Source organism: Pelodiscus sinensis, chromosome 26, assembly GCF_052426305.1.
Source record: "Pelodiscus sinensis isolate ZL-2025 chromosome 26, ASM5242630v1, whole genome shotgun sequence".
Taxonomy (NCBI): Eukaryota; Metazoa; Chordata; order Testudines; family Trionychidae; genus Pelodiscus; species Pelodiscus sinensis.
In genome coordinates, this window is record NC_143077.1 from 14,042,923 (window position 1) to 14,185,286 (window position 142,364).

At 51.1% G+C, this 142,364-nt stretch overlaps 1 protein-coding gene and 2 long non-coding RNA genes across 4 annotated transcripts; 1 reads left to right on the plus strand and 2 right to left on the minus strand.

The window, feature by feature from the left end:
* Positions 1 to 501: 501 nt before the first annotated feature.
* On the plus strand, positions 502 to 49,972 carry LOC106732413 (uncharacterized). 2 transcript variants are annotated; one of them, XR_016347886.1, is made up of 3 exons: positions 502 to 2,801; positions 6,848 to 6,961; positions 49,843 to 49,972. It is a non-coding gene; the product is annotated as an uncharacterized LOC106732413 (long non-coding RNA). The 2 variants fall into 2 exon arrangements; XR_016347885.1 differs by lacking the exon at positions 49,843 to 49,972 and adding an exon at positions 15,245 to 18,372.
* Positions 43,526 to 73,498, minus strand: OPRD1 (opioid receptor delta 1). Its single transcript, XM_075908672.2, has 3 exons — positions 73,034 to 73,498; positions 49,825 to 50,174; positions 43,526 to 47,848 (listed from the first exon to the last, which is right to left on the minus strand). Exons 1-3 carry the CDS (start codon positions 73,264 to 73,266, stop codon positions 47,316 to 47,318), a joined length of 1,116 nt encoding a protein of 371 aa, XP_075764787.1. The 5' UTR covers positions 73,267 to 73,498; the 3' UTR covers positions 43,526 to 47,315.
* A 45,077-nt stretch (positions 73,499 to 118,575) lies between these two features.
* On the minus strand, positions 118,576 to 124,550 carry LOC112546859 (uncharacterized). The gene is made up of 3 exons (XR_012897643.2): positions 124,306 to 124,550; positions 122,807 to 122,958; positions 118,576 to 118,614 (listed from the first exon to the last, which is right to left on the minus strand). It is a non-coding gene; the product is annotated as an uncharacterized LOC112546859 (long non-coding RNA).
* Between the last annotated feature and the right edge of the window lie 17,814 nt (positions 124,551 to 142,364).

Genomic DNA, 142,364 nt, shown 5'->3' on the forward strand with positions numbered 1-142,364 from the left:
TAATGTAACAGTAACAGGCTTTTAGCATACAGACAAAAGGTGCTTGGGACGTGTGCTTTTGGCTTCTCCCCTCTGAGGGAGGATGAATGAACCTGTTGTGAATCTCTTTTGTGTGAAGAATAAAAGCATGTTGTGTGTTGTTGGGATGAGAGATTTTTGGGATAGACGTGTGTTTCTGCAGGATTTGCAGAAAAATCACATCACCCCAAAACACGCATGATTTGGGGGTTATTGGCCAGGTTTTTTACTTCTGCTTTCCTGCAAAAAACTGAAAGCACTTCTGTAATTTTTCATTATTTCCTTCTGGGAGCTTTGGGCAGCTCAATTGTCTTGCCTTGAGGAAAATCTCTAGACTTCAGAAATCGATGATTTAATGGAGTGTCCTGAAGCGTGGCTAGCTGCAGAATCCCCGTCTAAACTTGCTACCAAATACTGAGGAGATAAACATCAGTTCACAGGCTATTCTAACAGGATTCAATTCAAATTCCAGCATGAGGCCTATGCAGCAGCCAAACCCTCAGAATACAGAGTGGCTGGCGAGTCACCTGGTATAAAAGAGCAGTTTGGCTTGGCTTCCCAAGCATCTTTCGCACCATACTGTGTGTGGCTAGACCATGGGCTGTGAAAAGACTGCTCTGTGTGTAGATGGAATAGAGGCTGAGGAGATGTGGGCTCAAGTCCTGCTTCAAACTGAGCCTTTTTTAAGTAAGTCACTTTATCATTCAGGGCCCAGTTCTCTCAGCCTTTGTCTTGCCTTGATCAGTAGGAGACAGTCCCTGGTCCTAGCTATGAGTGTATGCAGCACCTACCACAATGCAGCTCTGAGATCTCTTGGAGTCCCTAAGTGTAAAACCAAAGACCTGGGCTGGAGAAGAGAAGTGAGATGGAACTTTTAGAGATTTCTTCAGGGCAGTTTCTCGTATTTCCCTACACATCCACACGCTTCACCATCCGGAACGTGGCAGGAAAAAGAGGCTGGGTTTTGGGTGTGAAGCCCGCCCTCTGCGAGATGCTTTGGCCAAGTCCCATGCAACTGGCTGTAGTTAGACAGAAAAGCACCAAGATGGGCACAAGCGGCTCCTGTTCAGACTCACCGAAGTGCCGTTCACCTTGACCGCAGAGAACGAGTGGAGTGAGGCAGGCAATGAAATGCTCCCTAGAAGTGAGCTGTGAATTGTTGTCTCATACTCACATCAGCTCTCCTCCAACCCCCTCTCACACTCTCTAGGTCTACGTCTACATTGTGGGCTTCTTGCGCAAGAACTTTTTGTGGAAGAAATCTTCTGCCGAAAGTTCTTGCGCAAGAGTGCATCCACGTTGCCGTGTGGGTCTCAGTCCCAGGCTGCAGGGCCTGGAGCAAGGCCTCAGGGCTGTGGGGAGGCCAGATTAGGCAAAGGCAGCAGGCCCACTCCCTTGCCAATGCTGAGTGGCCATTCCAGCCTGCAGTGCAGTGGGTCACTGAAGCAAGGTTGGTAGAGGGGAATTGGGGGGGTTCTCTGGGAGGGGAGGACCGCAGAGTGCAGAGACAGGACTACTGATAAAACATGTCCCTCCCACCCCCCAGAAGGAGGCTGAGACACACTGGAGTGGGCACTGCCAGAGGGCAGTATCCTGAAGGGGACCCTGTGGTTCGAGAGTGATGTGAGGACACGGAAGGACACTCGCCAGAGGGCGGTGCCCTGCTTCCAAGCTAATTCCCAGCGCTACTGGCAAGAGGCACCGTGGTGGTGAGTGTCTGCCCTGTGTAAGAGAAATTATGTGACCAGAAACTGGCAACCCTGCATGTGGATAACAGTAAACATAAGGTCTCGTGGGCTGCATAAAGAACTCCGATGGGCCACATGCAGCCCACGGGCCTCATGTTGCCCACCAGTGACTCAGAACCACGAGTCAGGGGTTCAGGAAGTCAATCTGGGGAGTAGGAGACACAGTCCAGAGCAGGGTGGCTCCCAGCTGTTTAGACAGATTCCTGTGGCTGGATTAAGCAGGACCAGCCGGCCATGGGGCTGCTCAGGTCTCTGCCAATAGGACCTGAGAGACAGAGCATCAAACTGAGGCTGAGTATCATAGGTCCTGGGTCAGAATTGTCAGCAGGCTGCCAAGGGGAAGGTTGAGGCCTGGGCTGGGACCTGAGGGTTCACAGGAGGAGAGTTGTGCTGTGGTCCCGCACTCATCAGCCTTCTTAACTTCCCCTCTTGCAGTCTAATGCCACTGTGGGCCCAGGCACCCCTGGGAGTGTGGGGAGGCAGAAGCGGGAGAGGGAGGAGGAACGGTAGCTGGGAGGCAGCAGGGGCTGGAGCAGCAGGAGGCAGCAAGCCCTGCCCCAGAGTTGATGACCACCTGGGGGGCATGGACCATTCTGCCCCCCAGGATGTGGTCCACGGCGTCAAAATAGGGTAGGGGTCTGGGTCTGCCCCTGGTTGGGAGCTGTCCCCTGTGGCCCTGGCATAGGCCTGCCGCAGCTCCTTTATTTTCATGCAAACCTGCTCCTGGGTTTGCATGTGGCCTTTTGTGGCCAGGCTGGCCTGTAGACAGTTGCATTCCTCCATTTAGTGCAGAGATCACAGGCATTGGAGGTGTCATGATTATGAGGGTTAGTCAGCAGCCTGGGGATTAAGGGGTTAACTATACCTAGCCAGGTGGAGTGACCAGTAAGAATGTAGGTGGGACTTTTCAAACTGGGACAAAGGAATTTGGGTTTTTTTCTTTTCTCCCTTTTTTTGTCTCTCTGAGAGTTCTCTGCAGCTACAGAGAGGGACAAGCATGTCTCTCTCTCTCCAAGACACCATTCTTAATTTTCTGTAAGTAGGGTAAAGTTTAGGCAGTTTCGTTAGATTTTATTGTTTTAAGAATTGGGTATGGGATCTGAGATCTGGCACTGTGTAAAAGATGTTTTGGCTTTTCTTTGTAACTAAGTTCTAGGCCCATGGAGTTTCTCCATGAGTATATTTTGTTACCTTCCTCTCTAGTCATTATACTTGCAACCTGAATATTGTTGTAATAATAAAAGTTCTTTCTTTTCTTTTATTAACCTGGCAGTGGTTAATGGCGTGCCCTGATTTTTGTTTTGGGGGGAAGATTTCCCAAATGATCTTTCCCCTGGTTTCTTTAGCAACATTTGGGTGGTGGCAGCGGAAGTTTTATTCCCAAGATCTAGGTTTTTAAGATCTTGGGGGAAGTTTTATACCAAAGCCTGGTAGATAAGGCTTTGGGGTACACTTGCTGGCCCCCACTTCTGCATTTATCATGCCAGAGTGGGGAAGGAGCCATGACAGAGGCATCCCCCCAAATCTGAATTAGGTCCCTGATCTCTGCACTGGACCAGGCAGGTGCCCGCCTTTTCCAGCCCCTGGCAGGCTCCTGGGAGCTGGCAGACTGGTCCTGGGGAGCGGTGGAGGGCTGGCTGGCACTGGCTGCCTGGCTCGTGCTGGGGCCACTGGGTCAGGTGCAGTGACTGCTGGCTCTGGGCTGGCAGGCTTGGAGCTGGCACAGGCACTATGGCCAGAGTCTACCTCTTTAAGGGCTCTGGGGTGGGGGGGAGGGAGAGAAGTTTTCTTGGTTGTGCCCAGAGTGGCCACCAGGGCACCTGGGAAGGGCTGGAGGCCCCCTATTTCAAAATAAGCATCTACACAGCGCTTATTTCAAAATAGCAATTTCAAAATCAGCGCTATTCCTTGTGGAATGAGGTTTTCGATTTAATTTTGAAATAGCGGTTTGGCTGTGAAGACGCTGGTAAAGTTATTTCGAAATAACAACCATTATTTCGAAATAACTTTGCTGTGTAGACATACCCTTAGGGATACTTAGCTGTAGCTGTTGCTCAACAGGGATCTTAGGGAGAATTGACCGTCAGAACTGTAAGTGATATAATGTTATACCAAAGCAGCATTTTATAATCTATGACTATTATGCAATACAATTATGCTGGAATAAAGCCACTCTTATTGTATCTGTTCTGGATTGGTTCTGATACCACGCTCATCGCCATAGTATCTGAACTTCTTCCAGCAGTGCACTAAGCAATGTGACTCCACATCTGTCCCATACGATCTGGTATCCTCATCCAGCGGGGGAGAGAAGCACGTGGAGTAGAATGTCTTCACGAGGAATTAAATCAGCATTGTTTTAGCTATAATGACACTGTGATGTAATTATATTGCTATAGTTCGGCTGGTCAATTTTCCCCATGTAGACCAAACAAGTACTTAGAATCTCTCCAGAGCACAGAATCCTGTGGCATCCAACTCTGTAATAGTTGCACCCGCATTTTGTCCTGCGATGGCATTAGTGACCCAACAGGTGTGGTATGGTGGGCTGTGATCATCCTAGCTTTGGAGAATAAGTGATTCTATTAGCTTCGGGATGGAGAAATACCCAATCATGCAGAACACCTCTCTGTGAACAAAGCCACAGTAATTATCACTGTGCCTTTTTAAATGATTCATCTTGAGTCGCGATCCCTCTCTCCAGGCTTTCTGAGAGCCTGCATACATTTCAAGCTCCTCTGGAGAGGGGGAGAGAGAGCGATTTCCTGAGCCATTGCCAGGGAATCTAGAGCTAACATATGCATATAAGTGTAATTATGAAGTCAGCCTTGACTTGAGATTCAGACAAAGAAACAGGCAGTTGTATAATTAATTGCATGTTTAAGAATAAAGACTATTACATTAGGGTTAATTAGCCGGTGGCTTAATTAAAAAACTAATTCAGAAATTGTCTGCAAAGGTAATTGATCTGTGCTATGACTATTATATGCAAAAAGATATCTAGAGCTGTGCATAAATAGAATTTTTCACTATATTAAATTTGCATCTACATGCACACCCATTTGCACTATTCAACCATGTTCTCTGTGTGCACTACAGTCAATGGTAGGTCACAATGCATCATTAAATCACCTACTCTGATCTGCATAAAATGTCACTCAGTTACCTTCGCTTTGAGTCCAATAACTTGTCTGAAGAGATGGTGAATCTACCTCTTCCCACGGTAGTCAGTCACCATCACTGTTAAAGAAGTATACCTGATTTTCTAAATTGAATTTATCTGGTTTATGTCAGCAGATTATTAAATTGTGTGTGTCTGTGTGGACATGTATGTGTATACGAGTGTGTGCATGTGTGCACAAAGAGGCTGAACTTTGGGTTTGTGAATGAAAACCAGGGATAATTGCTGCCTGGTAGGCTTGTGCATGTATTTTTCACATATGAAGCACATGTGCACCTTTTGCAAGCAGTATTTTGAGGTTATAACTAGCTCCTTAAAAAGAAGTTAACCTTTTAGAAATGGCTAAACAAACTAACAAGCAAACAAATGCTGTGAAATGTATGTCATAGATCTACTGTCAGATGTTAATCCTGCATCGGTAGAGAGCCAAAAATGACTTTTCTTCAACATCAGCTACTTTACACACACAGTCTAGGTCAAAAGAGCAGTATGGAAGTTGCAAAGTCAAGTACGCAAATGTCAGGAAATGCCAGAATCCATCTTGCCCCTGCAGCCTTAATCAGGTGGTCTTGGGTGTGCACATCCACAGTTGCCTGATTTCCCCATCTGCAAAATGGTATCACTGGTACTTGACTGCACCACAGGGTTGGGTTGGGAGGGTTCATCATTGTTGAAAAAGTGCTTTAAGCTCCTTGGTATGGAAGAGGCATGATAAGAACATAGTAACAGCCATAGGGTATATCTACACTACCACCCTAGTTCGAACTTGGGTGGTAATGTAGGCAACCGGAGTTGCAAATGAAGCCCGGGATTTGAATTTCCTGGGCTTCATTTGCATAAAGCCGGGCGCCACCATTTTTAAATGTCCGCTAGTGCAGACTCCGTGCCGCGCGGCTACACCCGGCACAGACTAGGTAATTTGGACTAGGCTTCCTAGTTACTCCAAAAAAGGTTCCCCACGCCTGCCATAAATAAAGAAAACATTGAAACCTTTTGTGTTGAACATCAATATTTTACTTTATTTCAAATGAAGTTTGATAAACATGAGAAAATTGAAGCGCTTAGTCTATTTGTTAAATTTAACCATTCTCCCTCGCTGCAGCACCAGCAAAATGGCTTGTGCGTAATTATGTAATTAACAGTGAGTTTCCATTAACAACTGGTGGTCCACAGAAAGGGTTGCATTGACCCAGGTGCGCCACGGGCCAAAAAGTTTAAGGATCTCTTCTCTAGCTCCATATCGTGTCTTCTGATAGTGGCTAATGCCGGGTGCCCCAGAGGGAATGAACAGACCAGGGAATCAAGTGATCTCTCCCGGTCACCCATTCTCAGCCTCTGACAAACAGACTAGGGACACAACCTCTTCCCATCCTGGCTAATAGCCATTGATGGACCTAACCTCCACAAATTTATCCAGTTCTTTTTTGAACCCTGTTATAGTTCTGGCCTTCACAACATCCTCTGGCAGGGAGTTCCACAGGTTGACTTTCCGTTGTGTGAAGAAATACTTCCTTTTGTTTGTTTTAAACCTGCTGCTTATTCATTTCATTTGGCGACCCTTTGTTCTTGTTTTATAAGAAAGATTAAACAACACTTCCTTATGTATTGCTCCACAGTAGTGATGGTTTTATAGATCTCTATTGTATCACCACTTAGCTGTCTCTTTTCCAAGCTGAAAAGTCCCAATCTCATTAACCCCTCCTCACACGGAAGCTTTTCCAACCCCCTAATCATTTTTGTTGCCCTTTTTGTAAACCTTTTCCTATATGAATATATCTTTTTTTTTTTTTTTTTTTTTTTTTTTTGAGATGGGGTGACCATGGCTGCCTGCAGTAAGCAAGAGGTGGGCGTACCATGGATTTATACTGAGGCAATATGATATTTTTCTCTCCTCCTGTAGATTCCTTTTTTAATGAGTCCCAGCATTCTGTTTGCTTTTTGGATGGCTGCTGCACATTGAGTGGGTGTTTTCAGAGAACTAGCCACAGTGACTCCAAGATTTCACTCCTGAGAGGTAATTCAAATTCTATCATTTTATACATATAATTGGGATTAGGTTTTCCAACGTGCATTATTTTGCATTTATCAACACTGAATTTCATCTGCCATTTTGTTGCCCACTCACCGGCTGTGTCTAGACTGGCCGGTTTTTCCAGAAAAATCATCCGCTTTACCGGAAAAAAATTTGCCAGCTGCCTACACTGGCCGCTTGAATTTCCACAAAAGCATTGACTTGCACTGATTTCTTACAGTAGGTTCTTGCGGAAATACTATACTGCTCCCGTTCAGGCAAAAGTCCCTTTTGCGCAAAGCTTGTGTAAAAGGGCCAGTGTAGACAGCTCAGATTTGTTTTCTGCAAAAAAGCCCCGATTGCGAAAATGGCAATCAGGGATTTTTTTGTGGAAAGCGCGTCTAGATTGGCATGGACGCTTTTCCGCAAAAAGTGCTTTTGCGGAAAAGCGTCCGCGCCAATCTACATGCTCTGTTCTGAAAATGCTTCTAACGGAAAACTTTTCCGTTAAAAGCATTTCCAGAAAATCATGCCAATCTAGATGCAGCCACCCAGTTTAGTGAGATCTGTTTGTAGCTCTTTGCAGTCTGCTTTGGACTTCCTTTGTAGTTTCCTTTGCAAATTTTGCCACTTCCCTGTTTACCCGTTTTTCCAGCACATTTGAGTACCAGCTGGCAGTAGAGGTGCAGCACGCCAGGATCCCCATGGGTTTCAGATGTAATTGCTGCGTCACTAAATAATGCTCCAAGTCTGCATGATATTAGAAACTCCACAGTGAGACAGACCCTCCTCAGCTGGTGAGGATGAACATGGCTCTGGTGGATATGGGCTGATTCACAGCAGCGGAGGCCCGGGTCTGACAGGCTATGGTGAATGGTTCTCTAATCCGGCTCAATGAGTGCAGCAGCAATGGGATGGATCCGGAGGACAGAGAAACAGTGCCATGATGGGACTGTTCACAGGCTGGGACTCACTGCCACAGCACCTCCTGCTGGTTTTCTTGGGAATCAGCTCTTCAGCCTTGGAGCACCTTCTGCTGGCCAGTTACCTGTCTTCTGCATTGGCTCAGGCCCCCTGTCCCTCTCAGCCCACAGTCCTCCCCCTCCTCCCCAGAGAAGCGCAATCCCCTGACACCCATCCTACCTCAGTGACCCACTGCCAGTCTTCATTTAGCCCCTTGCCTCCGGGGCAGGCTGCAGTCTGAAATGGCCACTCAGCATTGGCAAGGGGGACCTGCTGCCTTCTCCTGCCCTGGCTGTCTCCCTGCAGCACATGTACCCTCAGGCCTTGAGAGCAAGGCCTCAATCTAGGAGTTTGCCTGGCCAGAGCTTCCCAGCTCTGCCTGCCTTTCCCCAGTCCTGATCCATCTCAGGAAGCCTCTGCAGCATCCCTAGCAGCCAGGTCCCTCCTGCTGCTCAGCTGTGTGTGTTTTCCTCCCTCCAGGAGTCCTATTTAGACAGCCCCAGCTGAGCCCTAATTGGCTGCTGCTTGCCTCAGCTCCACACACCAGCCCTCTCCCAGGGTTGGATTTAACCCTTGGTAGGACCAGTGCAGGGCAGATGTCCTGTCACATGGACCAGTGGGTCCAACTAGATCAGTATCCAGGGCCCAATACCAGCTTCTTCAGAGGAGGAAGCAATCTGGCCTAGCAAAGTTTTTCCCTGTGCCCCATTATTTAGGGGTTGGCTTATGCACTGAACCATGAGGGATTTGTGTCTCTTCCAAACCCCTAGAATTATTTTTACGGGATTTTTCCTAACCCTCACTATTGCACCACTGAAGGTCAATGTTATCCAGAGCCACATCCAGCTCAGAACCCTACTAAGTTCTTGGCTTCTACTAAATCTCTCGGCCATGAGGGCCACTGACTGACGGGGTGTTCTGTGTGAAGATTTCTGCAGATTGGTTTAATATGTGCTGCCTCTCAGTGATGCTAAGCAGCCACCTCTGCAAACAGCCCCTCAGCCTTTGTTTCTTTGCAAGAAAGGACTTGGGCACTGACAGGCATTGCAACCCGAAATCTAGGTCCACGTTGTGGCTCACCCCGTGCTCTCTGTGCCTCGGTTCTCCCCTTTGTAAAATGAGGCTAGTCATCCTTCCCTACCCAGGGCCGCATTATGACTTTCGTGGGCCCTAGGCACTTTTGCCTTTCTGGCCCCCTTCCTCCATGAAAAAAAAATTAAACATTATTTTTGATATAACTTTAAATACTTCAACATTTTTTTTTTTTCTGTTTTAGGCAAAATTTAATAGATTTTCGTGGGCCCTAAAAGTTTCATTTTTTTTCTGATGTGAGAAAAAAATTAAAACATTTTCTTCCACCCCAAAAGTTCTCTTTTTTTCCTTCTGATTTTAAAAGAAATTAAAACATTTTCGTGGGCCCCAAAAAGTATCGTGGGCCCTAGGCACGGTGCTACTGTGCCTAATGGATAAGTCGGCCCTGTCCCTACCTCCCAGGGGTGCTGTGCATGTAAAGCCACCACAGGCTCAGATACTAGGATAATGGGAGGAGAGATCAACAGACACCACTCTCGGTTTGGTATAATGCAGCTGCCTGAATTTGCCTCCCCCCCCCCCCCCCGTGCCCTCAGGCCCAGCGACTCCTGTCTGAAGTTTCTGAAGTCTTTTTTTCTTCCAGCGTAGTGTCAGATCATTTCCCCATGCAGCCCCCTGCCCCCCTCCGATTCAATCAGCTAATGTGCTCAGCTGAGCTGGAAGGCTTCCATCAGTGGCTGCTGATTTTTCAAATGAGGCCTTTTAATTCGGTGCTTAAATTTGCCCTCTGGCAGCAGCAGATTGTCTGCCATTTGGACACAACTCTAATGCAGAGCTCAGCTTTCCCCCAGTCACCAGCCCCTCGGGTCGCCTACCCAACTGTTTCCTGGGGTGACCGAGAGCCCTATTGATTAACAAGGGGCAGAGACCTTTCCTGTTCCCGAGTCAGACACAGCACAGGCCTTCTGCTTGGTGCTCCGGGGTGTCTTGCCTCACGGCCAGTAGGCATTGTACAGCCAAAACACTGGCTAGCCCCCAACTTGGAGCCCATGCAGGGCTGCCACGGGACCACGGGAGAGATGTGACACCACCATGGCTTTGGAACCCTCTCAAACGCCGGGCGGAGTGGTGTGGATTCTGAGAGCCCAAGGAGCCTGTCAGCGAGATATGCAAACTCCGCTCCCAAACTCCTTGTCAGAGCCCCGGCTCCTCCCCCCCACCTGCCCAAACTCCCTCTCGGAGCCTTAGGCAGGAGGTGGAGTGGGGGGAGAGTTTGAGTGGGGGAGGGGTGCCCTCTTTGGGCATTCTCTGGGCACCACCAAAACTTCTGCAAACCTGCCGCTCCGGCGAGTGATCCACCAGTTGTCATCCAGCCTGAGCTTGGAGTAGTCAGAGGGTTAGGGACCCCGCGAGCATGGGGTGGTGCGCCTGCCCATCTTGGCTAAGCCACTGGTGGGCCTCTCCTCCAAGAATGTTATAGTTGTGCTGGCAAGGCCTGTAGTGTAAACGTAGCCTGACTCCTCCATGGTTTGAAGCATGAACCTGCCATGGAGTGGGGGAGGGCGTTCTGTTATTTATCTTCCTAACCGCTGTGACCCTGGGTCTGACAGGGGTTAGCTGGAGCATTTCAGCAGCCTTTGGCAATGGAGGTGCCTCTCGCAGAGGGATGACATCTGCCCAGAGGGCAACGTTTCAGTTTGAGAGGAAGGCACAAGCCAAAGGCAAAAGATCAAAATGTTTTTGTGGCACTGCGGGCGGTGGCGTGAAAATACAGCCCCTCTGAGACTCAGCCGTCAAAGCGCCAATGGACTGGCTTGGGACGCCGGCGCATGAGGACACGTGCATGCCATTCCTCTCACCAGCTGCTCCATTTCATTCTGCTCCACTGACCATTTTTTCAGCGAGGCTTTTGGATCCCAGTGGGGAAACGCAGAGCAGGGGGCTAGACTGGCGGTGCCTCCGGGAATTACTAATGTCATGACTGAGGCGGGAGCCGGTATGTGCTGGAATGAGTGTGTGCAGTGAAAGGATGCAACAGACAGACAGCTCCCAGGCGGCTCCCTGTGTGGGCTTCCTCTGCACCAGCCATATGTCGAACTGAAGGCTGCAAAGTTCAGCATTTCAGCACAGCTCCCTGGGTCCTGGGAAGCCAGACTTAGGCTTTGGAGAGGACGGCTGTTCTTCTCCATATTCAACAAGGAGCAAGCCTTGCTGCTGCCACATGCGCCTCCCCGGCCCTCTGCATCCTCCCCCTCAAACGCCACGAGGAAAATGGCTCCAGACACACTTCCTTGCCCAGCAGGTAGGACCAAATGCTGCTGTTACTCAAGTGTAAATGCCGAGTAAATCCCCTGAGAATGAAGGAAGCGATTCTAGACTGACACTGCTTTAACCAAGCACAACACTTAAACTCTGCATCTGACGTCTGCTTGGTGAAGGCTGCGAGGGGAGTTGTCAGGCTTCTTGATTCTGTGCTGGCCTCCCAGGTCAGCCAGAGCAGCCATGGCACTGCTCTAGTTTATCTCCCAGGCCAGATATTGATTTAAGTTTGTTTATTTTAACCACAGTCGCTAAACTCACAGCTGTGTGTGCCACCTAGTAAATTTCACAAGGGGTTTTATGAAGTGTGAGAGAGTCTGGGCGGGGAGGGGAACAGACACTGGATGGTGATGAATGTGTTTCAGTGGAGATCAGTTTGATCCTATCCCGTTCTCTGGTCACTGTGAGGCGCTGTGGCTTTCAAGCGTGGCCAAAATATTTCATTTTCACGGCTTACACCCGGACCCGGCAAAGAGCAAGTTTGCTCTAGTTTTAAAATGCTTTTTGCACTACTGGAGGAAGCTAAAATGCCTAATGCCCTCTGTCTCCCCCTTCATCAATCTCCGTACTCCCTCTGCCTCCCTGTGCCTGTCATTGAGGATGACAGCTCTGGGAATTGCACAAACTACCCTCATGCAAATCTGAGGAAGTGGGTCTGGCCCATGAAAGCTCATCACCTAAAAATCATCTTGTTAGTCTTTAAAGTGCTGCATAGTCCTGTCTTTTGTTTCAGCTAGACCAGACTAACACAGCGACATCTCTATTGCAAATCAGAGTGTGATGTCAGTCTTCACTGGGCTGAGGCTGGCCAGGTGTGGAGAGTTGCTGTGGGTTGCTGTCCAGAGCTACAACAGTTAGTGCGGAAGAGGAGTTCTGGAAGGGGGTGTAAAAACCTCATGATTCAGGACTTGGAAAACAATCTCAAACTACTAGGCTGTGTCTAGACTGGCATGATTTTGTGCAAATACTTTTAACAAACGTTTTTCCATTAAAAGTGTTTGCGCAGGAGAGCGTCTATACTGGCATGTGCCTTGGTGCAAAAGATTTGCTTTTGCGCAAAAGCATCCATGCCCAGTGTAGATGCTCTCTTGCTCAAGAAAGCTCCGATGGCCATTTTAGCCATCGTGCTTTCTTGCGCAAGAAATTAACTTGTCTGTCTACACTGGGCCTCTTGCACAAGAATACTTGCACAAGAGGGCTTATCCCTGAGTGGGAGCATTGGAGTATTTGTGCAAGAAACACTGATTATGTACATTACAAAGTCAGTGTTCTTGCGCAAATACTTGTGGCCAGTCTAGACAGGCGGCAAGATTTTGCGCAAAAGCAGTTGCTTTTGCGCAAAATCTTGCCAGTCTAGACGCAGCCCTAAGGTTTAGGATGAACTTTTTAAGGGGGGCAAATTACCCCATATCAGGGGGTTCTTACAGCTTCCTCTGAAGCAGCTGGACCCAGACTAATGTCAGAGACAGCAGACTGGAGTAGCTGGACCTGGGTCAGATGTTGTCTGGCAGTGCCTATATTCCTAGTGGGGCAAAGTGCCAGCCTAGCCACCTGGCCTAGCGGAGTCCTGTTCAGTTCTCCACACATGCTGGTGTGGCCTGGGTGGCCTCAGTGCAAGTGCTCTTTGAACTGAGTCTCTGCAGCTCATTCGCTCCCGTTAGCCAGCCAATCAGCACCATGTGACCATTTCCCTGCTGTTGATACTTGCCTACTTGCTATTAGATGGTGACTCAAATTCCATCTGCTTCCAGTGAGCCACATTCAAACTATCTAGAATAGATCCTATTATCAATCCTGAGCCCGCATCCTGTGTGTGGAATTTACCTGCAGCATCACTGGAGGAATTCTGGCAGGCTCCAATTCTCCTTGTCCAGTACAGCAAGCTTCTGTCCTGTACAGAATCACCAAATGTCCAACAGCAGCCTGCAAAATTCAGCATTTCACCCCAGCTCCAGATCCCGTTCTTCCCTAAGCCTTTAGCTGCTGTTTTGGAATAACACCTTATCTATTCACTCTGGCTACGTCTACACTGGCATGATTTTCCGAAAATGCTTTTAACGGAAAAGTTTTCCGTTAAAAGCATTTTCGGAAAAGCATGTCTAGATTGGCAGGATGCTTTTCCGCAAAAGCACTTTTTGCAGAAAAGCGTCCATGGCCAATCTAGACGCGGTTTTCCGCAAAAAAGCCCCGATTGCCATTTTCGTGATCAGGGCTTTTTTGCAGAAAACAGTACTATGCTGTCTACACTGGCCCTTTTGTGCAAAAGTCTTTCGGAAAAAGACTTTTGCCCGAACGGGAGCAGCATAGTATTTCCGGAAAAGCACTGATGATTTTACAGGAGATCGTCAGTGCTTTTCCAGAAATTCAAGTGGCCAGTGTAGACAGCTGGCAAGTTTTTCCGCAAAATCAAATGATTTTGCAGAAAAACTTGCCAGTCTAGACACAGCCTCTGTGAATAAGATGATCAATCAGTCATGACAGAAGTGTATGGAGATCTCAACCCTCCCTCTCGCTAATCTCATCACCTGGCGCTCTGCATTGTTTCAGAGAAGAACAACAGTAGTTATATGATGAAACACCAGAAGTAATAAATACTTAAATTCTGAAGACTTATTAACCAGACAGAGAAAAGAGCAGGCTGACATGGACGATTGTGTTGGTTTTCACTAAATTCTCATTTGCATTTAAATTGCAAATTAAATTGTACCAGAGTTAAACTGGGCTATTAAAATAAAACTGCATCATAAGGACAGGCAGTTGCATATCACGTTTGCAAAGGGACTTTTTGTATCAGCAATTCGGGGCAAACACTAGTGACAATACACTTGCAGAGGAAAAGGCTCAGTGGGAAGTCATCTGTATTGGGAAGTGTATGTGTGGGCCTGCAGCAGAGGGTGGCTGTTGTAGTTGTGGGAGTAGCTATATGTGGTGTATTGAAGACCGTGTTGGAATTGCAAACTATCATTTTATGATGGGGGGGGGAAGGGGCGGCTTCCTAGTCATGCTCGCAAACTAAGGAGCACTATAGGAAAGTGAATGATTAGAGCTAGTCTAGAAAAAGAGCCTTCCTGGAGCCAGGTGGGGTGAGCCATTCCTGGCTGCCTTAGGGAGCCGCCTGTTTTTTCTCTTCTTGCCTGTGGTCATTCTGAAGAAATAAGTAATGTTGCTTTGCAGTCTTTCAGCAACAGGATTTGTTACGTTTTTATCCAATTCTGAGTGTGCTCTGGGAACACAGGACTTTTCATAAGAGCCATTCTAGTAGTTCAGGGCAGCGATACAGTATATTCAGGATTCACTGGTGTGGCGTCCTGACAGGTCTCTTGCTCTGTTAGTGATGATAAACGTTCGGCTGCCTGTGTTTTCATATGTCTCCTCAGTATATCGTGCCAACTCAGTGCAGGTAGCTAGCATAATAGACTTCACAAGAGCCCCCACAGACTCAGATAAGATACAAAGGCACCCGAGTCAGGTTTATTGTCGGAGTACATTAATAGGTACCAGACGGCCTCTGAGCCCCTATGTATTTGTACCTGGGACAATGGGTGGCTCAATCGACAGTATGGATTTCACTATCGCCCCCTACGCTGGCCAAAGAGTTAAGTTGAGGCACCCCAACATTTATAGACAGAAATGAACAATCTATGATACCCACGGTAAGTATCATCTCATGCATTAATGACACGTTTGGTACCTCCCTTGGTACTTTCCTCCAAAGCATTCACACTACCCATTGCTGTGCTTTCACTCTTGTTGTTTCAAACTATTTTATCATGTTCTCAGCTGGGTATCCCTGCCTATCCCGGTTGCCTGTACTTACATACTTCACGTGCTTTTATCAGTGCTAGCAGTTCTAGTGCCGAGACACACTGACTTGCAGGCAAACATTTGCTTCTGACACGGCCAGTCTATTACTCTTGTTTACTTTGGTTCAAGCACCAGATACATACTTCACACTCTTTCTTTCTCCTACAGCCATGACTTTAAGCAGAGTTGTTGACTCAGGTCCCACGACTTGAACTCGAGTCCAACTTAAGTTGCCTAGGTGACTCGACTTTGTTGTGAGAATCACAGGTCCGATGATGAATACCCAAGGGAGGAAGGACAGAACCAGGTGGACAGTTTTATCAAATAAAAATTATTTGACAGTGGTGAATTTATAGTATTTATTCTAAGATTTTTAATAGACCGTGTTAATAATGAATTTACAGTATTTATTATATTCTATGGTTTCTAGTAAAACGTGTCAGATATAAGGATGGGAATGGCAAGGGGAATAGTCTCTAATCTTAAAATATCCAGCTACAGTAATTAAATAACAGTGATAACTACAAACTTTTATGTACTACCCAAAAACAACTATAACACTAAGCTTATACAACAGGAAAAAATCAAATCATACATACCAACATACACAGCACACGGAACATTTCACAGATATCGGTTTGGTTGCGAAGGCCTTGGTTATGCCCGAGAGTCGGGGGAGGTGGCTGGTCAGTTGATCAGGCCGGCAGCGCTTGGAGAAGGCACACGCACGGTGGTACGTGTGTTGCGAAGACCTCCTAGAGCGAACTGTGCCATGGGTATTTATCCCCAAATCTGCACATTGCTTTCCTGCGCTTGCATATTACCATATATGGCCCAATGGTCACCAAGTGGGGGTCTGTGTCCCAGGAGTAGGGCCGAAACTGTGCAGGTTTCATGCAACCAGGTAAGCCCCGCAGTTCTCATGCCAAGGTGACGGGTGGGAGAGTCTGAGGCTATTTTCCCCTTTTCACACCTTCCCTTTTTCTAAAGGAAATGGTATGCAAGAAGGGTGCGGCCGGTTTCTCTCAAGGAGTACTGCAGCCCACTATAGCAATAGCGGCCTGGCCAAACTTTTTTACTGGGGGGCAGTTTCTTTTCTCTAACAGACTTGAGACTCGACTCAGGTTCATTGTCTGTGACTTGAGACTTGCTAATTTTGTTAAATTGACTTGGTGAAAAAATTGTCCGAAAATACTGATATTGCTGGCTTGTACGAAAGTGACTTGACACTTTTTAAATTAAGACTTGACACTTGACTTGGGACTTGACTCGAACGTGACTCTAGGGACTCAAGACTCGACTTGAGACTTGAACTGTAGTGACTTGAGACTCGACTTGGACTTGACAATGGCAACTTGAAAACAACACTGACTTTAAGTGCTCTGCATGGACATTTTTCAAAAATCCTTAGATTGGCCAAAGAGCTGGGAGTCTTCCTCAAAATACCAAGGTCCTGAAGGACTTTCCACAGTGGGTGCTGAAAGTCACTCCTGAGTTTTGCCTACATCAGTGTAAATCAGGAGTAACTCCATGGAAGTCACTTGCATTTCTCTAGTGTCAGTGAAAGGAGAAGCAGGCCTGTGGGACATAAAACCAGTTCCTTCCAAATGGGAGGGTAAATAGCCCTAATGAAGGCCAGAGTCTAGTGCAAATTTCCTTTCATAGCTCTTCTGCTGTGTCTCAATCATGACCCACTACGCTTCCTGCTCTTTCGACCCCATTCAGACCTGCCAGTGTGTCTCATTCTAGACCCACAATAGTCCTACTGCTCCAGCCTTTAACCTCTCTTGTGTAGGGACTGTTGGCTGTGGAGGCGTGTTAGAGGGGTGGAAAATCGTCCTTGAGACAGATATTTTTGATGAAGAATCTTTTAATTTCAACCCGTAACCCAAAAGCTCCTTTAAATAACCCAGCACTTACACAACCAAAAGGCTTTTCCAAACGTTCTGTTTATACCACCCACCCAGGCATGTGGGAATGTTGTTGTCCTCACGGGAACCCCTTGTCCCCGCCCACCGTACAGACCCTGTACAAATGCAGACAGTAATTCTGAGACTTAGCCACAGCGGTGTTCAAGTTTCATCCATGTAATTTACAGGTCGCACTCTACTTCCCTCCCAGGTGAAGCAGAAGAGCCCAGTGTGAATACAGTTACACCGACAGGCTAGAGAAAGTCACAAAACACACAATCAGCCCTTCCTGCACATTCATGCCACTTGCATACTCGCACGCCACAATGCGTGTCTGGAGAATGTGTGTCACATTGCAGGAAATGTCTTGAGTACTGTAATAATTGCAGATTCGTGAGACCCAGGCAATTTTTAAAGGTGAAAGAGGAAAAACTCCAAAACCCAGCAGGCTTTTGCTGTACCAGCAGAGTGTTCTGGATAACACTTTAGTTTTTATTGCTTTCTCATTACTGAGAACAATTTCCCAGCAAAATTGAAAGTATAGTGTGCGGCGCCAATGGGGACCTGAGCAGGGAAGGGACAGGAACGGAAGAGGATTAATAGAGCAGAAATCTGACGAACGAGAGGCGAATGTTTCTCATTTCAGTGGCCATAACGGGGATTTGATTTCAGTTGCTTTGTGAAAAGCAATGGCTTGGGCAAAAATAAATATTGAGTAGGGCTGGAAGAAGCGATGGGAGCCAGACCCACGTAAAGGGGATGCAGGAATGGGAAAGGCACCCATTTCACCAATGCATATAAATGTCTCTTGACAGGCATCCTGAAAACCCTTCACAGTCTAGCCGTACCCTAAGGTGCTACAGGACTACTTGTTATTTTGGTATGGGTGTGGCTTCCGGGTCCCAGCACAGCCCCTAGCAAGAGAGCAGATATACAGCTCTATGGGTATGTCTACACTTGCACCCGAGTTCGAACTAGGGATGCAAATGTAGGCATTCGAAATGGTCAATAAAGCGGGGATTTAAATATCCCGCGCTTCATTAGCATGATCTTGCTGGCACGTTACTCCAATCAACAGCTGTTTCGAAAGTGAAAGTGCATGCCGGGACGCAGTCATTCAAACCAAACCTCTTTGTTCGAACTAAAAAATGAGAAGTAACGTTAGTTCGAACCAAGGGGTATGTCTACCCCAAGGGCAGAGCTATATGGCTATAGGGCACTTTTAGACCTGCCCCCATACTGCTGTAATTGAGTAGAAGTGTAGCAGAACAGCTCTTGTGCTTAGATAAGCTCTTTGGAAGCTCATGATCCCATATATTGTTCTTAGTCTCTAAGGCTGTGTCTAGACTACATGCCCCTGTCGTCAGAGGCATGTAGATTAACACATAGGCAAAGTCAAATGAAGCCGCAATTTAAATGATCGCGGCTTCATTTAAATTTACATGGCTGCCGCACTGAGCCGACAAACAGCTGATCAACTGTTTGTCCGCTCAGCGCGCTAGTCTGGACGCTCCCCTGCCGACATCAAAGCCCTTTGTCGGCAGCCCCGTTATTCCTCGTGGGATGACGTTTACCGGGGCTGCCGACTTTGCCAAAACAACAAATCTACATGGCTCCGTCGACGGAGCCATGTAGTTTAGACGTACCCTAAGATGCCCCAGCGCTACTGGTTGTCTTCAACTCTCAGTGCCTCCATTCTCACCCCTCTGTGACACTGGGACGATGGTGCGTCCCTACTTCGCAGGATGAAGGCCTGCACGGTGTCCAGACGCTTAGGTGATGGGTGCTTTATAAGCCTTCTCAGAACAAAATACCCCCTCCCCCAAGCTCCTGGCAGGTGCTTTCGGTCTGATTCCTTTGGGCTGGTGCAAATCAGGGTCAGCAGTGTTGAATTTCATGGAGTCACAGGCTCGTGAACCTGCTGTTGGAGAGGGAAATCAGGCCCTTTGGTGACAGCCCCAAAAGCTACGGCCCAGCAAGGGTGTCCCTCCTCCCTTTCCCAGTGCGAGAGAGATGGGAATTGGGAATCTGGGCTTCTGGGTGCTCAGCCACTGGTTCACCTCTGAGCAGGTCACTTCCCTCACTTCTGCCTCAGTTTCTCTATCTATGTAGGGGGTGGTAAAACCCACCTGGAAAGAGCTCGAAAGTCAAATGAACTGTTGTTTGCAGATTGCAAAGGCAGGGCCAGTATCTTTGTCCCTGTTTCACAGATGGGGAAACTGAGGCACCAAGCAGCTTAACTAAGGTCACTGAGCTGGGTCATGACACAGGCAGAGTGGAACCTAGGGCCCCTCACTCCCACTGGGCAATGCTCCCCCTGTTTAAGGATACAAGGAACACAGGATCAGGCTGCTCAAAAGCAGGTAGGTAATGGTGGCCGGTGCCCTGCACAGTATAGTGTCTTGGCATCTTCTCTCTTTGTTACACTGGGACCTGAGCCAGGAGACCAGCAGCATCCTTCTTTCTCTCCCAGCTGTGCTGCCAGAGGGTCTCTAGAGTACATCTAGACTACATGGCTCTGTCGACGGATTTGTTGTTTGGTAAAGGGAAATGAAGCCGTGATTTAAATAATCGCGGCTTCGTTTAAATTTACATGGCTGCTGCGCTGAGCCGACAAACAGCTGATCAACTGTTTGTCAGCTCAGCGCGCTAGTCTGGACACTCCCCTGCCGACATGAAAGCCCTTTATCGACCTCCCCGGTAAACCTCATCCTACGAGGCATAACGGGGAGGTCGATAAAGGGCTTTCAGGTCGGCGTGGGAGCGTCCAGACTAGCGCGCTGAGCCAACAAACAGCTGATCAGCTGTTTGTTGGCTCAGTGCAGCAGCCATGTAAATTTAAATGAAGCCGCGATTATTTAAATCGCGGCTTCATTTCCCTTTGCCTACAACCCTCATCTACATGACTCCATTGATGGAGCCATGTAGTTTAGACACAGCCTAGCAGAGGTAGTTGGGAGGGATGGGCAGAGCTTCAGATTGGTGGCTCAGAACTCAAACCCAGCATTTCATAGCACAGAGCCATGAATCACCCTACCATCCTCATGCCACGTCCTCTGGTGCGATGCACATAGGAGGCTGATGTTAGCCCTGCCGTTGCCAGGCCTGGTCCCCTCCCTGCAGGCCAGAGAGATCCAAGAGGAAGCATGTTCAAAGCAAAATTGGAAAAAAAAACGTATTTTTTTTAAACCTCCTCTGTTTTCTCTCCTCCAATTTGCACTTGTCTTGACTGAGCCATAGCCTGGGAGGAACAGAGCTGGGTATAAGTGGCTGCTACTAACCAAGAGCTATTATTCTTGTGCTTGAGAAAGTGCCTGGGGTGTACATGTGCCAGTGGGGACTGAGATGCGGGCTTGACACATCGGCATTGTTCACTAGAGACTGGAGTGTATCTCAGCCCAAGGCACACCGGGGCTGTGTCTACATTGGCATTCCTTCTGGAAAAGGGATGCTAATGTAGCACTTTGGAATAGGCAAATCCACGGGGGATTTAAATATCCCCCACGGTATTTGCATTAACTTGGCTGCCGCTTTTTTCCGGCTTGGAGATAAGCCGGAGAAAAGCGCCAGTCTAGACGTGATTCTCTGGAAAATAAAGCCTTTTCCGGAGAATCTCTTATTTGCGAAAGTAGGAATAAGAGATCCTCCGGAAAAGGCTTTATTTTCCGGAGAATCACATCTAGACTGGTGCTTTTCTCCTGCTTATCTCCAAGCCGGAAAAAAGCGGCAGCCATGTTAATGCAAATACCGCGGGGGATATTTAAATCCCCTGCGGATTTGCCTATTCCAAAGTCTACATTAGCATCCCTTTTCCGGAAAGGGGTGCCAATGTAGACACAGCCCACGAGTATGAGAAGGCAGTTTAACAAACTCCCTTTCAGAGCTGAGTGGCACACAGGGAATGTGCCTAGTGGTTAGAGTAGTGCGCTGGGACTTTGTTTGGAGTGTGTTCCTAACTCTGCCACAGTTTTTGCTTATCGGATAGTTGACTAGTCGATTAGTCACTTACATCCCTAGTATTGTGTCCAGTTCAGGGCACCACATTTCAAGAAAGATGTGGAGAAATTGGAGAAGATCCAGAAAAGAGCAACAACAATGATTAAAGGTCTAGCGAATATGAGATCTGAAGGAAGGCTGAAGGAATTGGTCTTGTGTAGTTTGGAAAAGAGAAGACTGAGAGGGGACATGATAGTGGTTTTCAGGTATCTAAAAGGGTGTCAAAGGGAGGAGGGAGAAAAATTGTTCTCTTTGGCCTCTGATGATAGGACGACAAGCAATGGGCTTAAACTGCATCAAGGGAGGTTTGGGTTGGACATTAGGAAAAACTTCCTGTCAGGGTGGTTAAACACTGGAATGAATTGCCTAGGGAGGTTGTGGAATCTCTATGACTGGAGTTATTTAAGAGCATGTTCGACAGAAATCTATCAGGGATGATCTAGATGGTGCTTGGTACTGCCGTGAGGGCAAGCAACTGGACTTGATGATCTCTCGAGATCCCTTCCAGTTCTAGTATTCTATGATTGTATGATTCAGCTCTGGGAGGATGCAATTCTAGGGCATAGCGCCCAGGAAACCAACCCCCAAAAGGTAATCAAACCCCCCAAATAAATGCGTCTCTGTGTAAGTTTTACACAAAGAAAGCTCATGAGGATGTTTGCCCTCTTTATCAATGAAAGAGAGAGATGCTCACTGATTGTTCCCCCAGGAAAATTATTTACGCTGGGCCTGATAATAAACCAAAGTGTTTTTATTAGGTACAAAGAGTAGGATTTAAGTGGTTGTAAGTGAAAACAGACAGATCAAAATAAGTTACCAAAAATGAAAAGAAAACGCAAAGCTAGTTCTAATGCAATACAAAATTTATTGCAAAGAGATTCTTACCCTAAAGAGCTGTTCCTGTTCTAGGCATAATCTTCAGTTCAAAGATGATCTTTCACTCTCGCCTGGATCCCCAACCCTCTTTTGGAGTGTGTCTCACTAACCAAAGACAAAGGGCTGGTAACTTCTCCTTGCTTAAATAGGCTTCTCCCCAGGGCAGGAATCTTTTGTTCTACATTCCTCCTTCCATGGAAAATTACTTGGGTCAGAAATTAAATCCCAGTACGAAGTGGTATGAACACATGTTTTACTAGTCCTTTGGACTTACAGGACTTGTTTACAAGTCATTAAATTGATCACCCGTTGTTTAGGCTTTGGGGAGGGGGGATCAGTAATGGCTTTCATTAGCACATTTAAAACTATAAACAGTCTCTAGTTTGTATTTCTAACTTTTCATACAAGAATGATACATGCACCAAAATAGGATATACACATCCAGCCGATTGCAACATTAAAATTCATAGGATACACGAGGTATTTTGTCCAAAGCAGCTCCGAGTTATGCATATTCATTTTTACAACCCAATATTCATAAAGCATGGGGGGAAGGAACCATTCCAATGGTCCCTGAGAAATTCCAGCAGCATTTAAAAGATGAATGAAATGAAATGAAATGACAGGTTTTACACCCTCAACTGGGAAAAGATCTGCCTCATCTGCTCTACATCAGAGTGGAGGATTAGGATTGGGACGGTTCACCTCTCATGCTTTATGAAATGGATTTATACATAACTCAAAGATGCTCTGGAGAAATTGCCTCATGTAATCTAGCAATCTTAATGTCATAATCCGCTGGGTCTGTCTATCTTATTTTGGTGTATGTAACATTCTTGTGTGTAAAGTTAGACTTATGGGGTGCGTCTAGACTGGCAAGATTTTGTGCAAAAGCAACAGCTAACAGGAGAGTTTGGAGAGGGAGTTCTCCAGGTAAAAGAGGACTAAAAATGGGACCCTTGTGGTAAGTGGCTGTCTGGAGTGTGTGTTTGTGTGGGGGGGAGTTATTTGCAGTGTGCTGAGCTTGTGTTTGTCTGGATTGTTTGTTTGTTTGTTTGTTTGGTTTGTCTGTTTGAAGGAGCTTCTAAAAGGTTTGATCTAGAAGCCTCTGTTAATTGGCTGAGCCTCAGTCAGGGGGAGGGGCTACCAGAGCTATATAAGCCTGTGACTCAGCGACCAGGAACAGCCAACAGGAGAGTTTAGAGGGGGAGTTTAGAGGGCACTTGTGACCTTCTTTAAAACATAACTCTTAGAATAATCTATATTCCAGAGGTTTAAACAGAATCCCAGTTTACACTTTAACTTATTCATTAAAAAAATGGAGACAGAAGCCCAGCAGCAGAGTGGGGGCTATCCTGTTTATTGTGTCGAGTGTAACATGTATGATTACCTGCCCTGTGGGCGGGTGGCGTATGTGTGCACCCGTTGCAAGGAGCTCCTGACCCTCAGAGACCGAGTTCGGGCTTTGGAGGCCAGGGTGGCTGAACTGGAGGAGCTAAGGGAGGTAGAGAGCTATGTTGATGAGACTTTCCGGGACACTGTAGTACTGTCCCACCTCCAGTCTGAAAGCCCCAGTGCTCTTAAGGAGGATGAAAGTCTCAAGGGAACAGAGCATTCAATGGGAGCAGAGGGAAACCATCCCGTAGTTGGGACCCTCCTCCCAGAGGATGTTGCAGTATCCTCTCGCACTAAGATACCTCTGAGGGGGAGGGAATACCAGTTAGGAAGAGGCAGGTGTTAGTAGTGGGTGATTCGATCGTTAGAAACATAGATAGTTGGGTTTGTGATGACCAGTAGAACCGTATGGTCACTTGCCTGCCTGGTGCGAAGGTTGCGGATCTCTCGAGGCATCTAGATAGACTTATGTGTAGTGCTGGGGAGGAGCCGGTGGTCGTGGTACATGTAGGTACCAATGACATGGGGAAGGGTAGGAGAGATGTCCTGGAGGCCAAATTTAGGCTGCTAGGAAAGAGACTGAAATCCAGGACCTCTATGGTGGCATTCTCGGAAATGCTTCCAGTTCCACGCGCAGGGCCAGGAAGGCAGGCAGAGCTTCAGAGTCTCAATGCGTGGATGAGACGATGGTGTAGGGAAGAGGGGCTTAGATTTATTAGGAACTGGGGACACTTTTGGGAGAGGGGGAGCCTATACAGGAAGGATGGGCTCCACCTAAACCAGGGTGGAACCAGACTGCTGGCACTAAACATTAAAAAGGCCGTAGAGCAGTTTTTAAACTAAGAGATGGGGGAAAGCCAATTGGTGCGGAGATGCATGTAAATCGGAAGGAGACTTCTCTTAGAGGAGAATCCATTGATAGAGAATCTCTAAGCTGTAGTCAGAAAGAGAGGAGGGGAGAAGGCAAACCATGGGCCCGAGCAGACAAACAACTGCATACAAAGGAATCCAATGCATCAGGGAAGGGCAGACAAATAACCAGTGGTAAATTTCTAAAGTGCTTGGACACAAATGCTAGGAGTCTGACTAATAAGATGGGTGAACTAGAGTACCTCGTATTAAATGAGGAGATTGACATAATAGGCATCACTGAAACCTGGTGGAATGAGGAAAATCTGTGGGACACAATCATACCGGGATATAAAATATATAGAAAGGATAGAGCAGGCCGGGTGGGTGGCGGAGTGGCACTGTATGTGAAAGATAATGTAGAATCAAATGAAATAAAAATATTAAGTGAATCAACATGTTCAATAGAGTCGCTATGGATAGTAATTCCATGCTCCAATAATAAGAAATTAGCAGTAGGGATATATTACCGACCACCTGACCAGGACAGCGATACTGACATTGAAACGCTGAGGGAGAATAGAGAGGCTACCAAAATAGAGAACTCTATAATAATGGGGGATTTTAATTACCCCCATATTGACTGGATACATGTCACCTCAGGAAGAGAACCAGAGATAAAATTTCTCAATGGCTTAAATGACTGCTTCTTGGAGCAGCTAGTGCAGGAACCCACAAGGGGAGAGGCAATTCTCGATTTAGTCCTGAGTGGAGTGCAGGATCAGGTCCAGGATATAACCGTTACCGGACTGCTTGGGAATAGTGACCATAATATAATAACATTCAACATTCCTGTGGTGGGAAGAACACCTCAGCAGTCCAGCACCCTGGCATTTAATTTCAAAAAGGGGAATTACACAAAAATGAGGAGGTTAGTTAAACAGAAATTAAAAGGCACAGTGACTAGAGCCAAGTCCCTGAAAGCTGCAGGGAAACTTTTTAAAGACACCATAATAGAGGCCCAACTTAAATGTATACCCTAAATTAAAAAACATAGCAAGAGACCTAAAAAAGAGTCACCGTGGCTTAACCACCATGTAAAAGAAGCAGTGAGGGACGAAAAGGTATCTTTTAAGCAATGGAAGTCCAATCCTAGTGAGATAAATAGAAAGGAACATAAACACTGTCAAATCAAGTGTAAAAATGTAATAAGAAAAGCAAAAAAAGATTTTGAGGAACAGCTAGCCAAAAACTCAAAAAGAAATAACAAAATGTTTTTAAAGTACATTAGAAGCAGGAAGCCTGCTAAAAAACCTGTGGGTCCCCTAGATGATCGAGCTAGAAAAGGAGCAATCAAGGACGATAAAGCCATTGCGGAGAAACTAAATGATTTCTTTGCTTCAGTCTTCACGGCTGAGGACGTTGGGGAGATTCCTGAATCTGCACCGTCCTTTGTGGGTGATGAATCTGAGGAACTGTCCCGGATTGAAGTGTCATTAGAGGAGGTTTTGGAACAAATAGAAAAACTTAATGTTAACAAATCTCTGGGACCGGATGGCATTCATCCAAGGGTTCTAAAAGAACTCAAATGGGAAATTGCTGAGCTATTATCTGTAGTTTGTAACCTATCCTTTAAATCGGCTTCCGTACCTAATGACTGGAAGGTAGCCAACGTGACACCAATATTTAAAAAGGGCTCTAGAGGCGATCCTGGCAATTTTCAGATTGGAGAGGGGTAACTAGTGGTGTACCCCAAGGGTCAGTCCTGGGACCAATCCTTTTCAACTTATTCATAAATGATCTGGAGAAAGGGGTAAGCAGTGAGGTGGTAAAGTTTGCAGATGATACAAAACTGTTTAGGATAGTCAAGACAGAAGCAGACTGTGAGGGACTCCAAGAAGATCTCACCAAACTGAGTGATTGGGCAACAAAATGGCAAATGAAATTTAATGTGGATAAATGTAAAGTAATGCACATCGGGAAAAATAACCCCAACTATACGTACAGTATGATGGGGACTAATTTGGCTACGACAAATCAGGAAAGGGATCTTGGAGTTATCGTGAACAGTTCTCTGAAAACTTCCACGCAGTGTGCAGTGGCGGTCAAAAAGGCAAATAGGATGCTGGGAATTATTAAGAAAGGGATAGAAAATAAGACCCAGAATATCTTACTGCCCCTGTATAAAACTATGGTACGCCCACATCTTGAATACTGTGTACAGATGTGGTCTCCTCACCTCAAAAAAGATATTTTGGCCTTGGAAAGGGTTCAGAAAAGGGCAACTAAAATGATTAGGGGTTTGGAACGGGTCCCATATGAGGAGAGGTTAAAGCGACTGGGACTTTTCAGTTTAGAAAAGAGGAGACTGAGGGGGGATATGATAGAGGTCTATAAAATCATGAGTGGTGTGGAGAGGGCTGATAAAGAAAAGTTATTTATTAGTTCCCTAAATAGAAGAACTAGAGGACACCAAGTGAAATTAATGGGTAGCAGGTTTAAAACTAATAAAAGAAAGTTGTTCTTCACACAGCGTGTAGTCAACCTGTGGAACTCCTTGCCAGAGGAGGCTGTGAAGGCTAGGACTATAATAGAGTTTAAAGAGAAGCTAGATAATTTCATGGAGGTTTGGTCCATAAAACGCTATTAGCCAGGGGATAAAATGGTGTCCTTGGCCTCTGTCTGTCAGAGGCTGGAGGGGGATGGCAGGAGACAAATCGCTTGATCATTGTCTTCGGTCCACCCTCTCTGGGGCACCTGGTGCTGGCCGCTGTCGGCAGACAGGCTACTGGGCTAGATGGACCTTTGGTCTGACCCAGTACGGCCGTTCTTATGTTCTTATGCCCAAAAACTTGCCACCTGTCTACACTGGCTGCGAGAATTTGTGCAAGAACACTGACTTTGCAATGTACAAAATCAGTGCTTCTTGCGCAAATACTTTAATGCTCCTGTTCAGGCATAAGCCCTCTTGCGCAAGAATACTTGCGCAAGAGGGCCAGTGCAGACAGGAATGTTAATTTCTTGCGCAAGAAAGGCCGATGGCTAAAATGGCCCTCTGAGCTTTCTTGCGCAAGAGAGCGTCTACACTGGCACGAATGCTTTTGCGCAAAAGCAAATAGTTTGTGCAAAGGCACTTGCCAATCTAGACGCTCTTTTGCGGAAATACTTTGAACGGAAAAGCTTTTCCGTTAAAAGTATTTCCACAAAATCAGGCCAGTCTAGACACAGCCATGGAGTGTGGAATGGTTTATGATGTTAAATATGTAAATGGAAAGACATCAAGGGTGTTTCCAGTGCTGGGATGCCACAGTGTTTGGGTAATCATATGCAAATAGCCTTTTGGTCTTAAGACTTAGTAGTGATTGGGCTGAGGAAGTGTCAGCCGATGGTCAGGGCAGTGAGTGGTGTGTGTGTGTGTGTGTTATACACCTGAGACTTCAACTGCTGGGACTGGGGGTCCCTTCGCAGCGGGCAACCTGGAGAAGGTTGACGGGCGCGCCAAGAAGTTTACAGGGAGAGCTTATTACACCTCTGATTTTGACTGCTAGGATACATGAATCCTTCGCAGCGGGCAGCCTGGGGAGGCTGAGAGATGCCCCAACAGATCTGTCCCCTGGAAGCGACATGATCCGACGCTCAAGCTCTCCCTATATCTGTCCCTTATGACCGGCTGGAGTCCCTTTTAAAATTGTGCTTGGTTCTGTTACAGCAACTGAAGGAGTCAGGTCACAGCTTAAACAGTTACTATTTTATTGTTACAGGGTAAACTTAGCTGTTAAATGCTACTGCTGTGTTACAGATAACACAGCCACTACAAAGGACAGGACAGAAATTACACTAAGAAGTCACTTATAGGTACCATGAAACCCTTTTGGTTCTCTGAGCTCTTTATTTTGCATGCATTTAATGACACCTAGCAGGTATATATTCTCACCCCTGCGTTCCAGACTTGGCGTGGCCAGCATCTTTCTCTCAATTCCTCAGGAAGAAGTAGGGTGAGGTTGGGCGTCCCACAGACCTCGGGAGTCAATCAATACCTGCCAGCAGGTGTAGATGACTGGAGCTCAAATGGGGTGAGCTACTAAACCCCTCTTTATACCCCTTGGGTCACGTAGGCTTTTTCTTGGTCTCAAGTGGCCAATTAGGAAAAATGGCTTTGAACACCAAGTTTCCCAGGAAGGGTGCAAAGCGTAATTCACACCTGGGAAAATGCAGACAATGGGCACCTCAGGTATGTGATGGGCGAAGATTCCTCTCCTGGGACAGTGCAGGCGTGTCAATTACTGGTACTAGCCATCAGGGCGATGGGAGGCCCCGGGTCGTCAGCTAGCCCATTTACTGTCTGGTTTCTGTTTATGGTAGAGTCAGGGTCAGGCAGCACACCTGTGTTCCCAGGGCATCAAAGGCTGACTGCCTTTCTCTTGCTCTTTGGGGGGGGGGAACAAGATGGGGTTCATGTCTGACTACAGGAAGTCACATGTCCACCCCAACTGAAAGGGTGGAATGTAAAATCAGAATTCCTGCCCAAAGGGAATCTTTAAAAACAATAAGAAGCTCTGAGGTTTTGTCTTTGGCTGGCTGGGGTGTCACACCCCAGGGAATGAACCAAAGACCCCAGGGAGAGGAACAGCCCTGGTATGGAAGGCTTAGCTGGAAAAGACATTGTTTTAGGCCGTGTTTGTAATAAGTTTGTATTGAGGTTTTAGTGTTAGAATTAGCCAAGCGTTTTCTGGTTTTTTGAGTTTGTAATCTGCTTTGCTCTGCCTGTTCTCACTTATTACCACTTAGCTCCTACTGCTTGTACTTAATAACATCACTTTTATTTTCTATCAAGTCCAGTGTAAATAATTGTGACCTGGGGGAGTAATGGGTGTGCACGTCCTTCTTTCATTGTCAAAGGGGGCTTACCTAAATAATCCATTTGGGGTCTGATCCCATTTGGGGAGTGGTATCCTTAAATTGCACTCCCCTTGGACCTGAAGAGGTTCAGTGTCTGTACTGCTCCTGGGGTGTGGGGGGAAAGGGGACAGTGATCTCAGCTTGGTGCTTTGGCTGCTGAGGACCAGGGAGCTGGCTGTGCAGAACAGGGCGGTAAGGAGAGCAAGAAGGTGAGTATCAGTGGCTTTGTCAGCACCTTGGGAATCAGCCCAATGGGTCTTCTATGACCACCCCCATCACAAGGACATTGAGCCTTCTCAGATTGTACCTGACCCCAGAGCCGCATGCTATAAGCCAGCAGCCACCAGCAGCATCTCCTGCAAACGTGGGGTTGGAAATGATGTCTCTGGGGGCAAATGCGTTGGCCATGATTAATGCATGTGGCTTCATTTTCTTGGTTTTGAAGCACTAGATCAAAAAGCACCAGGAAAAGTCTTTGGGGGCAGCTGAGTCCCTGTGAAGAGGCTGGAATTGCTGCTTCTTAGGGATTGGAAAAGCGGGTTGGTGGGGGGGGTCTGTGGTTTGGGGCTGTGAGGCAATAGCAGAACTCGAGGGGAGCCCAGGCTGGAGTAGCTGGAGGGCTGCAGGGCAGGGCTGATGTGCATGGCAGAGCTGCAAGTCTGGACTAGCGGGAGGTAAAATGATGGCATGGAAATGACACCATGACTCCTCCGCTGCATGTCAATCACAGCGATGGGCGGTTCCTGCCTCTGCCAGCAGAAGGGGGTCTGGGGACCAATCTTGACAGACCTAATTATTTTAGAACAGCTAACATACCTCTGGCAAGGACAAGCTGCAAGTCACAAGGTGTAGGGGTGTGAAATTTCCACCCCTGCTTAATCCCCCTCCCCAGCAATGCAAAGGGCAGCACTGCGGAATCTCAGGATCCTTTAGAGCAGGGGCTGCCGACCCACAGAAAAATCAGTCAGGTGGGGGACAGCGGGAGCTGGAGCACCAGTGCAGGCTCCCCAATGCTGGGAAGGGGGGGAGAGGAGCCCTGAGGGCCAGATCCAGGCAAGCCAGGGAATGCATCTGGACCCTGGGAGATCCTGGAGCTTCCGAGAGGGGATCCTGATGGGTTTAGCGGGGAAGTGACCAAGTGCCAGCTGCCCCTCCCCCCACTACTGCTGCACTTCTGCCCTCTGCCTTGCAGCTGCCCCCTGGGTACTTCCTGTTGCTGTGCAGGGTGGGGGAGGCAGAAGGAGCAGGGGGCTGATGTCAAGGTGTCCCTCTCCCCTGAACCCCACCTCCACAGAGTGACCAGGGCAGGGCCTTGGGGACGGGGTGGAGCAGGACGCCTGGCAAGGGTAGTTGGATTTGAGGTAGATCTTAGACTGACTTAACTTCACAACGTGATCCTGTGCTTCAAAAGGCTGGAGACCCCAGCTTAGGGGGACAGCTAATAATTTTGTACAACGGCCTTGTTGGCCCAGCAGGAGTGTCATGTGGCTGGTGACGAATCCCAGCCAGAGTTTCTTTCTGCTAACACTGAACATGGAGCTTCATGATGATTAAAAGGTTGTTTTGATCAACATTTTTCCTTTTCACATTTCCAACTGGAAATTCTTTTGGAATGTTTCAGTCTATTTTCCTCCCTTCCCCTCCTCCAACCCCCATCGGGCAGCAAACCAAAGGTTGGAATATTTACCTTTCCTGGGGGATGGAAATTCCGGTTTCCAACTTTGTACCCTCTTGTTAAACATCCTTTCTCCTTCTGGTCCATGTGCATTCAGTAGCATGGCACCACGAAAGCCCAGGAAGGAGGGACGGAGGAAAGAAGGGAGGGAGGAAGATAGGAGGGAGAGAGGGAAGAAGGGAGGGAGGGAGATGGAGGGAGGGAGGAAGGAGGGAGAGAGGGAAGAAGGGAGGGAGGGAGATAGAGGGAGAGAGGGTAGAAGGGAGGAAGGAAAGAGGGGGAGAGGGAAGAAGGGAGGCAGGAAGATAGAAGGGAGGAAGGAAAGAGGGGGAGAGGGAAGAAGGGAGGCAGGAAGATAGAAGGGAGGGAGGAAGGAGGGAGAGAGGGAAGAAGGGAGGGAGGGGAGATAGAAGGAGGAAGGGAGGCAGGAAGATAGAAGGGAGGGAGGAAGGAGGGAGAGAGGGAAGAAGGGAGGGAGGGGAGATAGAAGGAGGAAGGGAGGCAGGAAGATAGAAGGGAGGGAGGAAGGAGGGAGAGAGGGAGGAAGGGAGGGAGGGAGATAGAAAGGAGGGAGGAAGATGGGAGGGAGGGAGGGGAGGAAGGAAGGAAGGAAGGGGAATGTCTCCTGAGACTGGGGCAATGAGATTATCTGTCTCGAGTCTCTAACCCCACTGTGGTTTCGCAAGCTCCATGTTTTGATGCTCAAGGTTCCTTCCCTTTGCTAGCAGGGCCCTTTGCCTGCTTCCAGTGGGAGGGGATTGCTCTCACCCGCCCTTAGGGTGTGGGAGATGAAAGAGAGGAGATTGTATCAGGAGAATGGCAACAGCGGGAGTTTAGGAAGGGATGGGGGGGCATTGTTTGGAAGTGATTCAGAGAAGGGCAGCGCTGGGGTTCCTTAGCCCCTGAATTTTACTCGCTGTTTGACCTTGCCCAGGATCTCCTAACCCCAGCCAGGGGAGAGCTCCGTGGGGCTGGGCGATGTATTTATCACACTCCCAAGGTCAGTGTATACAAGGGGCGGGTAGCAATGAAGACGGGGCCATTCTCCTACCTAGACAGGGTGACTTAGCTCCCAAATAGAGACACTGTCGGGAGCAGGGACCTAGGAGGGTTTCAGTTCCTACTGTCCAGATTTTCTACCGAATAGCTACATTCAGAAATAGCAAGCGACGTGGCCCTAGGAGCAAAAGTGAATCGAATTGAAATGTACCTTTTCCGTGCGGTCAGCCCTCGTGACGGCGTTTCTTCCTCTTGGGCCCATGCGTGTTGCTCCGTACAGCGGGTCTTTCTCTGCAGCGGGTGGGTGTTCAACAGTCAGCCCCAAAAGTCTTTGCAAAATGGCCTGAAGTTCTACTGTACAGGCAGGATGCCTTTGAGCGACTCAACACCCCCCCTTCCGTCTGCGCTGCTGCTGCTGACAGCTGGCCAGCAGCCACTGCTCTCCGGCCGCCCAGCTCTGAAGGCAGCGCTGTGGCCAGCGGCAGCACAGAAGTAAGGGGGGGCAAGCCAGGACACATGCACACCACCTGCAGGGCAAACTGAGAACTGCAGCTCTCCCAGATTCGATGTTGGAAAAGGGACGCGCAAGGAAAAAATCACGGCCATTTGTTCCTATTGCAAAAATCCGCCCAGGCAGAGCTTGGAGTCCCCAGACCTCTGGCATCTGGTAACTCTATACCCAGAGAAGATAGAAACAGCCAGTCCTAAGGGAGGCCTGGTCTGCAATTCTGGGAGACTGTCCGATTGGGGGGGCCTGGTGGCAGGGTAGCTACCCTGTAAAGAGTGAGTTCTCGCCAAGAACCTGTCCCCACCAGCCCAGGGGAGGAGCCGCTGTCACTGAGTGACTCACTGCGTCTTGTTTAGGATCCTCAGCTTCTGGCCAAACAATCCCGTGTCTGCCCCACTGCTACGTGCGTGATGTAGAGAGCAGAGGGGACAGGAAGTGGGGGCACCCAGGGGCGCAGCTCTGGCAAGAGCTGGCTGAGCTATGGCAAAAGCCAGGAGGGAGCTATTTAAAGAGCGGGCAGGGACCGGGGTTGAATAGGCCAGGACCCGTAAGAAATGTTAAGTTACTTTCACTGCTGCTAGAGAGAAACCCCCTTTCCCTGCAGGGCCCCTCAAGGAACAAACGCCTCCTGGGTCATCCTCAGGCAGGATCAGGCCTAAGGGGCAGCCTAATTTTAGCCTTGCAGTCACCTGGCCCTGTTCCGCAAAGGTAACTTAGGTGCCTAATTCCCTTTGAAAGCAATGGGAGTTAGGCGCCTAAGAATCATGAATTCCCCCGGGCCGATCTTGAGCCTGGGTAGCTAGCTTGGCAGTTTGAGCCAGCTGAGGGAAGGCAAGTTTGCTCCCTGTCTGACTCGCAAACCAAGAGCTCCAAGTCTGGGTAATGCAGCTGCCTACAGTCTGGGGCTAATGTTTTGTGATGGCACAGCACCCTCCCGCAGGCCAACGCCACCAGGTTGCTGAGACAGCTGCCCTGGGCCATGAGCGGCAGATGCTTTGGAGTCATTTCACTTTCCACAGGTGAGCATGTCTCAGATGTGGTGTCCGGGTCTTGGAGAGATTCCCGCCCTTTGTCTCCCTTTCCCAGCTGGATTCAGCCAGGCACTCCCAGCTCCTCTCCTAGGACTTTCCCTCCTCCCTGAGCCACAGAATCGACGGGACCTTTTGGCTTCATGGCGACTCCCTGGTGTGGGGTGGCGAGCGTTTCCCCTCAGAGCCTCTCAACATGGGTGCACTGGGAAAAGCCGGGTGCAATGCGCTCCGTAGTGCAGGCTGCAGTCTCATCCATAATCCAGGCCAGGAGTTAGAGACACACCAGGCATCCGAGGCTGGGATCCATCTGGGAGGTCTGCACCCAGCAGCCTCAGAAGGGTCACAAGGCAAAGCGGAATCTTTGTTCCGTCCATCAGCGTGGCGTCCCTGACCATTGTGGCTAACAGCTGTGGATGCTCCATGAATTGGGCAGCGTGTTACTATTGGAGGCCAGTTAGGGACACGGGTGATTATTATGGGCTGATTATTTAATCAGAGCCATCACTTTAAGCCATGGCTTCCTTTGAACTTTTTTAATGAGCTGTGCAGCGCTCTGTTAGCCCACGCTTGTTCCCACCCGCACCACAGCCTGTGACATCTCTTATTAATGAGTTTACAAAGCCAGCAGTGCATGTGCCTGTCCCTGCATATAAATTACAAGCGACGTGTCTGTCGGAGGTGACATATCAGCATTCTCGCCTCTCTCCGCCAGAAGAGTTCGTATTTAACAGGCCTGCATCAATACTGAAGTGGTGTTATCTCTCATTTACGCTCTGATTTAATTGATGCGCCTGGGGCTGGCGTGTTTATTAAACCCCCCCGCCCCCCCACGGCTTCTCTCTTTCCCCTCCTCTGTTCTCGCCTTCTAACAAGGCTGCTAATAAAGGACTTTTGGGGAATCCAGCTCAGGCAGAGTTTATATTAATCAAGGTGGATGGAACATTTGTTCCTCTCCAAAGGGAGGGAGGGAGGTGGGATGGGAATCCCCAGCGAGATGACCCGAGGATCAGGTTTGCCAATGGCGGAGACTGCAAGAATGGGCTGTTCCCAGAGATGACAAAGTAAATACCCATTTGGGCAGGTCAGCGCTAAATCCATCTCTGGTTTTCATGAGATGGACCCAGAACAAACTCCAGAGCTGGGCTGTCAAAGAGCTGGAGAAGGTGAAGATGGAGCTGGTGCGAAATCCAGACTCTGAACTGGGTTATTACTGGTGATGGTGTTATTCTGACGGGAGCACTCAGACCCAGCTGAGATCCGAACCCCGTTGTACAAAGCGCTGTACATAATGAAAGCAGCCCCTGCTCAGAAGGCCGCCAGGGTTAGAGTTAGGCTGTGGTGAGCAGTGAGGCGGGAGAGAAGGGGCCCAGTCTGGCGAGGAAGAGAAGGGGCCCAGGATGGTGTGAAGGGGTGGAGGAGGGAGGAGGGACCAGGACTGGCGGGGGGGGGGCACGGATGGAGGAGGGGGACCCGGGCTGGCGAGGAAGAGAAGGGGCCTGGGATGGTGTGGAGGAGGGAGAAGGGACCAGGACTTGCAGGGGGGCATGGGTGGAGGAGGGAGAAGGGGGGCCCAGGCTGGCGTGGCAGGAGAAAAGGCCTAGTGTGGCATGGCAGGGGGCAGGAGAAAGGGTCCAGGCTGGTGTGGCAGGGAGCACCGGGGGGAAAAGGGGGACCTGGGCTAGTGTGGCAGCAGCCTGGCCTTGCCCAGTGGCCAGGGAGAGAGCAGGGGTTGCCTACCCCCAGCGGGGGGGGGGGGGTTTGGCAAGCATAGCAAGCAGGGGGCACCCGCCCCCTAGTTATTTATGATTTGTGTTACTGTCGTGCTAGGAATCCCGACCAGGGACCAGGACTGTCGTGCGAGGGGCTGTACAAACTCAGAACAAAAACAAGGTCCTTGGCCCATGAAGCTTCCAGGCTAGGAAAAGAGACGACAGAAGGACAGGAGAGCACAAGGAGACCATATTGGTCCCTGATCTCAGCACACCAGCAGCCTCGCTATTGTCCAGTTTTGTGTCAGCCTCAGGGGAGAGGACAGGTGTGAGGAGGGTGATGAGACAGCTTTGCAGAATTGCATGGGGTGCATCTTCCAAGCACGAGGGGTAGAGTTGTGTGCCAAGGGCCCCTCTTTCCCTGGCCAGCGTTTGGGCCGGCAGTCTTCCCATTTGCCAGACGCTGGTCTTGCAGCTGGCTTCTGGGATAGGGAGCCAAGCCCCTCCTTCTGGGACACCATCCCCTGCTGTCTATAGCTGCTGGTACATTGTATGGCTCTTCCTCTCTCCCCCACCCTCTAACTTGGGAGGCTTTTAAAGGCCTCCAGCAGGCCTGAATTGGAGTCAGCTGGCCCCAATCTGCCTGGGCCAGCTGCTCCTAATTGCCCTGCAGCCCTCCACCCCTAATTAACAGGCCTCTTCCCCTTTTGGGGCTGCAGTGATGCACCTGTGGATGTCAGCTGCCAGGGCAACTGGACTGATGACCTCAGGAATCAAAATGCAGGGGCCTCTACTGCTAAGCTAAGAGACATCCCCCTTTCTGCTAATGAAGGCTGTAGCAGGCTCATCAACTTCTGGCTGTGTCCCATAAAAGGGAGTTGTAGTGGCACAGGAAGGTGATACAGACAAAGAATGGGAGAGGAAATTTTATTGTCCCCATTTTACAGGTGGGGAATGGAGGCACGGAGAGATGAAGTGACTTCCCCAAGGTCACTCATGGAGCGAGTGGCAGAGCTGGGAATTGGCTCTGGAGCTCTGTCATGGGTCAAACCAAAGTTCCAGATCTGAACACCCTGGACATTTGGGGAAAGTCCCATCTCCAATCTGTGGCCTTCCACAGTACAAACATTTTCTCCCTTTCATGATTGTAATGGAATTGAACCATAAATACTGTGACAAGCAGAGGTTACAGACAATATCATGTGAAAATGCCAAGAGGTAGAAGAATGACCTTGCAGGAGGACTAGTGTTGCCACAGATTTCCGGTTTGATGATACACAAGTCTCTCTTAGTGCCTCAGTTTCCCATTTGTACATAAGGAATTATAATATATCCCAGCCTGCAGGGAGAAGCTGTTCCTCTTTTTTGTCAAAATAACAACATTTGTGAAAAAATTCCATTGTTGTTGAAAACAGTGGGGTTTTCCTTGGGGAAAAAATCAAAACAGAATTGCTTTTGGTTTCCAGAAATTAAAATCAATACTTTTGTCAAATGAAAATGGAGAAACAAATCAGTTTTTCAGTTTCTGAAAACCCCAAGCTGGTCAGGGTGGTGGGGTTGTTTTGGTTTTTGTTTTGGACCAAATTTTTCACAGCTGGAGGGAAGAGGTGACAGAGCTGTGATACACAGAATTCCTCACGGAGTCCTATACCTGTTTGCTCTATTTGTTAAGACAGGCTCTCGTTCCAGAGGAAATATTTGGGGAAATTCTTGGGCAGTGCTATCCAGGAGGTCAGACAAGATAATCACATTTAGGAATCTGTACGGGTATTATGAGGAGGTGACAGCTGCGGGGGTGGCTGGGGAATTAGAGCAAAATGGAGCAATTAATGAACCCGAGGCCATATCTTCACTAGGTGGAAGATCGATGTTGCCACATTTGATCTTCTGGAGTTCGATTTAGTGAGTCTAATGAAGACTCGCTAAATCAAACTCAGAGGGCCCCCCACCAGCTGCTGGTAACCCTGCTCTTGCCAGGAGTAAGAGAAGCCGATGGGAGCTTGGCAGATTAGGGGCGAACTTACAAACAAGAATCATGTGCCACACCAGCCCCTTGTTGCCTCAGAGGGCGTCTCTGGCTGCCAGGCATGGGACCATCCAGGCCTGCCCTATCTGCACTGGGAATGGAAGGCTGGCATAAGAGATGCTATAGTGGTCTTGCCCCACTGGAGGGTTCCCTTAAACAAGGGGAAACGTGGCCAGATCCACCAGGTCTGAGGCTGCTCTGGTGACTGGTTTACTTTGCAGGGACCCAAGCTCTCGACATGACCTGGCAAGGACAGTGCAGGCACAATTGAATAGCAAGGGGCATTGGGCATTGGCTAGTCAAAGCACGTTGAATCTTTGAGTCAGATTCTGGACACTGCTTGGATGACTCCGTGATTAAACTAGGTGGCTAGAAGAGGTAGCTGAGGAGTCCTTTAGCATGCAGGGGAATCCTGGTCTGGTCTCAAGATTTACATGAGCCCCCCTGGGGTGCAGGGAGAGAGTTAGAGCTGGCTGTGGGTAGGAAGGTACGGCTTAGTGTAGAGGCTCTTGCCCAGGCAGGAGGGTGGGGGTGCTATAGGAATATACACTCAGCTCATCCTCAGCTGCAGGAATGGCCTCTAGGGGACCATATGAGCTGCTGTAAATGAAGGCACAGGTCATCTGGGTCTCAAGGTGGATTTGCATTGCCTGGCCCCCTTCAGATGTGCTGAGCTTTGAGCCCCCCAGTGGTTCATTTTCCTCTCCTTCCTTCTGCACTGCAGCCAATATCACAGCTGCTTTGGTTTTTAATTAGCACTGAAAGGAGACAATCAGCCCAGGAGATGAGGGAGGAGTTGGAATTGCACTCCAACGGAGGGAGGGAGGGAGGGTGTGATACAGAAACATCCTCAAAACATCACTGTCCAGGATTAGAGCTACTGGCTTAAGCACTTGAAAGATGTCAAAGACTCTTGCTGATTCAGCAGCACCCATCCAAGGCTATGTCTACACTGGGCGGGTTTGGCAACAAAAGCACTGTCGACATGCAGAAGTCAGCAAAAGTGAAAACTGGTCAGACTGGTTTTTCTGCCTCCCACTGTCGACATTTCATGGCCACATTGCTAGCTCCCGGTCAACAGACAGAGCAAAGCAATGTGGGTAAGCATCCCACAGTGCAGTGTTGTGGGAAGGCACAGCTGATCCCTGCACTTCTTGGGATTCTCTCCAAGTTCTTCCACAGCCTCCTCAACTGCTGGGAGCAGCATCATGAGTAGTTCTGGGAGCTCTCCATGCTGAGGAATGTCTCTCTAGCCCTCCCCTTGCAGCAGCAGTCAGCCTGCTGTTATGTTCTTAGCAGGGCAGAACAGGAGCATTTCAATGATTTGCTCTTTGTTTGTTCCCCAAACAGAGCAGCTCACTCAGCTGTCAGATACTTCCCGGAGCTTGAAAGGGGATGGGTGCATGCCTGCAGGGCAGCAGAGATCCCAAAACACTGAGCACAGCCATCAGGCCAAGCACTGTGGGATACTGGTGGAAGCCAGTTCTCTAACATAACAAACAACAGAGTCCACACTGGCTCTTTGTCAACAATAAAGGGAAGGGAAAAGACAAAAGTCTTTTGCCGAGGTGGAGGTTTTTTGTCGCCAAAACTGGATGTTTCCCCTCCTCCCCTGACAAAAGTTGCATTGTAGTGTGTGTGCTGTTTTGTCAACAAAAGGCAGGTTTTGGTGACAAAACATGCCAGTGTAGACAAGGCCCTAGTCTTCAAATTTCACCTGGGGTCCCTATCTCCTGCACACAAGAACGGAGTGGCAGCAGGACTGGGTTAATTTCAGCTGATACCAATAAAGAAAGACAGAGAGATGTACATTTTTGTACAGCCATAAATACTGTTTATTTTTGCTGTATAAAGACACATGAAGCGAGTGGTGCCGATAACAAACAGCCTCTGCTAATATAAAACATGATGGTTCACTTCCTACCGCCTGTAGCCTGGTCTGGCTTTGATACAAGTGACATGAGTGTTTACAGCTGGACAGCCAGACATGGGACCAACATCTGCTCTCACTTACACTAGTTTAGCCCCATTGTTTTAATGCTTCCTGCTGGTTTTTCTAAGTGTAAATGAAATCAGAATCAGGCCTTAGGGATTAGTCCTTAAAAATGGTAGCCATGCTAATCAGTTCAGATTCATTGGTTTGCAGTAAATCAACAGCCCTGATCCTCACCAGCCCTGATCCTCACCAATCAGCATCTCGCTATTAAAGTCAATGAAGTCAGCTGAAGAACTGGCCCCCTATTTAGAAAAAACAAATATTTACCCATGTTATAACTCACCATCAATTTTGCCAACCCCAAGCAGTCAAAAATAATGATTTGGTTCCCCCCAAAACATGAGTTTTGCTGAAAAATCATGGGATTGAAATTACATTGTGGAGGGAGGTGATCTTTTGACTTGCCCTGTGTTTTTGAGTTGTTGGGATCTTTCCCCCACAGATATGAAGGGTAGAAATGTAGGGTTTTTGTTTTGTTAACCAAAACATTCTCATGCAATCACAGGATTCCAGAAGCTGGGATTTAAGAAAAAAAATCAAGTATTGTTTGACTCTCAGTAAAATGGCAAGAATTGTCAATGCTGCATCAGCTTGTTAAACTGAAATGTATGTAAACAAACCCCCAAACCCGAATGTTATTGGCAATATGATTTGATCACTCTGAACTCAGGTGGTTTAGTTTTGCCTGTTTATCGTCAGTTTCTCTTTTTCTTGCACTAACCCATTGTTATGTTTTGTGCTGTCAGTGCTATTGGGGAATACAGGCTGGAATGCAGGAATTTCAGGGACCGGTGGGGTGCTTTTCCTGTAAATGTGGACCATAATTTTTTTAAATATAAAGTTCAAAACAGTCATGCAATGAGTGTGCATAAGAGAGGTTAATTGAGTGGAAACAGTGATTAGTAAAATGATTTTGTTATAACATACTAAAAATGTATTCAGTAATAAAGGTTTTATAGAGATTCCCTTCTGGGATCTTGCTGTAATATTGTAAGTGAAAAACAATATTCCAAAAAATCCCCGGCCTCCCGGGAAGGCTCACGTAGAATCAAGCAGGCTGGCTGGGCTACAAGAGGGGCTGGTGGCTGTCCTGCTCCTGCAACAGCAGCCAAACCCTGCCCTGGCCTCACTCCTGGGAAAGGCAGGTGGGAGGAAAGGGGGGGGCAGAAATCAGCATGAGGGAGAGAGCCTCGAGCCGCGTGCCACCCCAGCCTGGCTGGAATCGGCCCCATGGGGGGGGGGGGGGGGGGGGATGCGTTCACGCCCTTCACACCCCTCCCTTGAGTACAGGTCTGGAATATGTAAATAGAAAAAACAAAACTAAACAGCTGCTTAATCCATTTTAAAGAAACTGAGAACATTTCTAGGCATGTGGTGAAAACTGGCTGTGCCCCTTGAAATGAAAGCAGAGCTATTATACATGGAACCGTTTACTTCAGTGGCTACGGGTGAAAAGTAATAATTAGAACTTCCCCAGACCAATGCAGCACGGACCTGTTCAGGAGCCTTTTGAGGTCAATTGAAAGATTTTCCCGCTTCCCACTGGCTTTGGCTCAGGCTCCGTGAATGTTCAGAAAACACATTATTCACCTCCACGTTCAAAGTGAATGGCAAAGAGACGTTTGTTGCTTTAGCCTGGGCAAGATGACATTTCACCAGCATCCCGGGAGACTGGTTCCTTATAAAAGTTTTCTCTTTGCTAAGGGTTTTACCAAAGCCATATGGCCTGCCTTAGTGATAAAGACGCATTGGAACAAGATTCCCAAACCAACCAGAAGGTTGCCTGTTTGGAGTTTATAATCAGCAAGGGACTGATGGCATCACCTGGGCCAATGCTGTGAAAGGTTCCCCCCATTCCTAGCTGCAGCAGTACACATCTTAGCCCTGGAGCGGCCCAAGGCGAGCTGCAGCAGCTGGTGCCCCAGGTGGAACGTGCGATCGGTGCCCCCGCCTGCATGGCCGTCAATGGCATGATGTCATCATTGGGCGCCCCAGGTGCTCCATTGAAGGCAGCACGCTAGGTGACAGCCAAGTTGGCCTATACTCATCGGCCGCCCCTGCTTAGCCCTGATCTACAGTAACTATAGTATTCCCAGGCTGGGCATCTCCTGGAAGAGAGCATGACACTTGTGGCCAATGGTGCTGTCATTTCCTGTTAGGGACTAAGCCTCAGAGAGAGGGTTAGATGAACACCAGGCCAGAACAGCAGCCGTTATTTCCATCTGCCAGGAGGAATGTGAACCCGGGTCTGCAGAGGTAGAAGGCGGGTGTGTTAACTCACAGGCTACGTCTAAACTGTGATCCTCTTGCAGAAGAGGAAATGCAAATGGAGCACTCATTTGCATACATCACACTCTCATTTGCATTTCCTCTTCCTTTTCCTTTTGCGCAAGAGATTTTTGCACAAAAAAGCACTGTGGAGATGGCGCCTTTTTGCGCAAAAACCTCCATTTGCATTTCCTCTTCCACACGAGGATCGTAGTTTAGACGTAGCTACAGTAATTCCTGCCCCCTTTCCAGTTGCTCTCTTAGCCTTTCCTGGGTATTGAGGGGTCTGCTTCATTGTCCTCCGATCAACCAGCCTGGTGAAATAGCTGTTCTCCAGCTAGGATTTCTGTTACATGGGAAGAGATGTGTGTCAGAGTGAGATACGAATACGAATTGGTACTCTATATATGCAACCTGTTACGTCTCTAACATCCCTAGAAGCAAAGAACAGCTCCTCTGCTGGTGTAAACAGTCTTTGCTCCATTGACTAGTGGCCATGGAGGGACCATGAATGGAGCTGCGCCAATTCCCAATCAGCTGAGCATCTGGCCCACCACCTTTACAAAAGATCTCACCTTTCATCCAAGCATCTCAAAGACTTGGCAAACTCAAGCCGCTGTCAGTTTTTCTCACTTTGTCCTTGGGGGAGAGGGGTAATGTTACAGTCTTGTCAGATGCTCCTTCCAACATAAGAGTCTGTCTTTACAAATACGGCCATAGAGGTCTTCTGCAGCAGCAGCTGCTTAGGATACAGGGTTTACCTACCATGTTTTGAGTTAAATCGGTATTCCTAGATTTTAAGGTCAGAAGGGGCCACCCAGAATCATTTTGTTTGACTTCCTGTATAACACAAGCCTCAGAACCTCAACTACTAAGTCCTACATCAAGCCCATTTTTCCTGCTTGACCTATGGTCCATCTTTTAGGCTAGGTCTACACTGCCACTTTTTCTGAATCTTTTGTTGGAAGAGGCTTTTCTGACATTTGGCCTGTCTAGACTGAAAATACAGGGGCTTCCGAAAGAGCATGTTTACTCTTCTGCAAAAAAAGCGGAAGAGCAAATATGTTCCCTGCACGCAGAACAGTGTAGTCTAGACGTAGCCTCAGAAAGACACCCAGTCAGTCTGGTAGGATAATTAACTAATGGTTACTGCTGATGTAGGCGGTGAGTCAGCAATGCAGGTAAGCTTGGGTTTAACTTTAAGCTCCACTTGAAGCCAAAGCTAAGTGCTTTACTGTGCTGGGGCTTTACTGAGTGGCTATGTCTAGACTCCATCCCTTTTTCGTAAAAGGGATGTAAATTAGACGTATCACAATTGCTAATGAGTGGGGATTTAAATCTCCCCCGCTTCATTAGCATAAAAATGGCTGCCGCTTTTTTTCCGCACGGAACTTTGCCAGAAAAAAGGGCCAGTCTAGACCCTGATCTTGTGGAAAATAAAGCCTTTTCCGAAAGATCCCTTATCCCTCTATGAAATAAGGGATAAGGTATCTTTCGGAAAAGGTGGAATCTCCATCCCTACAGGTCTTTAAATCTTGGCTTGACAAAGCCCTGGCCGGGTTGATTTAGTTGGTATTGGTCCTGTCTTGTTTAGGGGCTGGACTTGATGACCTCTTGAGGTCTCTTCCAGCTCTATGATTCTGTGACAAACTACTGTACTTTTTCTTGCGCAAAATGCGCTTGTAGTGTGGACGCTTTGCGAGTTTTTGTGCATAACCAAGTGGTTTTGCGCAAAAACTCTGCAGCATAGACGTAGCCTGAGGGTACATCTAGACTACAGGGTTTTGTCGACGGAAGTTTTGTCGACAGATACTGTCGACAAAACTTCTGTCGACATAGAGCGTCTAGACACATTCAGTTCTGTCGACAAAGCAAGCTGCTTTGTCGACAAAACCCTATAGTCTAGACGCAACCCTACAGGCAATAACACCTTCTGTCGACAGAACTCTGCAGCTTTCCATTTGTCATTCCACATAATAACATGGTGCTTAAATGGGATCCGAGGCACTTCGCTAGTTATTGGGATGAGCCTATGGGCGGGCCAGATCTGTGTCGGGAAAAGAGGGAAAGTTTTTTAATTCTCACATAGTTTCCTTGTTCGGTAAGCTAAGTGTTTCCTAGTGATAGGGAATCTGGCTGTTGATGCACAGATGTGCACACGCATGTATACAACACATACACACATTGTGCATGTCTGCACATGTTCAATCATCATTTCATTTTTATTCTGTTCAGAGCCACAGGAGGCTCTGTGGTTATAGCACATAGGAATGGCCCCACTGGGTCAGACCAAAAGTCCATCTCACCCAGTGTCCTGTCTGCTGACAGTGGCCGATGCCAGGTGCCCCAGAGGGAATGAACAGACCAGGGAATCGTCTTGTGATCCCTCCCGTCGCCCATTCCCAGCTTCTGGCAAACAGAGGCTAGGGATGCTGTCAATGCCAAGGCATCATGAGACCTGACAGTGGACTGTCACAGACCACGTTGTTCCTCAGTTTCTGCAAACAACTGAAAAGGGATCATCCTCCCCTCTCCCAGTAATTAATCCCTCTTTGCTAATATTGCCACAGTTCTTATCTAAAAGTTCAAAGTATTAGTACCGTAAAGTCTCTTTTATTTTGAAGCTAAATTAAGAATTACACAGTTCTGGAAAGTCATTTTGGGCTGCTTCATGCTGATTGTGTAGGCCTTCTCCTGTGGGCAGAATAAGCCTATGGTGTATATTGTGTTGAACCGGCCTCTCTGGTTTCATAAACATCAAGAGATTGGCCAGAATTGCAAAGCTCAACTCCAGATGGACATCTCAATTCATATCTTCCCACTGTATGGAATAGTTCATGGTAGGTATCATGCAGCTTTCTCAAATGGATAGAAATCGATGGAGTAGGGCCAGCCATAATGGGGATGGAGGATAGTCGTGTGGTATAAGGCACTGGGGTAAGGGTCAGCTGATTGGGGATCATTTCCTGCTGCAGACTGCCTGCATGTCATAAGTGAAACCAGGAAAATAGCACATCATTCCTGTGCCAGGTTCATTTAGACTGTGAGATCTCTGGAGTATGGTTGGTCTCTTACTGGGGGCGTGTGCAGCACCTTGCACAAGGCCGCCCCGATCTCAGCTGAGGCTGCAAGTTGCTGTGGTGGTTAATACTAATAATACTAGGACTAGATGCAGTGGACTTGCGACCTGCTCCATTCCTGGGGAAGCGTCGCAAGCCGGGGGCATCGTAACTCAAGCCCTCATTTACTGTAGGTGCCGTGCGCCTGTCGTCAATGTGGGCCGAGGATGTAAGTCTGGGGTTTCTGGCCGCTTCCGCACTTACAAAAATGGTTGTAAGCGCGGGGGGGTCGGAACTCGGGCGGTCGCATGTAGGGGGCCTCCTGTACTGTAAGTCTCTCTGTCCACACACGCATGTATGGACATACATGTCTCTCTTTTTATGATAAAGAGCCTTTTACCTCTCTGTTGCAATGCAGCCCAAACAACTAGTGACCACAGATGGCTTCTCTCTGAGTGCTCCCCGAATGGGTGTGATAGGAGTAGGATCAGGTCCCAGCAAGCAGGTGGACACATCACAAAACCCACCAGTTGGATGGGCCTCGTTGGGAGCCATCCCAGCAGTGATGCCATGGCACCGAATGGGCTAAGGAGGCGGAGCTCCTCTCACAGGTCCCGCCCTCAAAGAAAGGTGCCCTCCAATGAGAATCAAGGCACATTGGCAGGTGGGTAGCTGGCCGCATGAGCCGGCAACCCAGGCTGTATCTGTTTTGTGGAGCGAGGACCCCAGTCCCTGGGACTGTCTCACTCCAATGCAAGTCCAACAGAACTCTGTTAACGTTGTTGGATTTATACCAGCAAGCTGAATCTGGTCCTCAGTGTTTGTGCAGCCCCTGGACTGCCTCCAGCCTGGACCAGCTCTGTTTAGCTCTATGTGCCGGCACCTTTCCTCCCCGTTGGACCAGCCTAGCCCATTTCCTGCCAAGCTGAGCAGTTCTGCAGGTTTATCTGCTAACCAGAGCTGAGCCTGGCCCAGCTGCCCAGGGCCCCCTCCTGCCTGGCATCATCCAGGTAATCATAGCCAAGGGAGAATGAAAATCCTGAGTCTGGTTGCTAGAACTGACCAGGGTCTGAACTATGTGTGTGAGTGCAACGTACAACACCAAGCACCCGGGGCTCACGAGACGGCATCTCGCAGAGCCGTGCCTGGTGCTCAGAGGGCCACGTGCACCCAGAGAGCAGCCAATGGAGCTGGGCTGCAGCTGGCGCTTGCAGAGACCTGATTTTGAAATGGCCGCAAAGCCCCTAGTTCCGCCTGGATCAGCACGTCGATGTCTCTGCTGGGTAGCAGGGCACCTGAATGCCCCCTGGAGCATCTAGGCGAGCGCATGGGGATCCTAGCTTCAGAGCCCTGGTTAGACACTAGGGCCCAGAGACCAGCTGGGGGCGGATGCCAGGGCCACTGTGGGCCCGGCAGGGACTCGCCCGCCGTATGGGGCCCCATCTCTCTGGCTGGGCGGTTCCAAACCGTGCCGACGTCATGGGAAAGCCCCACATCGACTTGACTGGGGTTTGGTGCTGGCCCTGAGCGAGAGGGAGGGGGCTGTGGCTGGGATCCCGGATCTCTTTTCAAATAGTCCAGGAGGGATCATCATTTTCAGTGTTTACTCTCCCCCCAGAGATAGCAGATGGGGTCCATTTACTACCCCCCAGAACAGCGCTGTCGTCCTTACGCTGCTGGTGATAACTACAATCCCAGATGCTACCGGGACACAGGCTGCACGATGCGGTGGGTGGCGGGTGGACGTTCTCGCCGTCAGAGCCTGTTGCTGGAACTGGCCCTGGCACCCCCGACACGCGTGGATGTCAGGCAGCTCCGTGTTGGTTGTCTCCTGCGGCTCCTGCTTTACGTGGCGTAAGGCTGTGCAGGGTGCTGACGATGCGGCGAGAGGAATGAGGTGGGAACACAAGACAAGGAGCCGCATGCCTCAGGAATGCTGCTCACCTCCTCCGCGAGGCTGTGCCTCCCAAGGGTGGTTGGAATGTACATATGTACAGGAAATGGCAGTCAATGGGTGCCCTGCTCTCCTACGGGGTGGGGGTCCTGGCCGGGTTCTCTGTAGGCTGTGCCCTTGGGCAGCCACCCAGGGGAGAGTAAGGTGCTGCCTGGCAGATAAGCAGAGCGCCCACAGTTGGTAGCATGTGTTTCAACGGGTGGTGCACATACCGTGGTGCACTAAACAAAATTTATTCCACTCACGGATGGAAAAAAATTAGAGGGAATATTGGTCCTGAGCATCTGTTCCAGAGAGCAGCAGCAAAGCATCAGCAGGATGCACTGTGGCCTGCTGCATACGGTGTCCGAATGGGCACCACAAAGGTGCAGGGATCCTCCCCAAGAGTCCTGGGGCAGTTGGGGAACCCCAGTAATGCTGCTTCACAGATCCTGGAGCATGATGCACCTTGCAGCAGCAGCTTGCACGCAGCTGGCTGAGGTTTCTCTCCACAGGTGCCACTTACTGGTGTCAGTGGAACAAAAGCCAAAGCTTCAATGGCATAAGACTTCCTAGGGCTGCAGCGCTGCAGTTTGCATCGTGATGACTGAGGTTCAGGGGGCACCTGGGCTTTTATTTCACCTGGGAGCTAAAGAGGCTGCTCCACCCCCAGGACAGCAGAACCTGGCTCCCCACTCTGCCCTTCCTGCTGGCGGGTGGGGACTGTGGGCTGCAGAGCTTCCCATCTCCAACCTGCCTTGCGGTGCAAGTTTGGTGGTCGTCTGATGATGCGCTCGCAGCCCGCGGGCCTTCCTTATTCCCTGTCCGATGCCGCCGTTTGGTTTTCTACCATTCTTCGAAAGTTTCAGCCAGAAATCTGTTGCTTTGGGGCTCCCGCACTACAGCCCCTGCCCAGTCCCCCATCACCTGGTGTGCTCACGGAGAATCAAGCATTTGCAAATGTGTTTTTTTAAGAGTCCTCGAGGAGCCCCGTGGGTCCCCCCCCAGCCACCTCCGCTAGAATTCCGTGGTGGTGACCTGGGTCACCTCTGAGTGCAGTTCCTCCCCTCTGCGGCCACGGGAGCCCCGTTGGTGGCTGTCCATGTCTAGTCATGCCGGCTTGTGGAGGGCTTCGGAAGGGGTGCAGGTGGAGACGCGCTCCCGGGTGGTGTTCCTCGCCCGGGAGAAGCTGTTCTGCTCCATCCGGGACCGGAAAGGCAGGCAGAACTCCCGGAAGCACCTCTTGAAGTTCTCGTCCAGGAAGGCATAGAGGACAGGGTTGAGGCTGCTGTTGGTGTAACCCAGGGCAATGCAGAAGTGCAAGCTGGCCACCACGTAGGGGTTCTTCTTGTCGATGTCCACCAGCGTCCAGACCATGACGAAGATGTGGATGGGCGTCCAGCAGATGATGAAGGCCGCTACCACAACCAGCACCATGCGGGTGATGCGGCGCAGGTTACGGTCCTTTTCCTTGGAGCCCGAGAGGAGGCGGACGCTCTTGAGGCGTAGGATCATCAGGCCGTAGCAGATGGTGATGACCAAGATGGGCACCATGAAGGCAAAGATGAACACGCAGATTTTGGTCACCGTATCCCAGTACATGGGGGGATCAGGGAACTGGAGCATGCAGAACACAACCCCATCTGCAGGGGAGAGAGGGGGAGAGAAATGTAGCACAGCATTAGTACTGTCTGTTACTCGGACCGCTCGCCCCAAGGGGGCACTTACAGCCTCTTCTGCTTATTAAAATGGCACAGGCGAGGAACTCGTCATGTGTTCCCATGTTTCTGTGTCAACATAATTAAATACTCCTGACAGTCGAACACCAAGCGATGAGAATCACATGGGCAGGATAATTGGAACTGCAGTTGAATTCAACAGGCCTAATTTGCACCAGCGTAGGAGCCTGCATTTGCATACAATAGGGCCTTATTTGCATGCTGTGTCTCCCATTGTATTCAAACGATTAGACTGTTCAAAGATGCCACCCCCACAATCCTGCATGCAGCCAACCGGGCACCCTTTCCAGCAGACAGATCCGTCTGTGTGCCTGCAGCTTCCACCCTTGGTATCTGTCAGTTCCCTAACAAATCCAGCTAAATTCCTAACATTTGCACTTGGATTGATTTAACTCTGGCTACAGAGTGCTTCAGAGATAGAGTCTCAGATGGGAAGCCATATTAATCTGTATCTGCGAAAACCAAGAGAAGTCCTGTGGTACCGTAGAGACTAACAGATATATTAGGGCAAAAGTTTTCATGGGTAAAGCCCACTTCATCAGATGAATTGGAATGGAAGTTACAGAAGCAGGGGTATAGATAATGAAGTTGCTTATGTTAATGAAACTAATCAAGTCAGGGTGGAAGTGGGTCATTCACAGCATTTGGGGTGGAGATGGGAATATCCAGAGAGGGGAAATGGCCTTTGTAATGCGTTAACCAGTTGAGATCCTTATTCAGTCCTGAGCTGATAGTGTTGAATTTGCAAATGAATTCCAGTTCAGCCAGTCTCCCTTTGGAATCAGAGAGAGAAGGGATTAGTTGTGCTCAGGCCCAGCAATTTAAAAAGGCCCAGGACTCCGGCCACCACTGCTGCTACTGTGGCAGAAGCCAGTGGCCTGGGCCCTTTAAATCACTGATGGAGCCCCATGCACCACGATTTGGGTGGCACTGAGGGCTGGGTGGGGGAAGCGCAGTGCGGTCTGAGCACTTCCCTCCACTCCTTCCACGGGTCCTGGAGACAAGCCAAGGCCCAACGAAGTCTGTCGACAGCCCAGGTGCTAGCCCAGTGCCTTACACGTTCCACCATCCTTCCCTTCCCTTCTAGCCAGTGGCTATCTGACGCGACACCTACACACGTCTTACACCCGGGTGGGGATCCTAAGGTCTGGGGGGCAGAGGTGCCTCCCAGCTTGCTTGGCTCCAGTCCCTCAGGGCACAGGGCCTCCCCCAGCATGGGGGAGCCTGCGCTGGCTTGCCAGCCCCTCCCCCTGCGGGGCTAGAGCACACAAAATCTACTAGCCTGGGACCACTAGGCTCTGGTGCGTGAGGCGAATGCGGGAAGCGTCTTTCTCCTTCTCAGTCGGTTGCTTGGTTTTTTTGGTTTGCTTCTCACTTGTGTGCAGCCCTCAACTGAATTTTTTGTGGGTCAGCAGCCCCAGCCCAAAAAAGGTTCCCCCCAAATGCCCAGCTAGCACGGGCATAGATAGCAGTGTCAATGGTGAGGCACTGTTTAGGTGAGGAACCAGCCATGTCAAAGCCTGAAGGTACGGCCCCGAATGGCTCTCTGCGTGCCCAAGCAGCACCGCCTCCAGCTACACTGCTCTTCTTAGCAGCATAGAGCCCACGGCGTCCCTGCGGCCGGGGCCTTTCCCCACCTCAGGGGGAAGCTCTGGCAGGGGGAAGGCAGAGGGCAAAGGGTTTGAGAGCTGCCTGCTGCTGAAGTCTTTCCCCCCTGCCTCTCCCCTGCTAGAGTCTTTCCCTGCTGCGTTGTTGTGGCTTGGACACAGCCTGTTTTCCCTGCTGCTGCAGGCACAGGCGAGGCCTGGGTGCCAGTCCCCCTGCTGCAGGCGGGTCTGCTCCAGTCCAAGGGGCGCAGCAGGGGGGCCGCCATCACTTGCCTTTTGACTTTGTCACAGCCAGGATCATGATGGGCACGCCGATGACCGAGGAGAGGACCCAGATGCAAACGTTGATGACCTTGGCCTTGGCGGGGGTGCGGAAGTCCAGGGCCTTGACCGGGTGGCACACGGCGATGTAGCGATCCACACTCATCATGGTGAGCGTGAAGATGCTGGTGAACATGTTGTAGTAGTCGATGGAGAGGACGACCTTGCAGAGCAGCTCCCCGAAGGGCCAGGTCTCCATCAGGTATTTGGCGCTCTGGAAGGGCAGCGTGCTTGTGGCCAGGGCGTCCGCCAGAGCCAGGTTGAAGATGTAAATGTTGGTGGCTGTTTTCATCTTGGTGTATCTGAGGGGGCATCGGGAAAGAGAAAGGTTAAAGAGGTTTGTCCTTGGGGGGGAGGGGGGCTGTGCAGAGACTAAGGCCCAGATCCTCAATTTTCTTTTTTCCTGGCGGCCTCTCCACCCTGGCTCCGCCTCTTCCTACCCCCACTCCACGCCCTCCCCTGAGCACGCCCCACTCTCCCTCTGTCTCTTACTCCTCCACCCTCCACCCCCCGGAGTGCCGCCCGCCTGCCACTGAACATCTCAGCAGCAGGACTTATGGTGGGGCCACCGAGCAGCTGATCAGCCGGGTGGCTGAGCATCCACTATTGTCTTCTGTGGCTGCTCCAGCCACACAGCATCCATAACGTTGGCACCTATTCTGTTGAGGCTCTGGGGCCTAGTCCCTGTCTATAAGGTGGGTTAGAGTCGAATTAAGAATTTTCCATGTCAATCCCTTCCCCTGCCCCCCTTTTTTCTTCTCGTTTATCTACACAAAACTTTCCATAGGGGTGGAATTACTAGGCAAATCTCCATTTCAAAATCCACTTCAGTAAGGGTTAAGGGCTTGATCCAAAACTCAATGAAGTCAGTAGGAGCCTTTCTCAAGACCTGAGTAGGTGTTGGATCAGAACTTACGTGCATGTTGAGAATGAATCCATCTTTCCTGGCTTACTTGTGGAAGGGATTTGTGCAGAAATGAACCATAGGCCGCAGGTCCGGATGTGAGTCATCAAAGCACTGAAGCGCTTGCTTAACTTTAAACACACGATTAAATCCCATCGACTTTAAATCGGGGCATATGTTAACCAGAGCAATGAGAGGGCGTGTTCCTTCGACATAGTGTGGTGTAGACACTGCAGTAAGTTGATCTAGCATTAGTGAATACCTAAAGGGTGCACAGCACCTTACAAGATTGGGCCTTTAGTTCTTCAACACAGGTCCATGTAGGATCATTTCAAGGCCTTGACTACACTATGGAGTTTGTCGACAAAATAATGGAGTTGTATGCACTGAAATGCTCCCCCCTCCCCACCCATGTAACTCCCCTACTGTGTCGGCATAATAAAACCACCTTTGTGAGAGGTGTAGGGCTGATGTTGGTATAGTTAGGCTCATGCTAGACACTGCATTCCTTCCATCAGCTGTTGCTGTCATTCTTGTCAATTTCACATCTCACCTTGAGCCATGAAGTTAAGGAGAAAGCTGGCCCCCAAACTGGGATGTTGGTTGGTCTCCACTCCAAGCCAGGCTGCCGTCGGGGCTCCCTGTGCCCTGTTGAGAACCTTACTGCCCCCTGCTGCGAGCAGGGCAACGGACTGGACTCCAGGAGAGGATCTCCCCACTGGAGGCAAGAAACCCCAGTGGGCAGCAGTGGGGATCTGCATGGAGCTGAGAGCCCTGACTCTCAGTCCCCCACACTGTCCTTCTTCTGTGGATAGAAACGCTCCTGGTGAGGATGCTTACCATGGACAGGAGGGTAGGTTGGCCATGAGGCACCCCAGTAATTAATATGGTGGCTGTAAATTAACCTAACTTACGATGATCTAGCTTTGTAGGTTAGACATAGCCTTAGGCATGTGTTTAACTGGAGTGGTTTCTTTGAAATTAAGCTCATACAGATGTAAACAGGATCTGAAGGATTGCTTCCCTTGCAGCTAGCTCAGGGCTGGGCAAAATACGGCCCGTGGGCTGGATGCAGCCCGCAAAGCCACTGGGTCCAGCCCGCAGACCACCCTGCCGGGACCCTCAGGTACACAGTTGCTGTGGGTTTAAAGTGCAATCTGGTGGCTCTCTGCTCTGGAGGGGGGCTTTGTGTGATCTCCCTCCCCCCAGACCAATCCTCAGTTCCTATTGGCCAGAAAGAACAGGCCAATAGGAATTGACCCCAGCCAATCTCTCAGTTCCTATTGGCTGGAAACAACCAGCCAATAGGAGCTGAGAGATTGGCCTGGAGGATGGGGGCAGCACAAGCCTTTTCCCCCTCCCAGAGCTGAGAGCCACATGGAGGGAACAGCCTGCAGCTTGAAGTGATCTGGGGCTGCAGCAGGCAGGGAGGCCCAGCCTGCCTCGGGTGCTGGCCCGGAGATGCTTAGGTAAGTGCCTCCCAGCTACAGTCTGCCTCTGGCACCCTGCCCCTCCCGCACCCCAACTCCCTCCCCCAGGTCACCATCCAAACCCTCAGCACCCTTGCCCCAAGTCACGACTCCCTCCCAGACCCTGTACCTCCTCCTCCACTCCTCCCCCAGGCCAGAATCTTCTCCTGCACCCAAACACCCTCCCAGACTCAGCACCCCAACCCCCTGACTCAGGTCACAACCCCCTACTTCACCCAAACTCCCTCTCAGACTCACACTGTCTCCTGCACCCCAGTCCCTTACCCTGTGTGGCCTTCTGTATCCAGCCTCCATCCTAGACCCTGACCCGCTCCACAGAAAAGGAACATGGAGTGTGGCCCTTCACCACTTTCTAAAATCTTGGAGTGGCCACCCACCAAAAATTTTTACCTTGCCAACACAGGATAAGGCACTCCCTGACAGTAGGGAGGGTTCTGGAGTGGTTATGGGGACAGGGCATTACCCTGTGGCATGCAGAGTTGTGGGTTCAAGTTTCTTCCCTCCCCAGAGCAGCTAGATAGCAACACAGGCTGTCCCAGGGATGACTGCCCTGAGCTAGGGGGATGAGACCTCGGGTGTGTCTGTGTAAATACAGTTTGCTCCAGCTTTGCTTAGGTTTGTTAGATATTCAGCAGGTGGAATGGTATTTTGCTTAATTTGTGTCCCAATACCAGCTCTGTATTAAGTGCAGGAAGAGCTGAGACATGGTGACCAATGTTTGTAATGCTGTGGGAACACAGAAGAGGACTGTGCTAACTTGTTCCAAAGGGAAGGGCTCACAGTCAGAAGAAAGAACCTTGCTAAGACGGGGCTTGACTTGCAGTGCACTATGGGAGGAAGGAGAGGTGAGAGAAGGGTGCTCTGGTTTAGAGGCTGCAGAGCCCCTCCCTTTGCTTGGACGGGTTAGCCCTGGTCTTCCCCTGCCCCTTCTTCCAAAGACCAGATAAGAGTGAAATCACTGGGATTTGAAATCATTGGAGACTGATGGGCAGAAGTCACAGCCAAGAAGTGGCTGGCGGCTGCTGGTGACTGACAGCCAGCAGGGTGGTGGTGGAGAGATGCGATGCCACAAGTGGGCTGCAGGATGGCGGTGGAGAAGTGTGACAAGCTGCCAGCACGGTGACAGCAGAGAGCAGTGGGCAGGCAGAGGGTGAGTGACCAGAAGGGTGAGTGAGATGCCTCCTACCTCCCCTTCCAGGAAGAGAGGTGAACTCTGCAGCTGCACCTCTGAACTCTGGGTCTACTCTGACCAAGGGCACCAATTATAAGTGGGGGGCAGAGAAGGTCTGGGCATGTGAAGGGGACATTCAGGTTGCTGGACAAGAACCTGAGATGAAAAGGACATTGTCCAGCCTACTTGAGGTGGGACTGTCACTCTTGGTTTATATTTATGAACCCTGTTTGGGGTATTTCCCAAATTAATGCCAAGTTACTTCCCTCCCTTTTATTAAAAGTTTCTTTTTTACATTCAGGCTTGTGAGTGGGGAATCATTGCCCCTCTGAGGCACCCAGGAGTGAGGTGTGAATTTCCCAGGTGGGGGCTTGAGTTCTGCATTGGATGGATGGAGAGAAACCCCTGGATATTGAACCAGCCCTGGCAGAAGGGCTACACTTAGGTACTTGGCTGAATTGGGGCTCCAATTAGGAAAGACTAGAATAAAGTTCAAACTTGCCTGAGTTTCTAATCCCATTAGCTGAACAAGGAGGCATTAATCATTTCAGAGAAAAACAATTGCTTTGAGAATTCAAAGGAATATGAAGTAATAGCGCATGAAGAGTCTTTCAGAAAGGCCTTTTCAGAAAGGCCTCTTTTCAAATTATACCAATTTAATCTATCTCTGCAGCTCAGCTACAAAAGCAGTTAGGCAACGTTCTTCATATGCTTTGCTTTGCTTTGCTTTGCTTTGCTTTCTTTCTTTCTTTCTTTCTTTCTTTCTTTCTTTCTTTCTTTCTTTCTTTCTTTCTTTCTTTCTTTCTTTCTTTCTTTCTTTCAGAAATCCATTCAACAACCTAAGGGAACTAGTGTGCTGAAATATCCCAGTTAACAATATTTCTTTGAAATTTTAGCTTTTTCAGCTTCCCCGAAGACTTTACAAACTTTATATAATACTAGAAGATTTACCCGGTGTTGCTTGGGTCCCTCAGGGCTGCTGGCGTGCGGGGTGCAGGAGTCAGAATTGGGGTAGGGAGGGGCTCAGGGAAGAGTGTGGGAGGTACAGGAGTCAGGGCATGGGGTGGAGGTGCAGGAATCAGGGAAGGGGATGGGAGGTGTGTGGGGAATCAGAGGAGAGGGTGGAAATGCAGGAGTCTGGGAAGGGGGTGGGAGCGGCCACTGGCTGCTCCCTGGGCTAGCCTGGCTCAGTGAGGGCTGTGCTGCTTGGCCACCAATGGCTCCATAGCTCTTTGAGGCCATTGGGTTGGCCGGGTCCTCTCCTTGTGCTTGCTCTGTGGTCATTCTGTAGTATACCTGTCCCTGCTATCACAGCCCTCCCTTTTCATTTGATGAGAAACAGTCGCATTCCATGCCCATCCCATTGTCCTGGCACAACCAAACCCTGATCTTTCTGTAAGTTAGGATAAGAGGAAGCTGCATAACAAATTTGGTGGTCCTTGCTCTTACCCTTAGGAGTTCTCAGACAAACAGACTCACACATGGACACATGCACAATTTCTCTCAAATATATAGTAGATAAACTTCACATAACCCTAACTCAGAAGAACTTGGTTCTTAGAACCACTTTAGAGCAGGTAAACCGAGAAACACAGGGACACATTTCTAGAAGAGCGCTGGGCCAGGTTTTCCCTGTGTACAGCAGCTTCTAGCTTTTCAGAAGTGCTCAGCATTCAATGTGCGCCTGAGGTTCTGATATCTTTTGAATACCTGCCTGCTTATGGAAAGGCCAGAATAATTTGGCTGTCTAAAATCTGGGTACTTTTTAGATACCTAAATGGGAACTAAGTGCTTTTGAAAATTCTGGCCCAAGAGATTATGCAGTTTATATAAAATCAACACGGCCAATGGCTAGCAGCTCCAGGAACAGAGCTCAAGGGACTTGTCTTCTCACTGCATTGTGCACTAACCACTAGTACATTCCTTCCGATTTGCTGAATGTGTCGATGCATATTAAACACGTAGAAAACAAATGCAGTTAGCCATTTTCATAAACCACTTGGGATAAGGGCCCTCCTGGGTCCCTCATGAAACACCGAGAACTTTCAGAACATTACTGAAATTAATTTTTTTTCCTTTCGGCCTTCAAATGATTGGTCTTGCCCTCACAAGTTCTAAAATGCCGAGTTCCTGCACAAGGCCAAATGTAGAACCCCGAATATTCTAAAGGGTTCCGGGGTCTTCAAGGTTCTGAACTGTGAAATCTATGAAGCTGTCAGCATTTTTAAAGATCTGCAGCCATAGCCTCAGGTTGGTCTTGGTTGAGTGTTCCTGACTTTGGAATTTGCTTCCCCAGCAGATTGGAGAGCTGTTGAGCTGATGAAGTTTAATAAGAACAAATGCAAAGTCCTCCATTAAGAAGGAACAATCCGTTTCACACATACAAAATGGGAAGGGACTGCCTAGGAAGGAGTACTGCAGAAAGGGATCTAAGGGTCATAGTCGACCACAAGCTAAATGTGAGTCTACAGTGTGACACTGTTGCAAAAAAAGCAATCATGATTCTGAGCTGCATTCACAGGAGTGTTGTGAGCAAGACACAAGAAGTCATTCCTCCACTCTACTCTGCGCTGATTAGGCCTTTATTGGAGTATTCTGTCCAGGTCTGGGAACCACATTTCAAGAAAGATGTGAAGAAACTGGAGAGGCTCCAGAGGAGAGCAACAAAAGTGATGAAAGGTCTAGAAAACATGAGTTATGAGGCAAGGCTGAAGGAATTGGGCTTGTTTAGTTTGGAAAAGAGAAATCTGAGGCTATGCCTACACTACAGAGTTTTTCCGGGATACTGGAACAGTTTCCGAAAAAGCGGGCACGTTCTTTTGGAAGCCCTGTATTCCTCATTTGATGAGGAATAATGGCTCTTCCGAAAGAGGAAGTTCTTACCACATTTGGCCCCACGTAGACAGGCCAAATGTTGGGAAAGACTCTTCTGGAAAAAAAAGGCAGAAAAAGGTAGGCAAAAAAAGATTGCAGTGTAGACGTAGCCTGAGAGGGAGCACGATAGTGGTTTTCAGGTATCTAAAAGGGTGTGACAAAGAGGAGGAGGAAAAATTGTTCTCCTTAGCCTCCGATAATCGGACAAGAAGCAATGGGCTTAAATTGAAGCAAGGGAGGTTTAGGTTGGACATTAAAAAAAACTTCTGAACTGTCAGGCTATGTCTACACTGGCACCCTTTTCCGGAAATGCTTAAAACGGAACCGTCTCGTGGTCTGGGGTGGGACTAGGGCACTGGGCAGGAGTTTCTGGCGCTGCCTGCAGCTGCCAAACCCCAGTGATCGCAGACGCTCTCCCCTAGGAGATGAGGTGTCAGGTTTTGATCTATGGCTGGCCTGAGGGCAGAGCCAGATGCTACCTTGCCTGGGCTGAATTCCTCCGGTCATGGAGGAATTATTATTCCAAGGGGGGGTTCCCGCAACGCCGCAGCCTCTCCTTCATAATAGGAATGGAGTGTGCTCCCTTCACTGCCCCCAGGCTGGGACGCACGCTCCATTGCAAGGAGAGGCAAGGGACTGGGCAGCTCTCACCTTGCCCCCCTTTTCTCCCTCTCTTGCTTTGGAGGGCTGCATTGGAACTGTTGCGCCTCCTTTGTCCAAACAGAAAAACCTCCACTTGGGCACCATAGCTCTGGGAGAGCCCCTGCTGTGTTCTCACGCCCGTCCGCAAATAGTCCCTTAATCCCCAGCCTTTCTAACCCGTTTTAAAAGTGCGGAGCGCAGGTTAATCTGCTAATTGCCACAACACTCTGGGTGCGTCTAGACTGGCAAGATTTTACGTAAAAACTTGCCAGCTGTCTACACTGACCGCTTCAATTGCGCAAGAGCACGGACTTTGTAATGTACAAAATCAGTGCGTCTTGCGCAAATACTTTCCCACTCCCGCTCGGGGATAAGCCCTCTTGTGCAAGAATACTTGCGCAAGAAGGCCAGTGTAGACAGGCACCTTAATTTTTTGTGCAAGAAAGCCCGATGGCTAAAATGGCCATTGGAGCTTTCTTGTGCAAAAGTGCGTCTAGATTGGCACGGATGCTTTTGCACAAAAGCACTTTTTTGAGCAAAAGCATCCTTGCCAATCTAGACGCTTTTTTGTGGAAATACTTTTAACGGAAAAAAGTTTCCGTTTAAAGTATTTCTGCAAAATCATGTCAGTCTAGACGTAGCCTCTATGTTGGGCAGGGAGGATGGTGATTATACTGTAGTGCCTAGAAGTCGTAGCTGAGGTTAGGATCCTATTGTGCTAGGCCCTGTGCATTCAGTGAAGAAGCAAGTCCAAAGGGCTTTTGATCTAAAGAGGCAAAAGTATCGTTGTTTAGCAGCATCTTTGCTTTACAGCTGGAGAACGGAGGCTTGGGAAAGTCTGGCAACTTGCCCAGGATCCCACAGGAAGTCTCGCAGCCCCAGAAACAAAACCCAGGCCTCAACCCTGGAGGATCCCTTTCCTCTTTTAGAGCATCGAGCGGCCCCTGGCAGAGGTGGGCCAAACGGCAGATGTTGCACACAGGAGCCATGTGACTTGCACACGGGCAGGGCAGAGGAAGAGCCAGCATTGGCTGCCAGGCAGTTGAAGAGCACAGCCTGATAGCCAGACAGTTAGACCCAGTGCCATGCTGGCCAATCTTTGATATAGGGGGTCGGAGGGTGGAAAAAACACAAAATCTTCCACCTGGCCCATCACTCCTGTAGTATGGACAGGGGAGCTCCTGACCATTGGGAGAGAAGACGAGACACCTGAGTGAGCGAAACATTTCCCCTGGCAGTGCAGACTCCAAAGGGAGGTTGCATCCGTCCACATCACTCTGAACCCTTTCTGCATGCGGTGAATGCCCTGAGCTACCATGCGTCTCGCCCCACCTACCCTTGGATCTGGGCATTACCTCAGGCCACTCAAATCTTTTCCTAGCTTTAAAAGAAAATGAGCCCAAGGGGTACCTGGAAGCAGCTGACTCGCTCTGACATTGGTAAATGACAAAGACCCAAGGGGGAGGGGGGTGCCCCATTGTTTCCAAGAGGGGAAAAATGAATGTGACTTTGGTGGGGCAGAACCATGGCTCTGCCTACGCCCACCGAGGAGCGGCTGCGTAGGAAGAATCACAAAGCAGCCGTTCATTTCTATTCAAAGCCATGATGACATGCAGTTACGGGAGAGAGCAAACAGGAGCCTACACCGTCTTTCAGGAGTCACTTTCAAGCCAGTGCCAAGCTCACGTCCCCGCAGTGCTGGGCTCACACACAGCTGGCCAGGCTAATTTCACAACAGGGCAAGCTAGAACATTAGTATCACTTGTCTCATCTCCTGGAGAAACCCGTCCTTGACGTCAGACTGAATGGTGCTCCGGGGCTGTGACATTCAATCCCCGATGTGCGGTCCCTGATTTCACCTGGAGTTACACCCAGGGTGAAGTGCTCCCACCTCTACTAGGCGTTAACTCTTTGGTGCAAAAAGTAGGCAAAGCTTTTAAAACAAGGACACCACAAAGGGCAGGGATGAAATACAAATCAGACCATAGGGAGACACCACTGTGATGGAAGCACAGAATATTCAAAGCACAGAAATGGCTCACATCAGGGGCAGGGGCCATATTCCCATCCCTGCTGGCTGGATGTTCCAGTCCGAGGTTCGCCTCTGATCCCCCAGGTGGAGAACACAACCCGTCTGCTTTTCGGAGAGGCACACACACATACGCTGCTCCGGCTGCTAACTCTGATGGCTGAGGACACAGTGAATCAGCAGTGGATTGAATGAAACAGAATTTGGGGAGAGGGACTAGGAAGGCTGCAGACTCCTAAGGAAAGGAGGACGGAAAACCAGCCGATGTTTTGTCACCATTAGAGCTTCAGGCTTGCCCAGAGGCAGGGGGAAAGCAAAGTGTCCCCTCCAGAAGAGGTCCCTCCCAGTCAGAATGAAGGGTTAGTGGCTGGGCCGGTGGGTCTTCGGTCCACCCACCTAGTGCTCGCCACTGTCGGCAGACAGGCTACTGGGCTAGATGGACCTTTGGTCTGACCCGGTACGGCCGTTCTCATGTAGCACCTGTTCTTCTGGGGTAAATAATGAAAAGGCTCCAGGTGAGCCCAGCACAGAATTCACTTTTTAAAAGTTACTCTTGGTTTAAAATGCAGCAGCTTAAAAACTAGCAGGGCTGGCTCTTGCCACCTCTGTCCCGCACAGCCGTTTACCCCGGGCAACGTGGGGGTAAAATTCTGGCACCCTGGGCAAGACAGAAAGAGCCAGCTAAGCAGCAGCGCTTCCTTGTCTCCCAGGCTCTGTCCTCTGCTTAGCTCTGGTCTCTCTCCTGCCACTGTCCACAGGGGTAAGGCCAAGGCAGCCTGGGGTTCTAGTCAGGCTAGGGTTAACAGGGTTACCCAAAGCATTATGGGATAGCATCTGCCCTCCCCTTGCATGCAGGGGTGTGAGTGGGAGTACTGTCGTCTCCCCCAGGCTCTGCTTTGCTGCAGTTCCCAGCCTGCAGTCCCATGAGTAAGTTTGCCTCGGTTTACCTGAGCAAGCCCGTTCCAAAGCTAGCGCACAAGAGCAGTGGTTAGGCTTTACTTTATTTCCCCTCTTTGTGCCCTGTTGAGGTTATTCGGGGGGGGGGAGGCACTTTCTTCCTGGAAGCTGACACAGGCTCAACTCCTCTGTCCCTCCTCCCCAGGGTAGTGTAGAACACTAAGCTGGGACTCAGAAGGCTGGGCTGTGTCAGTGGGGAAAAGCACTCGATAAAAACCAGGTGTGTGGGCTGCTTTGACAACCTGGCCCCAGGTGACACCCCTGAGTCACACACAGTCTGTGGCTGAGGTGGAAACTCAAGCCAGAGGGAGTCAAGTGTCCATGACAAAAGACCCTCCTGTCTCACTAGCCTTCCTAACAGCAGTTGGTCGGAAACATTTTCATCTAGGAACCAGCGCGAGCGTCTCGCTGTATCTACGTACCAGGTGAATCCAGAGAAATTGAAGCGTACCCATTCCTGATGTGCTTAGGGAAGCCTGTAAACACCTGTCTTAATGTCAGCTGTGCATTAATTATTGTTTCTCATTCGACCTAATTTAGCTCATTACATGGTGATCAGCAAATCGTGAGCACCCTTCAAAACACTCTGGGCCAAAGTCAGGCCTGGTGTAAGCAGGTGTAACAGAGCCCTGCCCCGTTATACCAGCAGTAAAACTGTCCCTGCAGGAAGGGAGTATGTGGGAGCTGTGGGCATGTCTGACAGAATCACCCCCCTCCCCCGAAAGCTTTGGTGGGTCATTGAACAAATTGGCCTTATGAATATGCACAGGCAGGTGTATGGATTTTCATATATTATCCAGGAGCAAATCCTGCCTGGCTCTATGCAGGCAGCCGCATAGTGGTTCCATGCAAGTGGGGGTGCACATCTTCTGTGTAGTGCCAAGTTCCACACCACAGGGAGGGATTGGGGGGAGGTGAGGCTGGGGCCAGGCTGGAGGAGTCTCCCACCCTCCCCTGCAGAAAAGCTGGGTTAGGGCCCCAGCAGTGACTGCAGCTCTGTGGTCTCTGGAGGGTGCAGGGTTCTGTGTGTCTCCCCAGGGTGCAGGGGAGTGGAATTGCCACGTTCATGATGGCTGCTGCCTTTGGGTCAGTGCTTTTCCACCAGGCTTGCCCAGTGGCATGTCCAGCACCTGACTGACCTGTCCAACTGCCCAGGGACTCCTCCTCCCAAGGTTTTGTAGCAAGAGCTCTTTGGCCAATTCTGCAGCACAGTCAGAGGGGGGAGCCGTAACCGGTTTCGCTGACTGTGAGGCTACGTCTAGGCTACAGGCTTCTTTCAGAAGCTTTTTTCAGAAGAGATCTTCGGAAAAAATGTCTTGCTCAAGAGAGCTTCCACGCTACGAAAGTGCATAAAAAAGCCATCTGCTTTTTCAAAAGATGGTCCACACTGGATGGACGCTCTCTCGCATGTAAGCTGTGATTGCTATGGATGGAATGGTCACCAGGGCACCTGTGCTTTTTCCTCTTCCCTCTTCTTCCAAAACAACTCCCTCTTCCCCGCCCACACCCGCCTTTTTGCAAAAGAGCTCTTTCGCCAAAAGGCTTCTTCCTCGTAGAATGAGGATCAGCCATGCCGGAAAAACTTCTCCGTTCTTTTGACTTTCTTGCAGAGCAATGCAATTGCTGTGTGGACGTTCCTCAAGTTTTGTCCGAAAAACGGCCATTTTTCTGAGAAAACTCTATAGTGAAGACATACCCTTGAGCAGAACCGGCCCAAGGTACGGGCTGACTGGGCTACTGCCCGGGGAGCCCCATTGTAGGGAGTGCTGCGCGGGGCTGCTGGGTGGGGGTGGTACCGCACATGCGCTGTGTGCCCGGGGCCACGCATGCGCCACACACCCGGGGGCAGGGCCACGCACGCGCCACACACCCGGGGGCAGGGCCATGCATGCGCCACACACCCGGGGGCAGGGCCATGCATGCGCCACACACCCGGGGGCAGGGCCACGCACGCGCCAGGCGCCCGGGGGCAGGGCCACGCACGCGCCACACACCCGGGGGCAGGGCCACGCACGCGCCAGGCGCCCGGGGACAGGGCCACGCACGCGCCACACACCCGGGGGCAGGGCCACGCACGCGCCAGGCGCCCGGGGACAGGAGGCACTGCGTGCCCGGGGGCAGAGCCATGCATGCGCCGCGCCCCCGGAGCCTGAGGCACACAAATGGCTCGTGCCAACCCTGCCCTGGACAACAGCAGTCCCTGTTGCAAGACACATTCTCACAACACTCTCTGCCCCTGGGGGTTTCAAGCTGGTGAACTGGCTTAGCGCACTAGTGCCGCACACCAAGCTCAGAGCCTCCACCCGCTGACAGGAGACAGAATGTGGGGCCACCCTCAAAGAGCAGTTTTCATCTCATGACAGAGGAGAACGTGAAGCCTTGATTATCACCAGGGAGAAACAAGGATGGGGGGAACAAGAGAGTTTGAGGGGAATGATCCACTGCGTCCTCATAAAATCAGATTCACAAGCATGCTGAGTCTCACTCCCAGGATGCACTAAACCCAAGGCCCTATGTGCACTGCACCCTGGGAATCCTGGCAGGGGAAGGAATGTGGGGAGCTAACACAGCTGGGGTCTGACTTTTGCAAGAGCTGAGTACTTTCAGCTTTCATTGCTGGCCCTGGGTAGGCAGCTTGCCAACTGTCTTTGCAAATGGGGCCATCAGCACCCGCACCGATATTTAAAGCCCATGTTGGAGGTTGGGGGAGGTGGGATTCAAGTGTAGGACTGTACCCAGCTTGGCCACAGGGCAGACGTGGCTTTGTAGGGTGTTCAGCAGGGCTCCCAGAATGACCTGGCTTGTCCCAGCAGCAGGGTCGCTGCCGAACCAGGAAGTAAAAGGCAGAAGTGGGTTGGTGGCTTTGCACATTTTGAGTAAATGTGCTTCTGGCTTTCTGGAATTCTGGGCTCTACAGGAAAATGTTTGGGTGCAGCCAAAGCCTGGGTCCAGCAACTGGGCTGTGCCCTTCTGAGCCCGCTCATGCACCCATTAGAGTCAATCAGAGCTTCGCCTTTACTGGGAGCCGGATGGATGTGTGTGTGCAGGGTGGGGGCAGAATTAATTCTCCCCAAAGGCTGCAGAGAAGTGGAATCAAATATCCCTGCAGTATCCCCATCTTGACTGCACAGTGGGAGTGCTGGTGGATGGGGTAACTGCCTTGCACCAGCCTCCCTTCACAAGTTTGGGGTGCAAAAGTTGCTCACCACAACTCCCCCCCAATGGTCCTACCAAGGATAGTGTGGTGGCATCACATGGCCCTACACTCAAAGCCTTTTCCTTAGCTGCGGGATACATGGACTTCATAAAAATGAAGAGGCCAGATTCTCAGCTGATGTAAATCAGCATATTTCTTTTGAGGTCAATAGATCATCCCTGATTTACATTGGTGGGGGACCTGTCACAGCAAGGATCACTCAGAGCATCCAGCCCATTATTCTCTTGGGGTTTTTTTTTCAGCTCTGTAAAATTCAGCTTTATGATCTTTTCCCTTCCTCTAATTAGCTCATAAATGTCAGCTCCCTAGTTCCTAAGAGAAAAGAAGCTTTGACTGATCCTGATGTCCAGCTGCTGAGAATCCCTTCCCCTCGCTTAATGATTTCAGTGCTAAGAGGTTTAATGGAATATGGCACTGCTCTTGAACCATGTAACACCATGTCGCCCTGGTAATGAGGCGATACTGATGTGATTATTTCCTGTGTGCGGCAGCGCCGGGATAGAGAGGCGGACTCTGACGGACAATGAGGAGGCGCTCTCTTCCGATACAATCACTAAAGGAGGAGAGGGGGTTCCATGCTTTGGAAGAACCAGGTTGGAAGGGAACCTCAGCCCCCAGCCATTAATAACCACTCTCTGAGAACGGTTGTCCAGACAGCTATGCACCCACCTTATAGTAGCTCCATCAACATTGTATTTGCCTAGTTTATTGATAAGAAGGTCATGCGAGACTGTATCAAATGCCTTACTAAAGTCTAGGTATACCACGTCCAACACTTCCCCTTTATCCACAAGACTTGTTATCCTACCCAAGAAAGCTATTAAATTGGTTTGATGTGGTTTGTTCTTTACAAAGCCATGCTGACTGTTACCTATCACCTTATTTTCTTCTAGATGCTTGCAGATGTTTAATTACCTGCTCCATTATCCTTCCTGGCAAAGAAGTTAAGCTGAGTGGTCTGTGGTTTCCTGGGTTGTTCTTATTTCCCTTTTTATAGATGGGCACTATAGAAGAGGAAGGATCCTGGACTGCTTACTGGGTTCTGAACACATCCCAAAGAAGGCTGAAGAATGGTGAGGAAACCAATGCAGAGATTGGCTTATCATAGAATCATAGAACTGGAAGAGACCTCAGAAGGTCATCAAGTCCAGCCCCCTGCTCTAGGCAGGACCAATTCCAACTAAATCAACCAGGTCAGGGCTTTGTCAAGCCGAGACTTAAACACCTCTAGGGATGGAGACTCCACTACTTCCTTAGGTAACCCATTCCAGTGCTTCACCATCCTCCTAGTGAAATAGTTTTTCCTAATATCCAACCTGGACCTCTCCCACCACAGCTTGCAGGTGTGTTTATTTTGCCTAGCTCTGTATATTGCTTGTGCTGTCTAAATAGAAGAGTTGGCTTAGAAATCCCTTATTAAGCCTAGGCCTGTTTGGTTCCACTCTCCTCTGTCCCTAAGGCTACATCTACACTGCAGAGTTTTTGCGCAAAACCAGCCATTTTTGTGCAAAAACTCGTGGAGCATCCACACTACAAGCGTGGTTTTGTGCAAGAAAAAGTACAGTAGATCATCAGAAGACAGGAATTTTTGCACAAGAGTTATTCCTCTTTCTGTGAGGACTAAGCCTTTTTGCATAAGAACTCTTGTGCAAAAAGGCGTGTGTGGATGACACCAGGAGTTTCTTGTGCAAGAAACTCCTATCAGAAAAAGCACAGGTGCTCTGATGGCCATTCTCTGAATGGCCATCAGAGCTTTCTTGCTCAAGAGTGTCCATGGCAGCGTGGACACTCTCTTGTGCAAAAGCACGTGGCAGTGTGGACGTACTCTTCTGCAAGAACTTTTTGCAGAAGATCTCTTCCGCAAAAAGTTCTTGCACACGAAGCCTGCAGTGTAGACATAGCCCAAGAGGTACAGTAAAAGTCAGAGTGCTCACACGCTTAGAGCTCTTGGATGGGGTGTGTTTAAGCTACCGGGGCGTCTGAGCGAGAGGCACTAGTTTCAATGTCTACGCAGCTGGATTAAGAGAGACTGTGCTGGAGTCTATGCAGAGCAAGGGAAATGGAAAAGCACCTGCATGCAGTGATAGGATCCAAACACAGCAGCCAGGGGAGTGTCTGATGGAGGGAGCCTGAACAGGGCTGTGCCAACACGTGTATTTGGGTGTTGACGGTTGCGTGTGCACGCGTGTAGATGTGTGTTTCTGCACCTCCAGGTGTGTGCCAAGGCCTGCACATGCACATGCAGGAGGAGTGGTTCCTGAAGCAGACATCATCCCTCACTACTGGAAATGCTTAGTTTTGAAAGAGACAGCGAGTGAACCCAGCAAATTTGGACAGACTAGGCTATACTCAGACAAACACTGCTGGAACCTTGTGGGAGTTTCCTGCATGAAGACTTGGTAAGGACTGAAGAAAGCAAAGGGCTGGACTCTGGCTAGACTTCCTGGTGTTTGTAGTTGGAGCTATCACTGCCCTCTGTGCGGCACAGAGGGGTGCTCCCTAATTATTCCCCTGCGGATGCCTGCCCCCAAAGGGGGAGGGGGGCGATGGAAAGTAGGCGGGGCCAGCGCTGTGTTCTCCAAGGAGATAGGGTGGAGCTAGCATGTAGGTGGAGCCGTGTGTGTGTGTGTGTGTGTGTGTGTGTGTGTGTGCGCGCGCGCGCAACAAGGAGATGTATGACACCTTAACAGCTAACAGATTTATCTGGGCAGAAGCTTTCATAGGCAAAAACCCACTTCATCAGATGGGGGTGAGGGTGGTATCCTTCCAAAGGTGTGGCAGTTTGTGCTGTCTTTACCATGCCCTGAGAAGCTTGGAGAAGCATTCTGGGGCCCTCAACGCCTGGCTGAGTTGCCATGGCACAACTGAATCCTAAGTAAGTACGTTGGCTTGGCTCCCACTAACACGTATCCCCTGTGGATCTTCCTTATATAGCCTTGTGCAGCTCGGAAAAGGCCAGAGGGTCTCAAAATTATTCCTCAGAGGCTGTAACCTTTTCTTCCCCTTTTAGTCTGGGGAGTTACAATCCCTTGAGAGCCTGGGTGGGGTTAAAAGAGCAACATTTCCAGAGCCTTCACTGCAGTTCTGGGAATCCCACTTTTGCAACCCACACGTTCTCTTAGCAAATTGGGCATCAGGCAGTCGGAGAAACACATGGCTCCTGCAGGAGTGGAAGTCAACAAGACTAATTTTCTGTAATTATATCAGACAGGGTCATTAAGCGTTGGGCCTTCCCAGAGACAATTATGTAGCTGCCAGGTGTTTCAAGGGGTACTTTAAAGATCTCATGTCAGGACAATGGTAATTGCAAAAATGTAAGACAGAAAAGCAGTGGGTGCTCATAGTAAATGTTACTGATTTGGCTAGAAGCACATTGGCATGTCTCACCCAACTCCAGCCTCCTTTTCTCCTTCCTGCTCCTTTTCTTCCTTACCCCCCCCCCTCCATTTGCACAGGCATGGAGGTTCATCTCCCATTTGAATTTCTCTTGACTGTGGGTGAGAATCACAGAACCTTTGGGGGTCCAGTTTTACACAACTTCCAGTGGATTCTGCTGTGTCTGGAAAGCACTTTGCAGAGACCTTTCCTCTGTGCATCCACTTGGGGTCAGTCCTAGCGGCAGAGGGCAACACCCCAGGAGGAGCTTTATGCCCCATGTTGACACAGCTGCCTGTCTACCTCTCCTCCCTTGGAGCTCTGCTAGCTAGCCCAGAGTGGGAGGGATCCGCCAGGGGCCTGCTGTCTGCTTTACAAGTACCCAGCCTGGGAATCCACCACATCACTGGCACTTTGTGCTCAGGAGATGCCAGAACTAAGATGGTCCATACCCTGCGAGGCCAAGTAACGGAGGAGAGCCTTGCACTCCGTCCCTCATGCTAGCGTAGCCAGGCCTAGGATGTCCCTGGGATTAAGGACTAGGAGGAGGGTATGAGGGGAAGGTGAACAGCAGAGCTGTCCCCAGCAGCCTCATCCCAGCCATATAGGGACAGTGGTTCAGTGTAAGCAGGCAAGGCACAGGTCTTGGTGATACCTGCTACCTTCTCTCACACAGTGCAGTCAGCGTGTGACCCCTCCTGCCACTAGCTTATCTCTGCTGGCCAGTGCCTGCTCCTGCCCTCCCTGCTTCCTGGATTTCACATATCTGTGGAAAAGTGGAGGGGGGCACTTTTCTCCTTCCTTGCTCCCCTTCCTCCTGCCCCCCACCTACACAGGCATGCAGGTTCATTTCCCAGGCCCCCTCAGTCAGTCTGGAATGTGAGCGGCATGCTGGGTACAGGTTGAGGGCTCCATCCTGCATGGATGCATGGAATTCCCTTAGAAACCAGTTGGAGTCCCAGGTACAGCATGGAGTTGATCCTGATTTCAGCTCCCCCACTGTAAATCTGGAGTGACTCCACTGATTTAAGTGGAGCCACTTCACTTTTGCAACTGAAAAGCAGAACTTGGCCAAGGGGGTGCAGGATTGGGTGTGTGCTTCTTACTTAAGGCCACGTCCCCGGCTGCTGTAAACTGGTCCTGCTCTGCACTGGTTTTCATGGAGTCCAGCTGAGAACCTGTCCCACTGGTGTCTTCGCATTTGCAGCTGGATTTCAGCACCTGAGTTGGGACTGGGTGGCAGATGGATACTCCTCCTGAGAGCAACCGGGTGACATTCGACAAGGGCACAGGGGGTCTTCCCCCTATGCCCAACGCTTTCAGATCAGGCTGGAGAACAGGCAATTGCTTATTTCCTAAAGTTTCAATGGATTATGGTCTCAGACAATGGACTGGTCACTAGGCCACAGCAATAGGCTCCATGTGTGAAAATAGATAGATTTTTAAGCATTAATTAGTAGTAGCAGGTAACAACGAAGTTACTTAGTGGGTTGCATTAGAATTCCTTTGAAGGTCCCTTTCCTGACAATCCTTTTCTGAACCAGCTGATGGTATCTGAAGAGCCAGTAACTTGCTCACTTCACAATGACACTGCAATGGGCTATTTCTCTAGTGTAGCTTTGCTGTTTTAACTCACTTTTCAGCATGGGCCTGATGCCAAGCACACTGGAGTCAACAGAAACTCGCCCCCTTCCTCTCATCTTTGGATTAGGTCTGGTTTGTTCTGCTAGCCACACAATCTGTCCTCCCGCCTGCCCAGCCAACTCACAGGAGCTGTTAAAAAGACATGACACAGGCAGGCTAAACAAGGCCCAGGTGCATGTATCCTTGTTTTATTCACAATGCTGCAGAGAACATACCATGAGAGCTACCATTGGAGCAGCTGACCAGAGCGTACTTTACCTTTCTTTCAAGAGCCGCAACTTCATGGTGCTGTTCAGTCTGCTACCCCAGCCCCCCTAAAACTAATCAGTAAAAGTCTAATCTCGCTCCTGTCAAAGTCAAAGGGGAGTGTTTCCATTGATTTCAATGAGCTTCAGATCTGACCCAGCCTACTCCCATTGAAACCAAGGTGAGCTGTTGTGATGTAGTGGGGGTGCAGTCTGCTCTGTAACCTGGTGTCCCCCTGCACTATGATGTGTGATTCCCACTGACTCACCCACATGTGTTTAGCCCAGACACTTAGGATCAGCCTGACCAGATAACAAGGCTCTTTCCCCAGGGGAGAGACAAAGGAAGGGAGGCAGAGACGAACACCTGGTTGGGGGGCAAGGTCTGGGAGCGAGGCAGTCTTGGGCTGGAATCATGAAGGAAACAGACTAAGGAGGGGGCTGGAATGTAGGGGCCCTGGGACCCCATCTCCAGGGGGCTGAGCCCAGACTCCTGTAACCACATCACGTCTATGCTGTGCTGTATCCTGGAGAAGCAATAAACCCCCTCTGTTCTACTGGCTGGTGGAGTCTGTTCTTGCTGCTGCAAGATCGGAGGAACCTCAACTCGCCATCACAGCCTTATCAATGGTGCAGAATCAGTTCCTAAAAATGTCCCTTTCAATTCTCTCTCTAATACATGGTGGGAAGAGGGACTCCCTAACTAAAATACTTGATTCTACTACAAAATGAAAGCCTGCCTGTAAAGGGGCCTGCTTGGATTGTGATTCCCTTTGAGTTCAATGGGAGCAGGATTGGCCAGGCTGGCTCATGCATGGATCGTTCCGTTTCTTCCAGCACTGATATAGCCTGTGTTGTGGGGGATCCATTTATTTCACTTACGGTGGTTGCCATGTGTCAAATGTGCTAGCAGAGCATAGAGGAAAATAGCAAATTGCTCGAGGTGGGACTGTGATGGGGGTGAGCCAATCTTGCCTTGTTGTGCTAAATTCCCATGAACTTGGCTTTCGGCTCTGCGTGTGACAGGGTGGTTCTGTTGCCCAGGCCGCAGTGAGATGGGGGGAAATGGTATATCTCGTCTCTTGGACTGAAAACCAGAGATTTTGCAGTCGCCGCTTCTGCCACAACAATGGGAATCATTAACCTCCTGGAACTTCACGGCTTTAATTCATGGCCATTCATTGGCAGGCTGAGCACTTCAGGCTAAGGGAGTGGTGGGATGAAGGGGGAGCAAGAAAGTTTCTTTTTCCAACCCAGGCTCCAGACAAATCTCTGCTAATTTCTGCAGCTGCGGTGGAAAGTGTAAATCAAAGCAATCTGGAATGAAGCTGCCATTTGACAACAGCCCACGTAATAAACAGCTTATGCAGTTCCTATCTCTGATTGCCACCCATCATTAGCCTCTTATGATGTTGATAACAACACTTAGACAATTTTTCCTAAGACTCTCAAAGCACTTCACAAACACCGACTGAGCCTCCCCACATTCTGCGATGTTGGCCCCGTTACTCCCTTGCCAAATGGACAACAAACTGAGCCACCGTGGACCTGATTTTTTCAGAGGCACCTGAGAATCTGCTGTTATGTCTGAGCTCAGCTCCTCAACATCAGACCTTAGAGCTGTAGAGCGACTCTTTCAAGCACAATATTTTCAGATATTTAACTCCGGCTGGGCATTGATTTGTATCTTTGGGCTCCTTTGGAAATCTCTCCCTAAGTGTCTTAGGAACCTAAGTCCCAAGGGCACATGCTTCTAAATTCCTTAGGCATTTTTTGAAAATTTGCATGGCTACCCAAGACTGATTGCCAGTCCTATTCTCTTCCCACTCCGGTCAGAGGCATGAGTAGGTCTTTCACGTTGCTGCTGACAAATGCACAGTGAAATGGTCAAGCAGACAGCTACCTCTCAAAGATCAGGGTTCTGGTCCCAGTTCTGGTACTGAGTGACCCTGGGCAAATAATTTCACCTCTTCATACTTCAGTTTCCCGATCTACGAAAGGGGGACAATGCTTACTATGGCAAAGTGCGGTGAGATGCACAAATGAAAACCCCTATATAAAAGTTATGTACATAACTCCCAACCCCCCACCCAGTTTTTAAATGTGTGACACTGCCTGAGAAAGGTGAGATAAAGATCCCCAAATGAGGAAAATACACACCAACATTTGTACATCACCTCACACAAGCAGCTCCTTGCCCAAGACAAGGGCTCCTAGATGCTACAGTCATATAAATAATACCCAAAGAAGAAGCTGGAGATGGCACTGGATTTATCCACTAAAATATACTGAGTTTTCTATAACCTCAGGCCTAGATGCTCCTACCCTGGTATAGAAGAGTGCATCATATCACAGATATTCTCAGTGAGGACAGTGGAATAAGGACACCAGCATCTGGCCCTAAGTATGATGTTTCCATATGGCCAATATACATGATTTACAGACGTCTTCCTGGAAGTGATGGTAGATTTGTGGGGGAGGGAGGTAAATTTGGTACCGGGTGAGTGACAGCCCCAGTGATCAGGTGCAGTGAGGGTGGTGGTGAGCAGGGAAGGAGTCTGCAGAGAACATGGCTTTTGTTTTAAGCACACTCCACTATTCCACAAGACAAACAATTGATGACAGGCGTGCTATCCGGAACAAAGGAACTTCTACGCTCCCTAGGCCAAAGCAGCAGGATTATTGCCCTGGCCTGCCCAACAGGAGAGAGAAACCTAGAGGGAATGCTTTAGTTTTGTGGCGACTGCCCCTTGTGCTCTTGATAGAAGAGAATAGACGGTGGGTTGGCATTACAGGATGGATGTCCACAAGCACATGGAACTTCTGATTCTTGTGACAGAGCAAGAGGGGTAAGGATGTGCTATGAGATCGGGGAACAATGAGGGGGGAGGGGGGTGGGGAGGATGAATGAGAAACATGCAGATCTGGCCCTAAACTTCTAGGGCCCAATTTGCAATCAATCCAACTGGGCCAGGCTAAGGGCCTGATCCAGAGCTTGCTGGCAGCAATGAAAAGACTCCCATTCACTATGATAGGCTTTGGATCAGGTTCCTACACAGAAAGTGCACAGCTGTTCATCTGGCATAGCAAGCAGTTACACACATCTCTATCCAGAGACATTGTACCTAAGGCCAAGATCCTTAGGCTGCGATCTGCGGCACTCAGAGTTACTGTCCATTGGTACGGAAAATCTTCAGCTATCAGCAGTGTTTTAGTAAATAACTGCAATATGCTACCAGGGCCCCCAGCCTAGCCGTGCGACTCGGTCAGATCTGCAAACCTGACAAGGATTTTGCAATTCACTACATGAACAGCTCAATCCTTTCTAACAAAGCTGGGCATTCCATATTTAGTGTGTCCAAAATAACAAGGAAAACATCTCGGCATCTTGCTTCTTTCTAGGTCTTGCACAGACACGAGTGGTGACTCATAGCCTCTAGTTAGGCCAACGATGCACTTATGTGCTTAGGGCAGTGTCTCGTTTTCATGGGTGGGAAATAAATATACACAATGGTCTGGACCTGCGGGATAGTTCCATTGACTTCCATGCTCAGGATATGAGCTCTGCCCTCTCTTCTTAATCACAGCCAAAGCTTTCAACACAGAGATATACCAACCACAGCTCTTTTGCAGAGCTCCTTTTGCAACTTTCAGATTTGAGAACAACAGATTTTATCACACTGGCACTGACTTGATGGGACTTGATTTTACAGCAGGCCATTCAGGTTGCATTGACTTGTCTGCTAACCCAATAACCAAACATTGTCCAAAATACAGCGTGGTCATCTTTAGACCTCTTGTTATAAATTGCTCTCAACATTAACATTGTATGAGTCACGACTAGGAATTAAAGGAACTCCCAGTGTTTGGAACCTGTTACATTAGGGGCTCTTTATCCTCCCCCTACCAGCCTTTCCCTCCAGGGCATGGTATATACACACAGACACACACAAGTGTTTTTCATTCACACACAATACTCTGTTGCATCACAAACATACAGTGCTCTCTCCCTCTCTCTCACACACACACATTGTTGCTTTGCTCTCACACGCTATACTGGTTTTCACACCTATCTCACCATACTCCAATACTCTGGTTTTTACACACACACATGCTCACATACCATTCTGCACACTCTCACACACACCATGTGCACCCACAATATTCTGCACACTCAGACCCATGCCAGTTTATACATACACACAAATGCTCCCACACCAGTCTACACACACACACACTCCACACACACACTCCAGTCTGTGTATACACACACACAACATTCTGCACACTCTCACACACACCATGTGCACCCACAATATTCTGCACACTCAGACCCACGCCAGTTTATACATACACACAAATGCTCCCACACAAGTCTACACACACACACTCCAGTCTGTGTACACACACACTATTCTGCACACTCACCCGCCCACGTGCTCCCACACCATTCTGCACACTCAGACACACACACACACACACACTCCCCTTTGTGTCTCTCTCCCATCGACAGGCCCCCGCTCGGGCTCGCTGCCAGCCCGCCCTGCCCCGCGCCCCGGGGGCAGCGCTCCCGATCCCTGCCGGTGCCCCGGGCCCGGCGCGCCCGCCCTTACCTGACGATGCCGTACATGACCAGCAGGTTGCCCAGCAGCCCCACCACGCACACCACGGAGTACAGGGCGGTGATGGCGATGGCGATGATGATGGACGTGGTGTTCTTGGCCGCGGCCGGCCCGGAGCCGTTGGCGCTGGGGCTGGGGAAGGGGCCGGCGGGCCAGGCTGGAGGGGAGCTGTTGCAGAAGGACTCGGAGGGGGCTTCAGCACCGGGCAGGGCGGACAGCTCCATGGCGGAGCCGGGGTGGGGGTGCAAAGCGGAGCGCGACTTTCTCAGCAGCGGCGCGAGGGGTGGGGGTGTGTCGGGGGGGGTCGTGTTCTCTGCTGCCCCCCCGCCGCCTCCAAAGTGCCTCCGACTCCCGGGCTCCCGTGGGCGCAGCCACCGCCCTGAAGCGCCGCGGCGCCGGGAGCCGGGGAGCAGGGTCCGCCGCGCGCCGCCCCCTCTGGCTTCGCCGCCCGCCTCGGAGCTGCGCGCGGGGCGTTTGCAGCCGCTGGGCTCGGCGCGATGGCTCGCGAAACCCGACAGCTCCCTGGGACGTCGGGAACCACGTGGTGGCAGGGGGGCTGAGAAAGGCGGGCCTGCCAATCAAACCCCAGATGGGCGGGGGGATCGTTCCAGCCGATGCGCGGGGAACTTTCCCCCTCGCCAACAAGTGTCCGCCCCGAGCCGCGGAGGCTGCGCCGGGCTTAGCCCAGGAGCTGCGCGTTGGCTGAGCAGTGGGCGGGGAGGGGCGCAGCTGAGGGGCGCACTGTCCCGTCCCCCCGGCCGCCCGGGGAGGGGCAAAGGTCGGGCGGCTCCTCACGTCGAGGCAGGCTCCTGCGCCAGCCCCTTATGCCACCGCCTGCGACCCAGGGAGTTCGGAGCCGGGCCAGGAAGCATCGCGTTTCGCTGCCCCCCAAATGACCCCCCGAGGCCCGGGGGGGGGGGGCAGGGCTGGGTTTGACTTGAACGCAATTAAGTCCATAAAGGGGAATTTAAACACCCTGCCACTCCCACATCCCAGTGCCCAGGCAGCCCCCACTCGTTCTGCGGAGGTTTGTCTGGCTCCGGTCACCAGTGAGAAACGTGTTTCCCCCGGTTCAGCTCCATTTGCAGCTTTGATTTCATTTCCCTCCTTTCTCGCTGCTCCTTAAGCACCGGCCTTCCTAGACACTGGGTCCCTGCCCCCTCCCTCCGCACTGGTCCAAGCAGAGATCCCACTGGCAAGAGAGTTTTGACCAAATCCAAAGCTCAGCCCTTAGACTAGGGCGGGATATTTCCCCATCCCCAGCAGGTTATGTAATGGCCATAAATATTCATAAGCGGAGACTGTGCAAAGATGTGTGCTCATTAAACAAGAGACCCCTGCAGTACTGCACAGGGCAAAACAGATCTCCTTGCCTTAAGGGGGGGTGAGGGCTTGGATTTGTATGATTTCCTTTTGCAGCACTCCCGCCTCCCCACTCTCCAGGGGAAGCAGACGTGACTGCTCCGTGAGACTTCACACGCAAGGAAACAGAAAGACACATGCTCATTTGTGCCGTCTCGCTGGGTAGCTGCTTAGACCTCACAGTCAGGCAACGCGGGGCGTTCTCAGCTGTAGCTGGTGAGCTTGTAAAGCTTTTCCTCGGCTTAGTGCCTGAGATCGCTCTCCCTTGCCGCAAGGGGCGCCAGAGGGTAAGGTTGCTACAGCGCGCGGAAGTCCAGATGAAACACAACGTTCTAAATGAGATCTCTTTAGAGTCACCAGGGAACTGGGAAATATAATACAGGGATGATTCTCTATTGGGCAGAACTTTCATTTGCAGACAGACAGGAGAGAATTGTTTTTACATGGTTCATAGAATCCTAGGGCTGGAAGAGACCTCAAGTCGAGCCCCCTGCTAAAATCAGGACCAACCCCAACTCAAACATCCCAGCCAGGGCTTTGTCAAGCTGGGACTTGGCATTTTGAAGAGGGACCCGGTGGGTGAGTTAATATAGTAGACTGGGTGAACTTCTGTTGTTTAAAGAGAGTTTACACAGAGCTCGTCTTCAGGTCTAGGGAAGGCGACCAGAGTGCCACAGCTAATACTAGTCGGAACAGAGGAGTTAGCACATATTGCAGGAGACCATGTTGCTGCTGTCATAGGTGAAATGGTGTTTTTGTCTTTTATCCTTTTTCTGGGCGAGTTCTTGCAGGCACCTAGTGTTTGGTTTCACCCACACAGCTATTACCGAGGAATGTAGTGCCCTTGGAGGAGGTACCCCACATGTTGTGAGAGGCAGGTACAGGACCCTGGTCCTAAATGTTGTTGATCATTGTAGCAATGGAGATGCATCTGCAGGTTTTGCATCTGTTCTTCTGGCAGGGTCTGGTGATCTGCGGGAGACTGGCTTCTGATGACAAGTGTGGCAAGGTTGGGGTTTGTTTGAAGCCCAGAAGAGGGGGTTCAGGGCAGATTTCTTTTGGTCAAGTATATTATTTTTTGCTCTGTGCTTTCTTCTCATGGAGGCTGGCATTGTAAACTTGTCATGCATGGTTTTCTTCCAGGCATAGTCTTATGACAGTGGAAACCAAATATAAACCAGAAACCAATCAAGGGTATAAGCAAAGGAGCCTTTTGCAACAAAGTGGCAAAGACAAGAGTACAGTCATGCTGGCCAAAATTTTCAGAAGGAGCCAGTGATTTTGTGCACCTCAGTTTTGGCATGTGCAACTCCATAGCATGTCACATTGGGCAGCCAAAAGTGGAAACGCATTCGAATTACTTAGTCACTATTGAAAAACTTGCCTGTGCAATATCAACTTGCCTCCCCCCTCCCTCCAGGCATATGCTTAATGGTACAGTCTTTACATACATGATCTTATACTATTTTCCCCACAGGACCCTACCTTATTCAGTGCACAAGATGCACCTGCTCTGGGGATGAATTCTGGTTCTGCAGCAGGGCCTGTCCTCTCAAGGACCACAGCTTCATTTGTTGCAGAAGCTGGAAGTCGTGTGGTACATAAGGGAGGGGATTTTAGGAAAAGAAAGGATGGGGCCATGGTATAGGCAGCTGAATGCTGCCCTGGGGAAATGCAGTTTACCACTGCCTCTGCCACAGCATCCTATCTGATCCTGGGCAAGTCACTTGAACGGAAAGGTTTATAGTTGGTCACTGACTGCATGTTCCTCATTTTCTGGGTGCCCAACTTGAGCTGTATGGAGCCAGGTTTGTAGCAGTGCTCAGCACTCAGAAGTGCAGCTGAAGTCGATTGCATCTGGGCTTTGAACATATGATTTGCTATCAAGAGGCTCCCTACCCTGAAAAATTAGAAGAGACCCAAGAGGAGCATGCCGAATTAGTGGACACTTCTGGCAATTTGGGCTTTGATCGCTCTGTGCCTCAGTTCCCCGCTCTAAAAGGGGGAGAAGAGTGCTTCTTAATCAGGGGTGTTGTGTGTCTACCTCCCATCAGAGCTGTGACGCTCTCAGCATGGTGAGGTCATCATAAAAATACCCAGCAGGAAATGAACCATTTTGTATTCAGTGTAGGGTTTGGATGCTATGTGGTGTATGAGGCCTGGGAGTCTGGGACCACACACTGAAAAGGAGGGGCAATTAGAAATATGAGCTATCTCCCTATTCCAGTAGTCCTGTGGAAGTCATAACAGGTATTCACATTATTGAAGACTGCATTACAGTGCATATGTGCAAGGGAACTGGATTAAGATTGCCCTCCGGTCTCCCAACTTTCCAGTGCTTGGATTTGCAACACGATAACGTAGCTGTGTTGGGGGTGGCCTATAATATCATTCTAATTAATAAATATTGCATGGAGATTGCACTTCTCATTGCTCGCCTGCGATCTTACCGAAATTGGAGCGCAGAGGTGAAGCGATTCCCCTTCCCCCCCCCCCCCAGGCAAAACGCCCAGTCAAACCGCTCAGGCTGGGAAAACAAACCCATCTGATCAGGCAAAAGCCGCCTCCCCTCTCCAGAGCATAATGTTCTGATGAAGAGCTGATTCAGAGCTTTGCTGCGGTTAAGCCTTTTGCTTCAGCACCACGGAGAGCGGAGCAGTCACTGGACTGGAGCGCCTTGTTCTCCGACCTGATGAGTGTTTTCGGATGGGGTTTTCCAAGGAGCCTTGGGTATTTAGGCGCCCAAATCTTAGGCGCCTCTGAAATCCCAGCATGCATGCATCATGCAGGCCTCCTGAACCCCACTGGGATGCCTTTGAAACGGCCTGTAATTGTTTCTAAATGCCATAGGCTGGCCTGGTTATGGTGATGTCTACACTGGGCATTTATTGAGTGACTTTGGGAGCAGGTTGTTGGGACATACACCCAGGAACGGGGAGCCAAACACTTGAGAGGCAGTGCAAGAGCTACTCACTTCGGGTATGGACATTGTCTCAACGACTTAATTACCTGCATCCTGCTTCAAAAGCCTTTTAAAACTGCACTTGAAAGGGAATCCTCTGAACTGTTATTCATGCTAAAATTCGACACTTTACGCAGGGGTCTTAACAAAGACTCTAGTTATCTTACTCATTACAAAGATAGCTTCCCCAATTATCACCTCTAATATCATTAGCTCACAGACATTTACCCCCCCCCCCTCCGCATCCCCCTTCTGTTCTGAAATTTGATTTGTCCTTTTCATATGTGTTCATTTTTTTAATTGTATCCTTTGGTATATGTGGTTGTGACTATTTTATTCCATTATTTGATCTGAGGAAGTGGGTCTGGCCCATGAAAGCTCATCATCTAATAAACCATCTTGTTAGTCTTTAAAGTGCTACATAGTCCTGTATTTTGTTACACTACAAGGGTATTTCAAAATCGGTTATTTCGGAATAATAACTCCTGAAATAACTATTTTGAAATAGCACGTCCACACTTCAGGGAAGCTGCGGAATTGGTCCAAGTCAGGCTCCCTTAATGTGGAGGTGCTACTTTGAGTCCCAGGAAGCCCTGGGGAGTCATTACTCTGAATGGCCCAGGGGAGGGGCTATTTTGAAATAGCAGTAATGGAACTTCCACACCACCACTATTACAAAATAGTAGTTTTGAAGTAGGTGTTATTCCTCATGAAATGAGAATATATTATTCCAGAATAAGAAGCCTGTTGTTTCAAAATAATTGCTGTGTGGACGCTCGCCTTGTTATTTCGAAATAACGCTGTGGTGCAGACGTGCCCTCAAATGCCCCGGCTCAGTCTCCTGCTGGGCCTGCCTGACCCATTTTTCCCAACAGTGATTCAGTCCCTGTGGGGAAGGGCAATCAAGGAGCCAGGTGGGTGTAAAGAGATGCTCAAGCCCTCAAGGTGAGACTGGGAATCCACATGCCAGAGGTTGGGGGTATCGGGAAGTTGCCCCCGAGAGGGTTGGGGGTTGGACAAGTTGCCCCCGAGGAGGATGGGGGTTGGAAGTTGCCCCCGAGGAGGATGGCTAGAGCCCAGGTGAGATACAGACATCAGAATAGGTGATCCCATTATTAGACATACAGCGAGACCCGTTGTTGTTTTAAAATCCCCTTTCTCAGCTGTTACTTTTTGTTCCTACCATGAAGTGTTAACGGCACTTCAGTTTAGTAAGGGGACTTTGGTCACAGCTTGCCACCTCTCAAGGAAAGACCCGCCCATACCTGTTGGGTCAGCACAGTGGAGCCATGAGATCGTGTAGCCCAGGGTCTGATCTAAGCATGGGAGGAGCTGGGGATTCCAGGCAGGAGCAGACTGGCAATCAAAATAGGCCTAGGAATGGCCTTCCCCATGACATCACCCCTGCGTGCCCCTCAAGCCCCGCCCCATTTCCCTGCGTCACATCTGGCACGCAGCACAAGCGGCGGGTCAGGCTCCGTGTGCCGCATACAGCATGGACGCAGAGTCACTCGGAGTGCGGGGCAACAGTGGCTCGTCATGGGTGGATACCGGGAATTGCCCACTGGAAAATTCCCAGTATCCCACCGGGCCAGTCCTCCCCTGATTCCGGGCCAGGAGCCTGGTGCACTCGGAGACCAGAGTTGGGAGAAAGGCCCCTGACGCATTGTATCCATCAAGCAATGTGAAGAGGCCCCTGCCCTTAATAGGGTGGAGATGGACACTGGGTAAAATCTGCAGCTTGTGTCAATTGGCACAGTTCTGATTGTCACCAGTTAAGGACCTGACCCTCTGTGGAAGATAAATAATGAAGGTTTCTGTTCCTTTGGCTTAAGCTGTTTGAGAAAGGGATCATCTCTTCCCATTTGCTCACAGCTCCTACCACAGAGGTGGCCCATTCCTGACTGGGCCCCCTAGGTCTTCTTTAATACCGAGTAATCATAACGCCTGCTCTTGCCTGCAGGGACTTACTCTCAGCTCTCCTGAATGCTTTACTGTGGCGTGATTGTTAGAAAAAATGAAACCTCCAGGATACGTTTTCATTGCACAGTCACACTGCGAAGCGTGTCTATTGTTTTTTATTGTTCTTTATTTGTATTGCAGTAGCATTGTGGTCCAGCTACACGGCACAAACAAACCTGCAGGAAAATGCAGGACAATGTAGCACTTCTCAGAGCCCCGGTCTAGTCTCCGGCTCTCACAACAGTGCTAAAAACTGCCGCATAGATGCTCCTGTTTGGGCTCTGAAGTCCAGGTGGGGGGGTTGGCTTCAGAACCCTGAATGGGAATACCCACATGGCTATGCTTAGATCTGCCGTGTGAGCCGCATGAGCCTGAATCAGAAGTCCCAGGCTCTGAACCCCCCTGGATTGCTTGCTTGATTTTGCCATGTAGACAGACCCTGAGAGATCCCAGCTAAGCCCGAGGCTCCATTATACATGCTAGGAACGGTGCATGCGCATGACCAGGGTCAAGGACCTTGTGATCTAACTAGCCAAGAGGGGAAGGGACTTGCCTGTGGTCCCACAGCAAGCAAAGCCAAAAATAGAAGCAAGCGCTCCTGTCCTCTGGCCCACTGCTCCGCTCACTACACGGTGCTGCCCTCACAAGGAACAGCCCCTTCAAGGCCCATGGAACAGGAGCAGGGATTTGGCCTGCTCGGCAGGTGGGTAAGGAAACCTGCCCCTTTTCACTGGGGAGGGAATGGCATAGATAGATGAAGGATGCTCTCCACCAATGCACACACCTCCAGGCTGCCCATCCTGGGCCTTACACACCAGGCGGTTGTCTTGTCTGCTTCGCCTGTGGGCAGTTTGCCAGCCCCGCAGGCTGATGGTGTGTGAGTGCAATGCTCAGCCTGCTGCCCTCCCTCGCTTGGCACATGTGCCATTAGCGCCACCTTGCAGAGACCAGGCGCCCAAGTCACACAGCAGCCCAGACGCAGAGCAAGGAATAGACCCCAGGTCTACTCCCTCCGGGTCACACCGCTCCCCCTTGCCTCCGAACCACTCGCTCCTCCACGAGGGCTTGATCCTGCAAGACACTGGGCGTGATATGTCATCCCGTTGGCCTCCATTATTGTTTGTCCCTGCTCAGACCTGCCCCATATTTTAGTTACAGCTTGAGGATTTACCCAGCATTGCTCGGGTGCTTGTGGGGGCTGTGGGCAGAGGGTGGGGGTGCAGGAGTCAGGGCTGGGGGCTGGGAGGCCTGGAGGTCAAACCCAGGGAGGCCTGCAGTGGCACAGTGGTGCTGATCCGGCAATGGCAGCTCCTTGGGCCACACTGTCCAGCTGGTGGTTCTCCCCGAGGGGCCAGGGCTGCGTTGCCCTGCTGGCAGCTCCTCTGGGGAGGCGGGGGCTGTGTTCCCTGGCCCCAAATCACAGCTCCTCTGGGGAGGGCTCTGGTTGTGCTGCCTGGACCACGTCTCCTCTGGGGGGGAATGGGGCCATGCTGCCCAGCCCCCCTAGCCTGCATCTCCACCAGGGGAGGCCGGAGTCTGTATCTCCTCTGGGGAGGGAATGCTGCCCAGCTCCCTTTCCCCAGACTTCAACTCCTCTGGGCCCCCCGCCCATGGTTCCTCCAAGAGGGCAGCTGCTTGGCTCCCCTAGCATGTGTTTCCTGGGGGGGGCAGGCTGCTCTGCCTAGTCCCAGCAGTGCTCCTGGGGGGGCTGTGGTGGTGGAGCTGCTGGCCAGTAGCGCCCTCATCTGGGTGCTGCAGCTGAGGGCTGGGAGGTAGGCATTTGGGGCCAGAGGGGCCACTTGCCCATGGCTGGTGGCCAGCAATATGGGGAGCTCTGGTCCCAGCTGGATACTTTCTTCCTGGTGTGCCCCCCATGTCCCCGTGGTCACCCTGCAGTACAGCTGTCCCCTGTGCCCGCTGCCTCTAGTGGTCACTCTTCAGAATAACTGTCCCTGCTCTCAGCCCCCTCCCTTTCTGTGTTCCATAGCAGGCACTTCCCGGACCTTGCTTTAAGATAGTATCACAAATGTGGTCATATCTCGGATTGTTTCGGAGGAGTTCTTGGACAGCAGACTCACAGACAGATGGACTGACTCATGGACAGACAGATGCACAGACTCTTATATATAGTATTCAATACAAAGGCTGGGGTGGGGACGGGGACCCTTTTCAGAGGCTCAGCTCAGCTTCACCTTAGCTTCTGTGTTCTCATTTCTGCTCCGGAGATCAGCACGAGGCAGCTCCTCTTTTCCCATGTGGCTCAGCCCTTTCCTCTCCCACTCTTTGTGCTGGGCTCCTTGGAGAGGGAGCTGCATGCGAGCGGAGGAAGCAGCCTGGGGTGGATGTGTTGGCCTGGGCAACCAAATGAAACAAAGGGTACATCGAGATCCACACGGCAGCGTTCTTCTGGAACAACAGCTCTTATTCCAGAAAAACAATACTAGGGTCCACACTGCAATTGCGTTATTTCAACAAAAAGTAGAAATAACGGAGGGATGTTTCCGAGGGCCCTGCCCAGGCAGGCATTGAATCGGTCCCTGATTGGGTTCAGGTGGCTGGTGTACAGCTTCATAAGTCATGGCATGAGGGGGTAGGTCACGTCCCCCACGATGCACAGTGGCATCTCCATGTCCCTGACCCTGAAATTATGTTGGGAGGAAGAATGTGCCAACCTCCAGCTTCTGGTAGAGGCTGGAGTTTCCGAAGACGTGGGTGTCATGCGCCTTCCCTGACCAGCCCATGAAAACATCTGTGAACTGGCCGTGGTGGTCGACCGGAGCCTGCAGGACTGTAACAGGGCAGCTGCCCTGTACTGGCCCTTTAAGAGTCAAACCCCAGCCTGGAGCAGGGCCGAGAGTTCAGCCCAGCTGGGCTGCGTTGGCCAATTAAGGCCCAGCTGGGAGCCATAAAAGGGAAGGGCTGCTTCAGAGAAGGCAGTGTGAGCCTGGCTGCCGGGGGAGCAGGATGCTCCCTGGAGCTAGGGCAGGGCTAGAGAGTCAAGGCTGGGCCAGGGGTGCTTGGACAGACAAACGGCCAGCCTGCTAGGCCTGAAGTAAGGCCTGCCGGAGAGACACCAATCCCCCGGAAGGGGGGCTCAGAGCGAGTGACTTGGGCACTGCCGGAGGGCAGTGTGGCGAAGAGAATGACGTGACCGGAGGATTCCAGAGGGGGAACCCCACGTGAGCGGAGGCCCGTGCGGGTGGAATGGACTGATTCTGGGGAGACGACGGACCCCCACTACGGTGGTGAGTGACCCCCTCACAAGGACCATCAAAAATATCCCTTTCTGATTATATACTGGGCAGCACAGTGGTCGGGGGGCATGGATGGGGATGTGGGGTCCATCTATCGTCCCCCTCCCCTGCAGTTGGGGAAGCCCCGGGTGGCAATGACCAGGGTCCAGGTCTCCCAAGTGAATAACCTTGCACAGCAGGCTGGTGTTTATGGCCCTCATCGCCTGCAGAAGGAGACAAACAAAGACACAACAGAGGATCAGAGGGGGCGCCTGAGCCCCGAGCCCTCCTTTCTCTCCTCCCCACTAATATCCCAGGAACCACCCCCTCTGAAGCTGCCCCCCTCCCGCAGGGCTGTGTGAGGTGGGACTGCAGAAGCCTCACTTGAAATAAGTGCTGTGTAGATGCTTCCTGTTTCGACATAAGATGCGGAGTTGAGGGAGCTCAATTTGCATCGCTTCTTTTGAGTTACGCTCTGCAGTGCAGATGCACCCGAGAGACCAGCTGGACAGCTCGCCTCTAGACTGAGGCTGTCAAGCAATTAAAAATGTGAATCGTGATTAATGGCGTGCAACTCCCCCTTGACACACCGCCACGCCTACCCCAGCTGAGCCAGGTTCCATGCCAGGCTGCCCCTTTGGAAGTGCCGGGGCAGCGTTTCCAAAGGGCAGCGCAAGGTGGAGCCCTGGGTCAGCTGGAGTCCCCAGCTGACACTGGGCTCCATGTAGTGCTGCCTCTTTGAGGTGCTGGAGCGGCACTTCAAAGGGGCAGTGCAACAGCTGGAGTCCCCAGCTGATCTCTGGCTCCTCTTGCGCTGTCCCTTTGAAGTGCTGGGAGCGGCAATTCAAAGAGCGCGGCATTAACGCCTGCGATTGCGTTCATTTTTTTTAACGTGTTCATCCTGTCCTGCGTCAATCGCAGGCATTAACACAGGTCAATTGACAGCCCTAATCGAAAGCTTGCAGGAGGCCAGCTAACATGGCAAGGTGATTGACAGCTCAACGTCTGCAGCAGTGGAAGGAGTTCAGTGCCAGACTCCACCACTGACTTGCTGTGTGAGCTGGAGTCTCCATCTTCACCTGAAAGCCTTCGCTTCTGGGTGTCCAGCTGGCAGCACCCAGGGCTTGATTGTCCCCATCTGCCCCCTCCCCTCCCCCCCTACTGAGCTCTGCTGCTAGCAGGCAAACTCCTGAGCTGCCTGCCCCTGGAACCAGTACCCCTCACCTTCTCTTCAGCAACACGGGAGGGGGGGAGAGGGGAGATCTGCGGGGGAGGGGGCACTGAAAGTATTACTCATTCTTACAATCCAATCTCCCCTTTTCTTGAGGTGAGTCCTTCCCTCCCCCTTCTGTGGACTGATATCCTCACGGGGGCAGATTCACCAGGAGGGATGGAAAGGGAGCTGGGTGCCTGTCCCTCATTTCAGAGCTGTGGGGGCAAGTGTGACCCTGTAGCACAGGAAATAGGTGCCCTGTAGCAATGGCCTCTAGAGAGCATGGCAGGATGCTGACGGTGGCCACTCCCCGTCCTGTGATCTAGGCTCACTTCCTGGCTCTGCCACAGACTCCCTACACAGACTGGGGTAAATCACTTAATCTCCTCCGGCTCAGATCCCCCTCTGTAAAATCGTGGAATAAAGCCCCCTCCCCCGTTTATTCGATTGTAAGATCTTCAGAATATGGATCATCTAAGTGTGTCCAGCGCCGAGCACAACGGGGCCCCAATCTCAGGGGCTTCTGCTAATAGAGCTTCCACTCCCGTCATCACTCGGGAGGCCAACCCAGGGTGTGAGAGTGTAGGGAAGCCACTGAACTGGGTGAAACCCACGTGGATTGAAATGTTTTCTGAGACCATCTTGGAGCTGCTGGGAAAAAATTCACATTGATCAGCCCTTTGGAGAGCAGTGATGGATCAGCTTGGGCTGTTATGCCAGAAATAATTTATGGCCTGGTCGTTAAAAGTGGCAGTTTGAGTCCGAGTTGCCAGTTGGACAAAGACGGATCATTCACCCTGGGAAGACCCTCTTCTCCCTCCTCCCTAGGAATGTGTTGGCTTTAATTAAAATGCTCAGAAATGAAGATATAGCAATAATTAATACGCCATGAGGGGATTTTAGTCAAATCCCAGGAGCAACCCCTAAATGTTAACAAAGCGGGAAACATAATGGGAGTTGATTTCTCTCCAACAATTTCCTCTGCCCTTTATAATTTATTATATTAACGGTAACAGTTCCCTGTGCTTATAAAACCCCTAGTATCTACGCGAATTAAGCCTCACATCAGCACTAGGAAATAGGTACATACGCTCACTTTCTATATGGGGAAACTGAGGCACCAATAAATGAAATTATTCTCTCACTAAGGTCCTGCTCTCGATCTTACATCCATTGAAATCTGTGGGCTTGTTCTCAGATAGGCTACAGCCCCTTTTCACTGCTGCAGCATGGAGGAAAATAGCCATAATGTCAGGAGAACTGGCCTCCTGAGAATTTCCTACATCTTAAGTGGGATCTTGGGGGGGTTGGGGAGCTGGTGTATGGCGAATGGTGAGGGGGAAAGCCATGTCAGCCCAGGCCCTTGGGGCCACCAGACAGCTGGGTGGAGATCAGGGATGCTGTCATTTACAATGGGCGGGTGGGGGCCACCAAGCCAGTTGCTTGCTAGCCCCCAAACCAGAGCTGGGTGCAGCCACTTTTACTCCTCCCACCTTAGGATCCTGCTTTGAGGACAGTCCAGCCCCCCTTGAAAATCAGGGCCAATGGCAAAGTGCCCATAGTGCAAGAAGCAGGCCTGGAGCCATGGTGAAAACACTCAGTCCTGACCCATAGGTGCCCATGGCAGTCAGCTGGGCTCAGCTCTAGCATGGCTCACGTGCAGGGGAGGGGGTGCATGAGCACCACAGAGAGATCGGCTCTTTTGGCTTCCCAGGAGTCTTCCTCTTCTGTTGGTTATAACGCAGCATGGAGAGCTGGGAGACTCCTCGCTGGGACCTCGGGGAGGTGGGTACCAGGGAGGTCTCAAAGGGGATGCCCTGGACCAATGGATCGCAAGCCATGGCAACATGTGGCCCAATCCACATGCAGCTGGGGCCCATGTGGCAGACTCAGGGCCAAACAGCTAGGCTGTGTATGGAGCAGAGCTTCACATGTCGGGTGACCAGCTGTCTCATTTTTAAAGGGACAGTCTCCTATTTAAGCCCTCCTGCGGGCATCCCTGCCTTTTTTAAAAAACAGGCATGTTGTCCCGTACTCTCCCCCCATCAGCACCGGTGGCTCCTGCTGCTGGCCGGATCCCTGCTCGCCCGCTGCCCACCCACCAGCAAGGGTCCAACCGCACAAAGGCTCAGTCAACTGGCTGATAATTTGAGCTTTTGCACGGCGTCATTCGGCTGGATTGCCGTTGAACTTGCTGGAGTCCGAGTGATTTTACCAGGTGTCCCATATGCAGCGGAGGGAAATACGGCCACCCTGTTCGGATGCAGCCCGGGACAGTAAATAGCTGGTGCCCCCATTAGGAAGGCAGGCTAAGGGACTCCCTTAAAGCAGATCTGTGAGATGGGTTCTAGAGTGGCTTAGAGCATTAGCCTGGGGACTAAAGAGTTGTGAGCTCAAACCCTGTCTAGCACCAGCTGCCCTATTAGGAAGTGGCCTGGACTCAGCAATTCACCTGCTACCATGTTCCAGTTTATTGATCTTGAAGACTCTTTGCAGGGGCTGGTGGTATTTCCATCCAATGGTTTATTCTGCCCCGGCTGAAAATCTGCCCAAGAACTGCAACAGCTGCATATTTTCTGTGCTGCTAGATACATAAAGTGCTGTTAATAACTCATGCTGCAGATTGTCCCATGTATCAGCCTTGCACTGACCAGGACCTTAGCTTAACATTGCTCAATGAATCAGCCCTCCTGGGACATTTAATCAAGGAAGTGATAGGAAGCAGGGCTAGTAAGGGTGTTTTTTTCCCAGGGACGCAGCCTGCTTAGGACCCAGCTGTGGCAATTTGCAAGAGCTGTCGTTTCATCCACTGGTCTGTAACGTGCTTTGGATTTTTACTGGCTTTTTAAGAGTGGCCCAAAGCCAGCTGAATATCGAAGCCATTAAAATAACTGGGAGTTGTCTGGGTACAGAGTGTTTTTTACACAGGCAAACACATTTTGTGTACCTGGTGGTTGGTTTCTAAAGCCAATGCCATTCAGACCCCCAAGTGTAACATCCGAGATCAAAGCCAGAGAGACTCGAAAGACATAATCCAGGAACTGCAGAACTACTTGTAAAACGCAGGGCTGCTTTTCATGTGGCATGAAACACAAAGCCCGGTACAGGTGGCCAGTGGTCATGCCACCTAGGAGTGTAATCTCAAAAGCAGTGCAAGAGATGAGCCAGCTTAACCGATGGAAACCTCTAGGACAGGAGATATCGGACCGTCCGGAGCTGCAGAAAGTGGTGCTGGTCTATGCTCTGATGTTAAGAACCTAAGAACAGTGATAATGGGTCAGACCAAAGGTCCTTCTACTCCAGCATCCTGTCTTCCAACAGTGGCCAATGCCAGATCCCCCAGAGGGAGTGAACAGAAAGATAATCAACAAGGCTACATCTACACTGGCCCCTTTTCCGGAAGGGGCATGTAAATGTCACCAGTCGTAGTAGGGAAATGCGCGGGGGATTTAAATATCCCCCGCGGCATTTAAATAAAAATGTCCGCCACTTTTTTCCGGCTTTTAAAAAAGCCGGAAAAGAGCGTCTACACTGGCCCCGATCCTCCGGAAAAAGCGCCCTTTTCCGGAGGCTCTTATTCCTACTTTGAAGTAGGAAAGGGGGCCAGTGTAGACGTAGCCCAAGTGATCTCTCTCCTGTCACCCATTTCCAGTCTCTGATAGAGGCTAGGGACACATTCCTACCCATCCTGGCTAATAACTATTGATGAACCTACCCTCCATGAATTCATCTAGTTCTTTTTTGAACCCTGTTAAAGTCCTGATCTTCACAACATCCTCTGGCGAGGAGTTCCACAGGTTGCCTGTGCACTGTGTGAAGAAAAACTTCCTTTTTTTTTTTTTTTTTTTTTTTTTTTTTTTTTGGTTTAAAACCTGCTACCTATTAATTTTTCATTTGGTGACCCCTAGTTCTTATGTTATGGGAGCAAGTAAAGAAATTTTCCTTATACATTTTCTCCATACCTGTCTTGATTTCATAGGCCTCTATCCCCCCTTAGCCGCCTCTTCTCTGAGCAGGAAAGTCCCAGTCTTTTTAATCTCTCTTCTTATGGCTCCCATTCCAAACCCCTCCTCATTTTGTTGCCCTTTTCTGAACCTTCTGTTGGTGTTGTCAGACCTGGGCCTGATTCTCCTTTTGCCTTGCACTTTCTGTAGTTTTTTAATACCAGTACCCAGTGGGGGTAAAAAGGCACATTTGTGGCAGCACTCGACACCCACTATGTACAGGTGCTTTCATGTCTTTCCTGACCATGTGCCGTTTTGAGGGTGGCCAGCTCCTGGAACATTGCACGCAGGGTCCCACTCCCTGGACTACAGCCACAATGGCCCCAGAGGCTCCAGACACCATGTCCCGGCCTCTTTAGGGTTGTGGGGGGCAGACTAGAGTGGCACAAGCTGGCGGGGAGCTGGGTGGAGTGACTTACGTGGACAGCTGGCCGGGCCAATGAGGAGCCAGTTAGGAGTGGGGAGAGCAGCCACGCCACATGGGGAGACTGCAATCAGCCCTCTCACTCCCCACTCTGAGGGGGACTTTGAACTATGGGGGGACTGAGTGTGCGGCCAGGGGAGATGAGCCCTGCCGAGACCCCTGACTCACGAGGCAGAGAGCCAACCCTGGGCTGGCTCTCAAAGTGAGGCTTCCACAGGACTGCGGAGCTGGGGTGAAGACACCATCAGGGATCCCCTTGTTTCTGCCAGTCGGCCCTCACAGCACTGCAGTGCTCCTCGCTGGACTATCCTCAGCATCCCACCCACCTGGAACGGGGCGAGGGAGCGAGCTGGGGCTTGTGTGCCGTGGGGAATGCAGAGGGGTGGGGGACTTGTTACCAAGTTGTGGTTCAGTGTGTCCCTTGGTCTCAACCCTTCGCTCCCTGTCCCCACCAAAGTCCCCGATGCTATCGTGCTCTTTTTGAGGATGGTATTTCATCGGCTGGGGTTTGTATTCATGGCTCGTGGTGTTGCGTGATGCTCCAGGTGAACAGAGTTGCCGCATCAGTCATTTTCCCAAGGGACTTGTATTCCTCTTGCATTCCAGACACCGAGAGGAATCGCCTTGTGTGGAGGCACCCGGCACAAAAGAACGACCCAGCCGGGTAACGCGCAGGAAGAAGCCACGGTGCTGATCAAGCATTGTGGATCCTAGACTCGGAAGAGGGGGTGCACCCTAATTCCAGGTCCCAGGAGGCTCTTTGCAAGAGTAGGACTGTTAGTCCTGGTCAGGAAAGAGGAAGGGGGAAGAAACAAGGTTCAGAGACATGAAATTCCTGTCTGGACCATTCCAGCTGACAATGGGTATGTCTAAACTACGATCTATTTTTGAAAGAGGATATGCAAATGACATGGGAATTTGCATATCTTCTGTCTGGATGCAGTTTTTTCAGAAAAAAGTCTCTTTTTTTTTAAAAAAAAAACATGTAAACCTCATTTTTGAAGGAAGAGCAGTTTTTTCGAAAAAGGGGTTTTTTTCCCCCGACAAATGCAGCCAGACTACTTTCACTTTCGAATGCTCCGCTCGAAAAAAGCACGTCGTTTAGATGTACCCTAGCACTAGCTCAGCACAGGGAGCGTAACAGACCAGAGTGCAATGCAGGGTGGAATCAGCGTAGGCAGGGTCTTGGTGATCACTGTGTTTGGGGTTGGGAAGGAATTCCCTCCCCCCTCCGATCAGACTGGCAGGACTTAAGGTTTTATTTGCCTTCCTCACGGGGTGCAAGTCACTGGCCAGGCTCCTCTGGGTGTATCCCCCTCCCTCCCAGTCAATATCCATCACTGAAGGGCTGCAGACCCTGGTGACCCTCAGTCCCTTCTGCTCTCTGTCTATCACACGTAGCGGTCTTGTCTCCGGAGGGCTGTGATACCTGGGTCTCATTCTGGCGGCTGGCGTGATGTGAGGGTGGCGGGGTGGTGTTGAGCAGCCTGCAACACACAGGAAGTCAGACTAAATGATTTGATGGTCCCTTCTGGCCGTAAACTCTGTAAAACAGGGCCACTCAATTTTGGAAGCCCCGGGGGGCCACAGTGATACTCACAGCACATGCCAAGGGTTGCAACTTAAGTGTGGTTGCATATATATGCAAATAGCTTCTTTCACTCTGATGGGCATGAATACAAAGATTAAGGGAAGACACAACACGCAGGCTCCATTTAAGTCAGTTCTGCTGATATTAATAAAATGCAATATGTACCTGATTTCCCTGCAAATAATGGCACTTTTAATGAGCAATGACAGTTCAGGAATTTAACTACTAAAATGCATCTCGACAGAAGACCACTCTATTGACTGGCGTTGTGGGGCATGTTCCCAGTCATGTTCAAAGGATCCCACCCGCGGGCCACATGTGTGTTGTAAGCAAAACTCGTGAAGTCATTCTGCCGCTCTACTCTGCACTAGTTAGGCCTCAGCTGGAGTACTGTGTCCAGTTCTGGGCGCCACATTTCAAGAAAGATGTGGAGAAACTGGAAAGGGTACAGAGAAGAGCGACAAGAATGATTAAAGGTCTAGAGAACATGACCTATGAAGCCAGGCTTCATGAACTGGGCTTGTTTAGTTTGGAAAAAAGAAGATTAAGGGGGGACATGATAGCGGTTTTCAAATATCTAAAAGGGTGTCACAAGGAGGAAGGAGAAAATTTGTTCCTCTTGGTTTCTGAGGACAGGACAAGGAGTAATGGGCTTAAAGTGCAGCAGGGGAGGTTTAGATTGGACATTAGGAAAAAATTCCTAACTGTCAGGGTGGTCAAATATTGGAATAAATTGCCAAGGGAGGTGGTGGAATCTCCCTCTCTGGAGATATTTAAGAACAGGTTAGATAGATATCTGTCAGGGATGGTGTAGACGGAGCTTGGTCCTGCCTTGAGGGCAGGGGGCTGGACTCGATGACCTCTTGAGGTCCCTTCCAGTCCTATGATTCTATGTTGGGCCCCGTGTAAACCCAAACCGCACTGCGGGGCACAGACAAACGGGCCGGGGGTGCATGTTGAGTAGCCCTGCTGTACAACTCCAGGAGGGAATTTCTTTTCTCTGACCATTCTGTTTATCCCCCCTTCCTCTGACGCATGAGAGATGGCCATGGCTGGAGATGGAGCGCTGACTGGGGTGGGCTGGGGCTTGCGGTGGGGCTGAGAATCCTTTCTTGGATGCTTGGCTGGTGAGTCTTGCTCAGGGCCCGGGTGATCCCCATGTTTGGGGTGGGTATGAGCAGTGTGCAGCCTTACGGTGCGCTGATCAACAGCTGCTGCATTGCAGCTGAGAGGTGACTGCATTTTGGGGGAGGACAGTGTGATTCCTCTACCTAGGGGGTCAGCACCACAATGAAATGAGGGGAATTAATTTGGATTGAAACCCATGTACCCAAGATCAGAATCTGACCTATGGTCTTTACAGCCAGTACCAGATGCACAGTGCTTTGGGCTGTAAAACCATGAGCCCTGCTCACCTGCCCGTAACGCCAGCTTTTCCCTCTTCATGAGCCCATTGACTAATATATGCTGGGCCAGCATCTATGTATAGCACATTCCCAGCACATATTATCTGCACCATGCATATATCAGTGTGAATGAAGCACATAACAGTAAGCAAAGAGCAGCTAGATAGCTTAAATTGGCCCGTGCTCCTCATTTATGCTAAATATCCCAGAACCCCATGCAGTCACTGCAGTACAGGTTAGTTTGAGCAAACAGGGAAGCTGTCAAAATCAGGACAGAGGAGAACTTTTCCATAGCAACAGAAAGGGAGTTATTATCACGGGTTGCCCCCAGAATGCCCCAAAGGAAGAAGACAAGACATAGGATTGTTCTACTCTAGTACAGACCTCGCAGGTGCCTTCATGCCCCTTGGCACCTGGAACGCAACATGGCTACGTCTACACTGGCATGATTTTCCGCAAATGCTTTTAACGGAAAAGTTTTCCGCTAAAAGCATTTTCAGAAAAGCATGTCTAGATTGGCAGGATGCTTTTCTGCAAAAGCACTTTTTGCAGAAAAGCATCCGTGGCCAATCTAGACGCGGTTTTCTGCAAAAAAGCCCCGATCGCCATTTTCGCCATCGGGGCTTTTTTGCAGAAAACAGTACTGTGCTGTTGTGACGGCGCATTGGGGGTCCCCCGTCTCCTGCACCCCGAAATGGCACAAACAGACTCCACCAGCCAGTGGAATTGAGGGTGGTTTATTGCTCCTCCAGGATACAGCATAGCACAGATGTAATCTGGTTACAGGAACTGGGGCTAAGAGGCCTCAGTGCCCCCCTTGAGATAGGGGAGTCCCAGCCCCCCTCCCCAGCTCCTTCTCCCCTGCTTTCCAGACAGGAACTCACTAACTCTCTTCCAGCCCTGCCCCCCAGCCAGGGCAGCATTCCACCTTCCTTTGTTCCTCTCCATGGGGGGTGTCTGGCCACTGGTTTGCATAGTGACTCATCCTGTTTTGCTGGGTCGTGGTACCCACGGCAGCCAGTGGGGGTTACCCCAGAGCCAGCAGCATAGAAACCAGCCAGGTACCCCCACTAAGTCACAGCTGTCTACACTGGCCCTTTCGTGCAAAAGTCTTTCAGAAAAAGACTTTTGCCCGAACGGGAGCAGCATAGTATTTCCACAAGAACACTGACGATCTTACATGAGATTATCAGTGTTCTTGTGGAAATTCAAGTGGCCAGTGTAGACAGCTGGCAAGTTTTTCTGTAAAATCAGATGATTTTGCGGAAAAACTTGCCAATTTAAACACAGCCCAAGTGTTCAGAACAGAGAGGGTTGGGGGAAGGGGGTGTACGCCACAGTGCCAGGCAAACAAGATGGAAAGTTGTCTGATTAATTCTAGTTCAGATGACATTTGCAGCAGCTCTTAACTAATCAGGTATAGTGTTAAGGGGTGGCTTTAGAGGTGTAACCTTGTGAGTACACCTTCTGTGCCAAGCGAATGTGTCCACATAGCATGAGGCAGCTTCCCAAGACTGCTATCATACAGAACCTTTCCCCTGAACTGCATTCCTATGATCTTTTCGCAATAAACCTGATACTGGTTCTTTGATCTCTTGACATTGTTGTATAGTGATGCAATAATGTCAAGAGATCAAAGAACCAGTATCAGGTTTATTGCGAAAAGATCATAGGAGTGCAGTGCAGAGGAAAGGTTCAGTGTGATAGCAGTCTTGGGAAGCTGCCCACGTGAACCAACGTGGCTCAAGCAACTGGTGTTCCTATGTATCAACCAGCCCCCGGGATCCAGGCTCTTTGGGGCCTTGGACATGACATTGCGTTGTAGCATGAAGACATTGCAGGACCTTCCCATGTCTGCATGGGGCGGCAGAACGGACCTCGGTTTGCCACACGGTAGGACAGGATGTGCAAGTTTCTGGTGAGCCTTTACTCCCGCAGGCAGCCTCACAGGGCGGGCTCCTTAGCTGGTGCACGCTTGTGTTGCTCTGTCAGTTTCAATGGTCTTTTCACCAGCTGACGAGCCTGTGCGGGCAGGGGGACAACCTGTATCAGGAAGTGCTTGGCTGGGCATACAGATCAGACTCTTGTACCCTGAATGGGAACCCAATTCTGTGCATCTTCAGGTTGCTCCAATCCTCCTGCCAGCCCCACCTCCTTGGGATGTGGTGACATCCTTCCACGGCCCCAATCCTTGAGGCCCAAGCATCAGCTGCATGTCTGGTCCCCTTGTCTTGAGTAACCTCTTAATGCAGGGCTACTCAACTTCGGAAGCTCCGGGGCCCACAGTGACACTCTCAGCACATGCTGAAGGCTGCCACTTAAGTGTGGTTGCATATACATGCAAATATGTATGCAAATATATGCAAATAACTTCTTTCACACTGACAGGCATGAATACAAAGATTAAGGCAAGACTACACAACACACAGGCCCCATTTAAGTCAGTTTTGCGGATATTAAAGAAATGCAATATTCATCTGATTTCCACCCATATGCCAGCACTTTTAATGAGCAATGACAGTCCAGGAATTTAACTACTAAAACACATCTCAACAGAAGATCATTATATTAACTCCCCATTGTGGAGCATGTTCCCAGGGGAGGCCACGTTCAAACGATCCCACCTGCGGGCCATGTGTTGAGCCCCCACGTAAACCCAAACCGCACCGCCCTGTCACAATGAAACACCTGGGGAGGTGTCTGCACCATCAGGAACGTGTGTTCATCAGGGCAGGCGCAGGGAGGCAAGACACATCCTGCCACGGCCTTTATCTCGGGCTCATCACATGCAATCCCATTTGCCTGCGACCGGATCGTTTTGTATTTGCATGCGTGGGACACAGTGGCACGCAGCCACCGGGTTGCTGAGAGAGCAGGGAGGGACAGGGGGAAAAATCAAATACCACTGGGGCTGAATCTTTAATCCGCGCCCTGCAGAGAGAGCAGCTTTAGGTGAGTGCATTTTGCTCCTCCACCAAATGCATCTTCTCCTGGGGGGAAGGAGGAAAATGTGGCCCCCCACGAGAGAGCTGTATGTCAAGCCCGCCAGTTCCTCTCCCTTCAGGTCTTAAGAATCCAGCTCTCCTGACGGGTCGTTCCACCTGTCATTAGGAAAGGCTATAAATAGACGCAAGCATAATAAGCAAACATGACAGGGGAGGAGACAGGAGGAGAGATTAGTCAAATGAGAAGACAGACGGAGTAATCGAGGCAGAGCAGCCTATGCGCAAAGGAACAGGCTGGAAAGACTCGGGTGATGCTGCAGAAGGTTTTAAAGCATTGCTCCTAGGATCAACCATAGACAGATGCGGAGACTTCCAGACTGGATCAGACCAATGGCCTCTCTCTCCAAGACCGTATGCTGCAGGGGATGGGGCAAGGCAGTCATGGCTCTTCCTGCCCTTTCTCCTTCTCTTTTCCACTGCCATAAGTATCCCCTCTTCCCTTGGACCAGGGGCCTGCCCTGTGTCTGAGCCAAGAGGCCCCGTTGCCTGGGGTGAGGCAGAGAAAGGACAGCGCCCTGTACAACAAGCCTGGGGCTCAGACCCCCAGTCCTTGTCAGGGCAGGGGAATTCCAAGAGGTGCTGCCAACAGCCCCACCTCCAGCCACGCCCCTTCTGCTAGGCCCCGCCCCTTCCACGCACCACACATGTGCTCCCCCTTCCAACCATGGGGAGGGGAGGGGAATGCGCTCGCTGCAGCCTCCAGTGGAAGGTACACTGTGCCGCACGGCCTGGCTGAGCCCAGCCCAGCCTCTCGAGCCCCGGGCGAAGGAGGAGACAGGGCGTTCTGTGCTGCCCAGCCCAGCCCAGCCCGGCCTCTCCAGTCCCAGAAGAGGGCACACCACACAGCCAGGCCTGGCCTCCCCAGCCCCGGAGTATGGGGAGGATGGGTGCTTGGGGCCAGGAGTGGATGAGAGTGCCGGGGGGCCCAGGGCAGCAAAATTTCGTGGGGCCCCCCCTTTGACACAGCGCATGCGCCGTGGTGCCAAGGTGCATGCGTGGGGCCTCGGGAAGCGCGGGGCCCGGGGTAGCCGCCCCGCTCGCCCTGCCTTAAATCCGTCGCTGCTTGGGGCAGCAACACTTTGCTCCCAGAACTCCTACAGCAGGCGTCCTGGGGGCGGAGTGTGGGAGGGGCCATGCCTGCTGGTTTAGGAAGGTGGAGCCTTCCCCCGACGCCCATGGGGGGCCCCAAAGAGACCTTAAAAATACCTTGCCTCTAGAGGCTTCTGCTTGAAAACTCCCCAAGGTCACCGATTCCCTGGCTTTGGGAGGTATCCACCATCACAGAATAGAATCCCAGGGCTGGAAGAGACCTCACGAGTCTTCGAGTCCAGCCGCCTGCCCAAAGCAGGACCAACCCCAACTCAGTCATCCCAGCCGGGGCTTTGTCAAGCCAGGACTTAAACACCTCTAGGGATGGAGACTCCACTTCTTCCCTAGGGAACCCAGCCCAGTGCTTCCCCACCCTCCTAGGGAAATAGATTTCCTAATGTCCAACCTAGACCTCCCCCACTCAAGTGAAAAGAAAAAAAACTTTCAAATCCTGGAAGATTCACTTGGGAACTTCTTCCAGAGACATACCCCAGGCTGCATCTAGACTACAGGGTTTTTTTGTTTTGAAAAATGGCCGTTTTTCTGAAAAAACTTCACCTATGTCCACAGTGCAATCTCATGCTTTCGAAAGAAAATCATAAGAACAAAGGGTTTTTTCCGACACTGGTAAACCTCTTTCTACGAGGAAGAATGCCTTTTCCAAAAAAGACATGTATGGACGCAGAAGAGGGAGGTTTTTCAAAATAAGAGACCTTCAGGAAAAAGCACAGGTGCCCTGGTGGCCATTCCGCCCACAGTAATCACATCTTATATGCGAGAGAGCGTCCAATGAGTGTGAACGCTCTCTTTCGAAAAAGCTGATTGCTTTTTGGATGCACTTCTGAAGTGGACATTCTCTTTCGGAAGAAGTTTTTTCGGAAGGTCTCTTCCGAAAAAGCTTCTTTCAAAAGATGCTTGCAGTCTAGACATATCCCCAGAGAGCTTGAAAAGAAAAGAAAAGAAAAGAAAAGAAAAGAAAAGAAAAGAAAAGAAAAGAAACTGTAATCTTTGATAGATGACTTCTCAGTCTCAGGCATGTATACACAGGCCTCCTATTATCTTCCAGGACACAACAATCAGATCATAGTCTTAAAAAAAGTGTTTTTCCTAACAAAACAAACAGATACTCTTGGTAAAGCATACTTGGTTGCTAATTGTTATAGAACAACAGAAAAACAGATTAAAGCACAGAGAATTGCTTCCTTGGGATTCAGTGTTAGTCACAGGGGTGGGGGCGGGGGCCGCATGGACTCAGCACAGAATTTAACCAAACTACAAAACAAAGAAAATAACCTGATCACGTCTAACTCAAAACATTCCCTGTCACTTAGGCTACGTCCAGACTACAAAGGTAAGTTGGAAAAGATATGCAAATTCCGAAAAGCAATTTGCATATCTGTTCCCGCTTTTCTGTCGAAAGAGACTTTTCTGAAATTTGGTGCATCTACAGGGCGCCGAATTTTGGAAAAACCTGCTCTTTCGACACATCCCTTCTTCCTCATAAAATGAGGTTTACATACAATTTCGTAATGTTTTTCCGAAAAAGCGGATGAGTTCTTTGTTCGCAGCATTGCTTTTCCGGGATACCTCCAGGATCCCAGAAAAGCGCTGCAGTCTAGACGTAGCCATACCCAGCCGTAGCTTCAAGGGCCAGTCCATTTCTAGGCATGTGACTATTCTCACCTGGTTCAATGCATCTCCCCCGCCCCTCCGCCCCGGCACCAATTCCTGGTTTAAAACTCCCACAAAGCAGAATGAAGCAGGCAATCTGTTTTTCAATTCAAATCTTAACACTGTCTCTCCATTGGCCCTCCTGGCTCCCTGCCAACACTTCCTGGATTTTTTCCAGGGATTCTCCGAGTTTAACCCTTTATGGGCAGTTCTCCTCCCATCCAGCCGAGGCATGTTGCCTGATCAAGGGCCGATTTACACCAGGGGAGGAGCTAGGCCACCTGGGAACTTTGTTCCCTTGTTTCCAGCCTTCCCCAGGAGGCAGAAATGGGGCATGGTGCGATTTGTGTCTCAGCCATCCCCTCTCAAAGAAACACCTCCTGTGCTTACATCAGCGCTTGCTAGAGCCTCTCTCTCGGGGAGGGCAGGGAAGAGTTGACTCCCGAACAATATCATCCTCCAGGCTGTGACCGTATCAGCACTTGGACAGGGGACCAAATTGCTCAGGTGCTGCAGGAAGTGAGTAGGTATGTTGCATGCTCTCTGCAGGTTGGTACCGGGGGTGTCTTGCTGTGGAACACACTTCCTTATTGATAAGGACGTAGACTGAAATCCTGACCTCTGCTGGGGACTCTAAAGACCAGGGGGGATTTCTTGTAAATGTTCCTGGGGCCTCATGGATGAGGCATGAGTCAGGAGAGCCGCATTCGGCGCTCTGCTACTGCCCAACCTTGAGGCCATGGGCATGTCCCTTCACATGTGTATGCCTCTGTTTCCCTTCTCACCCTTTGTTCTTATCGTGAGCTCTGCAGGGCAGTGACAGTCTCTTCCAATGTGCCTGTACAGCACCTAGCATATGGGGGGCCTGACCTCGGCTGGAGTCTCTAAGTAGTAATTAATAATAATTGGCCTGGTGAAACTCTACTGTGGGTAATTCCCATCTTCCTCCCTGGAATTTCCTTTCATTGCAGGAAAACTAATTCTGCTCTTACTGCAGTTGTGCATTGGAGAGAGGCACTGAAGTCTCTGGAGTTATCCCTGATTTACATGAGTATTTCTACTTACTGTCTGTTGTCCAGTCATGCTGTGTACCATCCAAGGGCTGCTCTGCTTCACCCTAGAGGTGGCCGCATCCCGGCAGTGTAGGAAAGTGATCTTTTGTCTATGTATATTTTTACAAAGCACTTTAGGAAGCTGTTGCATTATAAGGTGCAATAGAAATAAAATTCACTGCTTGTATAACCCATTACCAGCCGGTCTGTGGTTGTAGCTTCAAAGGGAAGGGTATAGCTAAGCAAATCACACACTTGCCCATCCTGTCCAAGACTTAGTTCTACGTTCAATTTATGGTGCTAAATGACACCCATTTGCTCTTCTGAGGACAGCAGTTTGTGGCATATAGCTTCAGCTGCAGCATGGTCCAATAGGGAGAACCCTGGCTCAGTCCCAGTTCTGCCACTGACCTGTTCTGTGACCTTGGTCATGTCACTTTTCCTGTTTCCCCTTCTGACCTTTGAAGGGAGTGCACAGTCTTGTTACATTGCTAATTCTCTTGGGCTGGGGCTGGCTGTCTCCCCTGGCACATACTTGGAGCTGCTAGCACAACAGGGCCACAGTCTTAGCTGCACCACTGTAATGCAAGTAAAAATCAATGAAGAACTAACGTGCCCTCACTAAGGCTCTGATTTTCAGCCCAGTCCTTTTTGCACCAACCATTTTGCAGGTACAAACCTCTGTTAATTTAGGCAATCTGAGGACCTGGGTGCAGGGAAGTGTTTAAACATCGTCAGGGCTTCAAAATGCCCCTCACAAATCATTGCAGCTTGACACTTGCCCTTGTATTTATTTGCAGGTGTCAGAAGGAAAGTAGGAGGCAGGAGGGGAGTCCGGCTCCTAACTCCCCTTTCACCTGCAGACACAGGACCAAATGTGTCTATAACTCTGCCAACTTCCCTTGGGTTACAGCGGGGACAGTGGCTGGCTCATGACAGTTCGGCTATTGTGGAAAGCACCAGGACAATACAGGAGTGCCCATCCAGGATCAGAGCCCCATCGCGCCAGGCACTGCACAGACAGACCCAGAGCGAGAGATGGTCCTACTCCAATATGCTCACTGGCAAACCAGACAGAGAGTGGGAAGCAAAGCAACTTGCTCAAGTGACACATCAGGTGAATGGCAGAATGGGGGAAAGAACCAGACCTATATCCTGGCCACTAGACCGACATCCACCGGTGCGCCTGCCCGACCTCGAGAAGCAATAACTAAATAGAGGGTGACAGCACTTTAAAAAAATGACATGAGAACTAATGCAGAATTGCAGGTGAATTTCCATGTAAGCCCTAGCTCTGGTTAATGCCGTATTAATTCCCTGTGATTAATGGGACTCCTGAGAGTGTGGTTTAGCATCTAGCCCTTCTCATGGCTGTGCTATAAATCTCCAGGCGGACGGCAGGCTAGTGAGGAGCCGAGGCTGGTGCGCAGCTAGTCAATAAACTCCACATCTATTGGGATGCTTGGAAGGACCTGAGCAAACGCTGCTCGTCATGACGGGACGCAAATACCAGCCAGCCAGATTTCTCTGGGACTTAATGCTAAAGCTGGATTCAGGTGCACCAAAGCCCTGGGCACAGACTCACGGGGCCACAGGGCCCTGCCCCTGCATTCTGCCCATGTCAAGAGCCACGCACACAAGAACTGTCTGCTAGGCCATTGGGGGCCCTCCCTCAATTCCCCACGCTATCCTGGCATTTCTTCAAGCAGACCAGGCTTCCCCAGGGAGGGGGGAGAAGGGAGGACTCTACATCCGCAAAGCAGAGGACTCGCTACGGGGGAGAGGGGTCCAGGCTACATCACCCCAGTGCAGCAGCAGCTTGAGGCCCCTGCACACAAAGTCTTCTGCTGGGCTGGTGTCGGCTGGGGCAGGCAGCCGGTTTCAGCATTAACAATCCACTGAGATGAAGATGGCAGTTTGCACGCCTGCGAGCTAGTTTCAGGCTCTCTGCAGACTCAGGCAGGCGTCCAGATACCAGGCCCAAGCTTTCCTGCACAACTGCAAGGGCTGGAGATGTCCAGAGTGGGATTTGCAGAAGCAGCAAAGTGATTTACAAGCAGGAGTCCCATTGGCTTGTGTGCCTTTGGGTATCTCTGAAAAAATGAGGAAGAACGGCTCTTGCGCAAGAGGGTGTGTTTGCGCAAAAATGGACCCTAATTAATTATGCAAATGAAGCGCAGCAATATGCTAATCCATGCTTCATTTGCATAAGCTTTTGAGCAAGAGGGATGCAGTGTAGACATAGCCTCTGTCTGGTGACTCGTGTGGCATGGCTCCTTTGCAGCTGGGTGTTTGCAAAACCTCGGGGTTGGTTTGGGTTCACAATCTGGTTCTAGGGTTTCAACAAAAATACCGGACACACTTGACATTACATCATAATCTCCATTACATCTTACTGAGAAAATACCAGATATTTATATTTTCTCAATTTGTTTCCCGGACAGAAAGCTCAAATACCAGACTGTCTGGTTCAAAACCGGACACCTGGCAACCCTATCTAGTTCCCATCAGTATGGAATTCACCACGGGAGCAAGGAGCCAAGATGATCTACCCTGGAAGCTGGAGGCCTGTGTGTAACCACGCCCCAGGCTCTGTGTGGCTTTCAAGTATCTAAAAGGGTGTAATAAGGAGGAGGGAGAAAAATGGTTCTTCTTGGCCTCTGATGACAGGACAAGCAGCAATGGGCTTAAATTGCAGCAAGGGAGGTTTAGGTTGGACATCAGGAAAAACTTCCTGCCTGTCAGGGTGGTTAAACACTGGAATAAATTGCCCAGGGGGATGTGGAATTTCCATCATTGGAGATATTTAAGAGCGGGTTGGACAGACACCTGTCAGGGATGATCTAGACAGTTCTTGGTCCTGCCGTGCGGGCAGGGGACTGGACTCAATGACCTCTCGAGGGCCCTTCCAGTTCTAGTGCGCTATGATTCTATGATGCGTCACTTACTGCCCTGTTCACTAAATCTTATTTTGTATTTCAACAGGAAAGCGAAGGCTTTGTCCACAATTGCTGTTAGATCTCAGCAGGGAACAACCAGGGTTTTGCAGGGAAGATCCAGCTGCTGTTGGTGATTCAGAGCATGGCACATTCTCCTGTGAGTCAGAACTGTTCCAATGAGCCGGGTGGCGTCAGGAGCCACCACACAGCTGGGACAAGCATTTTCCAGAAAAGATTCAAAACTCTCCCGCGGTCATTCAAGATTCTCTGGTGCTATTCAGAACAATAGGGGTGTCCTTGCTGCATTCCTGTGTGATTCATTACGCTGCTGTGACTGCCAAGGACATTCATCACTTCTTTCCTGATCATTGCATAGTGTTGCTGTGCACTGTGACGTGGCCTGCCACAATCCACCCCAGAGGCGGGTGAAAAGATGCCTATTGATGCTGTTGGCTGCGGTTTCAACCTGTGCAACGTCACCTGATTTTGAACAAAGACGTTAATTGGATGGGCCTTATATTCAACACCCAAATGACATCAACAGCCCAGTATCGGGCACTTCCAGCCCACTCTCTTAGCCTCTTTTAACAAGGACACTATAATTGACAGGGTTTTTTCCTCCTCGCTCTCTCCCCTCTTTTTCTGCTTTAAATTTTGGGGTTTCTGTGCTCCTCTGTGCATCTTGCTCCACTCATCTGAAGAAGCGGGTTGTGCCCACGAAAACTTATGATACTATCTATATTTGTTGTTAGTCTCTAAGCCCTGGTCTACACTCGGACTTTATTTCAAAATAATTCCCCCCCCCCCCCCCAAGGTCGAATTTATAAGTGGAGTATCCACACTCTGTGGAATTTGAAATCTGTACTCTTGCTTTTCATCCAGAGAAACACTAATTCCAAAATAGCTATTTCGAAATAGCGGTAGTGTTGATGCTCTAGTGCTGCTATTTTGAAATGACTACTCCCCAGAGTCATTCGAACTAATTACTCCTCCGGACTTCCTGGGCTCTAAGTCCCAGGTAGCATGTCCACATTAACGGAGCCTGCCTTGACTAATTTTGAGGCTTCCCCATAGTGTGGACACGCTAGTTCGATTTTGTTAAATCAGGAGTTATTAAGTCGAATTTACTAGTTTTGAAATAGTTTCCTAGTGTAGATATGGCCTAAGGTGCTACAGGACCACTCATTTTTGAAGTTTTTTTAAGTTACAGACTAACACGGCTACCCCTCTGAGACCTGATTTTGAGTTACTCCTAAATGACCCCAGTCTAAGGTCAGAATTGGGCTGTGCTGAAATTGCACAGGTTAAACTCAGTGCAGAATTTGCCCCCCCCCCCCCCATGATTTGATGTCAGTGCAGCCATGCCAATGAGCACCAGCAGTGGAGTGGGCCCAGTGACTTTCAAATGGATAACGAGGCTGATTCCTGTAGAACCTTCCTCACTATTTGCACCATTATCCTCAGCAAATCTTAAGTGGTTCCTTGTTTTGATTCCTTGCTCCAATTGCCAACAATGTATTGCCAGGAGATTGGCCTTGAGGATGAAAATAGGTGCATTTTTTATTTTGTTTTCACATGGCAACTAAGTGTTAGAGTTCTCATTCCTTGTGCTGCATTGACTGAACAAGAACAATACGTTTCCAGCAATGGCATTACAATGGTAATAGATTCTTCTATCCATCACCATTATACTTGGCTGAATGGAGGAAGTTTTTCAGCTTTATTTCCCCTGTGTTATGTGCTGGAAGGATGCCTCAGAAGGGAGTTTCACTAGATATTTGCATAGTGGTTGATGAGCATGTGAGCTGGCTGGCTTAAGGCATAACACAGAAAGTGGAATAATAAATAATACTTAGCACTTTTTATCTGTCGGTCTCCAGTGCTTAACAAGGGAAGACAGTAACATTCCTCATTGGACAGATGGGAAAACAGGTCTCAGGCAGGGGAAGTGACTGGGCCAACGCCTCACAGTGGTTTAATGATAGATTCAATCTAAAGGGGAGATTTTTAAAGGAACTTAAGTGCCGACCTCCCATTGAAATCCAAGACAGGTACCTAAATACCTTTAAAAATCTGCCCCTAAGTATCCAGACTCCCAAACACTTATGACAAAGGTGATGTCAAAGGAGATAGGTAATTCCGTTGGCCGGGATTGTGAAAGGAGCCAAGGGGACTTAGGCACCTGGCTCACATGGCATGTCAATGGGATTTGGACACCAACATCTTGTGGTTTCCCTGAAGAAAACATAAAATCACAGAATCATAAAACTGAAAGGGACCTCTAGAAGTCATTGCATCCAGTCCCCTGCCATTATGGCAGGACCAAGTACTGTGTAAATCAGTGTTTCCCGATTGGTGCTCCCAATTTTGCTTAACAAAACACAGTGCCCAGGGCTTTTTTTTTTTTTTGCTTGCTGAAACTAGGCCATTGCCTAGGGCAGTGGTCACCAACCAGTAGATCAGAATCTACCTAGTAGATCTTGGAGCCTCTGACAGGTGATCCTGACCGGTTTGGCTGGGAGGCTATCAAGTGCCTGCATTTCAGCTGCCCCTCCCTGCACTATCCTGCCGCTCAGAGCCTCCTGCTTGTTCAGAGTGGAGGAGACAGAGGCAGGGGGGCATTGATGTCACTCTGACCCCGTCCCCTGTACCCCACCTTCACAGAGTGAGGAGGGCGGTGCCTTGGCGAAGGGGTGGAGAAGTTATTTGGGTTTAAGGTAGATCTTGGAGGGACTTAACTTCAAAAAGTGATCTTGTGCTTAAAAAGGTTGGAGACCACTGGCCTAGGGTGTCTGTCCAACCTGCTCTTAAATATCTCCAGTGATGGAGATTCCACACCCCCTCCCCCTCAGGCAATTTATTCCAGTGTTTAACCACCCTGACAGGCAGGAAGTTTTTCCTGATGTCCAACCTACACCTCCCAGTTTAGATTAACGTTCCACTTTCGTAAGATCTGATTCTGCTCCCACGGAAGTTAACAGGAATCTCCCCTCAGCTCCCATGGGAACAGCACCTGGCTCTCAAATACCCACCTCTAATATCATTAACTCACTGGCATTCACCTTCCTCCCCCCCCCCCCATCCCCCTTCTGTTCTGTAATGTGATTTGTCCTTTTCATGTGTGTTCATTTTTTTTAAATTGTATCCTTTGGTATATATGGTTGTGACTGTTTTCTTCCATTATTTGATCTGAGGAAGTGGGTCTGGCCCACGAAAGCTCATCATCTAATAAACCATCTTGTTAGTCTTTAAAGTGCTACATTGTCCTGCATTTTGCTTCAGCTACCCCAGACTAACACGGCTACATCTCTACCACTAAATACCCACCTAACATTCATGTTTTCTGGACCTGCCACAGGGAAGTCACTCGATCACCAGTGCCAAGGGAGGCGGGTCTGCATGATCCCCAGGTGGGGAGCCCCACGAACACCAGTGGGAGGGGAGGTTGTGGTCTCCTTTTCTCTGCCTGGAGAGGTCTCTGTGGACACCAGCGGCAGGGGGAAGAGGCGGGGGCTGGGGAGGACAGGCCGAGGGAGGTGTCCGCAAGACGCTCCGGATAAAGGGGTGTTCTGCGCTGCGCGTTCGCCCGGCCCCGGGAGCGGTTCCGACGATCCGGTTTCTTACAGCGCAGCCGGGGGCCACGGAGACGCAACAGGCAGGGCCGTTCCTCGGGGAGGGGGAGACGTGGGTGGCTGCGTTTCTTTTTTTCCCCTTTTCCATTGTCGTGGAGCCTGGCGCTCGTGACAATGCGAGACTGACAGCGCTAACTAGAGCCGCAAGCAGAGCGTGGGCACGTGGCTCCCACGCTCCGCACCTCGGGCCTGACCCACGGCGCCCCCCTGATCCGGCCTCTGCGCCCCCGCTGCTCCGACAGCGCGGCTCAGTCCTTAACCTGCCCCCCCCCCCGTCCCGCTCAGTTGGTCCTGCCCCCTTCGCCCCCAGCATGCGAATGCCGCTGAAGCCTGCCGGACTGTTCCACCTCCCCGGCTCGGCGGGTGGCCCTCAGTTCCGACGCGCGGCACCTGGGGCAGTTCTGGGAGAGCAGCCTCTACTCACGCCGGTGCAGCGAGCAAACCTGCAACTAAGCAGCTCAACCGTAAGCCGCTGGTCTCCTGCTGCTGTTCCCTCTCCGGGCCACTCTCAAGCAGCAGCTGCCCATGACGCCGGGCTGGAGGCTGCTCCTGAGATGGGCGCTGCACGGTGCCCATCAGACCAAGACCGAGGGCAGCTGTAGCTGCAGGAAACAGGATGGGGCATAATTCAAAAGCCCTCCCCACACGCCCCTCCAGCTCCCCTGCACTACCATGAGCAGGAATGTTGTTGCGGTGGGGTCCGGGAACCGGGATCAACACGGGGTTCTGTCTTTCTTTCCATCCTGGCTGGATTTCCCTCTTTATTCCCTTCCCCGCACAAGGAGGCATTGATTAGACATTGGCAGAATTCCTCCAGATGTGGGGGCAGGGAGGAGAGGAGTTAGCTGCTGCCTCTGGAAGGTCGATTTGCACAAAGGAAGACTCACATCCCCCCGCCCACAACACGCAACCCCAGCCCGGTTGCAAGCTGCGTTCCTGCTCTGCAGCTGCTGTGGAAGTCAGAGCACATCATGAACATTAAAGCCCATGAGTCATCTCATCAATGAAACATCTGAAAAGAAAGAGAGAAATCGACACAATATCTATTTACTCCCGCGCAGAGGCGGGCCCGGTCGATAATGGATACACGCTGCACAGCCTGTAAAAAAGAAGGGCAGCGTGAAAGGGGGATAGATTCTGTTCAGACACAGGGGTGGCCAATGTAATCCTGGGTGCAAACGCCCTGGCGTCAGTGGAGACAGCGTGGTGCAATGGCGAGGAGGAAGACACGGGAGTTAGGAGCCAGGTTTCTTTTCCCAGCTCTGCCAGTGCCTCACAAACTGGCCTTGAGCAAGTCACTTAGCCTCGCTGAGTCTGTAAAGCGCTTTGCGCTCCATTGCTGGAAACGCTACCTCGGTGCTAAGGGGGCGGGGGGGTGATCACCTCACTCTTGCCTCCTCCGGCTCGCACGGGGCCCTACGGGGAGGTTGGATAATGCCCTTTGCTGCGTCCGGGTCTAACTGAGCAAGGTGCAGGCTCATTTTACCGCACTTTTGATCCGGGGCTGCCTGGCTTTTTACAGGACCTGGAGTGAAAGGCTGGAAGCCGTGGGGCCAGAGCAGGCGATGGGACCAGCTGCAGACAGGCAGAGCCTGGCTGGACACAGACCGGGCAGGTGCCGACGGGGAGTCAGCTTGCTTCTCCAGGACTGAGGCCAGTCCTGGTTTGGATTAAGCTCCAGCTGTTTATCAGGCGGCACCAGGCGCGTCTTTGAGAAACCACAAAGTCCTCTAATCACGGGGCTGCCTGATTTACTGCCCTGCCCGTCCCTGGCTTACCCAGCCCGCGTTTCGCCAGCCAGACAACAGCTCAGAGATGCCTGCAGAACCGTTTGTTGTTCTTTGTGGTTTTAAATGCCACCATCAATTCAGCTCCGCTGGGAACAGGCGCTCGCGGTTTAGCCCCGTCCGCCCACTGACACATGCAGCGCTGGCCCGTTGGGCTCACCAGTCACAGCTGGTCTAGAGCAGGGGTGGGCAATCAGTTTTGATGCGGGCCACGGCAAGGTTTTGGTAAGTGGTCAAGGGTCACGCCTCTGTGGCACGGCCAGGGGTCTGGAATGGAGCCTGGGTGCAGAAGGGAGCTCGGGGTAGGTGATTAGGGAGCAGGAGGGGATGTGGGGTCTGGGAGGGCGTTTGGGTGAAGGAGGGGGTTGTGGTCTGGGGCAGAGACTTGGGATGTTGGGTCCAGGAGTGGGGAGGGGTACAAGAACTGGGGGAGGGGTGCAGGGTCCGAGAGGGATTTGTGACCTGGGGCAGCAGGGGTGGTACAGAGTTCGGGTGGTGACCTGGGGCAGGGAATTGGGGAGCTGGGGTGGCAGATGCAGGCTCTGGCCAGGAGGTACTTACCCAGTGGGACCTTCAGGCAGGCACTCTGCCCACCACAGCCCCAGGCTACTCAAGGTGGCTGGCTGTTCCCTCCATGGTGCCTCTCTGCGCCACGTGTGGGGGAGGGGAGACTTCGACTGCTGCTCCTGCCCCCGGCCCAATTATCGCAATTCCCATTAGCCAGTTTCCATCCAATGGGAGCTGCAATGATCGGGATGGGGGGGGGGGTGATGCACAAAGTCTCCCTTCGACCCCCCCTCATACAAGCAAGGGGCACACCATGTCTAGAGGGAGCAGCCAGCCATTTTGGGCAGGCTGGGGCTGGCAGGGAGCCTGCCTCAGAGCCCCAGCAGGGTCACCGGATCTAAGGGCTTGGCAGGCTGGCTCTGGCCTGCAGGCTAGATCTTGCCCAGCCCTGGTCTAGATGTACATCTTCTGGATCTGCTCCCAGGCCATGGCCGGCAAGAGAGCCAGCAAGCTGTTGAGGGGAGAAGGGCCCAGGATTGAAATGGAGGGGACCCGGCTTTTATTCCCAGCCTGGGCAGCCGGTCACTTACTTTCCCTGCCCCGCCTCTCCACAGCAATTAGGCACTTCCCTCCCTGTGAGGGGCTGGGCCTGCCACTTGTTTGTGGAGACTGGAAATCCTGTTCACAGCCGATGTGTTTGTTCAGCAGTAGCACAACCAGGCCCCCTTGCAGCTCAGCCTCTGGGCACTAGAATAAGATAAATAATACTAAACGCCTCGGCCCATTAGCAGACCTCTTCGTCCATCTTCTTGGGTCTATTCCCTGGAAGATTGTTGTCACAAACTGGGCAAAATATGTCTGGATTTGTGTCCCCAGAGAAGTCCCCCTGCCCCCCCTATTCAGCAAGGCTTGTGTAATTTAGGCCATAGTATTATGCGTTGTTCCCTGCCATTAAACCTAGGACCTCTAAGTCTTAAAGCTTCAGCAACCTCTACATGCAGCCCCGTCACCACTAACCGGTGATGCAGAATGCAGGACATCACCACTAACCGGTGATGCAGAATCACAGAGTAGGTGGGGGTTGGCAGCTGTGACGTAGTGGGGGTACTTGCTGGGCTGTGGTGACCCCTGCTGTCTGGAGCAAGACCCAGCAGGGAAAACCTCACTATGCAAAGGTAGTGCCAAACTTGTTGAACCAGTGGCCAGACACCCCCCATGGAGAGGAACAAAGGAAGGTGGAATGCTGCCCTGACTGGGGGGCAGGGCTGGAAGGGAATTTAGTTAGTTCTGTCTGAGAGCATGGAGGAGAGCCTAGGGGAAGGGGCTGGAGTTTAGGGGCCCAGTCTCCCCCATCTCAAGGGGGCCTGAGGCATCCTAGCCCAGCTCTGTGACCAGATTCCATCTGTGCTGTGCTGTATCCTGGAGAGGCAATAAACTTCCTCTATTCCACCGGCTGGTGCAGTCTGTTTGTGCCATTTCGGGGTGCAGGAGACGGGGGACCCCCAACGCGCCGTCACACGCAGAATCACACTGAGTAGGTGGGGGTTGGCAGCAACCTGTGCTTTCTAAGCAGAGAGAGATGGATTTAAGATGCCAGTCCATAATGTTTAATGCAGCCAGATGATAAAGACTATTCGTGTTGGAACAAATCTAATGGCTCTTACCCTGTGGTTCCAGGGTGTGACGTAGTGGGGGTATTGTCCACTGTTGTAGTCCTGTGTCACAGTCACGGTTTGCTGTATTGTGTGTGTGTGTGTGTGTGTGTGTGTGTGTGTGTGTGTGCGCGTGTGCCTCAGTTTCCCCTGGGCACTGCAGCACTATCTTCATGAGGAGGGGAAGGCTGGGTGTGACTCACTGTGGAAGTATGTTCAGTCTCTCATGTCCTGAGGACCAGGTGACAGCAGATAACACCTTGGGCCTGGAAGCAGGACAAAGAATGGGCAGGGCTGATTCCCCTCGTTACCCTGTAGAAACCAGGCTGTAAATCAGTTTCAGACTCCTGATAAAGCTCCAGTTTTGTGGGCAAAATTAATCCACAAGTCTGCTTCCTCGAGGGAGACTTCTTGGTAAGGGCGGGACATGGGACCTCTCGTTTCAATCCACGGCTCTGCCATAAAGGTCACATGTGATCTCACCTCGGGCAAGTCCCCTGTAAGAGCTGAGTTGAGCTGTGGTCTTGAGCTGTTCCCTAAGCCTGCCTCCCCTCCGTTAGGTGCCGGCCCAGCAAAGGGGAGCAAAGCGGATTGTTTTCATTCCAAATGTTTTGCCAGCACTTTCCCCCAAAACACTTTTCCTCATTTTTTTTCACGTTTCGGTTGAAACTCCCAGAACTATCCCCAAACAGCAACATTTCTGGCTTTTGGCCACTGAAAAACAATCTTATGGAAACCCCAAAACTTTGGAAGGAAAGGGTGGAGGGAAACGTTTCTGGCTTTGCTACAAATATTCCTGGGAACAGAGCAGACTTCCTGACCAGCTCTGGAGTTGAGCACTTTTGAAAAATCAGGCTTAGAGGGTAGGTGCTGGCCACGCAGGCTACATCTCCACTGCAGTTATTCCAAAATAGCTTGTTTCGAAATAGCATGTCTACACAGCAGGGAAGCCTCACAATGAATCCGAGGCAGGCTTCCCTAATGTAGATGTGCGGAGCGTCTACACAGCCCCTATTCCCAAATAACTATTTTGAAATAGGCGTTATTCTTTGTAGAATGAGGTTTACAGAAACTGGAATAAGCCTTCCGTTATTTCGAAATTATTTTAAAATAATGGAATTGCTGTGTAGATGCTCACACAGTTATTTCGGAATAACAGGTGTTACTCCAAAATAACTTTGCTGTGTAGACACCCCCTCAAAGGCTAGACCTGCGCGCCGTTGAAACTGTGTTCCTCTGTGCCCTCGATTCCCGTCTGGGGATAATCAGACATCCCTCCCTCACAGGGGTGTTGTGATTAATTAATTAATGCTTGTCAGTGACTGTAGTGATGGGAGCCATAGCACAGCTCAGACATAAAGGAAAACCTATGATCTTAGAGTAGGTTTCACACGCTATTGTTAATTCTAATTACCGCGGGCACAGATCACCCACGCTTTTCAAGGCTATTGAAATATGCTGCCCCGTTTCTAGCAGTCCCCGCAACAGGTGCTTCTGTACAAAACTGGGTTGGCGGCTGAGTCAGCCTGGTATCAGATGCTTGAGCTCCCTAGGAAAGGGAAGAACCATCACTGAGTTATTCTGGGGGATTCTGTCCATCGCAGCCAGGCTATTAAGTGATCAGGGAGTTTCTCAAGAGCAGAGGGCATCAGGGTCTGGGCCATGCAGGGGAAAACTTTCAGAAGAGCCAAACTGGGAGGAAGTGGAGGCTGAAGCTTCTGGTGACCAAGAGGGTGAGGTTGGACTTCAGAGAGTGGACACTCTGTTCAGGGCAGCGTGTGTTCCCCACCGGTGACGTAGCCAGATCCTCCTTGCTCCTCCAAACCAGCGGCCAGGGTACGTACGGTGCCTCTCAGGAGCAAAGGCGAGAAAGCCACTTGATTCTGGGGGATCTGGGCTTCACCTGGGCCCCCGATGTACGTCTCACTGCAGAGTTAACCTGGACTGTTGCGTTAGGCGTGCAAGGAGCATGTAAGCTTACTTGAGTGTGGTGGTGCTTTCGATCCGGCCCAGCTGAGATGGGTTAGAGCCCAGGTGTGGCTTTTGCTGTGAAGACGCAGGCTAAATCACTTGAGAGTCCCCTCCTGCCTTCCCAAAGGAGAGACGGATTCTCCTACAATTCACTGGAAAAGAACCATGGGTTGGCTCAGCTCGTGCAGTGCTAGGCACTACGGGAGGGGCCCCCAGAAACCCCAGTGAGGGCCCGGTAACTCAGACAGGGCTTTGCAGCATGGCTGCTCTCATCCAGGCCGTGCTAACCTGGGTGCCAATCACCTGGCCAATGCTGTGAATAGACTTGTCCTTAGAGCAACCTCGGGGCTGCTCTAACTTACGGCAATCTCCCCGCCGCTGCCTATGGGCTGCTCTGCAACTCAGAATCGACTTCACATGCCTCACACCAGCCCTATCTGGGGGTCAGGACTCGGGTTCTGTACGCAGCTGCGGGAGGGAAGGTGACCTAATGGTTAGATCAGTGGCTGAGAGTCAGGACTCCTGGGTTCTGGCTCTGGGTGGGGAAGGTGGTTTAGTGGCTACAGCAAGGGACTGTAGGGGCCGGGGAGGGCGCAGGAGTGGGGAGAAGTTAAGGCCCCTGCACTATAAGTTAAGACCTCTGCCACTGATTTGCTGTTTCCCCTTGAGAGAGACTGGTAGGGTTGCAGGCCTCATCTACACTAGCCGGTTATCTAACCACAGCTGTGTCGGTCAGGGCTTGGAAAAGACCCCCTTTCCCAGTGCTGTCACCATGTGTCCAGGGACTGAACAAATTTCAACTCTTTCTACTCTGGGGCAGAGCACTGGTCTTGAAGTGTGCTAGGAGCTGTACAAACAATAGTAAGAGACAGTCCCAGCACCTGGGCTGACAGTCTACTCAGGCCAAAGGCAGGGGGGAAACTGAGGCACAGAGAGGCAGTGATGTAGTAGAAAGAGGAGCTGTACTCAGCTCTGCTTACATCCAGTCCAGTGCTCCAGCCAGTCCTGGCTGCGTGGGCAGAGCTCCTGCCCATGGGACATTAGCTCTGCTGCCCTGATCCTGCAATGGGACACACCACTCTGTGGGCACAGGGGTCCACCCCCCGCGGATGCAGTGCCGGATCAGGGCTGTTGTCTGTGGTGGGGGAGGCTGCCCGGCTAGCCAGCCCCTCCCGAGGCCTGGTAGCTGCTGTCCGGATTCTTAGCAGCTCATTGGTGGATGGGTAAGATATTAATGAGAAGCCGTTTGTGGGGGCGGTTGGTATTTGAATTCTGGCTGCTTTCAAGGCTTTCTGTGCTCGGGCTCCTACTCGCTCCCTTCTCCATCTGTGCTCACCAGGGTTAAATGGGGTCTGGGGTTTTTCCCTTTTAACAGTCCCAGCAAGAGCAAGCTCCAGTCTGCCTGGCCAGCAGAGCCGCATCAGGCCTGGCACAGGAGTCTCTGTGGGTCAGGGACTCAGCCCAGCCCAGTCCCTGCAGCCTGAGGCCTATTCCTGCCCAGAGGCGTTTGGCTCCCTGCACAGCGTGAGACGTCCCCAGCCTAGCAGCAGCACTGGGAATTAATCAGAAGCAGCGTGAGCAGCCGTAAAGAACATTCTGGCATTTTCCTGTCTGTGTCTTCGCTCCATGAGCTCAGGACAGCTCCCCAAGGGGGGTAACACCCAGACAGGAGCAGGGCTAGAACCCAGCTAGCAACCTGGGCCAGCATCCCTGGAAAGGCTCTCGTTGACCATGCTGAGTGCTGGACCAGCGCCTAGGAACGCAGCCACAGGACGCAGCTAATCGAAGGCTAGGTCCATTGCAAAATTCTCTTTCAGGGGGCCAGTGGGCTCAGAGACCTTCCATCCCCATGCCCTGCTCAGCCAGACAGTGGGGCAAGTGGGGCTCAAATGTCGACTCGTAAGGTTGGGACCAGTTAGAAGCATAAAGTCCGGAAGGCGTAGAAACCTTCTGCCAGTCGCTGGAGACCTTCCTGGGGACAGATTATCCTGCCACGGCCCTTTGGGAGGGTCTGTCACTTTCCTCTGAGACATCTGGGAGGGGATTTGAGAGCAGCCTTCAATTATCTGCAGGGAGGTTCCAGTGAGGATGGAGAGAGGCTGCTCTCAGCGGTGACGATGGCAGAACGAGGAGCAATGGTCTCAAGCTGCAGTGGGGGAGGTCTAGGTTGGATATTAGGAAAAACGATTTCCCTAGGAGGGTGGGGAAGCGCTGGGATGGGTTCCCTAGGGCGGGGGTGGAATCTCCATCCCTAGAGGTTTTTAAGTTCTGGCTTGATAAAGCTCTGGCTGGGATAATTGGGTTGGGTTGGCCCTGCTTCGGGCAGGGGGCTGGACTCGATGACTCGTGAGGTCTCTTCCAGCCCTGGGATTCTATGATCTAGTGCTGGCTGCGGATGGAGGTAGCTCACTGGGCTAGACAAATGGCTCTGGTCCAGCCTCTGTCCCTCTAGACTGGGCATTCTCTAGCATCACTTCCATTGGACACAGTCCCGGGTCGGTCTCCCTCCTGATGGGGCGTTTCTCAGGTGTACGCGGTGGTGTCCCTAGCTAGCCAGATGGTCTAGACAGGCCAGTGTCTGCACTTTGCTTTCTCTGCAGAGGCTCTAACCAGCTGCAGTCCCCAGCTCCCTTCCAGCCCTTTCCAAGCAAGCACAGTTATTCCTAAAGCCAAGGCATGGCAGGGAAAGCATCCAAAACCATAGACAAAGCTGCAATCACACTAGCTGCTGGCGTTGTCTTCACCCCCAGCGCCAGCAGCAGGAGACAGCCCTTCAGACCTACCCAGGGTTTTCCTGTGCTGAGCAGTTCATTACAGCCTCAGGCTCGGCCCTTTGATCTGGAGATGATGGGAACATCCACAGACAGAGCTCCTCTCCCAGGTGGTGTTTCCAAAGGTTTTGCATGTGGGGAATTTGCACCATAATTCACAAACCTTACGTGTCCTACAATGGACCCCGAAGCTACTGAACCTTAATTCAATGTGGCCTCCGGAGGATATGGCAGGAAAGTGCCCTATCTCTCCTGAAAGCCAGCCCCACTTGACACTGCTCACCTGCATGTCAGTGATTTAACATCTAGTTAGCATGTGTGTGCCTCAAAGAGTTTATCAGTGAAGAGACAGGGGGGAAAGCTGGCACCGAGAGGCAGAGGGGTGTGAGACGATGCGTTGGGGTTCCCCCGACTCCTGCACCCCCGTAATAGCATGGACAGACTCCATCAGCCAGTAGAATAGAGGGAGTTTATTGCTTCTCCAGGATACAGCACAGCCTAGATGAAATCTGGTTACAGGGCAGGCCTAGGATGCCTCAGCCCCCCTTGAGTTGGGGGAGACTGGGCCCCTAAATCCCAGCCCCTTGCTTAGGCTGCTTCCTCCATGATACCAGACAGAAACTGCCCAACTTCCAACCCTGCCCCCTGCACTCCGCCTTCCTCCCTTTGTTCCTCTCCCTGGGAGGTAACCAGTAGAACAGGTTACCTACCTGACCATCAGCTACTCGGCTGGGCCGTGGTACAGACAGCAGCCAGTGGGGGTCACCCACAGCCCAAGCCTAGCAACCAGCAAGGTACCCACACCACATCCCAGGGTGTGCCCAAGCTCACACAGCAGGGCAGGGGTAAAGCCAGGAGTAGACCTCCAGGTTCTTACTTCCCACTTCACTCCCCTACCCACTGGACCACACTGCTGCTTCCCCCCATCTTGAAGCACGTTGGAGCACAACATCAGCAGGTGATTATGGATCTAGTTCAGCCTGATTGTTGCTATGGCCTCAATGGCTTTTAAAGCTGGCTAGAGGTGTGAGGTCAATTTCTCCGGTGCAGAGCCGGCCTATAAGAAGCTGATCATAAAGGGACCGGTATCCAGGGCTGGGTTTCCCTCCTCCCTCACCATCCCCGGAGCAGCTTTGTCAGGGGCGTCTGCTCGGGGAAGACTGCTCGGCTCTCGGGCAGCAAAGCCATCATGATCCTCTTTCCATTCGTCTCAGAATCCCATCCGTCAAGATCCAGAACTAATGAAAAATGCGGATGTGAGGCCAAGTCTCATAATGCTCGGACTCTGGATTGATGCTGACTGAGAGCCGAATCCAGCCACGTCCTTTGTATTCACAGGGTAAGAAATTAAAACCCTTAGGCTGTGTCTAGACTGCATCCCTTTTCCGGAAAAGGGATGCAAATTAGACACATCGCAATTACAAATGAAGCGGGGATTTAAATCTCCCCTGCTTCATTTGCATAAACATGGCTGCCGCTTTTTTTCCAGCTCGGAGCTTTGCCGGAAAAAAGCACCAGTCTAAACAGGGATTTTTTTGGAAAATAAAGCCTTTTCCAAAAGATGCCTTATTCCTCTTAAAATAATGATAGAAATGTAGCCGTGTTAGTCTGGGGTAGCTGAAGCAAAATGCAGGACAATGTAGCACTTTAAAGACTAACAAGATGGTTTATTAGATGATGAGCTTTAAGTGGGTCTGGCCCACGAAAGCTCATCATCTAATAAACCATCTTGTTAGTCTTTAAAGGGCTACATTGTCCTGCATTTTGCTCTTAAAATAAGGAATTTAAATTTAAATGAAGCCGCGATTATTTAAATCGCGGCTTCATTTCCCTTTGCCGATCAGCCTAATCTACATGGCTCCATCGATGGAGCCATGTAGTTTAGACACACCCTAAGCCTTGTAAACCACGGGTCTGTACAGCTTCTGTGCGGTAGGGTGTTCCGCAGCTCTCATTACAAGTGCTGGGGGATCTGGGAATGAACAGTGCTTTACTGGCTGCATCCTGCAAGATGCTGATGATGCCAAAGGCCCACTGATTCTAGCATCTCCCAAGTTGAGGCTCCTCAAGGACCCTCACTTTCTGGAGCATTGGTCACAAGCAAATGCAGCAAGTAAGTGCAAGACAAATGAATGTGGGAGCAATTCGACTCTGAATTAAAATTGGTGTGAATCTGGAGTGACAATGGAGTCACACCAGATTCCCCCCAGTGTAACTGACAGCAGACGCTCGCTCTGTATATTTGAGTGGTGCGTTGATGGCTTTCCCTAGTACAAAATCTCTTCTTGAAAGCTAGCTGCAGATTTTGTCACTGGACCTAATTCTGCTTTCACTCATAGGCACTGGTTTCCTCATTTCCCCTCAGCACCTCCTGCACTCCACTGAACAGCTGATCTGCAGTGGGCAGGCCGTCTGACTTGCGGGGGTGGGGAGGAGCTGATCTGCAGGTGGATGCTGAGCACCCCAATTTTTCTGGAGCACCCACAGCGTGGGTGCCTGTCCTTATACCACTTTTACACTGAGTTCAATTGAGTTGCTCCAGATTTATCCTGGTATCAGACCCATTGTGTTTACCCATCTCCTTTCTCCCTCCTCCCTCAATGGGCCAGATTCGGATTTCATGAGTACATGGGTGTAGTTCTGTAGGGCCAGATCCTCCGCTGGTGTAAATGGGGGCAGCACCATTAAAGTCAATGGAACTCACCAGTTTATACTGGATAATGATCCAGCTTGGTGATGTCCCTGGTGTCCTGAATTTACAAGGGTGGAACGGGGATCAGACCTGGCCCAGTATCAGAACAGCTCTTCACAGATGCTTCTGTTGCAGCAGTAGCTACATCCCTGCCTTTGTACTGAGTCAGCCTCAAGCACAGCCCAGTTCAGAATCACGCCAGCAGCAGACTCCTCCGTGCGAGGATGCCTGGTGTCTCTCTGCTGTGGACAGCTCCCTCTGCCCGGTCATAAAGTGCTTGAAATGCACCATCGATTGCGCTTTATTAGATCGTACCGAGCAGGAGCATATGAACGGAGAGATTTAATAAAACCCCCCTCCAGACACGAGTGAGCCGAGTCGCCATTATCCGACCACGAATGCGGCCGGGAGAAATTGGGTGGCTTGGAACTCGCGTGGCTTGGTGCAGGAAATCTCACAAGGCTACCAAAGTGAGTCCAGGTGACAATGGGCATGCGGGTGCCGCTGATCTAGCAGTCGAAATGCACCAGTTGGGCCCTCCACCGCGGCCAGGTCCTCCAGCTTGCAGGCTCTCAGCTGGGCGCTGCAATGCAGGAGAGGGCAGGCTGTGAGTGCAGCCGCACCAGCACTAGGGTGTGGGGGAAGCTGGGGCTGTGGGGGGCTGGTCCGAGCCTGGGGGAACCTGCAGAGCTCAGGGCTCCCCTTGCCCCCGGGGCCTGAGACCCCAGAAGCAGCCAGGTGGGCTCAGCCCACAGCTTCCACTGCACAAGGGGCCAGTGGCTGGGGGGGAGCAGCCAAAGGGGTTAACGGCTGACGTGGGGGGGAGTTAGCAGCTGGGGGGCTAAAATGGCGGCAGAGGATCCAGGCTTTGGGGACAAGGAGTGGCTGGATTTCCTGAAGGAGCAGCTCATGCGCGTCTTCCAGCGCCGCCTGCAGACCCTCCCCGAGGGATGCTCCTCCCTGAGACAGCAGGTACCGGCCGAGCCTGGGAGGCAATGGGAGCAGGATGCTGCTCCTGCTGCTGCTCCCAGGCTGGCCCCGGGCGGTGTGTGCCAGGCTGAGGGGGCCTGCTGGAGCTGTCTCAGAGCCTGTCCCATCAACATGCCTCACGGTCAGGTTCTGCTCCTGGCCAGCTCCCAGGCTGGGGATCCTGTTGCTGCTCCATTGGCCAGAATCCAACCAATGGAGCTGTGGGAAGCCAGGCCTGGGACAGGGAGCTTGAGAGCAGCGCGGGTGCAAAAAGCAAGTAAGTGCTGCCCAGACTCTGCACACCCCGCCGTGCAAAACCCTGCACCCCCAGCATGCTCCTGCCCCCTCCGCCCTGGCCAGATACCCACCCGCATCCTGCTCCAGCTTCTCTGGGAAACGAGGCTGACATTCTGTGCCTAATGGAAAGAGAAAGACTTCGGCAGTGGTCCTGGAAAAAGCAAGGGGGGTGTTTCACTCACGCACACGCACAGGGCCTCTTATTCCAGGGTGAGACAAACAACTTTCCAGCTGCAGTAAAAGCTCATCTCTTGACTGGACAGAAGAGACAAATGAGGGTAGCTAGAGCAAGGGACAACAATTAAGATGTAGTCTCAGAGGGTATGTTTACACTTGCCCCCTAGTTCGAACTAGGGAGGCAAATGAAGCATACCGAAGTTGCTAATGAAGCACGGGATTTAAATATCCCGCGCTTGATTAGCATATTTGCGGCCAGTTGCCATTTTAAAAAGCCGGTAACCCGAATTAACTCGCCGCGTGTAGACGTGGTAGTCCGATCCAAAACTCTTCCCTTGAATTAATTGTTACTCCTTGTGCAGTGAGAAGTAACAGTTAATTCGAGGGAAGGGTTTTGGATCAGCCTACCACGTCTACACGCGGTGAGTTAATTCGGGCTACCGGCTTTTTAAAATGATGACCGGTTGCGAATATGCTAATCAAGCGCGGGATATTTAAATCCCGTGCTTCATTAGCAACTTCGGTATGCTTCATTTGCCTCCCTAGTTCAAAGTAGGGGGCATGTGTAGACATACTCATAGCTATCAAGGAAAAGCTGTCCATGTTTGGGATGGTGGGAGGGGGGAGGGGTTAACAGGACACTGTTGAATTAACGTAGAAACTATCATGAGCTTTCAGAAGAAGTGGGTTGTGCCCATGAAAACTCATGACCCCATCTACAATTTTCTCAGGGTATGTCTACACTACCCTCCTATTTCGAAATAGGAGGGTAATGTAGGCATACCGCAATTGCAAATGAAGCCCGGGATTTGAATTTCCCGGGCTTCATGTGCATAAGCCAGGCGCCGCCATTTTTAAATCCCAGCTGGTTCGAACCCCGTGCCACGTGTAGCCGCGCGGCACGGGGTTCGAACCAGCCGGGATTTAAAAATGGCGGCGCCCGGCTTATGCAAATGAAGCCCGGGAAATTCAAATCCTGGGCTTCATTTGCAATTGCGGTATGCCTACATTACCCTCCTATTTCGAAATAGGAGGGTAGTGTAGACATACCCCCAGTCTCTAAGGTGCTGCAAGACTGTTGTTTTTAAAGTTTTTCCTGTTACAGACTAACTCGGCCACCCCTCTGAAACTGTTGAATTAGTTTGAACATAAAAATGTGACCTATCTTCAAATGCTCTGATGAGGCAGGGAAAACGAAAGATCCCTGGGAAGTTGGAGAACACAATTACAGTGGGTTATACAATATGCCCCATGCAACATTTTATTCGCCTATCTGCCCCTCGTTGGCTAAAGGGGAGCAGTTAGCTACTCAACAATATCCCCAAAGCTTTGCCAAGCTGCTAGTCGAGGGCAAATTCTGTTCTCACCCAGGCCAGGGTGTGCAATGCTCATTGGGCTGAGACCATGGTGATGAGTAGAGCCCAGATTAGATTTGAGTCCTGTAAATCTCTCCTTAAAACCCACGTGTGTCAGGCTGGCGACAACACACAGGCAAGAGGTTAGTCAGCTGAAGAGCCAGGGCCTCTGTTTATGCCGTTAACCAAGGTTGTTTCATGAGCTCGTGCCTAGACTGTAAACTCATCAGGGTAAGGAGCATCTTTCTGTTATGTCTGTACAGTACCAAGCACAATGGTGGTCCTGGGGTGCTTGATTGGTGGTCTCCCGTCACCTCCTCATTAGCAATAATAACAACAGAATCACAGACATGTCAGGCTGGAAGGAGCCTTGAAAGGCCACCAACTCCAGCGCCCCGCACCGAGGCAGGACCAGGGAAATCTAGCCCATTCCTGCTACGTGTTTGTCTAACCAGACTCTATCTGATTTATCAGCATCTGGGTACGGCACCCCCCCGCGCCCCCGTAGTGGCATGAACAGACTCCACCAGCCAGTAGAATCGAGGGAGTTTATTGCTTCTCCAGGATACAGCACAGCACAGATGTAATCTGGTTACCAGAACTGGGGCTAGGAGGCCTCAGTGCCCCCCCTTGAGATGGGGGGGGTGGCTGGGCCCTACAATCACAGCCCCCTCCCTAGCTCCTTCTCCCCTGCTTCCCAGACAGCAAAACTCAAGACCCTCCCTTCCAGCCCTGCTCCCCAGCCAGGGGCGGCGTTCCACCTTCCTTTGTTCCTCTCCCTGGGGGGTAACTGGTAGAACAGGTTCCCTCCCTGTCCCATCAGCTACTCGGCTGGGCCGTGGTACAGACAGCAGCCAGTGGGGGTCACCCACAGCCCGAGCCTAGCAATCAGCAAGGTACCCCCACTACGTCACACCCCGCCTTGGACACAGAAGTGCATTTGAGACCTCCCCGGAACGGAGTCGATGGGGGCATGTCATTCATAGGACACTTCTGTTAAATGCTCAGAGTAGTAACCTTTTATGCAACAGCATCACGTCATGGACTCAAAGTCAGTTTGTGACCCACTCATGGGTGGTGGGTTACGCAGGCTAAGGGAGACTGTGCCTCACCAAGGAGCTGAGCATGGCCCCCTGCTTTGCCCTTGTGCGGCTCCTGTCCAATTTCCTGCGCTCCGGCAAGGCTGGGGAGGTTAAAGTGGGTGGCTGCACATTACCTGCCTTCCCCATGCTCTGGGGCAGAGGGGGCTACCCTGGGGTGAGGCTCAGGGCCAGTGGCTATGCTGGCAGGGGGGCTCTGAGCTCTCGTGGGGAGCAGAAGGGGCGGGGCTCCTCCAGCCAGGGGTTCAGCTGCTGCCCTCGGATACGTTGGCACCCACAGAGTCTTTTCCGCAGTACTACCACGTAGCCAGTTTGTCCTCCTTTGGGAGCGTGACATTTCCCCTCTCTTGGGGTAGTCCTTTGCACTTGTCTTTATTGACTGTCCCTGGGTTGAATTCAGAGCAATTCTCCAGTTTGCCAAGGTCATTTTGCAGTCGAATCTTGTCCTCCAAAGTGCTGACAACCCCTCCAGCTCAGTGTCAGCTGCAATTTTTGCAAGCGCCCTGTCCACTCTCTTCTCCAAGTCACTGAGGAAAACACTGCACAGTACTCAACCCAGGCCTGAGCCCTGTGGGACCCCCCTTAGATGTGCCCTTCCAGTTTGCCAGCAAACCATGGTACCCACCCTTTGAATATGGTCTTTCAGCCAGCTGTGCACTCAGGGTGTGTCTAGACTACAGGGTTTTGTCGACAAAAGTGGACTTTTGTCGACAAAACTATACCTGCGTCCACACTGCCTTTGAGTTATGTCGACATATGTAAACCTCATTCTACGAGGAATAATGCCTTTTGTCGACAGAGTTCTGTTGATAGAAGGCATTATTGCATCTACACTGTCCTTTGCGTCCACACTGTTATGGCAACAAAGCGGCTTGCTTTGTCGACAGAACTGGATGTAGTCTAGATGCTCTATGTCGACATAAGTTTTGTCGACAGATTCTGTCGACAAAACTTATGTCGACGTAAGCCTGTAGTCTAGACATACCCTCAGTGTATAGTAATTCCATCTAGCCCGCATGTCCCTAGTCTGTTTATCCAAAACCTGCGTCAAAAACCTCACGAAAATCAAGCTATGCCATGACTGTTATGTCTCCCCATGCGCCAGGCCAGTAACCCCGCCAAAGAATGTAATAGCTTGCTCTTATCGCACACGTTTATCAGTAGACCTGAAAGCATTTTACAGAGCAGGGCAGTCTCATTATCCCCATTTCACAGATGAGGGAAACTGAGGCACAGGATGTGGAAGTGACTTTCCCAAGGTCGCTCAGCAGGCAGTGGCTGAGCTGTGAATTCACCCTGTCTCCTGAGTCCTAGCCCAGGGCAGTGTCCAGGGTCTGGCCAAGGTGAGCAGGTACACACAAGAGGTTCACAGAGCAAGGTTAGCTGAGCTGCTGTTTAGGGAAATGGTGCCGAAAGCGATTCAGAAGCTCGAAGAGGGAAGGGTTTAATATCGAAAGGGAAACCACCAGGGCAGTGCCAAAGCTACAGTGCGTGTGGTGGAAGTTCAGGCACCTGCTCCTCTCCCACTACTGGTCCCTCTGATTAGCGTCTCCATGCCCTGCCTGCACGTGCCCATTTCAGTCCCGACTCGTTGCTTTCCAGACCATTGCACTTGGAGCTTGTTAGTGAGCTGAGTTGTTCCAGTCCTGCCTCACTCAGCTAGCTCTGCCCGGGCACCTCGGTCCCCCCCTGCCGCCCCCTCTGCTAGTCCAGCCTGGAGCTCTCCCCCAGCTCTGCCTCAGTCTCATCACCTCGGCCATTGCAGCCTTGGTGCACATGCACCCTGCCCCGCAGCCGCTCTGCTAACGCACGCCTGACAACGCCTGCTGAGAGACACCCCGCCGTGGCAACCCAGCCCCTCACGCTGGCTGAGGCACTTGGTCGACAAGCCAGTGCCCGCTAGGGACCAGGGTGCGCAAGCACCTCACTCATTTTCATTGGGCTACGTCTGAACCCCTGGGCAGCACCGCTCCTGCCTTGCACCCACTAGGCTTCTTCCCCCTGCGGGTTTCTGGCTCTGGCTCCTCAGAGGGGCTCGTGGTCGCGTCTCCTCTCGTCTGAGCCAGGCCCCGTGAGGCACTCTGGAGAGCAAGCCAGGCTTTATTTACAAACTCTCCGCTCATCTGACCCTCCGCCCCCGTCCCTGCCTCGGCAGCGTTAGTGAGGGGCCTGTGGGTGGGGCAGGAGCCTCTGGGCCGTGCTGAACAGTGGCCTGTGGTGCTCACCACGTGGAAAGGGAACAGCCAGAGGCTGCTGCCTGTTGTGGAGTCAGTTGTGAAAGACCCCGAGAGCTTAAAGCGGGGGGGGGGGGGGCACATTTTAGAAATGTCTGGAGTGGCCGCTGGCTGCCCCAGAAGGGGCGGGGACTCGGGTGGATGGGGCAGGGCCAGGAGGCTTCCTGTGCTCCCCCACCCACAGTCCCCGCTTGGCCTGGGGGTGGGGAAGCCCTCCCCACCTAGAGAGAACCACCGGCCATTTTGAACAGCTGGCAGTTCGCCCTAGGTGCCATTTGACCCCCTCGAGGGGACGAGACTTCGCGCTCCCCTGTCCCCAGGTCTCAATTGGCCTGGGAGGGGGAGGGGGACCGGCAGGGCGGTCATGAGCTGGATCAAACGGCTTGGGGGCCGGATTGGGCCTGCGGACGCTGTCTTGCCCACCTCTGGCTTAAACCCTCATTCAAAATAACAGACCTCCCCTTAGCTCTGCCTTCCAGAAGCTCCTCTGCTCCTGGCCCCAGATGATGCAGGCGCTTGGGCAGCAGGCCAGGCCAGACAGCATCGCCGATGTGGCTCAGTGTGATCTGCTCAATGCATCATTCACCTGCCCCCTCTGAGCTTTCCCTGCCCAGAGTCCCTGGGAGCTCTGCCGGGGAGGAGGCTGGGGCTGGGGAACTGGACTTTTTAGTAAAAGCCCCCTATGGACCTCATGCAAAGGGAAGTACCTTGGGTTGCTGCTGGCACTGGGAATGTGCCCTGGGTTTGGCGTGGGCTGTGCCAAGCCAACGTCTCCCTGTGGTTCCGCTCTGGAGGGGGGTCCCAGGGGGAATCAGGCCCCGAGAAGGCTCAGAGCAGCGAGTCCACCGGTGCACGAGGGCTGTAGAATGAGTGAACTGGCTAGACAGAGGGCCGTCCCTCCCGCCCCCATGGAAACAAAAGCTGAGGGGTAAAGTAAAAAAAGAAACGCACTGTGAGGCAGGGGCCAGAGTCTCAGCTGGTGGAAAGGGACATCAGGGAACAGTGACTCTGAAATGAACTTGGGGGGCATCCTGGGAGATCAGCCGAGCATGTGATCCTGGGATGTAGCTAGTGGGGACTCGGGGGCAGCTGACGAGATATATGGCCCTAATGCAGCTGCTAATCGGATAGCGTCCACTATCAGGGTGCATCTAGACAGCACCCTTACCTCGAAATACACTATGCAATTTGCACTGCGGAAATTGTATAGCTTGTTTCGATGTTATTTGGAAATAAGGTGCTATTCCGAAACCTCCCTTATCCCTCCTGCAATGTTTCCAGGGACGTCGGAATAGCAAGCCCATGATATTTTGATATAACGGGCTTGCTCTTAAGATGTGGAATAGCTATTTCAGGATCCTGGTGGTATCTTGAAATAGCTCCACTGTGTAGACGTAGCATGAGTGTTCACAATTCAGGAAAGAGGCTGATAAGTTAGCGAGGGCTCAGAGAAGAGCCAAGGCAGAGTTGAAAGGCTTGGAAAACATGCCTGACAGGGAGAGACTCAAAAGCTCAAGCCGGATCAGGGTCTCCTGGGGGAATGGGAATTGGAGAATCGAGGGCTCTTCCATCCAACAAACAAAGGTACCGAAAGATCAGTCACTGCAAGGTGACGCTGGACAAATTCAGCTTAGAAATAAGATGCATTTTTAACAGTGCTCCACCTGCCATCAGCTGACTCAGCTCTGACTAATAGAACCCCGCGCACCCCCAAGGGGCTGAGAACACAGGGGAAAGGCTTGCGATTCTGAGCTGGTGAGGATTCCCCATCCCGGCTTCAGCCCTCCCAGGCAACAGCTTGTTGCCCTGAGGTAGCTCATGCTCATAGAAGGAGACCGGCCAGTTTTACTACCCCTGGGTTTAGAAGAGGTGAGGAAACAGAGCACAAATCCAAAGCCACTTCATGGGTCACTGGGACTAGCTGTCAGGAGTCTTGGAGCCCACTGCTCTGCTCTGCTCTAACCACTAGGTCACGCTCCCTGCATAAAAAAGGGCAATGCCATTAAATCCAAAAGGGTCTTTCCGGGGCTTCATTAACACCGAGTCAGATCCTCAGCAGGTGTCAACCAGCGCAGCGCCCTCCAAGCCAATGGAGTGAGGCTGATTTCCAGCAGCCGAGGCCCCGGTGACAGCAGTTTGCTGCATGCTGAGCAATAGGACAATCACAGCTAATGATGGCTCATGTATTTGACCGTCTCCTTATTACCATTTTCTGTTCTTCAAAGGGCCACCCCTGTTCTCCTTTTCTTTCATTGTTCTGGAGCGTCTAAGTGAGGCAGTGTGCAGAGGTGAGTTCTTCTCCCCCTCCCCCTTTTCCTTCCCTTTCTTCTCTGAAAGACATAAAAATAAACTCACTCGCATTCAATGGGTAGAAATGATGTGTGAGCAGCCGGAGCCTGTGGCTAGCTGTTAAAAATCTTTAATAAGTGAGACTCTGTCACCAGGAATATAAAAGGGAATTGAAAGGGGAGATTAAACACAGGGAATTATGTATTCGGCCTTCTGCTAAATCCAGAGGGGCTTGTGTTTCTTTTCTTTTCCCTCCACTACCTCTGATCTGCCTTTGTTGTAGCTTTTAATGACGCCCAGATGGGAAGAGAACAATAGCTTGTGGGGAACATTTTAGGAATAGGCTTGCTTGATCATCAGATAGAGCGGTAAATCCCAGCAGGCAAAGGAGGCGTGGCTTAGCAAAGGACTAACAGGGTATTTTCTCTTCCAGATTAGTGGTTGTGACATGAGCCCACTTTTGTTCCTTGTAGAGATGGGTCTAAAGCAGGGGCGGGCAATAAGAAGGAGGCAGTTTGCCCCTGGCAGACCACTGGTGGCTTCCACAGGTCTGGGTGCTTGTAGCTCCCATTGGCTGCAGACTGCCATTCCTGGCCAATGGGAGCTGCAGGAAGCAGCGTGGACTGGGACATTGCTTCCTGCAGCTCCCATTGGCTGGGACTGGTGATCTGTAGCCAATGGGGGCTTCAGGCACCTGTATATGCAGAGGCATCATCAAATAAAGCAGCAGCAGCCTACTAGGGGCTAGCCCATGGGCCAGTTGAAATCCTGCTCCGCCCTGGGAGCTCAGTTCAGTGACTAACACACCCCTGATTCCAGGTTGAGGCAGAAGCCAAAAAGGGCCAGAGGCTGATTCGGGGGGGGGGGGGGGGGGGGTTAAATGTGACGGAAATTTCACAAAATTTCACAACGGTGACTGATTTCTGCCACTCTAAGATCTGAGTGTCTGCAATCCAAATCCAGACCCTAATGTGAGTCTGAACCACAGCTGTAATGTAAATGTAAATGTACCCACTCCTCACCTAGCTAATGCCTCGCTCTGCAGAGCTGTAGTCACAAAGGAGGTCAGTAGCCTTGTGCCCATTTTACAGATGGGAAATCTGCAGCACAGAGAGCGACTTGCCCAAAGCCTTGCACCCTCTGTGCAATGAGGCATGGAGGGGCACTGGCCAGCCACACTCCTCAGTCACCTCTCCCCGAGCGATGTTCGCTTGTGAAATAATAGGCACACGAAGACACTCCTTACAACAGGAGTAGCACCCAGCCCTGGCACTGTAAGAGCTGAGGTCTCAGCAGTGCCAGCGTTTGCTGCCAAGGAACACGGCAGCCAGTCCCCTGCCCTGCTTTACCGCATGGAGGCAACCACCTGGCAGCTGCTTTCGCCTTTGTCAGACACGAGGGCTTTAGTGCAGGCTGGTGAGACTGGCAGGTACGTCTGAGAGCGGGGAGGCAGCTGGGAAGAGAGAGTGACTCAGAGAGACTGGCGAGAAACCAGGGCCAGTTTCCAGCATGTAACCCTTCGCATGCTGGGCAGAAACGCAGGGCCAGGCAAGGTGGAATGAATCCCCGGCCCCGAGCCCCGTTTTGCTTTGGGGACGAGGCTGCTTTGGGCCTACCGGCCCAGGTTCCCAGCTGGAATAAGCTGGGGTGTTGGTTGCACCAGTTCACGCCAGTGGTGAATCTGGCTCAGAATTCCAGTGTGAGCCCCGTTCTGAGGTGGGCCAACGCTGGGCTAATGTGCTGAAAGCTAAGGAATCCCTGCTCCGATCCCTAGGCCCCCTTCCCTTGCGTCCTCAGCCCACGGTCCCTTTGTTCCGGTCCATTCTTTCCCCAGGTTTTCTCTCTCTTCTCCCCATGCTCCTCTCCCCTCTAACCACTGCCAGCTCTCCCCTGCTATGCTGCTTGTCTGCCTGTCCTCTGCCTCTCTCCTCCTCCTGGTGCAACATCCGGCTTCTCTCTGCAGCACGCACCCTTGCTGGGCAAGCAGCGAGCTGGATACGGCTGGCAGGGGGTGGGGGAGTGGCTGAAAGTGGCAGCAGTGGCCTGTTCCCCCCTTTTCCCTCTTGCACAAATTTAGCTCCCCTGTCCCGGGCAACACAACCTTACCTCATCCCAGGTCACTACTAAGTTCTGCACTCAGCCAGGAGTCTTGGTCCCCAAAACATGGCAAACTTCACTCTAAGGTGGCATTTGCTAAGGGGGAAGGCATTATGGCTTACACGCTTTACCCTGCCCCCCAAGTTTGCACATAGTGGCTAACACAATTCCCCCCCCCCCCCAATTTTCTGAAAAGATGCCTCGGCTCTATTGCTTCCCATTTCTCGTCAGTGCTCCTCTCAGCTGTAGTACCCACCTGTGCGATGCTCAGTCCCTTCCCCCTCCACCCCCACAACCACATCCTCCTGGCAAGGTCTGCTCAGGATATAGGAGGGATTCTGAGACAAGAACCCTCATCCCCATCACTTGTAGCCTAGCAACAAGAAGGTACCTCACTACAGAGGCTGGAGAGGGAAGTTGGACCGCGTGGGAGAGGCAGCAATCTCAATGCTATTCCTCCTGGATTCTACCTGCTTTCTTCCTTCTTCCCAGCTCATTTCCTTTAGTGGCTCTGTGACAGGCCTGGCGTTTTCTCTGGCCTGGTCTTATGGTTTATGGGTGTCCTTGGAGCGTGTGGCAAAGGCTGAATTAATGAGCAGCAATGAACTCACTGATCAGCTTGGTGGGCAGCCCAGGGAATGTGTTGGGGATGAAGAGGGAAGTGGCAGGGACAATGCAGGGCATGGCACTGAAGAACAAAAGGGAAAGGAAAGACCTTGGATATGACATTCAGGCGTCATTGATTCATTCATTCGTGTGAGGGGCTCAGCAGCTGCTGGCTTACTATTTTTTTACTTTTATCATCGTCATTGTTTGTTATGAGGATTTGAGAGCAGCCTTCAACTTCCTGAAGGAGGTTCCAAAGAGGATGGAGAGAGGCTGTTCACAGTACTGACAGGATGGCAGAACAGGGAGCTATGGTCTCAAGTTACAGTGGGGGAGGTCTAGGTTGGATATTAGGAAAAACGATTTCCCTAGGAGGGTGGGGAAGCACTGGGCTGGGTTCCCTAGGGCGGGGGTGGAATCTCCATCCCTAGAGGTGTTTAAGTCTCGGCTTGACAAAGCCCTGGCTGGGTTGATTTAGTTGGGATTGGTCCTGCCTTGGGCTGGACTTGATGACTCCTGAGGTCTCTTCCAGCTCTATGATTCTATGTATTTGAGCCCTGTCTGTTTCAGGGGCTCTGTGAAATAGCACACTGTCATGGGTGCGCAGCCGCAACCCTCCTGAGGAACACAGACACACTGATGAGAAACACGCAAAAAATACACAAAGGCATGAACAGGTCTGTCCACCAGTGTGTGCAATGACACAAACACACACCCAGGTATGCACCTGCATGCACATGCATGGACACACAGTCCAGGGCACATATACACACTACTGCATACACACACACCGCATGATGCGTGATCCCTTCCCTCACACATCCACAGTCGCCCTGAGAGTCACACAATACTACGCACAGAAACAGGGACTTGGCGCTTGTCTGCGCTGTAAGTTTCTCGCCCGAGCGCTGTAACGGGTCAGTGTAAACAGGCTCCCAGGGCTGCTAGCTTCTCCCCCAGTGGAGGAGGTTTACCGAGAGCGCTGGGAGAGCTCCCTCCTAGGGCCTCTGCACTGCTTTAAACTTGAACGCGCAGAAGCCTTAGCTAGAGACACTCGTAGACCCTCCCTCCCCCCACTAATTCTCACTCAACCCCCCATGCGCTTTTTCCTGCTCTCTCCCGTGTGCACACACACCTTGAATTGAAATTCCAGCCCCTCCCTTCCACTCCAGAATCCTCCCGCTTTGTGGTGTGGAGGTTCTGGGCGCGATGCTAAGAAGGCCCTTCAGAGAAGAAAGCAGGTGAAATGGTGAGCAAGAGGGAAGAGGACGGGGGGGGGGGGGGGCACATAACTGTGCAAATAGGCCAAGAACAGGGTCGTCCTTAGGCAGACGCAACTGTGTAGGGTACAACTAAATTTGGGGGGTCAGTGTACTCCACATTCAGTCGTGCCCTGTGCTCTTGGGCAGTGGTTCTCTTGGGCATGAAAGGGGTGTGTGGATGGACTCATCCTTGGCCAGGCTCTGTGCCCATTGCAGGCAGCAGGGGTTTTGCCCTGGAGTCCAGTGGGAGCAGAGTTTGGCTGAGTGCTTTTCAGAACCCAGCCTGGCTCCGGGTAGATCACACTGCTCCAATTGGTGTGGCTGCAGCGCGTGCCGAGTTGCCCGAGCTAGCTTCAATCTAGCCGGTGCCGATGACAACAGCAGGGAGGCAGCCGCGGCCCAGGCTAAGCACTGGAGTACGTCCCCAGGGACCTTAAATAGCACGTGTTGCCATGGCGTCGGGGCTATTGCTATTGGAGCTAGCTTGCTCCAGTCCCCCCACCCCCGAATGTGCTGGAGATGTGCCCTGGGAACATTCAACTGCGTCAGGGCCAGGATGACTCTTGTCCCCATGCTCAGCCCATGGGACTGACCCGTGTCATTCAAAACCTCCTGCAGAACTTGCCTTCCCTGGTAACATTGCCGAGTGGGAGTGGTGGTTCACCAGGTGGCATCTTCACAGATAACCGGAGAGCTATCCTTGTTTGTGAGGACAGGTTCCTGGATTAAGGGGGCTCGTCGGCTGGTGTGATGTAGTGTTGGTACCTTGCTGGTTGCTGTGCTGTGCTGTTAGCCTGTAACTAAAAAAACTTAAAGGACAACAAATACTCCTGCAGCACCTTAGAGACTAATAACAAAAAATGTAACTTCCCACTTCTTCAGATGCATGAAGTTAAGAGGTCCCAGCTGCAAAATAAATAGCAGAGAAAGAGAAGGAAAAATATGAGAAAAATTGTCAATTAGAATGTCCAGGCTAACTGAAGCTGATAGAATGGATCCTAAGAACTCTTAAGTATCCGGTGCTTGGCTTTTTATGTCATTAGGCTGTGGAAAGTTGCTGGTAATTCAGTTAAGGTCTTTGTTTAAACCTCTATTGCAGGTATCAGACTTGTAAATTGAATTAAGTTCTGTGGCTTCCCTTTCAAGCTGTTTTTTTAAATTGCTTTGTGATAATGTGGCAACTTTGAGATCTATTAGTGAGGGCCTGGGGAAGTTAAAATGTTCCCCAACAGGTTTCTGTGTGTTACCTTTTCAAATATCTGTGGATTAATCCTTTCTCATAGAGACTGTCCAATTTGGCCAATATCCATGGCAGAGGGGCATTGCTGGCACTTGATGGCATAGATGTGGTCAAGTCCTGTGATGATGTCGCTAGTATCGATGTGTGTGGACAGAGTTGGCACAGGAGCGGATAGCAGCGGTGAGTTCCTGGATGGGTATGAGGAGGTGTGTTGCATGGTTGCTGGAAAGAATTTGTTTGAGGTTAGGGGGTTGTCTGTAGGAGAGGACTGGCCTGTCCCCCAAGGCCTGTGAAAGCGAGGGGTCAGTTTCCAGGATAGGTTGTAGATAGTTAATGATGCACTGGAGGGGTTTAAGTTGGGGGCTGTAGGTGATGACTAGCGGTGTTCAGGTCAGAAGATCAGCCTGGGTACTCATCTGGCTCTGTCACTCTGTTCTTTCACTTCTCTGGGTGAGTATTTTAGTTTTAAGAATGCTTGAAATAGATCCTGTAGGTGTTTTTCTCCGTCTGTGGGACTGGAGCAAAGCCAGCTGTATCTTAGCGGCTGGCTGTAGACAATTGATTGGGAAATGTGTCTTGGATGGGAGCTAGCGGCATGAGGGTAAGTGTAACGGGCAGTAGGTTTCCGGTATAAGGTGGTGGAAATGTGGCTGTCGTGTAATTGTACCGTAATTCCACCCCACCCTCAACCTTAGCCTGGACCGCTCCCTTGGCACTACAGTACACTGCTGCAGGGCAGAAGAGATTCCACTAAAAGCTGCTTGAAATGGTTCTGGGTTTTGCCTTGGTCCTGGCATGGAGCGCACTGACCAAGGGGGCCTTGGCTTTGGCCTTCCAAACAGCTCTCGTTCGGAAGGCCACGCCTCACGGCCACTCACAAGCGGAGCAAGCCAGACGGTGCTCCCATTGCTCGCCATGGCTGGAGCCACCGCTACCCTGCCCCTGCTGGAGTCGTTTACTCCAGCACAAAGTGGGGGTAACGTTGCACTTTTCTGAATGACTCTCAGATGCGGCACGTCAGGAAACCAGGCCCAGAAGAGCCGCCAAGCCGCTTCCACTTTGGTGACCTTGCCTTGATCCTCCGCTTGCCTGGGGAGCACGGTAGATGTCAGTGGGAGATGGGTGTGCCATGGCGATGCAAGATCATGTGTTTTAAGAGAGAGGGCCGGAGGCAGTTTCCTGACACCCACCATGCCCCAGCTGGGGGCCCGACAATCTCCCAGTATGAAGCTCCGTCCCACCGACTGACGCTCTTTTTAATGCAGAGGGCACAATCTGGCCTGTCACTCTTTGTGTGAACACAGTAATATAATAACACAAAGACAAGGGCTGTGTCTAGACTGGCCAGGTTTTCTGGAAAATCAGCCGCTTTTCCAGAAAAACTTGCCAGCTGTCTACACTGGCCGCTTGAATTTCTGCAAAAGCACTGACTTCCTACTGTAAGAAATCAGTGCTTTTTGCGGAAATACTGTGCTGCTCCCGTTCGGGCAAAAGTCACTTTTGCGCAAAACTTTTGCGCAAAAGGGCCAGTGTAGACAGCTGAGATATGTTTTCCGCAAAAAAGCCCCGATGGCGAAAATGGCGATCAGGAAACTTTTAACGGAAAACTTTTCCGTTAAAAGCATTTCCGGAAAATCATGCCAGTCTAGACGTAGCCAGAGAGTGCAGGGGCCTTTCTGGCAAAGGGTAGCTAGGGCCAGCTGTAATGACTAGAGAGGGATTGATTGATCCTTAGACACCAGCTGACCCTGTGGTTCTCTCTGGCTCTCATCTGTCACAGCCTGTATTGCCTGGGGTAACCTACAGGGTCTCCTAAATCCTGGCCTGGATTCTGCACTTATGGAAGGGACTAGTGGGTAGAGATGGCCAGGAATTTTTTGGCACACAGTTGTAATAGGAAGAGAGAGCCTGAAACACAGGGCCTGGTATGAGACACGAGGCCTGAATGAAAGTCAGCAAGAGTCAGGCCCCACTACAAAGCAAATACCTGCTTACAAGGTCACCGTCTGGTACATGAGCTGGCAAAAATATGGCTGGCTAAAACAAGGGTGTGTCTAAGAAGTACGAGGCACTCGGCATCATAGAATCCTAAGGCTGAAAGAGCCCTCAGGAGTCATCGAGTCCAGCCCCCTGCCCAAAGCAGGACCAACCCCCAACTAAATCATCAGTCATGTAAACGCATTCCAGAGGTAGGTATAGTACCAGTACCACGACACCCCCATGTAAACGTTTCCTGGCCAGAGCCAGGGCACTATACAGAGAGAATACACACGCAGACAACAACAGTTTTCCCACTGAAAAATGCTGATTTGTCAAAACCAAAACTGGCTGTGGGAAATGATGGGTTTGGCGCATGTCCTGACTCAAACCAATTTTTTAGAAGAGGTTTGAAATTGCCCAAACGCTCCATTTCCCTGAAGCTCCCAGTGCCCCATTCAAAAGGACTCCTGCCACTTCCAAAAATTCAAGTAAATGATAGTGACAACATTATTCTGAAACTAACCATAGTCAAAAAGCAAAAAGACAATTTCAAAATGATTGAAGCAAATTGTTTCACTTCACCTGCACTGAAACGTTTTGTGTTTTGACAGTTCAGGGAAATGGTTGAGATTTTGATTTACTTGGGATGGGGCAAATGAAATTTGGGATATTCCCCTAGCACAGGAAAGCCAGCTCATATTCTGGAGCTTCCAGCACTTTATATAAATTGCAAATGATGCCCCAGTTGTCAGAGGGAGGCATATTTTTTGCTAAAACATTGTTGATTTAATATTTCCCTGCATTTCCTCTCTCCCCCAAGCCCAGGGGAATTCTTTTTTAAAGGGTGTGTTTCTCTCCATCTTCGCTGAATTCCTCCAACAGTTTTGTGCTGACATGATCAGTGTATCCTGCATACAGTGCAAACTAGAAGGGTTATTCTGAGCCCCATGGATCCATGGCAATGCTCCCTCTAATATTTTCTGCCCCTGCGCAGAATAATTTTTTCTATGCACACCAGGGAATGTGCACCATCTGCAAAAACACAAAACCTACCTGGGGGTGTTCTGCCAATCAGCTGGGAGGTATTTGAATCTCTCCTGAGTGGCCGCACAAGTGCACAGCTTAAAGGGATCACTGAGTTCATAGTCCTCTTTCTTGAAAGACATCACAGGCAAACTGCAGTCACGGGCTGTCGCAGCTACCTGTCACCTGGAATTGAGTGTCACGACTTCAGTGGGCAAGTGGGCAGCTACTGGGATCACTGAACGCTTAATGACTTAGGTTCAAAAGGGTGAATTTATTTCCTATGGGTAAGGTCCTTGGTGTCAATCAGCAAGTATAGTTCTGTTGGCTTCAATGGAGATATGATGCCAAGGGAGGAGCCAGAATGTATCTGGGGAGGGGAAGTGTATGTCTAGAGAAGATTGTCCTCGTTGACTCTCATGTCACCTGACATGGTAAGAAGAAATAACGCCCTTTGCAGCTTCTCTTGTGCGTCTGATGGGTGTGTGTGGGTGGGTGTATGCGTGCACATGCGCGTGCACCACCCTAGATTCCTGAACTGGGGGAAAGTTCAGAGCCAGATCTTAAAGTCCCAGCTTCAAGTCTCTGCTGCTGCTGAGCTGTTGATTCCCACCGGCCCCACGCCCTGTTGACAGAACTCATGCCAGAGACAGCGTGAACTGTTGCGGGACTTGGCGTTTCAGGGGTCCTGTGGGTGCAGGGATTGGGAACCCCCATTTCCTGTGGGGAATGGGAACTGGAGTGTTACGGTGCTATAGAAGTGAGCTGAGACAAGGGCTTTTTCAGGAGGCTTGAGCCTGGTAGATGATGCGCCTCGTTCCTCAGCAGAGGGAGGGCTGGGCTGGAGCCGCAGAATGGAAGCCCCAGTTCCGCCACCTCTTATACTCACCACCCACGTGCAGCACGGGCGTCTGGTCTACAAGGCAAAACAAGGCACAGCCTACCCAAAGCTGGAGCTGAGCCGGCCCTGCTCCTCCCCTCCTCCAAATGCCAGGGGGGCTGCTGTGGGGTGTGTAGTGGGTTCGGCTGGGGAGGCAGAGCAGCAGGAGCTTCCTCACCAGCTGGCCCCTGAACCTGCACCGCACAGCCACAAGGCTCCAGTAACAGGCTAAGCCAGTGGTCCCCAACGTGGTGCCCATGGGCACCATGGCACCCGCCGGGCCATTTCTGTGCGCCCGCCGAGTAATCGGGGCTGGCCCCACCCCTGGGCACACAGCACATGGGCGGCCGTGCCCCGGGCATGCAGTGCATGGGCTGTGCCGGCCCTGGGCGCACGGCATAGGCGCATCCCCACCTCTCGGCACGCGGCACAGGAGCATCGCCAGCCCTGGGCATGCAGCACATGGGCTGTGCCGGCCCCGGGCACACGGTGTATGGGCATCCCTGCCCCTGGGCGCACGGCACAGGATTGGTGCTGGCACCGGGTGAGTGGCACATGGGCAGCCCCACCCCTGGGCCTGTGGCACAGGAGAGGCGCTGGCCCCGGGAGTGCGGCTCATGGGTGGCGCTGGCACCGGGTACGCGGTGTATGGGTGGCCCCTCCCCAGGCGCATGAGTGGCCCTGCCCCCGGGCGCCCGGCAGCCCCAAAAGGTTGGGGACCACTGGTCTAAGCTGCCCAGGTGATTCATCAGCCCCACCCCGCCAGAGGCTCAGGGCTCCAGGCAGGGAGGTGACTGGCTGGGTGGGTGCCGCTGGGCTCACCAGGCTCTCTCTGCTGTTTTACATCCTGCAGTTCCATTCATCTCACTGGCTGCAGGAGGACGGCGAGTCCTGCGCTGCCCAGTTCCTTCTGCTCCGCCCACTCCCTGCACCTTGGCCCAGGGTAGGCAAAGGGGGCTTTCTCCTTGCTGCCCCCCTTCTCCTCCTTCGCAATCTCCCATCTCGGTTTTCTACCCTCCCCCACCCCTGTGCTAGTGTGTGGACTAGGGGTGGGTTTGGTTTCACTTTACGAGCCCAGTTGCTCCTGAGCCTGCTGCTGGGAACTCTTCTCCCCTTGCCCTCTCCCCTATAGGGGTGTAAGCAACTAATTGACTAGTCGATAAGCAAAAGCCCGTTTCCCCCAGCTCCAACTCCCTGGGACGGGGCAGGGGTGCAGCGGCGGCGCTTCCTCTTTGAAATATACGAGACAAAAGATTGAAACGTGGCCTGGAGCCAGAGGTCCCCCGCTGACCCCAGGCTCCAGGCAGCGCTTCTGCCTTTGAAATGTGCAAGACCCGCAGCGGGGACTCTTGTACATTTCAAAGTTGGAGTCCCCTGCTGACCCCAGGCTCCACAGGGTTTCAATCTTGAAATGTACAAGAGCCTCCACTGGGTTCAAAGGTGGAACATGCGCACGTCCTTAGAGGCTAATCGAATAGTCGATGGAAATCCAATCAACTATTCAGTTCATTAATTAACCGATATTTAACATCCCCACTTCCCACACATGCTTCCCATTATTCTCCTCCCCCTTCCTTGTGTGTGTGTGTGTGTGTGTGTGTGTGTGTGTGTGTGTGTGTGTCGGGCGGGGGGGAGGATGCCTAGCCCAGTGAGCCCTACAGAGATAGCTGCCTGGTCCCCTCCCCTCCTTGTCCTCTCCCACAGGCTTCCTGTGTTCTGTGCCCTGCAGTGGAGTTGGGTGGGAGGTGGGAATGATGGAAGGGGGGTTAGGAGGTGGGAGGAAGAGGCAGGGGGAAGGAATGGGGAGGGAGGGGAATGAGGGGAAGGGGGTGAGGAGGTGGGGGGAAGAGGCCATGGGGAAGGAATGGGGAGGGAGGGGTGGGGGAGGGAGGCAGGGGGGAAGGGGAGGGAGAATGGGGGAGGGGGAGGGGAATGTGGGGAGGGGGGAAGGAGGGGGGAGTGAGGGGGGGGAGGGGAGGGGGGGGAGGAGGCCATGGGGAAGGAATGGGGGGGGAGGGAGGAAGTGAGGGGAGGAGGCTGCGGGGAAGGAATGGGGAGTGAGGGGAATGAGGGGAGGAGGCTGTGGGGAAGGAATGGGGAGGGAGGGGAATGAGGAGAAGGGGGTGAGGAGGTGGGGGGTGGGAAGAGGCCATGGGGAAGGAATGGGGAGTGAGGGGAGGGGAGGGAAGGGAGGAAGTGAGGGGAGGAGGCTGCGGGGAAGGAATGGGGAGGGAGGGGAGAGGGGAGGGGAGGGAAGGGAGGAAGTGAGGGGAGGAGGCTGCGGGGAAGGAATGGGGAGGGAGGGGAATGGGGGAGGGACGGGGGAAGGAATGGGGAGGGAGGGGAAGGGGGGTGGGAAGAGGCCATGGGGAAGGAATGGGGAGGGAGGGGAATGAGGGGAGGGGAGGGAAGGGAGGAAGTGAGGGGAGGAGGCTGCGGGGAAGGAATGGGGAGGGAGGGGAATGAGGGGAGGGGAGGGAAGGGAGGAAGTGAGGGGAGGAGGCTGCGGGGAAGGAATGGGGAGGGAGGGGAATGAGGAGAAGGGGGGTGGGAAGAGGCCATGGGGAAGGAATGGGGAGGGAGGGGAATGGGGGAGGGGGGTAGAGAAGAAAAGGGGATGAGGAATCGGCAGAGGGGGTGCGGGAAGCAGGAGTCTGGCATGCGGTGTCCCCTCAGCAGCAGCTGGGACTCCCCGGTTAAGCAGGCCCATCTAACCCTCTCCCTGACAAGCCCTGCTCCCCTAACCCTGAACTCATCCAACAAGCTCCCCACACCCCCAGCCCGCTGAGCCCCAGCAATTTTCACCTGGACCCCCATCCTGTGAAGTCCTTCCCACTTCCTCAGCACCTGGACCCCACCCCAAACCCTACCTCCCCTCCTGCACTGAGCTCAAGCAGAGTCCCATGGACACCCGCACCCAGACTGCCCCACACCCGGATCCCCCACAATAACCCCTTCCACGCTTGGCTCATGCAGGGCTGAGCCTGCCCAGGCACACTAGGTAGGCCTGGCAGAGAGGGCGGGGCCAACCTTTACACTGTGTTAGGGTCAGGTGCAGCCTCTCTGCAGAGTCCCTGCACTGGGGAAGTTGGGGTTTCAGGGTGATCTCCCCACCCCAATGCAGCCAGTGGCCTGTGCTCCTCTTTGCTAGAAATATGAAGATGAGGGGTTTTCTTAATGGCCTTCCTGTCACCGACTTCCAGTGTGACATTGGACCCATCATTTAAGGCTTGGTCTCAAGGGGCGTTTTTCCACTGATTTAAAAAACCCACAAACAAATGGTGGATAAGGAACTTAATTATCCCGTGCTTCAGTTTCTCCATCCAAAAAAAGGGAGAATAAAAATACTTGCCTGCCTCACAGGAGTTTATGTAAATTCATTGGTTTTAGTTCAGTGTTTTGATGTCATCAGATGGAAAGTGCTGAGAAGGGCACAATTTCAAAATCTTTCTGCGTTATTCCTGCAGTAGCCACTGCTCCTGGATTGCAGGAGCATTTCAGTCTGGGACTTTATGGAAGGACTCCTCCCGTTGTGTGATGCTGGAGCAATTTGACCACATTTAGTGCTGTTAATTAGGTACCTTCTGTATGTCTGGTACAGGGTACAAAGCATGCTCCATTTTGCTGAGAGAAATTGCGGAAAAGTGGGGTTTTTCTCAAAAATAATTTGCTTGGATTCAGGGATTTTGGCTGGTAGGGGACATGCATGCAGTGAGCATGGACACAGGGGCTGTGTCTAGACTGCATCCCTTTTCCGTAAAAGATATGCAAATTAGACATATCACAATTGCAAATGAAGCGGGGATTTAAATCCCCCTTGCTTCATTTGCATAAACATGGCTGCCGCTTTTTTCCAGCTCGGAGCTTTGCCGGAAAAAAGCGCCAGTCTAGACGGGGATCTTTCGGAAAATAAAGCCTTTTTTGAAAGATTCCTTTTTTTACGGAAAAGGGATGCAGTCTAGACACAGCCAGGATGAGCAGGGAAGAGAGGGGGGAGACAGTGGGAAGGGGGCAGGGCCTCGGCTGGGAAGGGGGCGGAGCCTAGGCTGGGAAGGGGGCGGGGCCTAGGCTGAGAAGCTACTTCCTCCCCAATTGGAACCTTCACCAACCACCCATCATGTGGTGGACTGATTCAATGGGTGTTACAGGCTTCAACCCCTTAGAGGATCTGGGTCTGTGGCCTTTTTTTGGAGCCTAAGGAGCTGGGCGCTCTTAAAAATTTGGCCCAAAGGAAACAAAGAACTTCCTGACTACAGATCAACAAAACCACCATATTTGGACGGGGCAGCCTATCTGTGTCATTTAGGCAAAAGTGCATCAGAAAGAGAACAGGCAGTACAGGAAAAGTAAGGAGCCCCCCCGTCTGTGAGCTCATCTTTAATTCAACAGCAGGTCCTGCAGCCCGCAGTTTGGCTGACAGGCCTGGCAGTGCCGGTGCAGGACAGAAAAATGAACGAGTAAGGATAACAGTAATATGATGTGCTTAGATTTCCAGCGTGACTTTCAGAACAGAGCTAGGAAAAAGCCCCACCGTGATCCCAAGGCATGCAATCTCTGGAGTGGGTCGACAGCCGTTGACATGCCGCTGAACTTGTTTCCACTGGAAATTTTTGCACGTTCCATGAAAAAAACCTGTCACTGGTTTTCAAGCAGCTCAACATGGGCTTTTGTCAGGCAAAATGGCTCATGCGTAAGCCGGGTGGAAGCAAAAACGCTCTTGTGTTAAGACACAGTAGGGAAGCCGGGTTCAGCTCCCAGCTGTGCGATGGATGCTCTGGGCACGGCTGGCGAGTTGTATGGGCCTGGGGTGCCCATGCGCCATCCATGTTGGAGCCCCAAGGGCCTGGCTTCCCCAGTGTCAGTGCTGGGTGATGGGCCCCACCTGCTGCCCCTGCCCGCCTCCCACAGAACATTCCCCGGCTCTTCCTGCTGTCTCCCGCATGCCTCCCCCAGCTGCCTCACCTCACCTGCGCCCCGCACAGTGGGCGGCTGCCCCGGGCCCCCTGCCTGCTCTCGCCAGCTGCAACCTGGGTTTAAGGGACTGGCGCTGGTGGCAGGCTGACTGCCATGTCTGTGGGGGGAGGAGAGGGGGAGGCACATGGCAGCCTCCCCACCCCCGCAGCAGGTGACTCCCAGTGCACTCCTTCTGGGGCTTGGGTGAGTGCCAGGAGATGGAGGGAGGAGGGGCTCCCTGGCCCTAGCCCCAGGGTAGCCTGCCTCCTGTACCCCAGAGTTTGAGCTCCTTATCACCGGCCCAACCCCACCCCAGAGCCCTCACCTCCTGGCCCAAGCCTCTGTCCCTGCCGGGAGCCCTTCTCATCCCCTAAACCGCTCATCCTCAGCCCAGAGCCTTCACCCCTGTACCCCAACTCTCCACCCCAGCCCTGAGCCTCCCACACCCCAAATCCCTCAGCCCCACCCCAGAGCCTTCATCCCCACCCTCTGTCCTAGCCCTGAGCCTCTCCCACCCCCCAGCGCCTCATCCCCAGCCCCTCTTGCACTGGGGCAAAGACTCGGACCCCATGTGCTTCATTTCCCTCTCTTCCAGCTGTGGAGAAGAACACGTCGTGTCCCTTCGGGCTGTTACAAGAACTAACCACAGGCTGCAAATTGCTCAGATGCTGTGGTAATGGAGGTCATGTAAACGCATAGATCTTAATTAACCTCTCTGGCGTTTTCTGGGACAAAATAATTGACTGACTAATATTTTTCATGTATCCAATTTACCTGTTGGGACTAGAATAATATGTTGCCTCATAAAGCTAATAAGCTTTCGTTACTGCAGGTGAGGGGGGCGGGGAATAGCTACATTCCTTTGTAATGGCTGAACTGTTCCTGATATAAACTTTTCCATTTCTCAGCTAAGCGAGCGTCTTTATGAGTTCCACCTGCAAACGACACGCACTGCTACATTAATAATGCTCCCCCCATGATGTCAGTTCAGTCAAAGAAAACACATCAGGCATTGAGGCTGGCAGGGCAGATGCCAGCGTGGGCGAATGCAGAAGAGATGCTTTGCTGGCTGGAGTGATGCTCTCTAAGACTGAGGAGGAGAAATTCTGACTATGCGCTCCCGTGCCCTTCATCACTGGGCTGTCTGAGTGCCTCTCACTCCGTAATGGATTTTTTTCTCGTATCAGCCTCGTGGAGCGGGGACATATTATCCTCGTTTGTAAAACCGAGGCACAGCAATGAAGTGACTTGCTCCAAACTGATGCATGAAATTCATGACAAAGTCAACCCCCTGTTAGCTAGATCTCAGGTCTGTGCCATCTCCCCATGCCCACTCTTCTACCCCTCCTGGCTAGGGTATCCAAAAGAAAATCCAAGGCTGATCGTGTTTCCGAACCTTCATAAATATTGCCAACTGAAGAGCTCTCTAATGTAGTGGGGAAAGGTAGAAAAAAAACCTCCTGGCTAAGAAGCGAAAATCAGAGAAATTCAACTCAGATATGAGGCAAAACATTTTAACATGGTGCTTAGCCACTGGAACAAACTCCCAAGGGAAGCAGTGGATTCTCCATCTTTTGAAGTCTTCCAATCAGCGGCTGCCTTTCGGGATGGTATGATTTAGTCAAACAGAACTTATTATATAGGCTCCTTACAGGAATACCTGGATGGAATTCTATGGTGGGTGTTATACAAGAAGTCAAACTAGATGATTTAATGGTCCTGTTTAAACTTAAAAATCTGGGTTGAATGTCACAGATCTTGGCTTGCCATGTGTAAGAAAAGAAGAAAAGGCAAACTTTTGGCGACATTTATTTATTAATAGTCTTCCATTGCATCTTAGAGCAAGAAGAAATGTGATTCAGGTACAATTGTGTATAGAAACTGCCATCGGTGAAACAATCATACTGGCTGTGTCTAGACTGGCTGGAAAAACTTGCCAGCTGTCTACACTGGCCGCTTGAATTTCCGTAAGAACACTGACGATCTTTTGTAAGAAATCAGTGCTTCTTGCAGAAATACTATGCTGCTCCCATTCGGGCAAAAGTCCTTTTGTGCAAAAGCTTTTGCGCAAAAGGGCCAGTGTAGACAGCTCAGATTTGTTTTGCGCAAAAAAGCCCTGATCGTGAAAATGGCAATCGGGGCTTTTTTGCGCAAAAGTGCGTCTAGCTTGGCACGGATGCTTTTCTGCAAAAAGTGCTTTTGCGGAAAAGCGTCCATGCCAATCTAGATGCTCTTTTCCGCAAATGCTTTTAATGGAAAACTTTTCCGTTAAAAGCATTTGCGGAAAATCATGCCAGTCTAGACGTAGCCACTGGCTATGTCTAGATTGCATCCCTTTTTCGTAAAAGGGATGCAAATTAGACGTATCGCAATTGCTAATGAAGCAGGGATTTAAATCTCCCCCGCTTCATTAGCATAAACATGGCTGCCGCTTTTTTTCGGCACGGAGCTTTGCCAGAAAAAAGCGCCAGTCTAGATGCGGATCTTTCAGAAAATAAAGCCTTTTCCAAAAGATCCCTTATCCCTCTTAAAATAAGGGATAAGGGATCTTTCAGAAAAGGCTTTATTTTCCGAAAGTTCCGCATCTAGACTGGTGCTTTTTTCCGGCAAAGCTCCATGCTGAAAAAAGCGGCAGCCATTTTTATGCTAATGAAGTGGGGGAGATTTAAATCCCCGCTTCATTAGCAATTGCGGTACGTCTAATTTGCATCCCTTTTACGAAAAAGGGATGCAATCTAGACGTAGCCACTGTGTATTTAAATAGCAAAGGTCTTGTAGCACTAGATACGATTCACAACCTTTCCTGCAAATTGGCATGATCCCTAATTTACAGACACGGAAACCGATGCACAGAGCAGGGAAGTCCAATGTTTTCAGAAGGCACCAGTGAGTTTTGGATGCTCCACTTGACACACAATCTGACAGGCAGAAGGCCTCCACATCAGTTGGGAGCTATAGGGTGAAAATTTGTCTGCACGGATCGAACTGAGCACCCAAGATGTGCAGCTCCCAAAACATATCGCTGTCTTTGAAAGCTGGGCTGCGATTTGCCCAGCACTGCACAAGAGGTCAGGGATGGAAATGGGGAGAGAACCCCCAAATCCTGATTAGGTTTAATGACACAACCTAATTTCCCCAGCTTGCTACAACAGTGTGTCAACAGGTCCTGTGTTAAACAGTCCCATGTTACATACTAGACAGGAGATATGTACCAGACCTCCGATCCCAACATTAGATGTCAAATTCATGGAGTAAATGTGGGTGGGCGGGCAGGTAGATCTGCTTTGTGACGGGTTATTGGTTTTGCACCACTTTGACTGCCTCGGTTTGAAAACTGATACAATGAAATCAATGCAACACCCAAATGCTACTGGCATGATGACGGTGCTTCTGTTGGTGCCGTTTATTCTTATCTCAACCAGCTAGGGAATGCACTTTCTGACATAATGCATCTACCGCTGGCGGACAGCCCAGGCTGCTGCCCGTGTGAAGCGCATGCTGCTTTTCATCCTTTAGAATGCCATCCCCTTCTCTGACGCTCTCCTCTAATCCAGGCAGTGATGACGGCCTGCGGCATATTCCTTACTTCATTCAAGGTTCTGAGGGCCATGCCTGAGGCAGTGTGATCCAGGCATAAGCGCAGCGGGTCAGTTTGCACAACTCTTGCTGCGCACACAGACCCTTTGGTGCAGCATCCTTGCTGGCTAACTTAGAGTTAAAAAGCTTCAGAGGGAGAGCTGAGTTAGTCTGTAACTGGAGAAACTTAAAAAACAGAGAATAGTCCTGCAGCACCTAAAAGACTAAGACAACATGGCGATGGGATCATGAGATTTCATGGGCACAACCTACTTCTTCAGATGAATGGAGTTATTAAAGGTCCAAAATAAATAGGGGATGAGGGGGAGGAGAGAAGGAAAAAAGGGGAAACAAATAAT

Excerpts from the sequence above, each read along its gene's own strand:
- OPRD1 (XM_075908672.2), bottom strand. The coding sequence starts at position 73,266 with ATGGAGCTGTCCGCCCTGCCCGGTGCTGAAGCCCCCTCCGAGTCCTTC. Across the intron at positions 50,175-73,033 it reads GTCATGTACGGCATCGTCAG|ATACACCAAGATGAAAACAG; the intron begins GTAAGGGCGGGC and ends ATGCCCCCTCAG. Across the intron at positions 47,849-49,824 it reads GGCTGTGACAAAGTCAAAAG|ATGGGGTTGTGTTCTGCATG; the intron begins GCAAGTGATGGC and ends TCTCCCCTGCAG.